The 117769-nt window shown below is 38.7% G+C and overlaps 4 protein-coding genes across 4 annotated transcripts; 1 reads left to right on the top strand and 3 right to left on the bottom strand.

Annotated features, from left to right (window-relative positions):
* Nucleotides 1–13963: 13963 nt before the first annotated feature.
* Nucleotides 13964–29913, bottom strand: LOC140226895 (uncharacterized). Its single transcript, XM_072307322.1, has 8 exons — nucleotides 29824–29913; nucleotides 27325–27447; nucleotides 26020–26182; nucleotides 24235–24369; nucleotides 22215–22404; nucleotides 19395–19539; nucleotides 18341–18465; nucleotides 13964–17253 (listed from the first exon to the last, which is right to left on the bottom strand). Exons 2-8 carry the CDS (start codon nucleotides 27443–27445, stop codon nucleotides 17089–17091), a joined length of 1044 nt encoding a protein of 347 aa, XP_072163423.1. The 5' UTR covers nucleotides 27446–27447; nucleotides 29824–29913; the 3' UTR covers nucleotides 13964–17088.
* A 1718-nt stretch (nucleotides 29914–31631) lies between these two features.
* Nucleotides 31632–67586, top strand: LOC140226894 (rabankyrin-5-like). Its single transcript, XM_072307321.1, has 23 exons — nucleotides 31632–31641; nucleotides 35888–36080; nucleotides 43693–43811; nucleotides 44821–44956; nucleotides 45834–45957; nucleotides 47909–48058; nucleotides 48593–48758; nucleotides 49967–50171; nucleotides 50981–51049; nucleotides 51675–51826; nucleotides 52571–52668; nucleotides 53474–53810; nucleotides 54118–54370; nucleotides 55196–55364; nucleotides 56952–57070; nucleotides 58310–58466; nucleotides 58811–59011; nucleotides 59692–59868; nucleotides 60270–60417; nucleotides 61183–61273; nucleotides 62568–62839; nucleotides 63788–63878; nucleotides 65541–67586. Exons 1-23 carry the CDS (start codon nucleotides 31632–31634, stop codon nucleotides 65668–65670), a joined length of 3567 nt encoding a protein of 1188 aa, XP_072163422.1. The 3' UTR covers nucleotides 65671–67586.
* A 27361-nt stretch (nucleotides 67587–94947) lies between these two features.
* Nucleotides 94948–102572, bottom strand: LOC140226893 (uncharacterized). The gene is made up of 6 exons (XM_072307320.1): nucleotides 102196–102572; nucleotides 101547–101658; nucleotides 100518–100750; nucleotides 99567–99629; nucleotides 98175–98277; nucleotides 94948–97056 (listed from the first exon to the last, which is right to left on the bottom strand). Exons 2-6 carry the CDS (start codon nucleotides 101558–101560, stop codon nucleotides 96771–96773), a joined length of 699 nt encoding a protein of 232 aa, XP_072163421.1. The 5' UTR covers nucleotides 101561–101658; nucleotides 102196–102572; the 3' UTR covers nucleotides 94948–96770.
* Nucleotides 102191–117287, bottom strand: LOC140227633 (uncharacterized). Its single transcript, XM_072308051.1, has 16 exons — nucleotides 117101–117287; nucleotides 115268–115456; nucleotides 114519–114721; nucleotides 112628–112808; nucleotides 111323–111543; nucleotides 110612–110713; nucleotides 109857–110012; nucleotides 109154–109301; nucleotides 108490–108657; nucleotides 107210–107418; nucleotides 106554–106731; nucleotides 105495–105791; nucleotides 104582–104896; nucleotides 103875–104198; nucleotides 103040–103360; nucleotides 102191–102828 (listed from the first exon to the last, which is right to left on the bottom strand). The coding sequence occupies exons 1-16, from the start codon at nucleotides 117285–117287 to the stop codon at nucleotides 102191–102193; spliced, it is 3837 nt and encodes a 1278-aa protein (XP_072164152.1).
* Between the last annotated feature and the right edge of the window lie 482 nt (nucleotides 117288–117769).

Raw genomic sequence — 117769 nt, 5'->3', positions numbered from 1 at the left:
TGCACATTTCCAATCCCATTTTGTGATTTTATCCAGGCATGGTGACATAACGTGACTTGAAGGCAGCTGACTAATTATCCGCAGTTATCAGCTCAGTATTACAGATTACAGTACAGGGTTTGTACTTAATAGGGTTAAGTACGTCTGCCGAGCTGCCTGCTAAGTTGACTTAGTCCAAATCTTTTCCAAAATCCGTATCATAGCAACAGAAAGAGTCGGTGCGCAAGGTGTTCAAACTACTTGTTCCAAGGAACTCGATGGACCCACGTGCTCTGGATGCTCACGAGCTGTCGTCAATCGTTGCCATCAAAACCTTGTTTTGGTCAGCTATCGTCTGCTTCGATCGGCATCGACATACACTAGGCGGAGTTTCTGCCCGAGTCTAGGTGAAGTTGAGGAGAAAAGAACAAAACTAGTTCTCACTCTGGCCTGTTGTCTCAGCAGAGTGTTGATCAAACACCGCTTTGGTCGTTCTCTCCTCTAAACAAACAATACAGGGCAGTAAAACTGAGATATGTGTAACTGAGCTGGATTCACAACAGTTGAGGGGCCAAGACGCATGATTCAAGTTTTGACGAGGGACTAGTAACTGTGGTAACTAACGGGAGGCTGCGCCGGGCAAGTGAGCTGGGCCTTCTTCAAAGCTTCCCCGGCAAAGAATGAAACGCCCCACTTTCCTTGTTATTGATTGATTTTCAATTGTCCTGGAAAGCTTGGGTAATTCTTGTTGTGCACGCGCTATACAACCCCCCCCCCCCTTCCAATTCAATACAACAGTGGGATGCGCCTTGGTTTTCGCGCATGCAAAGATCAACAAAACCGTGGATGTCGGAATGGTGTGTTCAGACGCAACGAAAGTGATCTGTTTTGACACGAATACAGCAACAATAATTTGTAGGTTAGGGCCCGTTGCATAAAAGTTACAATTATGGTAACTTTGCCATCCAGTGGTAACTACCATGGCAACAATACTCAACAGCCTATCAAAATCATGAATTCCATGGAAGCTACCACTGGATGGCAAAGTTACCATAATTGTAACTTTTATGCAACGGGCCCCTGGTATGTTATGATGTTATCGGGGCTCCTTAATGTAATACACGACCAGGGGCGGATCCAGGGAGGACAGCAACCGGCGCACGCCCCCCCCCCCCCTTTATTTTTTGTTGAAACAAAAGAAATAAAAATAAAAAAATGGGGGGAGGGGTGCGTGCGCCCCCCCCCCCTTTATTTTTGTAAACACGCCCCCTCTTTACGGAATTCCTGGATCCGCCCCTGACGACACATCCACAGATGCGCATTCAACGAACATGACTCCAATAAACTGATCATTTACTGTCGCTTGCACGCTGTAGCTTAAACTCAAAGATGGATACTTTACACGCAGACGAAACGAAATGCAGAACGTGGCATTGATTCAAAGATTATTTTTACACTAATATAACTATTACTAGCTATGTTATCTATAGTTCTACACTAATATGTCACGAGCTATCTTATCAGTTATCCTGTCGCTATAATTTCCAAGAGGAAAAAAAATCGTCAAAATGTTGATGGGTCATCGACAAAGCAAGGCACTATGCGTCCTGAATTGATATAAGTATTAACGTATTCAAATAGAGCAACGTTACTAGAATTTTGTTACAAACGACTCATTATACATCTTTGAAAGAAAAAAAAAAAAGAACACTCAAAACATTCACCTGTCTGAACACGCCTCATGGCAAAGCTCTCAGAAGTGAATATAACTGGATCCATAAATCTATAAGCGTTCAAGAGCGGCACAAAAAAGGGCTTAGCGTCTGTAGGCCTGGTTTGTTGGTGGGGATGCCGAATACAATGTACTTCATAAGCCCAGCGGGTTGTCACCCTTCAAAAAGAGTCTAACATGTCTAATAACCCTAATTAGGATATTCAGTATACCGCAGTGGAATACCTAGAAAGTTCTTCTGTATATAGTTCCTTCTTCCCCTCTCTACATCTCATTTCATACATCTTCTTTCTGATTTTATACTACCACTGTGAGTACTGCTACTACTACGAAGACTACTGCAAATAGAGCCTATTACTCCTATTTATGCTCATATTTCTACCAAATATACTCCTACTCATATGGTTTGTGCTATATACTTCTTCAGCTTGTTCTTCGTCAACCACGGCAAGTATATACTTCTACCAGTAGAACTACGCCTCCGTGAAGTCCTCTATACCATCGCAGATTTATGTAATTACGACAATTAAACATGCAACAATGCTCATGGCAATTTCGATAATGAGAATTGGAATGTTGCTGATCCTGGTGAAATAATGTTTGGATCTCCATGATGGAGGGATAACAGTGTTAATTATTTCTGTTGTTACTATTGTGGTGAGAATGACAGTGGCTACGGTAATCTCTCGTCGTGTTCATCTTTGCCATTGTCCGCTGCACCTGCGTCAATGTCTCAACAACGGCAAGACCCATTGTTATTATTTTCTTTTCACACCTGTAAATGTGTAAAGTACTCGATGTCAACGAATGGTCGAAACAGTTAAACGCAGCTGGTTTTTTGGCAAACTTCGAGAAGAATAGGAAATCGATTTTTCTCTTAGAAACCTACACAAGGAGCAGCCGATGGGACGTTTTGGGCTTTGTGTCTCGACTTCAGTGAGTGTAAGTGAACAGCGATTTTATAATCAAGAGTGACAACTTTCTTCTACTCTGAGAGTGTATTGAAAGGGAGAGTATTCTGATCGAAGAAGCCTCAAGTTTTAGTCACTGCGTCACCATCAATATACCCACCGTTATATGCATAGCAACAGGTCAATCGACACTGAAGTGGACTCCACGACGGGGGGTTCTCTAGGTTGCTCCCACCAACCATATCCCATTAAATGACTGCAACTTATTTTGCGGTGCATTGTCTGTGTACTATATCTTGAATATAAAAGTTCCGGACTCTCTGATTTTTAACAAACGACGATCTTTTAAGCAAAAACAAAATAAAAATGTGAGAAAAATGTATCTTCATCGCTCATTAGCTATTGCATTTTTATCATGTCATTTATAATTCAAAGTGCAAACCGTTATTATACCAGCATCCCGTGGACTTGATGAGTTATTATTATTCTTTTTCTTTTTCTTTGTGTGTGTATGTGTGTGTGTGTGTGCGCGCGCGCGAGTGTGTGAATTAATCTAACTGTTGAGAGTGACACGTGTGATCTTATTTCCATGAAACAGGCATTGAAAACGCAATCAACATTCGCCGATCACAAGTTATTATAGGTGGGGACAGTAACATAGACAGTAACAAATTGATGCCGAACTGATAAAATCGTGAAACAAAAAATCCGTTCTCGAGATAGCGACCTAAAGATGCATCGCACATTTCTTTCCTCAAAAAGAGAAAATACTATAAGATCTTTTTTCAAAGCAAAATTTTACAAGAAAATATATCTAATGGCGATTAGTGATGATGGGAGCGCAAAGGAGAAGCACAGTCCATTCAAGTCAGCAAAACTCTCGAAGCACATCAGGTGAAATGCATTCCACAACAAAAATCGCTCTCGCAGTACTTATTGCCAATGACGCAATTTGTTGACAGCAACTGAACTGTCCTAATGTGCTTCTGTTTGTCCGATTATGATGCCAATCCTTGCCACAAAATGTGAACAATAATGTGTCTTCCAGACGGCCCTACAGAAAGGTAGGCCTACGTTTATAGTGACTTGTTACAGGATGTGACTGAATGAACATGAATGAGATCGCAGCGAACCCCCGTTGTTCGTCAGCCTTCAAGCCCGCTGGATTCAGGAACGGTGCTATTCATGTCCATGTTCTATTCAAGTCGGTTTGTAGCTTCTCATTGTTTACGCTGCATAACATGCCACCGTTACTTATTCCTATTGAACACTGTACGGATAAACCAAGAAATCCCTATTTTGTCGAACTAGAGCAAACAATTGATATGCTACACTATTAGGCCTACATAAAACTAACGATGGCGCTGGTATTTGTCTGTTGCCAAGCATCTTTATTTCTCCAAAATACATTAACAGTCAAATAAAACATATGTGTCCCCCTGGAGAAAGTAAACTGACAAGATGATGTCCTTAGACGGCACCTATAGTATCAAATTGAGATACGTCAGAGGCATAGGGACATCGAAACGTATTATTGTTCCTGCTGTTAATCTACGTTTTTCTTTCCTATGCTTCGCATAGAAAAGAAAAAGAACGTAGACTAACAAAACACACAAGAGAGAGAGATTAAATCTCTCTCTCTTGTGTGTTTTTTTAATCTACGTTCTTTTATATAAATTTTATATGTTACATTTTAGATGAATACTTTAGTGCTTAAAGTGCTTAAATCTAAATTTGAAAAACGCTTTCAGAGACGTACATTGTATACTCATCGCAGCAACTGTTTTTATTTCGTCGACTGATAAAAGCAAACATGCAACGTACTGAAAAACAAGGAAGCATTTCTCTTTTGTATCCATAAAACAGTAATGTCTCAAAAGGCTTTACATCTGGTTGTGCATATAGTAAGTAGCAATTTATAATAGGAGTTTCATTATGCATGTAAGTTGTGTAAATGTCTGCCTCCTCCAATTTAACAGACGGTAATACACACCAATTTTACGTGTCTTGTAAAAGAGCACAGGATGCTATCATGCATACATGCTTGCACTATTCACGCTACACAAACACAAAAACGCTCAATGCACCTAGCAGACCCACTGGGGATCAGCAAGGCCAGATAGAAGCGTGAATCGTCGAAATCAAATCTTCGACATCTCACAGGCAAGCAATGACTACAAAATAGCAACGACGTACAGAAGGAAAAAAATCTGAAGAAGACGGTTGTTACTCAAACAAAGCAAAAATGTGTACTCGACGCCCTATGCAGGAGGCAACTCGAAGTTTACACAGCGTCTGTTTTACCGCCCCAAAAAGTCATCAAAAGGTGTTTGATTCTACTGCTTTGTTTGTTGACGACGTAACATCTACTTGTAACGCCTTCCCTAACTCGGTAGGTCTGGACCATGCACGCGGAGCTACATTGAGAGTGTCGTCTGCGTTCATTCTTATCCATGCATGATCAGAATGTGAACTTCTTCTGCATCTTCTGAACCTGAATCTACCACAACAGAACACACAACAACACCAATTAGAACAGAACTTTTTCAGGGAGTCAAGTAATTGTGGCACAAGTAAAGAAAGGAATTTACATACAGAGTAAATTCTCGACAAGTCTGACGCCACGATATTTTTTAAAAGAGCAGGATTTGAGCGATGTGATATTAAAATGAAGTATTTGAACAGACGACGGAAATCTAGGTTAAAAAGCACAGGCCAACTCAATTCGCTTCATGACTTCATGAAATAAGTGGTCCATTAATTCAGTTAAGTTCATTTATTTTCATTCTTCTTTTTCCAACAAAACATACCACAGAATAAATCAGAAATTACATCATAAACATAAATATTCGACTTTGCAAAAGATAAATGATACAGATAAACATAAGAATGCATACTGACAAAAAAAAATACAAAGTTATGCTTCAGTTGAGAAAAAAAAAAAGAATCGAGCGGTCCACTAAAAACCAAGCTTGTATATTGTCAACCACTAAAAAAAAGAAACAAAAAACCTTATGAATATAACTATGTCTGTTTTGCTATGTCCTCACACAAATCATGGGAGATTTTTTTTTCTCTTAAAAATTGCAACATGCTACACGCGAGTTATACTTTCCACGTGTAAACGACAACGTTTCTTGGTTCTTTTTGTGTGTTCGTGTTTTTTTTTTCTTTTGTCATCACTAAGAGTGCGACGAGCGTCAAAAGGTGGCGCTGCCCATATTTAGTCCATCAAGGGCAGTGCAACCTGGGTGAGCAGTCGACCTCCCCGTTTTGAATGTGTGAGATTTACTATCTTCAGTGGATGATTTCTACTTTCGTCACGGTTACCTCGGCATCTCTGTGTTGTATGTCCGCACGCACGTGGAAGTACAGGTTCTACATTCTACTCGATCCTCGTATTCTCTTTTCTTTCTTTGTTGATTCTTTCAGATCTACTTCTGATTTAAATGACTGCGCGTTTAGAATTCATGTGTGTGTTCGTGAATGTCAGTTTGTGTATGGTTGTTATATTCTCTGTCGACTGTCCTAATCGTTGTTTTTTTTATGAGAATAGTTCGAATCCTAATGTCCTTCTTTACAAATCGTTATTAGTGATGATAGTTGATCTACAGTGTATAAACAAAATAACAAGCCAGGTGCTCCATTGGCAATGTCATGATTACCTAAAGAATTTTCTTTATAGCAGCCAGTGTATTTCAGAGTTTATTAATTGCTGTATTCTTCCATGTCTCCCTCGTTCCTCCCCCGCCCACTCTCCCTCTCTCTTATACCCTTTTATCTATACTATCTGTCTTTCTAGGCCTATATAGTTTTATCTGTGTATCTATGTATGCATGCGTGTATGTATGTACGTATGTATGTATGTATGTATGTGTATGTATGTATGTATGTATGTATCTATCTATCTATCTATTTATCTATCTATCTATCTATCTATCTATCTATCTATCTATATATTTATCTATCTATCTATCTATCTATCTTTCATCCATCTATTGCATGATATATGTTGTGCTAAAAGTAAGAAATGCTAATTGGTGATTAGCTTATATTATTTGGGCGAGTCGAATTCCAGTCAGGGGTGCATTATACTATGTTATGAAACAATCGATTTGTTCTACACAATGCTAAAGCCTTGGCGTCTGATTTCCGTGGCACGTAAGATACAATGTAATTTGGGGAAGCAGGGAGTAATAAAATAGGGAAATTACGTTAAAGGGCATATTAAAAAGGTTGGGTGATGTTCGCTATTCCGAAGGTTTGTTATTCCGAAACACACAAATTTCCTCTCAGTAGAGGTTCGTTATTCCAAAGGTTTCTTATTCCGAAGGTTCGTTAATCCGAAAATAAAGACCATGCGACTTTCGAACCTTCGGAATTACAAACCTTATTTCGTTTTCGGATTAACGGAGCTTCCGAATACCGAACTTCTTTTCATTTTCCGATCAACAAACTTTCGAAATAACAACCCTATTTCATTTTCGAATTAACGAACCTTCGGATTAACAAACCTTCGAATAATGAACCTCCGGAATAACGAACCTTCGGAATAACGACCTGTAACCAAACAGTTTGTACGTGGTGTCACAAATGTACACACAAGTAGTTATGTACATGTATCAAGGCTGTATGCATGGTTGTTTAATGTGTATGTACACAGGTGGACCAGATTAATGGAGAACATTCTATATGATATAGATATAGTACATACAGGATGACCAGATCAGTGTAGAATTTTCTACGTGGTATACAATGTAGCTACAGTACATGTATGCATGTGACAGGAAATACATTATAGCTCACTCAATCTAGAATGATTTAACCCATTCCAGAATATTCTGGGAAGTGCTTACTTGGATGAGTGAGGCACTGTCTCTGTAGCCCAATGTGATTGGTAGTTAATTTTGGCAATGATGTTATTCACATTGTTAGGCAGTGAGTCATCCAGGATTCCTGGAATTTGGACTTGCTAGTATGTTCAGGTATGTGGCCCCAGGTTGGAGAAAATTACAGAATGTACTAGAAAGGGGTGAATGGATAGTATATAAGCCGGAGAAATTCTGAGGTAGGCAGAGTACCTAACACCTCTGCTCTGAGAGTTACGTCACTTCTGGCTCTGAAGCGACTTGTTATAGCGACTTGTTATATGTTAACTGCTGACCTGCTATACAAACTGTGTTTGTGGAGAAAAGGCCTGGGAGACATTTTGCCTGCAGAGAATTAATTTGCCTACATTGGAGAGAGACTCCATATTTTAGTGTCAACGGACATTATTACGGCAAAGCTGTGACGGGCTGGATTCCTTGCTGGACAATATAAAGTGAATCATCATTCAACGCATCAACTGGACGTGGTCGTCATAACGTTTGGATTCTGCACGTTTCGCTGTGGACGTATATCCTGGATCTTTACCTCGGATTAATACTGAGGATTATCACAACCTGCGCCTCTGGATTTACGTCTGAGGTATCATTCATCTGTGCATCGCGGATCATTCATCTGTGCATCGAACATCGTATCTGGACCCTTCAAGGGAATTTAATACACGGACTATGTGACTTGACATATTTGGCTGTAATGCATGTAAGTGATTCCATTACCGGTTTACAAGTGTTTTATTGATCATTATTGTACTGATGTGAAAACCGATTACGAGTCTGTACCAGTACCCACAATATCACTGTTAATAAACCGCCTGAACATCAGTTGATTGTTTCTTTTGTGCGATCATTCTCAGAGTGATTTTGGTCGTAACAGTGGAACGTAAAAATGTTCAATGTGGTATGTTAGAATGTTAAAATCACTGTTGTAATTGTTCCGTCAAAGATGTAGGGCCTAAGCCTACGCGTATCGTAAAGGAGGTAAGATTGTATTCTCAGTGGAACGGTGTGACTTGATTACAATATTCATACTGGTATTTGCTTTATGCAGGCTCTAACAATTATGATCTTGCGTGGCTGTTTTTCTCTTCTTTTTCTTTTTCTTTTTTTTTTATAGATTTGTTCAAGACTAGCACTGGAGACGAATCCATATCACTTCTTTGTTCTCACGCTTTTACAACATTGGTACCATTTTCACGCACTGTTTTTTTTTTTGTTTTTTTTTTTTACGTATCATGTTATAAAGGCTGTCTAGGTACAATTGATCCCTCGAGATTTCATTTTGTATATTTGGTAAAGGTCATGCATGCATGTATCTGTACACCAAAAGGTCTCGTCTTTTCGTCTTGGCACATCTATTTGCGAGGGAGAAAAGCAATGTAATCCCCTGTCAGAATCAGAGATTGAAAGAACAATTCACATACTGCCCCACTCGTGATAATGATGACATTTCCAAAACAAGGTAAAACTCTTAAAAAATGAAAAGCGGTGCCTATCAGGACTTCGATAAAAATTCACAATGCTCCACACCCACACATATACACACATTTTGAAGTCAAAGATGGCAAGGGCTTCTTTTGTGACTACATCAAGCAAGAATTCAGCTCTATATCATTTTGAAAAAATAAAAAAGAATCCCGAGGGGGAATTTCAAGGTGGATAAAAGCATGTGTGTGTGTGTGTGTGTGTGTGTGTGTGTATTGAGGGAAGGGATACATGTTCAGTCGCTGATCTCTATGTACCTAGAGATCAGTGGGTATGCACTGGCGTAGCCAGGGGGGGCGATGGGGGCGGTCGCCCCCCCCCCCCTAAGATTTGGACCGAGGATTTGGGAGGCGGAAAAAAAATGCGTGTATACTGTATGCATGCACATGAAGCGGGTCTCCTTTGCAACCTTTCATCAAATAAGATATTTTTTTTTTAATATTTCACTCAAAGTGTGCACCAGATCGTTGAATTTCAATTCCAAATATGCAAAATCTCTCGTGCTTGGGAGGGGGATACCCCCTCCCAAACCCTCCCCCTCTATGCCTCTTCCCTAGCTAAGTACACTTTTTAGATTTACAAAAAAATCTGAATAGTTCTGAGTGCACAAGACTTTTCACTAATATTCCGAAAACTGAAGGTTCCCTCATGTATAAGGGGAATTTCCCCTTTTAATCGACCCTTTCCTCCCTCAGCCCCCCCCCCCCATCAGTTTTTGTTTTGTTTTGTTTTGTTTTTTTGATTACCCAAATGTTGATTCCATTAAATATGCGTATTATGTGTATACGAGATATCTCAATTTCAACCTTAAAAAGATAAAAGCTCCATCGGAAGGGAAGAGTGGAGATAACACTCGCCAACGCTTTCTCCCTGCTCGCCCCCCCCCCCCCCCGCACCCCCCCCCCCCCCCGCCATGCAAAGAAGTAGACTGTGGCTATACCAAGATCGCTTTATTTCAATTCTAAAAACGCAAAAGCTCCGCGAGCGGGAGGGGGAATCCCCCTTCCCCTAAGTTCTACCTCACTAGACTTAATACATACGAACAGATGGTGCACATTCGGAATAAGAGCTAAATTCCGTGATTTTAACACTTCGATGAAAAAGTGTTGCACCAAAATTTGCACCAGATCGCTGAATTTCAGGTCTGAAAACGCAAAATTACCTTCGTGTGGGAGGGGATATGCCCCTATCTACACCCTCGTGTGCATGCTTTTTCTGTTTGATTGCTGAACAGACAGCGTTCATGATATTCAGTGTAACAATTAATACAAGAAGACTAGTGTGTTTGAATTATACTGTTTTATAGGCAAATTGTTCAATAATAATCTACACTAAAATATACTGCAACCTTAAACAAGTGGGACTGTTTCAACTCGTTAAAACACGCAAAAACATGCATCAAATTGCACCATTTGCAACATCAAAATGCAAAAAGTTCTCACCGCAGGAGGGGGGACACCCCCCTCCCACACCCTCCCCTACCCGCTCGCTCGCTCCGCTCGCTCGGGTTCAGTCGAGTTCGTGATATACAGTGAAAAGAATTAATACAAGAAGTGTATCTAAATTATATCATTTTATAGGCAAATGATATTGTTCAATAATAATCTACAATAAAATATACTGCTACCTTAAACAAGTGGGACTGTTTCACGTCGATAAAACGCGCAAAAACATGCATCAAATTGCACCATTTGCAAAATCAAAATGCAAAAAGTTCTCACCGTGGGAGGGGGAAAACCCCCCTCCAACACCCTCCCCTACCCCCTCGCTCGCTCCGCTCGCTCGGGTTCAGTCGCGTTCATGATATTCAGTGAAAAGATTTAATACAAGAAGTGTATTTGAATTATACCATTAGGCAAATTGTTCAATAATAATCTACACTAAAATATACTGCTACCTTAAACAAGTGGGACTGTTTCACGTCGATAAAACGCGCAAAAACATGCATCAAATTGCACCATTTGCAACATCAAAATGCAAAAAGTTCTTATCGTGGGAGGGGGGACATCCCCTCCCACACCCTCCCCTCCCCTCTCGCTCGCTCCGCTCGCTCGGGTTCAGTCGAGTTCATGATATTCAGTGAAAAAGAATTAATACAAGAAGTGTATCTAAATTATACCATTTTATAGGCAAATTGTTCAACAATAATCTACACTAAAATATATTGCTACCTTGAACAAGTGGGATTGTTTCACGTCGATAAAACGCGCAAAAACATGCATCAAATTGCACCATTTGCAACGTCAAAATGCAAAAATTTCTTACCGTGGGAGGGGGGACACCCCCTCCCACACACTCCCCTCCCCCCTCGCTCGCTCCGCTCGCTCGGGATCAGTCGCGTTTATGATAATAATTCAGTGTTAATACAAGAAGTGTATTTAAATTATACCATGTTATAGGCAAATTGTTCAATAATAATCTACACTAAAATATACTGCTACTTTAAACAAGTGGGACTGTTTCACGTCGATAAAACGCGCAAAAACATGCATCAAATTGCACCATTTGCAACATCAAAATGCAAAAAGTTCTTACTGTGGGAGGGGGACACTCCCCTCCCACACCCTCCCCTCCCCCCACGTTCGCTCCGCTCGCCCGGGTCCAGTCGCGTTCATGATATTCAGTGAAAAGAATTAATACAAGAAGTGTATCTAAATTATACCCTTTTATAGGCAAATTGTTCAATAATAATATACATCAAAATAAACTGCTACCATAAACAAGTGGGACTGTTTCACGTCGATAAAACGCGCTAAAACATGCATCAAATTGCACCATTTACAACATCCAAATGCAAAAAAAGTTCTTACCGTGGGAGGGGGGACACCCCCCTCCCACACCATCCCCCCCTCGCTCGCTCCGCTCGCTCGGGCTCGGTCGCTTCGCTCCCTCGCAGACTAACCGCCCCCCCCCCCCCCTAAGATGAAATCCTGGCTACGCCGTTGTGGGTATGTATGTGGGAGACGTGGCTTTCTCTCCATTGAACACCTCACAGTTGTGCGATGCACTCTATTGTTCTACAGCCAAGGACACCTGTGTGGGGAAGTGGCGCTGTTGGGAAAATAAGAAAACAAAAGCGCCGCCTTCGAAGAAATCGCATGGCTGTTCTCGGCATGGTCAGCGTTTATTCGCTTCCCCTAACGATAACAAGCCTCAATGGGAATTCAAGCAAAAAGGGAAACCTGTTCAACCACTCTGGAGAAACAGATTTTTCATCCTGAAGCAACAAAAACACACAAAACAAAACAAGACAAAGCCGGATTTCCGGCATCTACAGTATAGTCCTTCTTGGCGTAATGTTGTTTTCTGGCTCAAGTTAAACAATATCAACTTCTTCATGGGGAGCGCATTATCTCACAATTCTCTCATTAATAGGTTTTTACATACAAATCTTCACCAAAATGTTTCTTTACAAAAGTAAATTTGAAAGAAGTAGAAGTTCTTTACTTTATATCAAAGAATTCTAGTAATGGATGGGCAATGACCCCTTTTAAAATGGAGTTCTACCAGCTACTGCAGACCTTCCAATTACAAACATGTAACATAAACACCTAAAATCATTCATATACACGTGTTTTACTTACTGATGTTAAAACTTATGGGAGAATTACAAGGTGATGAATCTCCTCATTCTCACTTTATGTATGCTTGTGTCTGATATCCACAATTATTTTCTGAAAACAAAGAGAAATGTGAAAATATTTTTCCCCCTCGAGGTTGATTCTCTGTGGCCACATTCTCTGTGGGATGTTGCTCCATTTGTTGAGTCTCTTTAGGAGTTTTATGCAGGTAGTAACTCTTTTATTCATAGTAGTGTTTCAGATTTTTAAAGATGATATGTCAGTATTTGTTTGCATGTGCTGCATCAGGCGTATTTTTCCCCCTGTATTTCACTGTATTTTACAACTGCTGATATATCAATGCCTGGACAGATATATATATTAAAAAAACAAAAAAAAAACAAAACAAAACTAGAAATGTCGCCAAGGCGACTGGTATGCCTCCGCCATAATGCACGATTCTCCTAATATGTCTATAGTACATGTAGACAATGTGTGATTACATTTTCACAAAATTGGCAAAATATTAAAATGACAAGTTTGTCACAAATGTGTTGAATGTTCATCTTCCTTGACCTAAGTTTAATTGGATGAATAGGAGAGCATGTACTTGGGGATTTAAAGACTTTAACTTGACTTTGACCCATTCATAGTTTATGCATTGAGTAATTTTCAAGGTATGGAGAAAAAGTGCAATTTCTATAATGAAAAGTTCAATGTTACCATTTTCATCTGGCCTTTGACCCTAAAATTCATAGGATAATCACTGTCAGGCACAACATGCATAAATACGTAGTAAGTTTCAAGATAACTTGAGCCACTTCTGAGATATGGAGGAAAAAGTTAGTTCAGACGGAAGGACGGACGGACGGACAACCCGAAAACATAATGCCTCCGGCACCACTTCGTGGCGGAGGCATAAAAAAAACCCACAAAAAACAGGTGTAATACTGGATGTCATGGATGTATATTTCGTTACTGAGTGTTAAGTTTCTCTGTGTTACTTTATATGAAATAAGGATGTGTGTTGTTATATTTTCTGTACTTCATTCTGGAATGTGTGTTTTATATACAATGTATGTGTATCTATAATGTACATTGTATGCCACTTGAATCACAAAAATTTTCCATTTTATGGACAATAAATAAATAAATGAAATGAAATGAAATGAAATGATTCACATCATCATCACTTGCAAGTCTGTTCTATGTTGTACAAGTACATGATTGTCTTAACTAATGTCAATTGAATGAAGAATGCAGTTTCCCTTTAATTTGATAAATCTGCTTCAACATAACAACAAATTATTTTATCTAAAGAACCCACATCTTTTGGTCATAAAAGATTTTTTTTTTTCACTCCCATAACATAAGCAACATCAAATCAGACACACTACAGACAGCATCTTTTGGAGTTATCTGACATTTATTGTCATTTAATGCTGAATAAATTTGTACAGTGGTATAGAAACATTGTTTACAATATTTACAGTATGAACATACAACAGAATATACTTAATATTTATCTATACATACTACTTATATATATCACTTGTGTGACTCATCATCACACACTAGGATTACTCTTTCCTGAAGCAAGTTCATACTTAAGGTTAAAAATGTGTCAACGCTGTACAATTTGTCTACCAGTTCATTACATTATTAATTCTACAATTAGACGGACATTAAATGTCAAACTAGACATGAAGAGGTTGCTAAGTCTGTACTGCTACATTAAAAGAACTCTAGTAAGGCACAAAATACTGTACACTTTTTTTTCCAGGACCACAAAGCGACGTAACAACCCACAAAAAGCAGAGTTCTTTTTTCTTTTTAGTAAAATCATTATCATTTGATTATCATCCTCTTATCGCACACAAGGCATGATTGACTGGTCTACACTTTCCTGGCAGACATGTGTGACACAAACATGTCGTAATTTCGATCTGTACAGTGATAGGACTGTGTTTAGTTAGTCACCATATTGTGTATGGATACCTACAAGCTCTCCCATTTTGGAGGGCAGAAGTGAAATTGACTGGTGTGCAGCCCCAAGCTATTGATTGTCACACGAGAGCGCTACACACCTGACTAACCGTGGATTAATCCGTCTCGTGAGGTAGAATTTTCAACATGCATTGTTGTTTCATTATAATTTCCTTCTGAAGTACCAAAAAAAAAAAAAAAAAAAGGACACACACAACAAACATATACAATTAATCAATCAAAAGCCAGTGAGCTCACAGGTCATGTCAATACATAGCTTACCCGAGTTCTGATTTTCACGTTTACAACAAAATCAGATAAAAGCACGAAGAGTCGCACAAAATTGCTGGAATATAAGTTAAGTTATATTGGTCCAGGTGACGTGTATTTCGAACAACTAGATAAAGTGTAGCGGCTACATATCTGCACATACACACATTTTTACAAGTAAGTTAAGGCGTACACACATAGCAAGTAACAAAACCTTTCAAATACTCATGGACGGTGTACAAGCAACTTCTATTACAACGATGTCCTCCGGACTGGTAGTTATCTCCCGTTATGTTGAAATTTTGATGTAACCAAAAGGAATTCTGCACTGTAGACTTTAATGATGATAATTTTTCGACCTGAATTTTGACTGTGTTGTCGCATAATTTCATTTTGACAATGTCCGTCGTAGAGGGAGTGCACAGTATCGAAGAGCACGCCAGTCACCATTAATCAACATGCAGCCTGCTTAGAATAACAATATAGACAGGTCACTGTGTTCCAAAAATATGATTTCTTTAATCTTTGTGAACCTGGCAGAGCAAATTACACTATGGGGTAATACAATACAGTATTCAAGTGTCAGGGCTGTTTGCATGGGTCTGTCCTTTGACATAACCACAGTAAAAGTTTCAACAAGAAACATCTCATACGACTTCGCAAGTTATGGGAACATGGTCTAATACCAAGTACAATACAATTAACCCTACAACTCATCTTAATTGTGGTATAAGTCTTCTGCAGGAATTACTAGCGGTAACATTTCACATAAATGAGAACAAAACACTAGATTTTGTGTGTATTGTGTGCAGTAGTGTCCTCGTGTGTTCTTTATGGTGTAGAAATACACATACTTGTCAAATTTTTTGCAAGGTTCAGCATTACATAAAGATATTAACCGCCCTCTCTGGCTGCTGGCCATTTTGGTTCTATTAATTCCCCTCTTTGTCAGATATATTGCCCGACATGAATTCTGTTTTCACTGAATGAAATAAATGTAACTCCTTTCATCAACTTGACAATCAATCACAACTGGGACTGTATGATTCCTACCTTGCAAAGGCCAAGTCATACTGAAGCAATAAAGTCATGAATTGTACAGCATCCCACAGAAAGTTTTAATGTTAATGCTGGAATACAGAAGATGAACAGCTCTGGTGTCTCATTTGCCTGCACACCACATCAGATTTCCCCATAGTGATCCCTAGATATGAAGTCATAAATGCATGAGGCTATCATTAACCATACATACAGTCAACCTTGCCTATGCTCATATCTAAGGAAAAAAGTTTGACTTTCACAATAGAATTAACAAGTATTTATGTCCACCCAGTGTAAAATTTTTCTTGGACTTAAGCCAATTTTGCGACTTGTGTGAGGTCGACTGAGGCGAGGTTGACTGTACATAGGTCATACGTCGTGAAACAAGAGTGAAGAGTTTGGGCTGCTACTTCTGCCATCTACCGTAAATGGCAGAAGGATAATCGGAATAGCCTCTGCTACATGTGAGCAGTTCTGCCATAACAGTAGAACAACAGTAGAGCAGCAGATATCCTTTAGGACCTTCACAGTTAGGCCCATAGAAGACAAAGAAACTATCAATTTTCAAATAAGTCAACTTCTACCCAAACAGTCTTTTTCTTACAGTCTATTGAATGAAGAGTAGAATAATTGAAAAATGTTGAAGAACCATGCTGAAAAGTACTAAGCAAATCATAAATTGTAATGACTGCATGGCACGGTGGGGAAGGCTCCATTCTATTCACTTGCCAAAAATCTATTTTTGAATACAGCTAGCTGGACATCAATGCTTGGAATCATTTTATATAAAGTGTAAAACCAGAAACACTCACAGCATGACAGCTTCAATTCACAAATGGACCTGGCATTCAATGCATTGTGACAAAACCCTTCTTGTGAATTTTACTTTCGCTAATCTTGGCTCCATGTGAAAGTCACGAAAATTTCTGGTTTTACAGTAATTAATGTTTGCTCCATTCTCTCTTATGATGCAAGTTGTTATTGGTACACACAAGAGGCAATACTTGAAGCTACAAAACATGCCAAACATGCTTGCAAAGAATCGCTTTTGCTTGCATTTACACAATGTGGTTATGTCAGAGAATTCTGGAAAACTGCACTAGAATGTTGTCTTGACAACAATCTGTTGAATATTGCCATGGAATGTTACAAATTCCTCACTCACCTTCTTGAATATGAGTGATTAGTGCTACCAGCAATTGTGGCTTCATAAAGAACGTTAGACATCTCAACAACTATGATCACAAACACCTTGTTGCATCGATCACATTTTCGTCGCTCATGTCAAGATCTTGCGGCGTCGAGTCCGGGGTGATGACCTCTCCGTCGAACATGAACCTGAAAGAGTTGATCGTCGTCTTCTGGGATGCTGCAAACTCCTCCAGCACCCTGCCAATTGGTTCCATCTGTGATTCACATCGAGATGAGATGATGCAAACAAACAAAAGACACATTCCTTTTTAAAATCATGACATGGTATCTATTTACTGTTTAGGGCAATAAATAAATTTCTCTAAAGCACAATAATTAATCTCCTTCACTACTGCTCTTGATTTTATTCTTTTTTGCTCTTAAGTTTCTCTTTATATTCTATTTTTTTGTTTCTATTTGATAACTTTGGTGAGGAAGTAGAATATTGCTTGCGTGACAATATTTTTCCTATTGATCAAAATTGATTAATATTCACTTTACGAAGCTGACCCACTCATGGCCAGTCCTGCATATACTTGCCAGAAAGAATATTCAATACTCTTCAAATGACATGATTTTTCCCGACAATCATCTGAACATCTCCATCTTTTGGAATGACTCTTGCAATCAACCAATTCACATGAGAATTTCTGTAAAATATTTACATGTTTCTATTGGAAATGGAAAAATATACGAATGAAATGAATGAATGAAATGAGAAAAACGATTTAGAACTTAAATTTACTTGGTCCTTGGTGAGACACTCAAATGATACTGTGATGTGTCCATGAACCTTGACTCAGGTTAATGTTTGCGTCAAGCCTTTATTCAACCCTTTATGTGCCAAAGTACTAAAACCTTTACTTGCTGAGTCTCTCCAGTGCTTTTCAGTTAATCATGATCAAACTTCACCTTACTCTATGACGGAAACCAAAATTGGGCAAAGTAATGCCAAAATCAGAAACCCAAATTGGGCAAAACAATACTAAGGTCCCACATTAAAGACTGAAGTGATAGAAAGAGGAATAGAGTGATTAGGCACTTCTTCATTGATTTATCAGTATCTTGATATGAAAGCTGACCGGCAAATACAGTTGAAACTGCTTGCCAGATGTCTGCCTTTGGCATCACCAACTGACTTACACAGGAAAAACTTCTAATGATGAACAAGCTAGAGAGAGCAATGAATCCATGCGTGCAAATCAAAAACCAATGAACCAGGGTTCCACTGGTATGATCCTATAAACTGACATATCCATCGACTGTGGGAGAAGCTTTCACAAATCATAACACGAAGCATACCTTGGCTATTCTTTTCGTCATGCCAGAGTTTTTCTCTCGGGTCCGTATCTTGATCATGACGAAATCTTCCTCGTCGAGCAGAGAGTAGCTGATGGCTGCCGCTTGTCCGTCGACGACGACGTAATCTGAAACGATGCAATCATGAGGTGTGATTCCTCTTGCCGGAGGTTTTACTGACAGAGCAACAAAAGTTGCTACCACTTGTGCCATTATGCACCGCTTTTACTCAAAATACAGGTTTACCCTAAACAAAAAGAAGAATAAGATTTGTTAAAGTGTATGATTACTGCAGCATGCTAAGCACAGGATAATATCTCCAAGAACCTTCCGGAGTGAAGAATGGACTCTCATTAAAAAAAAAGGAAGAAAAAGACAAGAAATAAGGTAATACATCTCTCTTACTAGTTCTACTACATGTTTGTCAAGCACTATAATTAGATTCTCAAGCAAACCTTGAATGCAAAGTATAAGTCATGAATTTATCACCCTTGTGTGGCAGCCAAACTACATACTTACTCAGAGTTATTAAGATTAGATTAAATACATGATCATTAGTCTTAGAAGTCAAGTAATTAATCAAGTAAGACTAACAATTGTAACATTGCTTGCAAACCACTAGAAATATCAACTGGATGTGTTGGACATCAGATATTGTAAGTCCCAATGACAAGGTAAACACAGAACACCCATAGATGCTTCCTCTTCAAGTACATAACAATGAGATGCAATCTATGCATTACACAGAGCAAGCCCAGGTATCTCACTTTAAGCAAAAGCAAGACCACAATCAGGTCATGTACATATGAATTTTGTAACTGACAAACCCCAAATGTCTGAAACAGAAAGATCAGATATGCTATGGAGATTAGGAAATATAAAACACACACAGACTTCATCCTCTGCATGTTCACAACAATGAAGAGTAATCCACGCATTACAGAGAGCATGCATCAGTATCATACTTTCAGCAAAATTGGGACCACAGTATGTTGATTATTTACCGGCACTTTTCAATGTGTGTGTTTGTTTGTTGTTGTTTTTTTGACCAACTTACCCAAAATATCTGCGACATGAAGTGATATGTTTCGTGGTGTGTCGGTCTCTGACACATCCTCTCCCTTCCTCGTAACCCTGATACATTTCTTCTCCACGCTGGACAATCTCGCCAAGTCCTCAAAGATGGCGCCAAACGACTGGTCCTGGTAATTCCGGGACACAGATGGAGACATTGCAGAAAGAAAATATGACATGCAAAGATGCACAGTTGCACACTGTATCAATGCATTTTTACGAAGAAGGTTTTTTTCTTCACTAAATCCACTGCCATAGGGAAGGGTGTTATGAACATGCATAAACTCCCTCACACACTGACTGGTTTGAAAAAAGGCTGAATGTGGCTACAGAAAATGGCTATGGCACATATACTGAAGATACACAAGATTGTTTATCCTTATACTCAAAGCATTTATAACACAAAAATCACTGACTTTCAAATTGCCATTCTGAAATCCCCCATTTCAAACAGAGCAAAGGTTTTTACAATCTTAACTATATGTGGGGTACTATGCCATAATGAAATGGTGCAGTTCATGAGAATAACAGATAAACCTTACACATTGTAAGTAGTAAAATGCCATCCTTTGTCAAAGAAGATTAGTAAATATAAAATATCCAATTCACATTTGGTAGTTTTGTTTTTCTTTATTTTGCTTAATCCTTTCATTCCTAATCAATGAAAGACCAGGAAACTTGGACTAGAAATCCCATGTGTGCCATTGTAGTTGTGTGTGAAAAACAGCAGTACCGCATACTTAGCACTTTTGAGATAGTTTTACTGGCATTTTTGCCAAGGGTTTGCCGAGACGTTACATTCAGTACCATTTTGTTAATAGGGTACAAAGGGCTATCTGTGAGGGTTCCATGACATATCCTCCCCCAACAATTGCTCCCATGAAATATCCGCTCACTAGGCCAAACACAAATTCTATCCACAAACATAATTTAACCCTAAATATTGATCCCCAAATCAAACTAAACCTAAAACCCTATGACAACCCTGACCCTAACCCTCAGTCCTTGGAATTGTCGCAGGAATAAATGTCCTGTCACCATCTGTGAGACATGCCGAAGAGCATGATTCAACCAACTTACAGTGTGTAGCGAAAGGCAATTACTGTGAAATGCAACAATTTCTTTACAATGGACATCAAGTTTACATCATATAATTTACTGAGGCTCTTTTTCTGAAACTCTGATGATTACGTGACAATGACTGCAGTCGTCCATTTCAAATTCATATGTAGGACCACTTATTTCTGCAAGTTCATGCAGGTCTTGGTATAAAAATGAACTCAATGTAGGTCCAAGAAATATCTTGTGCAATAAATGTCTTAAAATATCCAGCATGAATTGGTAGTGTACTCTTTAGGTATGCAATAAAGTCCCTCTATCTTGCACTCAGAATGATTGGGATATACTGTTGTCTTAGTATTCACTAAAAAAAGACAAACTCTCAAGAAATAATCACACTTTTTGCTTCTCAGCTCTTCTGTAGTTTGGAATAGTCTCTAATGTTATTTAGAAAACATGATAATTCGGAAAGTGAGTTCCAGGGAGAATCAAAGGGGTCATACAGTTTTGTTGGAGACCTAACTTCTGGTTAATAGGTCTAAAACTCTTTGGTGAGATAATGAGAAACCTCTCATAAAATAAGAAAGAGCATGTAATTCCAAGATGAATTCAACATTCATTTGATAAAAATTAGTTTTGAAACGGAGTGATCGGTGTGATCCACCTTTTATTATGATTGCTTTGTTTTACCTCGTTTTCGGATGTCTTGGCCATTCCAAAACCGATTTTCATCAAATAAACTTTGAATTCCTTTTAGAATTGTATGTTTTTTGTACAGTGCACTCCCGTTATAACGAAATGCTCGGAACCAGCAGTTTTCTTTCGTTATAACGAAATTTCATTATAACCGAACAAATACAATATAATTATAACGAAGCTTCGCTCTTCTGAAGATTCGTTATTCCGAAAGCTCATAATTTAGATAGAAGTATATTGTTCGTTTTCCAGATGTTCGTTGATCACAAAAGGAAAGAAGGTTCGTCATTCCGAAGGTTTGTAAATCAAAAAATGAGAAAGGTTCACTATTCCAAAGGTTCGTTGTTCCGAAGGTTTTTTAATCCAAAAATGAAATAAGGTTCGTAATTCCGAAGAAGGTTTATTAATTTAAAAAAATGAGAAAGGTTAGTTATTTTCGAAGGTTCGGTTATCTTAAGACGATTATAAGGTTTGAAATTCGTAAGTTTTGTTAGTGGACTCACCTTTTTCACTTTTGGATTAATTAAACTTTTTTTAAATGTTCCGATTAACAAACGTTTGGAATTCCTATCATTTTCGGACTAACGAACCGTCGTAACAAGAAAAGACTTCGTTATAACAAAAATTTCTCTATAACCGTGTTCGTTATAAGTGAATTTTGTACCATAGACTTTAGTGGTGATAATTTTGGGACCAGAAGTTAATGTTCCGATTAACAAACGTTTGGAATTCCTATCATTTTCGGACTAACGAACCGTCGTAACAAGAAAAGACTTCGTTATAACAAAAATTTCTCTATAACCGTGTTCGTTATAAGTGAATTTTGTACCATAGACTTTAGTGGTGATAATTTTGGGACCAGAAGTTTTACTTCGTTATAACCGTGTTCGTTGTAACGGGAGTGCACTGTAATATTTCATAAGTTGTTTTCTTAGTAAAGCATATCTCGCAAAAGGTTAAAAGTCCAATCCTCATCTCCACCATTACTATACCATCCCTTTATTAAAAGTGTCAACATGCTACTGAAATTTTGAGTACTGGTCCTCACCATTGGGTAATTCTCATATCGTGTCAGTCCCACGCGGGTCCGAACTTTGACCGTGATCGTTTCTCTTTGACCGGGTGTGTGTGCGCCCTCAACAAGCTCGGTGGGGCTCGTCATAACAGGTGACATGGTGCTCTCCATTTCTGACATCAGCTTGGATACGTGGTACTTCGACACCTCGCTTTCAAGGCTCCTAGTATGCAGAAACAGAGAGAAAAGGGGCTTTTAGCACAACTGCCATTTCAAGCTTGAAAATGTGTGTTTCATAGATGAACGACAAGGAATGCTATGATACACATGTACTGTTTTTGTTTTTGTTTTTGTCAATAATATTCATCCACAGATATGCAGGCACCCATGGGACACAAATGACATAATCTTGTGAGATATTGTATGTGTCAAGAAAAAATTGCTCCTTTCCCATCCAGTAATTATATTATATTGGATGGCTATGAATGGGATACCAGGGAATATTGGCCCTAACGAGTGCAATATTCCCTGGTATTCCATGAATCAAGGCCATCCAATATAATTATCATCATCTATACAATCAAGTAGAGCAAGCACAAACTGCACAAAATTACCCGGCTTTTACTCTTCTTTGAAGTTGACTCGGCAGTCACATCCCAGCGCTGAAAAGGGGAAGCCCCTAAAACTGCGTATCGGGCAAGATGTTTCTGCGCTTGTGAATTGTAACAAAATGACGCGCACTAGTAGCAAGCGTTTGCGCATTCAGCAAGCGCTCGCGCAATAAACGAGACAGAATTGAATATGGTGTGATCTTGAACGGCAAGTAACAACGGTAGCCCATGGGGAATTAATACGTTGGCCTATGCATTTCGTTCAATATGCTCTGATATTGAACGGTAAAAATTGAGCGGACTACAGTACGCGTTTTTAATGCGCCACTAAAACGTCCTATATAGATGATAATCTTTAATACTTGCAGAAAAGAGAGGTGTAATATATTAACAGATGGTATAATCTTGTGTGATATCATGAGTCAAGAAAAATTTGCTCCTTTTCAATCTGATAATCTCTGTTACTCTCAGAAAAGAGAGGTGTAGTATTACAAAACTTATACATGAGAGAGGATAATCTAACCATACCTTGGCATATCATGACCACACAATTACACAACTGTAAGCGCAATCTATCACAGATGAGCATACTGCTGCACCTACATGTACGGTGTATTTTGATATTTTCCCCCAAAAAATGAATGTAATCATTTTCACATTAGTTCAGGAGAGCAATCCGAGCAAAAAAAAAAAATTGTGAAAAATTACATGTCATGGCATTCTCTTTGTTCACTGCAATATCTTGTGATTTCCATACAAGTCATCACGCACTAATTCCTTCATTAAACTATCTTTCTGTGAACGCATAATGGTTGTACAGGTGCAAGTGTGTTTACAGAGACAATAGCGGATTTGGGTTGACTTTTAGGATGAGATATTAAAATGAACAAAGTAAAATTAAAGATAGTTTCATTGGATCCAGACATAAGATTAAAAGAAAATTCTCATAGTTTTCCTAGACTAGTAATATCAGTCACAGCCACACGATGTCACATCTGAACAAGTTTGCGATTTGCCTGCACACAAATCTTCTCTAAATGCTTTCGTTTCATAATTCAAGAGCAGGGAATTGCATCCTCCACATCAAATTGTATCAAGATTTAGCCTCAATGACTTTACAAAGTGTGTGTTGGGGGGGGGGGTAGTTAAAGTTGTGATACTATGGACAAAAAAAAAAAATTAGCATCTGCAAATCACAAGAAATATGTCTCATATAATCGTAGAGCAAGATGTTCAAATTACATGTCTTTCTTAGTTCTTTTCGTCATATCTTAATAAAGTTTTCATTGCTGTCAGATTTTACTTTATTCAATTCTTTAAAGTTAACTTAAGAATGGATTTTCATTCACAAATACCATGACTTCTTTTTTTTAATAGCTTTGTGCACAGACAGTGGAGATTGCAGAGGAAGAAAAAAGGTTAACCTCCCTTTTCCCTCTCACCTAAAAACGTTCGCTGCTCTCATGCTCTTTTGCTGGATCCTCATCACTGTCACATCATCAAGCTGTGTGGGAGGAGGAGGGGATGGGGAGTCTCTATTCCTTGTAGTCGTGGGGTTTTCCGCTCGTGTTGACGAGCTGGGGAGAAAAAAAGAATAAGAGCAAGACCTCAGAAGCACGAGTCAATGGTGGATGTATCTACTGTATGTTTTCGTCTTTGTTTTTGTTTTTTCTAACTGTACATTGTAAAGCCAGAAACATTAATGGCATAAAACTTTTGTGATATGGAGCTAATGGAGCTTTTTTTTTTCTTCCAGCATGAAACTTTTGTAAATCGCCAACCATGAAAACATTATGAGTACACTACATTTACTGGATTTTGCACACAAAAACTTTCACATGAATTTCAATTTTGGACATCATCGCTGCAAAATTCATGAAAGTTTCGTGCACCAGAAAATTTCTGGTTTTACAGTATATGACTGAAGACCTAAAAAACAATTCACAAAATTTACAATTGATCCCACATGAGTAATACCTATAAAAACTTCTCCAGAAAAGATTTTCGAGTTAACTGCTTTAAAATGATATACAAGTCATCAAGTTTCAATACCAATATTCCCAACAGGTCAAGAATAAACAATGGAAAGAATCAAGAGCAACATGTAGGAAAGCTTCATTTGAGCAAAGGGACTTTGAAGTTAACCCTAACCAGGCCGGGCTTTTTTTGATTTAACCCCCCCCCCCCCCCCGAGATCTCGGCCGTCAATTGCGCAATCGCCATGAAATTTGGCACGTGCATTACCTGTGGCGTAAACTACCAAGCTATACAAAAAGAAATGGAAATTTCGTCATAATAATCAATTATGCTAATATATGCATAAAATCATACATTTTGCTCTAAATCAGAAATTAAAGCTCCTAGAATCCTAATTTTTGGTGAAAACATTCTTTGTAGCATTCCCAACAATTTACTTGAAAAAAAAATTTGGTATCAAAATCAATTTCTTATGTATTTTATTGTTTTATGAATTTCTTATGTATTTCCTTGTTTTTTCGACCTTTTGTTTTACAATTTTTATTCCGCAAAATTTATGACAGAACCTATATCAAGCATAATTATGCTCAAATTAATTAGTTTCAGCCAATAAAAGTGAAAATAATCATATCTTTGTGAATAAGAAGAGAAAACTCAATTTGCATAGACTTTACACACAAAATCACGTTTTTGAGCCATTATCGGTCTGACAGGCATGTATAAAACGTTATGCAGCGTCGTAACGGTATGCACGAACCCCCCCCCCCCCCCCCCCCCCCCCCCGGCCTTTTTAGGGTTAAGGGTGTAGTCAAGTGCACTGAGTCATGGCAACCACTTGGAAGGGATTGTGATATTAATCTACAACATGATACACTCATGAATAGTATCCTAACCATAAGAATGTCTAAGTATCAATGCTACTGCTGAATGTCTTTAAACTTTCTGTAGAGTTTCCATGCACACTGTCAAGGGTGTAAAACCAAGAAAGCAAACTGATGAAGGAGAAAAGAGGCCATGAAACTGTTAGAAATGGATCTTCTGCATAATTCCACGCATTAAAAGTGGGAATTTCAGATGGAAAAGGGTAGCTCCCTCAGTAAAAATGACAAAAAAAAAGGATGAAAATATCTGAGTTGACTTATATTCTTCATTTACAGACCAACTGGGAGAACATCCCGAGTTACTTTCTACGGGTTTATGGCCACATACATGTATGGTAACCTTAAAAGCAGCAGCGTGCATTATCCTACCTCAATATAGTCACTACATCATCATCGTCGTCATCGTCATCATTGTTGCTGTAGTTTCTTCGCTTCTTTGCCCTCGACATCTTCCCGCCCTTAGAAGATGTCATGTGACTCTGGGAAGTTTTCTGTATTCTGGCCTTCAATTCCTCAGTATCTTCCTCTTCATCTACATAAACATCAAAGAGAAAATATAGACAGAGACACTCTACTCAAATTCATGAAATTCTTCCGTCGAGGTGTTTTCATTGCAACTGATTGACAAATTGCCCTACATTGATGTAAATAAGCACTGAATTGATCAGTGTTTTATTAGTAGCCATGATAAAAAAAAAATCATGGGCGTACATACTCGAGCAGGATTCAAACCTACGACCTCCCGATAACCGGACAGGCGTCATCATTTTATCATGGCTACTACTAAAACACTGATCAATTCAGTGCTTATTTACGTCGATGTAGGGCAATTTGTCAATCAGTTGCAGAGACACTCTTAGTTTCATCTAGAATTTATAAACCAAACACTTGTGAAGAAGTGGTTCAAGTGGATTTTTTTCCCTTTGGAGTGGGGGGGGGGGGAGGGGGGAAATGACATACATACATTGATAGAAATCTTCAAATAGTGCCCTGTGTCAGCAAATATGAAGTCAAAGGTGCATATTATGGCTTGTGTACATACATGGAAAATCGCTTGCAAATCCCACAAACTTACAATAGGGTATCCATAGTTCTAAGCGGCAGGAAATCCTATGTAAACTTTCAGTGCAAACTGCTTTAGCCAATACAGCATTCCTGGAACAATCAGTTTACTTCCATGAAAACTTTAAAGGCATCTTTAAAGGTTGAAGGGAAATTTGCCACCTTCAGGGGGTGAATGTTCCAGTCTAGCCATGATTTTAGTTCTGTCATACTTTCCCAATATACTACATCTATAATGTTTATTTCATGCAGCCATTTCTTTACACCCTGTTGTACTTTGCTAGTGAGTGTCATTTTCCTTTTTAAAGCTTTGAAGGTGCAACATCTTTTGCATATATCAAAGGGAACACAAACTTTTAAAAGTTAAAACTTTGTGGTCTTCTGATATGGTGTGAAAAACAAAACATACAAACATTTTTTAGAAGATAATATGTACAGAAATATCATAATCAGCCAGTTCAATCAGGTGTAAGTGTCTATTTCAACAGTTGTGGGTAATGCAAATATCCTGGTGTCATCATATCATTTGTGATTTAGTTTGAAATACTAATGCTACAGAACCTATGCTGCATACTATCATAATTTTCAGAAAATTATCTATCTTGCTCTCACCAGAGTCCAACATGTCTATGTTGAAGGTTCTCGCTTTCAGTACCCCATCATCATTGAATGCTGAGAAGAGGTTGTACGTCGGTACATTGCTAAAGTCTGCCTTTCGCCGCTTGTGAGCCATTCCTGCATCACATAGAAGAAAATAGACTCAGGAAATGCTGAAGGAGTTCCTTGAACACCCTCTACAAAAAAAGAAGGAAAAAATGTACCACAGAATAATGAAATAAATAATTTATGGTCAGGATGGATATTAGTAAAAAAGCACAGGTTCTTAGTCTAAGGGTTAGTGTAAGAATGATAGTCAATGTTGCAGTTTAGGTGAGGGCTTAGTTCAAGTATATGTATTGGGGTCAAATTAGTGACAACTTCACAATGGTCCAGAATTCACACTACATATTCATATTGTAATGACACAATGTTATTTTGAAGATTAAGAAAAGAAGAAGAAAAAGAAGAAGAAGAAGAGCAGCATTCTTGTGTAGATATGTTTGTATTCTGTGTGTGTCACTGTGTATGTGTATATCAAAAGAAATAGAGAAGAGAACACCATCCTATCTAGATGAAATACAAAAAGAGAATTGTTTTTAACATTAACTACATTATTTTATATCACAAATGTGAGGACATCACTGGAGACAAAGAAATCAATATTAAACAAAGATGAGATGAACAACAAAATACTGATATTTGATATTAGAGCCCCGCCCCCGGACCTAACATTTAAAGCAAGCTGCCCATACAGTAATTCACCAAAACACCATCCAAAATTTTGACCACCTGCTACATGTAAAACCTAAGGCGCTAGTGTACTTTCACACCTGTTTGTCAATTGATCCCCAAATATGCACAAATTCACTCTAAATTTATCCAACAGCCACGGATATTTGCATCTAAGTGAGATCCAAGTCCAGTGAAATGGAAGCGCTTTTACTCTTTTACACTTGTCAGAATGTGTCAATCGCAGCTAGTTCGCTCTGCGATAAAACTGCATTGCACAGGAGCAGACGGCGCAGTGCACGGTGTACAAAACATGTTCATGGCACGGCAGTGAGCACCATGGTTGATCTGAATGTAGAAACCTGTTTTGCTTTTTTTCCCCGCCTTTCCCTCACCTTGTACCGAGTCATGCTTGCAGTAACGATTAACTGAGGTTTGCGGTTGTTTCTGTTGTGTGTGTGTGTGTGTGTGTGTGTGAATGAAAAAAGATTGTGAAAAATGAGGTTATATAAAGACGGGTGAAAGAATATAAAGAGAAAGGATAGGAAAAGAGGGAAAGGAAATGAATGAAAATAAAACAAAAAGTTTACAAAATAAAAAGTATACTTAGAATAAAAACAAAAGATAATGGAGGGAAATAAGGAAGAGAAACTTGCATTACAAAGGGAGAGGTGGATGTGTTTGGAAAAAAGCAGAAAGCAAAGTAAAATAAAAATTGAATATAAAAATAAAAAAAAAAAGAATGAGAGATGAAGCAAAACTGGATGAAAGCAGAGATGAATAGGAAGAAAAGAAAGAATTATACAGGTTGTAAACGAATTTAAGAAAAGATTTATGAGGCCTACGTCAGAACGAAATAAAAGAAAGAGATTTTGGAGAGGAAAGAAAGGAAAGGTAGATGGAGGGAAAGATAACTCTCAAAGGAAACAAAGAACAATTGGGCAAAAAGTAATATTGAACAGGAAATTAAGAAAGTTAGACAAGAGGAAATCCATGAAGAAATTTTGGGAGGACAAGGAAAGTTAGAAATATCTCAAAATCAAAGAAGAAAAGATAAAGAAGAAAGAGAAAGATGCATGGAGGGCCTTCAGCAGGGGCTGCTGCACACACACATGCACATTCTCTGAAACCGTTTTGTATCTAGATGCTACAACTGCTACCGCTAGACTTGGCCGAGGAAAAGGGGAAAAGCAAATTTTAGCTTTCAAAGATCGACGCCATAGAAATAGCGGCTTTGATCGCTACATTCAGATCAAACAATCATCCCTTTTACTAGTGTAGCAGATGTAAATATTTTCAGTATTTAACTTTCTAGATAGAACTCTAACGTTAGTCTACCCTATTTCACTATGTTTACATTTCAATCAAAAAAAAAAATGCTGCTGCTGCATGCTGCCACATGGCATGGGTGCCACTAGAACGTTCTACGTATCCTGACTGTGTCTGCAAGTCTGAGAGTCTGAGTGGTAGAGGACCCTACTACGATTTTAATTAATCATAATCATGGTAGTGCACGTACGCCTATTTTATACGACTACAAGTGGTACTGGTGGTAGTCATGATACTCAATAGTGCGACTAGTGGTACACTTGGCTGACACTGCATGCCAGGCAAATAACCAAATCATGAAACTTCAGTGCAGTGGGTATGCATGGATGATAGAGAGATGATCGATGAGCTAGCTAGTCACTTCATAAACTAAAATCACAGAATGCCAGGCCAGCAGGCCGGCCGGCTTGCTTAATTGGATTGGCTTGTTGGCTAGGGCTGAACTGTACTCACTTTTTGCACCCTTCCAATGACTTGAAAGGAAAGCAGTTCTGATCGTAAATAAATGAAGACTTCAACTCTGCAGAAAGACCGGTAGGAAAGTTGTGGTGTGAGAGCTGTCAAATATGAAGCACTATCATCATCCATCCACTAACTACGGATATACCGGATCCAGTCGAATGCACGTACTGTATGGACATAGTGCGTACTCTATGGTGTATTGAATCCTCGGGATTTTCCCGCAAAACACTGTCGAGCTCGAACAGCAGTACAATCACTTCCGGTACTCTCGCAGCTAGCGCGCGCACACAGTTCACAGTGCTATACAGCGTTAGACATACAGTCAGACCGCAACGCTGCTGTTAATGAGCTCAAATAAAAAATTTATCGTACGCGCAGGTTTTTGCGCATGTCCTTCTCAACACCCGAGATTTTGCGAGATAATTCAGAGACAAAGTGCATGGTCTACGAGATTCATTTATTGACGACATGAAGATCTACTCTCCGTGACTAATTGACATGATTTGTGAATATTTGATATTAATCAGACCTTTTAATGCTTATATCATGTGAAATGAACTTATGATACCGTTATTCTTATCACCGCATCCTACTGACATTTTTTAAAACGATCCTAGAACATATTATGACAAGGCTTTCTATTTATTGATCACCCGACCCGTTCCAAAGTTGAATCAACTCATTACTGATATCCAACATTCTAGAGATTCTTGTTATAATAGCACAGTAAGAACTGAATTGGTCCCTCGCTTAGAAAACTATAAAAATTGAAAGTCTCGTCGAGTGAAAATCGTGGAGTGGCAATTTGAGATACATGCATGATCATGTGCTCTCAGGATATCATTAGTTAAATTACTCAGCGATGTATACAGTGGAATTAGATGGAATAATTATTGTAATTCACAATAGAGATCCCCAAAGAACTATGTGTGCACAATAAGTTTTAGATCTTTTATTATTGATTAATAATGAGCCATTCATTAATGCAACAGTTACTGCTAGCTGAGTAAACAAAGTCCAAGCCAAAGTTGAGCTGTCGATCAGAGTGGAGTGTTGTTCTTGTTGTTGACGTGGAGATCTTAGCCCGAGCGCGTATACATACATCGTGCGCGCGCACACACACACTCTATAGGGTCCTACACTTTTATCTACACACAGAGTATTACTGTATGTACAGCACACGTTTACTGTCCTTCCGCGCTGACCAACTGTTTCAACTCTCCACTCAGAGGGAATTAACCAATCAGAAACGCGTATTCGCGGCAAACTGAAATCTCGTCAAAAATTAACTGTACAACGCAATGATTTATTCGATCACCTGACCCGTTCCAATAATCAGTCCACATGAAGTCATCATATTTCCATAGTATGATATTTCCTCTTTCATTTCATACCTCTTCGATTTTGGTCCACGTTTATTTCATTGTTCTAATGTACCCCCTAAGAAAAATGAAAAATATGCAAATTTTATGTTTCATAATTTCCTTGCTCAGTATATTTTATATGTCACAACCTTTCAAGTAGTCGGATGTCATTAAAGTACAACTTTTCAGCTTTTTATCGATGTATCAATCAGGAAGATTGGTAATGTCGTTTAGATTTACAGGGACTCTAAAAATATGGTCTTCCAGCTCATTACGTATTCATGTCCGCAAGGTCCATGCATACGCGTACGATAAAATGAGAAGGCTTTCCAGGGTGTTGCGGTCTGACTGCATAGCACTGGTACACACACAGCTACAGTGCTCGCAACATGCATCGCATTTGCAGCCTGTTTGTCACTGAAGGATCGAAGGATCATGGCGGAAGGTATGGGCGTGTACGCGTGTTTCTGTTGAATAGGCCTACTTACTGTAATGATTTTTATTCGTTGTGTACTATCGTTTATGCTGTAGTATGTTGTACTTCGGAGTCAAGATTGTTACAATTTTTGTTTTGAGGAAAATAGTAATTTCACTGCAGTTGAAAACTGCGCCTTCGTAGACAAAGAATAGTGAATTAAAATGACACGCGAGAGTCATGTGAGCTACCGCTGCACCGAGAGTCTCGTCTCTGCTCACGGCTCGGGCATCCGTCCCGTTGGCGTTGCAGGACAGATCGTGTGCAGGTGGTAGGTGCTTGGTACGTGGTGGTAGGCGTGGACGCGGGTGTACAGTCTAGACCTATTTACACTCAAGTAACAGTGTTAGTAGTAGTACTAACTGTTAGAAGGCTTATATACCTAACCAACATGTGCTCGTTCTGATCAACCAGAACTAACAGCTATGGCTATGGTCTGTATGCAGTATGGATAGTTCAATTTATGTACTCGGTATCTAAATTTGAATTTCTTTAAATAAATCAGTAAAAATGGAACAAGTAAATTAAATCAGTCCAGGATCAGGAAACCCGCTGACTATAGTATGACGGGGACTCCTCTCTTGCTCATAACAAACTTTATAAGGATCCCTCCTCCTCAATCCTCATGAGCATGGCTGGGGTGCTCATCTAGACTAGATTCTAAAGACGTAGTAGTAGAGTCATGAGGCCCCCTGTTCAGTTGTCGTCCATCTCACATCTGACAAAGTTGTTGCAAGTTCGCACCGTGATTTACTGTTACACACACACACAACACATCACATGTCCACTACTCTCCGTGATGAAAAGAAGAAAACATTCTGTCTGTGCTTTTTGACAAAAATCAAGTTTAATCGACCGATATGCAGTGACCCACTGAAACACAGGTGCCAGCGGGTGCGCTCAATGCAGGATTGCCACACCTATCGGCCTGATCCAACTCAACGTTTTTGGTGCTCTTTTCTGTTGCTCTTGCCTCTTCACACACGAATCAGCCCCACAGCACAAAAGTGAAATCTGACATCATTTTACAAAGATTCGTACCAAGAAAAATAAAATCAGAACTAACCTGATCTTGTGCCTGTACAATGATGTATACCAAATTACTATTCCACACTCGATTTTGTCAACAAACTAATCACTTTGTAGGTAATGTATTACGGGTTGACTTTCTTGTGAATCCCGCCGTCTAACTACCAACCTTTGGGCGCCTTTCGTGCAAGCGTCCCACTACGCTGCATACTTATCGATTATCTAGCGCAGACGGCGCACAAGCTATGCAAGCTGTGGGATTTTCAGAGTGAGCTTGTGCATGCACAAGAGGAGATTTCTGTACATAGCATTTTATTGCATGGCTTGCGCGCTGTCTGATGGACGTATTTAAATTAATTTAGGTGAGCATTTTTTTATTCTCTTCATTGTTGATTGTATGAAGCTGTCCTGTATCATCAAATTTTGTTTCGTTTTGTTTTTGTTTGTTTGTTTTGGCAAATGTTTACAACCAGAGCCACAAATCACTTAATAAGTTTCCATAGCTGATCCAAAAAAAAAGAAAAAATAATAATAATAATAATATTGCCATGAAATTCAAGCATGTAGGAATTATCTTTTGATGAGAAGGTTCCATTCATTGTGTTGCATTTGTTGCTTTTTTCAGCATTTTAATATTGGTCAGCTGTGATGTTCTACATGACAGGCACATTTGGTCTGTGACCTAATTTATGTACCCTTGTATTCTGTACAGCTACACTGTACTTGCATGTGCATATGAAATGTATGTGTGTGCAATTGTAGGAAATTTGAACAAGTATAACATCCAAAGTTGGGTATTGATACATTGCTCAGTCCTCCAATTGTGTTTGTATCCATATTTGTGTACCGAGTGATGAAAAGTAGCTATGTTCTGTGCTACCACACAAACTGTATTGCCTCTTTTGCAAATTTAAATGCATAATGTTCAATACTTCAAACATGTTGTAGGCTCTTAGATGATGTGACCAGTTATTACACAATTTTATGGCTCATCATTACTGTGTGTGTTTGTTTGTAAGTGCTTAACTTAAGCCTTTGCACAAAAGGGTAGTGTGAATTATGCTTTGGATTTGTTTTCTGTTATTATGTCTGTCCGTCTGTCTTGTTGCCATCAATCTTTCTTCAAACTTTGAAGATGTGATCTCTATCAAAAGTATGCACAGTTAATCAGTAGGTTTTAAAAAAAAGAAAGCACGTCAGGGACAAGTTTGAAAGTTTAGCAGATGTTATGTGTGAAATTGTGTTCCAACAATACACTGTACATAGAAATTATACATTCAGTTGAAAAAAAAAAATCAAGTGAAAGATTAGGCATAGCATATGACAGTAGAGCTAGACCTATGCTGTGGCAGATACTTTATATGAGACTTGTTTGTGACTTTTTCTTTTAGTTTAATGCGACAACAATAATTGAGGGGTTAAAGAAAGAGATTAAAGGGGATGGCTAGTAACTGATCAGTGGGAATCAGTGGGAATGCTGGGGGATGATTGTTCCAATCCTTGTATGATTCATTTAAGAGTACATTACATATCTATTGTTGTGTGAAAATTATTTGCTTCAGAATGGTCTCGTATTCAAGTAATGTGCAGTTTAATGGTTCCAGGCTAGCATGCCTGAGTGACGGGGCATTAAACTGCACATTACTTGAATATGAGAGCATTCTGAAGCAAATGATTTTCACACAACAATAGATAATGTACTCTTAAATGAATCCCACAAGGATTGGAACAATCATCCCCCAGCATTCCCACTGATTCCCACTGATCAGTTAGATACTAGCCATCCCCTTTAAACTTGATATTTGATTGTTACCTGGAAGCATGTCAAAAATATCAACCAAAGTAAGTAGTGTCATCTTCTCAGGAACAGCAAGTGGTGTCGACTGTCAACTCATGTGCAATGAATGATATTTGTAAGTGTATTGTTTGTGTATAGCAACTTCATAGAGCTGTTATTTTCCTTGACTCAAAAGGTATGCTTTTATTGTGTTGATATGGGGCTATTTAACATAATTATGCTCCAGTAAATGCTAGTACACTGTTTTAAAAGTTCTAGTCAAAGTAGTCTGATATCCCAGCAGTGCAAAGGATTAAAACCAGGTTTGTGTGTTTGTTTGTTGTTGTTGTTTTTTTCACTCCAAATGGTGGTACTGTAACAACCACCATGAAGATTATTTACTCTAAAAAAAAATGAAATAATTTCCCCTATTCATGTATCTTGCAAAGTGTTGTGGAGTTAATTTGATGTAACTCCTTACCAAAGAAGTTGTGAAAATATATTTGGTGACTCCTTTTTTGGAATGTTAAGAACAACACTACCTGAAGCTGGCAAAAAAAAAAAAAGAAAAAAAAAAAGGATATATGTTTTTTTTTTTCTCTTCTCGCTTAAATTGCGAAGATTTGATTTGTTCAATCAAATTCAATCATCAGTCATGCTGACAAATAGATCTTGTTAGCTGGGGTATACAATGTATATCCATCCAACCTAATTCCTTCCATCCAGATTGGCCTAAGCTGACATATATGGGCCATTTCCCCCAGCTGTTAAACCCTTAACCACCCCCACAAAACAGTTAAAGATATTATGTGTGCTTCAATGCATATCCTGAAAGAATGGCTATTTGGAGCACAACCGTCATACCAAATGGGATGTGTGTGTAGATGTTACTTCATCGTGTGGTAGTTCCTCTTTTTTTTTTCATTTTTGTTGTGTGTTCTCAGGGTTTGTTTTTGGACAAGGACAATTCACCAATTGGAAACGATGAGTGTATTAAGTTTGACATTGTTGGATGTTATTACCGTGCTATTGCTTTGAATGGGCCATGGTAGCGTCAGTTTGGAGAATATTACCATCATACTGTGGCCAATGAGAAGGTCAACGTGAGATCGACATGTGCACTCTATGGCCAGCTTGGCTGAAATATACTACAAAACTTCATGCAGCAACATTTTGTATTGTAGATTATATATACCGTGCTCATGAAAATTGTGAAATTATGTGATGCAAATTGAACTGTTGAATCAATCTTCAATGTAGTAGAGGAAAGTCACATTTCCTGCATCATTTCATTCCTGTGTTCCTCATCACGCTGAAAGGAATTTCTCAGAGCCAGAGTGGATTTTTTTTTCCTTTGGAATGTGCTTCCTCTCACCTAATTGGCTGTTATGCTCATCAAAATTCTTGCAGAAGCAGAGAAGCTGCAGCGCCATCTTGACCTGTTGCGGCAGGAGTATGTCAAACTCCAGACGCGGCTCGCCGAGCTGGAGCAGAAGTACAATGTCGCCACGGCAACCAATGCGAAGGGAGGAGAGGAGGAGGGGAACTTCGTCTCCAAGCTGCTGGCCACGGTGGCAGATTTGTTTGACAAAGAGCTATACAGGTAGGCATGGGACTAGGGTTAAATTGGTATCATGTACAGTTGTACATACCTTGGCTCAAAGGTGCATATCAGGGCCAAATTTGGGTCTGTAGCAAGTGTTCATAGGCTCACTTATTGGAAAGGAGTTAATGTCGTGAGGAATAACTACATGTGGTTGCCAAAAATGCCTGCCATAGTGCTAATTTTTGTTTTTAATCTGAGAACAGCCTCTGCACCAATAATACTGTAAAAAAAAAAAAAAAAAAAAAAAAAAAAAAACATCTTGAATATGAGAGATGCAGAGCCAATTCCATGGACGTATCTAAACTGTTTACTTTTGGAGCAGTGATTTGAAAAATGTTCAAGATATCACATTTGATGTATAATTTGTGTAGTCCTGTTGTATCACAAAACATCCTACCATGTAAAATTTTTGCAATAAAGCCTAAAATATAAGGAGATATCCATATTTTTCTCATTAAACCGTAAGTGAAGACGGTTTAGTCTGGAAAAAATTTTATTATAAGTATTGTTCACATTTTGTGTATTTAACAATACTTAACATCGATTATACGGATTCAAATTTTTACAGTGGTTGTTTCTATCCCGAACTCACATTTTAGAACTATTTCAAAGCACTAATGCTAGGTTTTCGTTTCTTCTGCATATATATAAAATATGGTAAATTATGCCTTAAAGTCAATTACTTTCATTTATTTCCATGTACAAAAAATTATATGTTAATTGTTATGTTTTTATATAAGAATATATATCATATGCAACATTTTTTTTTTCAGGTAAAATCAAGGCTTGATTGTAATTATATTTTCGTGTGTGTAATGTGTCACATAGATGTGAGCTGAAAATATAGAAAATTTCCCTGAATATAGTGTATTTTGTCACATCTCTTGTTTTGATAAGTTTGTAATTTCCATCAACACTGGTGAAATATTAGTGAAAACACCTGATTGCTTACATCACTTTAGCATTCCTATTCATCGTGCTACTCACATGTACGTCACGTATGTCAAACAATACAAATTATAAAGCCTCTTTTATCATTAATTTCCTCAAATTCATTGGGTAAGCAGAGTCTGTCAGTTCAAATTAATGATCCATCGAGTTGATTTTTATTGCAACTGATGGGAAATTGCCCTACATCGACGTAAATAAACACAGATTATTCAGTGCTTCATTAGTAGCCATGTAGAAAAGAGATGTCCAACTCAAGTATACTGTATGCCCATGATTTTTTTTTTAAAATCATAGCTACTAAACACTGAATAATCTGTGTATATTTATTTCAATGTAGGGCAGTTTCTCCATCAGTGGCAATAGAAAGCAATGGTCAGTGTTTTTTCTTTTTTTTCTGGTTTGTGACTAGATGTAAATCTGTGCATCTGTGTGTGTGTGTGTGTGTGTGTGTGTGTGTATGGATGAGTGTGTGTATGTATGTCTGTGTTTCAAGTTGTTATTCCATTGGCTTACAGAGCGGGACTATAGGCTACTCTAGCAGTCTGTGTACTTGTACATTCACACTGTGTAGGGCAACTCGAGCATAATGTGTTATATCCTGAGTGTGTGGGATCAACCCAGCTATAGGCTGGAAGTGTGGGCGGGGCGTGCCCTGGAGGGGAAGGGATGATCAATAGATTCAGAATAGAGCAGCCAATCTGACACATGCTGAAAGAGGGCGGGGTTCCGGAGCCCAGATCGTGTCTGCGTTTTTGTTTTTGTTTTTTTTGTCTGTGAGTGTGTGCTTGTTTGTACGAGTGTGTTTGACTTGTGTGTGTTTTTGTGTACATTTTGTTTTTGTCTGTGCGTGATTGTTCATGTGTGTACGTTTGTGTGTTTGTGTTGGTGTGCTGTGTGCGTTTGTATTTGATTCTGTGTGTGCACGTGTGTTTGTTTTGAGTCATGTATGCGGTATACATTTGTATATTTTTCTGTGTGTGTACTGTATGTGTATGTGATGGTGATTGTTACCATTTAAAAGTATCTGTGTACTTGTGTGTTCATTTGTATCTGTTTGTGTTTGTTCGTTTATTGCATGTCTCTTGAATAGCATTATTTCCAATTACTGTTTATGTTGCATTGTAACTGAGATACAAATGTACAAAATGTAGTTAAATGTTGTACTCTGTATTTCACCAAGGTGTGATTAATTGTGGCTCAATCATGTTTTGTAGACATAATATCAAAGCAAATTGTCATTTCCTGTGTTTAAGAGGATTGCTGTGTTGTTGGCACATCTGTGTTGTAAGCAGCCAGATACTGCATTTCTGTTAGGCTCTATCTGCACTCTACATGTTTCTGTTTTGTGTAGCCCTTCAAAATGTGCAAACAATTGATGCGTTGGAATCCATCAAATTCTTGTCGTCACTACAGAAAATTTTTGAAGTATTTGTGTTAACAAAAGCCCCTGTTATGGAGTCTGCATTTTCAAACCAAACATTGTCATTTTTGCTACTTTTTTGCTGTGGTATGATAATACTGATTATGCATTAGATAATTCTACAATTGATTTATACTGGTAGCAGTAGTATAGCAGTAGTCACCGAGAAACATCAAATTATTGTGTTGCAATAGTGGAGGTGGTTTTTATGCCTCCGCCACGAAGTGGTGTCGGAGGCATTATGTTTTCGGGTTGTCCGTCCGTCCGTACGTACGTCCGTACGTCCGTCCGCTTTCGTTTACGCGATAACTTGAGTAATATTTACTGGAATTTTACCAAACTTGGTCCAAGTATGAAGTATGATGGGGCAATTATTTGATTAGATTTTGGGTGAAATCGGCTAAAGGTCAATGGTCAAAGGTCAAGGTCAAATCATGAAATTGTATCCGTTTACGCGATAACTCAAGACTGGATGGAGCAAATTTCACCAAACTTTGTTGGAGGATGATGTATGATAGGACAATTACTTGATTAGTTTTTCAGTGAAATCGGACAGAGGTCAAAGGTCAAAGATCAAGGTCAAATCCTAAAATTTATCTGTTTACGTGATAACTCAAAACTGGATGAAGCAGCTTTCACCAAACTTGGTCCAAGGATGATGTATGATGGGACAATTAGTTGAGTAGATTTTAGTGACATTGGCAAGAGGTCAAAGGTTAAAAGGTCAAGGTCAAATGCTACAAATGTTGCAATTTCCCCCATATCTATGCAATGCCCAAAGGTATTTTCTTGAAACTTGGTATGGACATGTACTACTGCGTAAAGATTCTCCAGAGAGAGTTTCATGTCATAAGGTCAAAGGTCAAAAGGTCAAAGGTTAGGTGAAAATGTTGCAATATCACTTTTCTTGCAAATGGTTCAATGTATCTTCGTGGAATTTGGTACATATGCATGTACTGTCTGGCAGGGATTATCTAGGGAATTTAGGGGTCATGGGTCAATAGTCAGGGGTCAAAGGTCAATGTCAACTCCTCAAAATTTTACTATTTCCCTCATATACTAACTATATGCAATGCTTGTATATATAGTTTCAAAACTTAATACATGCATTACCTAATGGAGATTCTCCGGGAAATTTCCAGCCAGAAGGTCAAAGGTTAAGGGTCAAAGGCCAGGTTTCAATGCCCCCCCCCCCCAAAAAAAAAAAAAAAAAAAAAACACACACAAAAAACACCAAAAAAAAATCTATTTTGTACCATCATCACACTCTTTCTTCATACCTTGGAAATTACTCAATGCATAAACTTCCCCAAAATTCCCCAAATGGGCAATTCCACGGTAACTGACGTTACATGTAAGGATTTTCATGAAATTGTTTACCTTGTAGTTTAGTGAATGAAAGCACCTTGGGCATGCAATTAGCATTGATGACTAAGTTCATGAGAAGGAAGAAATTGGTGGAAAGTTTTTCTCTCAAACTGCATTTCTTATCACATAGCAAGTGAAAATGTGTCGGTAACTGACGTTACGGAAAAAGGACATGGGAAATTATGGTGTAGATGTAAATGGAAATATCTCATGTCCCTGACTTTTAGCCTTTATGTGTTTAATATGGCAATACACCTAGGTTCTTAGGAACAGGTGTGCAAAATAATGTGCACTTTAGTTGTCTCCTTTTACCACCATGCCAATTTCAGTGAAGGCATGACGGTAACTGACGTTACGTAACTGACGTTACGCTTACATTTGCCATAGGGTTTACACATGCAAAATCATGATTGGGAATAGCTATGTAATATTTCATAATTCTGACCATTCAGAATGATTTGGTTGATATGGAGTCATACCTTGGTTCATCAGTCATAAATACACAATGAAATGAAACAGTAGTCCATTTTCTTTGTGTTCTATGAAAACTTAAAGGTAAACATGTCAGTAACTGACGTTACGTAACTGACGTTACACATACTTTGCCGTGGGGTTTACAGAGAACTAATTTATTTAACAGGTTATTATACTGCTGCAATGTACCAGTGACAATCCCAGGCAACTACAGCAACAAATTAAAACAAAATCTAAAGACACAAATGATATTGGGTGGGCCCTTAGGGGGAACCCCCCCCCCCCCCCCCCATGCCATAGCACAGTTGGGCAAAAATATTGTAAATGCACAAGAGGATATTTCTTGACATTTGTCTGAAGATTTAATTTTTATTCAACATTTATGATTACACAGAGCCATTAATAGATTAAGCAGTTCCAAGTAAATATATTGACATGACTACGGGCTTTTTTGTTTGTTTGTTTGTTTGTTTGTTTTTTAATGAACAGGAAAGTTTTTATCTACATAGAGTGCTCCACCCATAATACCTTGTAGTACTACACAAAACATGGATATTTTTGTGCTTGAAAAAAATATCAAAATTTCTTCCAGGTCATGGGGAAAAAAACATGTATCAACTCATAAATATGCATAAATATGTATGAAATCTATTGTGATATATTTCTCCTTCTTTTCTTTATTTTACTCCTGATGATCTCCATCATCAATTGATTTAAATGAAAAGTGTCGCACTTTTAATATTTCTCTGTGAAGAAGAAAAATACATGCTTTTTTGGTCAAAAGAGCATTATTTTTTTATTCCTAGCTTGAAGTAATTTAACTGTTTTTCTTTTCCTTTTCACTGATATATCACGGCTTGCAAATACATTCGAGATACCAAGAAATCGGAATTTTCAATGAAAGAATACTAAAATCAATATAAAAAACTCTTCCTGTTCATAATTATCATGTGTTGTATTACAAAATATCCCTGCATGAATAGAATAAAGTAATCAACAAATACACACTGTATGAACATTCTTTTTTAAACCCTATAGAATCCTCTCTCACTTTGAGCAACATCAGTGTTAAGTTTCAAACAATAATGAGTACATGCCTTACGTACCATATAATACAAGATGTGCCATGTTAACTACACCACACATTTAAAGTGCAAGAGAAGAAATATCTGTTTGTGCATTTGACTTGAGGTAGAAACTTGACTAAGCTTCCTGAAAAAAAAAAAGAAAAATGCCAGCGAAAGCAAACATTGGTGAAGATTGTTAAACTGTTGGTATACAGCTGTGCAGAAGTTTTTTTTTTTTTTTTTTTTTTATAGAAAATGTGGTTAACATGCAATCATGTCACTGATTAGGCCTACAAACTTTGGTAGCTTTATCATCCCGTAGGACTGGGAATGTACTAATTTGAGTGCATATACTGCATTTGGCAAACTAAACTTCCAGATGATTTAACCTTAAACTTGTGCTGAATAAAAAATCGAAAGCTCAAGCCCCCCCCCCCCCCCAAAAAAAAAGGTAATCATGGTAAATGAATGAATAAATGAATTTAGAAATAAAAAAAAAAAATACCTGGTATCCATGGACATACCATGGTAATGACATCACTTCCTATGAAAGGGATTGCTGCTCTTTGTTGTAAGTTGACTTCCCAGATGTGTTGAAATGGCCAAAAGTCAAAAAAATTGCCTCAGTTATAATTACTGTCATGGTAACTGACGTTATATACTCGTGTATGACGTTTTGGTAACTGACGTTACACATTTTGTAGTGTTCATTTTGACTCTCCAGTATGGCAAGTATCCTTGTTTCTGGTATTGAAATAAAGGCATATGGGCATACATTAGAAATCCCAAGTTACATCATACAGCTCACTTCCTTTGATGAATAAACTTAAAAATTCCTTGTTTTTGGTAACTGACATTACATCCATCATTATCAAAGTAATTAACAGTTTTTATCAAAATCTTTAAAGCTACCAGCTTTTTTTTTCTATCGTGTGGTAAAAGACTTCTCTGGTAACTGCATACATATGAAAGATTGTTGTTTAGAGTACTAATAAAGTGGATATACAGAGAGTAAGTTATGCGACAATACACTCTTTTCACCATTGAGTTATAGGCATATTTTGGCAGCCATTTTGAAAATCAAAATGGCCACTTTTATTGAAAAACATAATGATTCTTAAGACTTCAACTCAAGTACTGTCTGAAAATGTATGGTGTTTGAAACAAATATCATTTTGAATTTTTGGCACCTGTGTCCTAGTTACCGTGGAATTGCCCAAATATGTGTACCTGCACTCTTAGAAAATTATAGCAAACCCAGTTCAAGACATTTCTGACAAACATGTCATTTCAATATTTGGCAGTTATGTGAAACTGTCATGGATCACACATTGTGAAGACATTGTACTATACGCCTATTGGGAGAATCATGCATTATGGCGGAGGCATCAGTCGCCATAGCGACATTTCTAGTTTTTTTTTTTGTGTCTGTGTGTGTGAGATTATGCCAGTGTGGTAAAAGTCTGAGCATTAAAAAACAAAAACAAAAAACAAAAACAAAAACAGCAAAACAAATGAAAATATGCAGGTAGCATCACAATTAGTATTCTTGTATTGTTCAAGGTCAATAATGCAGGTCTCATTTTGTGAGATTCAGCTCAGGTGCTATAAAGTTGCAACTACTTCAAAATGCTTAAGCAGGTGTGAGTTTTGGATGCTGTACTCAACATTCACTGTTTTAAATTAGCAGTTGAAATTTGTACAATATTGAGCTTGACCCTCCAAAAATTGTCACATTGTTTCACATGGGTGTAGACACATTTAAAAACTATTTCTTGCTGATAAGTTCATATCACTTATAACTATGTGAGGGTAGATTATAGGGTACCATTTATAGATTTCTGTTTCCTTTTCATTTTTACTGACAACAGTGAAATTTGACCACTCCAGAACAAATGAGTAAAATCACAAAACAAGACCACAAAATAACAAGAACTGATGTTACAGCAACCTCCATTATTTTCAATAAAAGAGGCTGTGGATGATTGAGGTAATGAAGAGTTAGAAAGGTGCAGCTGTTGCATTTTGCACTGTCTGCTGGTGCACTGTAAACAAGGACATTTTTGTGGTACACTAATTTTCATGTATTTTGTGCTGCCTTTGGCTAGCGTGAATTCTTAAACCTATGAAATTATCTTCATGATTTTCTCTACACATTTTGAATGGGTTGAATATTGTGCAGGGTGAATTCAAAGAACCTGTGAATGTGTATTTGTCTGCTCAGAGTGAATACTTAATCGCACGAAAACTTTTCACGTTTACAGTAATCGTTAAAAAGAGTGTGGAAGGATATCATCATGTATGATACATTTTCTTTGTCTCTGTGCAGTGATCTGGTGGTGAGGTTGGCAGGTCAAGAGGTCAAAGCCCATAAGTTTGTCCTGGCGGCCCGTAGTGATAGCTGGGGGGTACCCAACCTCGCTGATGTCTTAGCCATTGATTTCACAGGTAAAGGAAGACTGTTGTTGTGTTCAAGCATGTCTCTCTCTCTTTTGTGACCTATAGCGCTTGCATTAGCTATCTATCTTGTTAGCTAGCTAATTGTATGTGAATATTTCACTGTAACAAATGATAAGATTCTTGAATTCTTTTTTCACCCTGCCATTCCAGTGTGAAAATGATTTTACACACTACCACCAAGTATTTTTTGGAAAGTTTGAATTGATTATAAAAACAGTTCCGTCGATGAGAGTTTGAACAAGTGATATTCTCTGAAATTTCACTTAGCAGTTCTAATGCAGGGAATGCCCCCTCCCCATATGTTGAATAGGATTGCGTTGTGCTACAACTGTATACCATGTCATGTTAAATAGGTTATTATTTAGATGATTTTTGACTAAATTAGCACCATGTGACACTCACTGTTTGTTTATTTATTTGTTTGTTTGTTTTGTGGCTCATTCTTGCAATATATGAAGGTAACTTACAAATTCTTGCAAGAGGATTTCAGTATTATACACTTAATTGTACAGTGTATCTACTATCAAAACAAATGTTGCATGCTTTGTCATTGCCATGCACTATTCTAGACTACACATGTATAATATGCACACCAAAAATTATGAGTAAGTCTTGGCATGTAATTCTATTTCACCACAGCCTTGGACCTTGAAAAAGTAGAACTGCACTTGGGTCTAATTATGCATTTGTCATACACATAATCAAGTATAGTGCATTTGAGATCATACACTATTTATAGTGTATGATTTAACACTGTCAGCCTGTTGTAATGGTACTGTATATGCCATATATTTCTCATTGAGAATTTAAAAAACTTGCAGAGATATCAATTCTGATCTTGACGTGAATGTGACTGGCATACATTGTACATACATGTACATTTCTCCTTTCAGTATGGTACTCCACGATTGCTAACTATACACACAAAAAAAAAATTAGACTCGATAAATATATATGGCTTATGCAGTATATCTTTTCCCCCATTTTGCCTAACCAGACATCTCCCAGGAGGTTGGAATGACTCTCCTAAAATGGGTCTACACCGATGTCATCGCCTTGAAGCAGGATGACTCCTTTATCCTGGAGCTTCTTCGGGCGGCTAGTAGATTCAAACTGAGTCCACTTCAAGACAGGTAATCAGTGTGGTGTGTGTGGGGGGGGGGGGGGGTAGTGAGTGTGTGTTTGTCTTTTTTTTGTGTGTGTGTGTACTTATGAGGTCATGTAAACTGACAAGATGTTTAGACAAATGTTCTGAATACTACACTATACACATACCATATGTCCAAAAATAAATATATATACAATGGAACCTCTGCAATGATGATTTTAAAAGTATTGAATCAATCCAAATATGATTTCAGGGTTTAAAACTATAACTTATTTCCCACACCTTACAGGAAACCCCATCTGATTTACTTCAGTGGTCAAAAAGAATTGAGGATCTTTGTAGAACATGTCAGGAATCCCTTCTATCCAAGTTCTATCTATTGTGTTCACGCATTAATATGCAGTTCCAAGAGCATCCCAGTGCTAAACTTGGAAGAAACAGACCCATGACATACTTCACAACAATCCACATTTCTCTGTGACCACCTAACCAAATTGAATGGGGCTTTCTGCAAATTAGAGCTAAGATGTTATATTTTTAGACCCTCAAAGTGCATTCAGATAGTTTAATAATATTTACAGTTATAATGCAGAAATCCGATTGTATTTTTTTTTGGGGGGGTGGGACATACTGTACATTGGCTTTTTCACAATTTACAAATCAGAACCGAGAAATTGTTTTGAATGTTATAAAACATTTGAATAAATCTTGCACTTCAGTGACAAATTAGCAGTCTTATTTATTATTACCATTCTGTCATAATGTTGTAATTCATTTAATTTGAATGTACAAATGTATCATATTTTTGTTTTTTTTATATTTGTTATGGTTTCTTTGATTTAAAAAGAGGCATAATGAAGAGACCCTCAATTATGGTAGGATGTGAATTTCTGTCTGTACAGGTGTGAGAAAGCCCTCATGTCATCTGTCACGGTGAGGAATTGCATTCGATACTACCAGGTGGCAGAGGAGATTGCAGCCTTGGAACTCAAGAACTATTGCTCTCAGCTCATCTCAAACCATTGGGTAAGTGATTGATTGAGGATTGAGAATGATTTGAAGAGCTATCGCATGACTTGGGGTCCTATTCATGTTTGAAATATTAAAGGCATCATTTACAATTTGTACCATTTGCAGATAAACAAAAACCTAGCTTTAGTGCTTCAAAATGATTCTAAAATGTTAGGGATAAAAACAGCCATTGTGAAAAAAAAAAAAATTTAATCAGTATAATCAATGTCAAGTACTGTTGAATGTACATAATGTGAACAATAGTCAGGATTAAATTGTTTGTAGAATAAACAGTCTACAGTAGCTGTTTATTAAGAAAAATAGTGACATCTCCTTTTATTTTAGGCTTTATTGTAAAATGTTTTTATGATAGGGTGTTTTGTACTACAACTGACCTACAAATATGCATCAAATGTGATAACTTGAAATTTTTTTAAATCACTGCTCCCAGTGGTAAACAGTGCCTTTAACTCCCATGTGTTGTTTGTTCATCAAACAGATTCTTTCAATGGCTTGATTCGTTCGCTGAATAAGTACACTAGAATTTATTGTATGAGATGGGTGGGCAATCACTGGGGCAAAGAAAAAAAAGGTTCACCTCTCGGCACTCAAAGAATGACATTGACTTCTGACTCACAGAGCTTGATAAATGCTTGCCTTTTGTCAAGGCCCTCTCACTGTATAGTGAAGAGAGCCCAGTCGAGTGGGGTTGTGTGAGGGCCTTTTGAGATCTGCTTCATATCCTTTTGTTAGCCCGTTGAATTACCGACTTTTGCTCCCCGATTTCAGGAGCAAAAGTCTACCGATCTGCGTGTCTGTCTGCCCAAGCCTGATTTGCATATGGCGAATGCACGCCACAGACCTCCAATTAAGGGTGGTCGGTAATGTAGGCCAGACAGCGCCAAGACGGAGGATGTGGGGAGCGTGCTATTCCATTGGTTGACCAGAACCTGTTGATATGACTATTCAGTTTGGTTCATGTGACATGAAAGATAATGTGTGAAGCAGATCTTCTGCTTCAGCTGATCTTCAGCTGATCTTCAGCTGTCGCGCTCAGCTGGGCTCACTTCGCTCACCTGATACAGCGAGAGGGCCTTGACAAAAGGCTAGATAAATGCTAGCAAGGAGATCTGACAGAGGAAAAGAGTGCTACTTGGCTCTTGGCAATTAAAGCAAGTTGGAAAAATAACAATGTGGCTTTAGCATAGCATTCTTCCTTCCTGCTTCCTTCCACTATGCTTCCTCTAGAGAGTTTTGCTTTTGTTTCTTCTTGTTGTTTGTGTAAAGTTTATGTTCTTAAAATAGTAGCATTCAGTCAACTAGTTTGAAAATGAAATCTGTGGGTTTTTTAAAGTTAAAAGTGCATGTCAAATGCTTCATTCATAGTGAGATTGTGAAATTTACATGAATAATGTTTGAAAAAAAAAGCTTTACCAAAAAGAATCAATGTGAAAATTACGTACTATAATGCTTGTACTGTATTCATACAGCACCTTTTCATCAATTTAAATCGTTAGCCACTCTATGTTTACAGTGTGGCAAAGTACACACAGTACTGTATATGCATGCACACATTGAAAATGATCTCTGTAACATAGGACATAACTGAAACAATTTGATGTAGAATGCAGATAATGCACAGAGAATTCAACACTAAGTGTACTACTATTATATAGGTTGAATGCTTGAAGTATAAACTCAGATACTGCAGTTCTGTACAGCATTATGTAACACACACTGTAGCATTTTGTACATCCAATTCGAATGTGATTTCTTTATTTTTCTCTTGCAAACGATGCAGTCGGGCCCAAATATAGGTCTTAAAACTTGCGTAACAATAATCACACACAGAATTAGAATTGTAGGGTAGTGTATGATCAAATTACCCCAGTGGAATCAGACAGTGATGCATCTGTTGGGAATGGAGTGCTGTGAGAACTAAAAAGCTTCCTGTGTACTTCTGCAGAATGATTTTACCAGCGAGGATTTTGGCAACATGGCTGCCTCCTTGCTGTACAAGATGTTCAAGGCCAAAGCGCCGTTCCCTCTCCACACTGCCATCAGGAATCGCAGGGAGGACATCGTCTTCCTCTACCTCGTTGAGTTCGATGCTCAGGTAGGGTGTCTACGCAAATGTGTTTTCTAGGAAGGGTTACCTCGCCTTGCACTGCTATCAGTCCCATTGCAGTGAGAGGTATCCATACTCAGCATACTTTATCTCATCTCACAAAATCTCTACTGTCTGACCCAACAACGAAAAATGTATACAGAAAGACTTATGTATTACAATGATTTACTGCACGTGAAATCTTCCTGGTTCAGCCGTCAAAACAAAGACCTGATAGTCATAATGTGCACTACAAGTGGTTAATTATAAGATGTATAGGAGGAAAAGAGGTTTGTGGTACACACCGTGTGTATGTAGTCCTTGAAAGGGCTGTTGTTTGTCAAAAGAAGAACCTAGAAGGAGGAGAGTTAAGTACCAGTATTATAGAGTTTATGAAACATTATCAGGGAATGACCCTTATAGCCTAATGTGCAATGTCATTATCAACCAGTGAACTGCCAACCTCTTGCAGGTGGGCTGTGATATCAGCAAAAAATAGAATTAAAAAGATTCATATTTCACATTTGCTCCTCTGTCAATCAGCTGCCAGGAAAGTTGAACGAGGTGGACGAGAGGAATGACCTCCCGCTGGACCTCGCCCTGTCCACCAAGCAGGAGAGTATCGCCAGCGAGCTGGTCAAGCACAGGGCGGACGTGGACCGAGCTGACCGCCAGGGTTTCAGCCTCCTCCACAAGGCCATTAAGAGAGGTCAGTGATAGCTCCTCAAAACTCAAGGTGTTGTGTCTGTATGTTGGAATTATTTGTGGTTTTGATGGCTACAGTAGAATGTCCTGAGAAGCAGTACTTACTTGAGATACAGAAGAGCAAAGTCTATTGAGATGACAACTTACCCATCCTCAATGTAGTAATCACAGAGAGAGATGTGTTGAATAAAAACTGTGAAATATATGAAGAAGCAGGTCCATGGATAGTTTAGCATAAAGTATTGCAGAAAAAAGGGGAAAAAATATGTTCATGTGAATCCCAGTTAGTTTGATTTCCGCCTGAAAGTAGACATCATGTTTTTGTGAATGTAATGTTGGTTTCAGATTTTTAATCGTTTGATTCTGCATAAAGTTGTCATTCTTTGTAAAGATTTGTAATTCTTTTCAATAATTGTTTGTTTTGTTATCTGTTTTATTCACAACACTGTACAAAAAGTATATAGGATATCATGTTCTTATTTAAAAAGGATGTGAAGAAAATGAAATATTTCATGAAAATTGAAATCAGAATTTGACTCTATTTGCTCTAATAGTGTCTTGTGACAAAGATGGTTATTATGATTCCATGCCTAACTGACTGTTATGTGAGATAAGCGATTTGATAAATATTCTAAAAGTTTGGTATTATTCTTACTGTTTGTCTGATTTCAGTCAAGTTTTCACTGATCTGTATCATGAGATTTATGAGAAAATAGTGTCGGTCTTTGGTCTTTGTTCAATCTGTTCTTGCTATCATGTGATGAAATAATGGGTAAAAACTGGATACTACCATCTCGTAAACTTATTGGTCAAATTGTTTTGTTGTTGTTTTTTTAATGGCAAGAGCTGGATGATGGTAAAGGAGCAGAGTCAAGATTCTAATGTCTGAATTCTTGAAATTAATAACATTTTTACATCATCTTGAATTAAGTTGTTTCAATTTCCATATATCCTTTGAGGTGCTGATAAATGTAATGATTGAATTTGTTTAGATCTAAAATGATGTGGTGTTATGTTCAAAATGGAGTGTCATGAATATGATGATATTTTGTACTGCCACCAACATTCATTTTAAACATTAGACAATGAATATAATGTGCATTATGACAAAATTTGTTTGCTATGAGGATACTGTGAAAGGATCCAGAGGACTTTTAAGATTAGATGTATTGACATTAAGGCCCGGCTCTTGTCACACTTTGTTCACAACAGTGGACGAGTTCTCTGCGAACTTCTTGATCAAGACCAACGCTAATGTGAATGCCGTCACAAGGGGAGACATGGAGACACCCCTCCACATGGTGGCGGGCTTCAATCCCGTTGTCACGGAGAAGAGCCAGCTGGACGGGATGGTCAGGGTGGCCGAACAGATCCTGCAGAATGGGGCAAACCCCAATGCACAGGATGCCAAGGGCAAGTGAGTGACGTGATGTTCTAACATCAAATCTTATGCATGGGACTATAAAACATGTCCTTGAGATTTCAATCAGCTGCTTAATGACTCAAAATTGCATACTTTCCACCTCCATGATGGGGGTTTTCAGTAGTTCCCATATTCTCCCAGATGCTGTTCTTTGTAGTCAGTGTTCAATAGAATTTATTATCCAGTTCCGCAGAGCAAGGAATGTGCTTTTAGTGTGATCATTATGTGCAAGGCTACTATATATACACTGTACATGGGTGCCCTATCAAAATGAACTCCATTGAGAATGCTGTGTGCTCCATAGTGTGAAACATGATTGGAATCTTTGAATGCTTAGGAGATATTGAGAATGCAGGTCCATGTATGCAATGTGTCATGACATCATTTGACACATGATTAAGCAGAGGAAACTATAATGAATACATACCCGTATTGGACATATCCGGATGAACAGACTATGTTGGGATGATGTACATGTGTTATGCATTCCTAAATTTATGATTAGTTTTTTCTGGTCAGGAAATAGAAATCATCTATGATTTGTTATTTGCCACAATCATACTTCTCAAAATTATGCCCCCCCCCCCATATCAGCACTGAAGTATAAGGTTGGGGTGTCTCTGCACATGTAAAAGTAAGTCCATGTGTCTGTAGAACTCTTTTTGTTAACATTTCTTTTTCAGCACCATTGTCACAAAAAAAAAAAGATAACATATCGTGGAATAAAGCTGAGGAATGTTTGATGATACCACAGTGACATTGAGTTTCCTCATTGTTACTCTAATTCTATTTCTTTTCCCCAGTACACCGCTTTTCATCGCCATAGGAAGTGGAAATGTTGCAGTCTTTGACCTCCTTATCAGTCAGAAAGGGTGAGTAGATTTTTTCATCAAAAGTGTTCTCAATTCTCTGTCTTCACTGCAATGGAGTCATGCCTTCGAATTACATGTTGTCACTAAACCATTGTAAGCCCATAGCTATCTGACCGCTATTCTGCATAGGCAATATACATGTATCGTGGATCATTGGTTCTTTTTTGTATGGTCTTGAATATTGCTGCAAGTGAATTCAGGATTTATTTCACCTAGTGTATTATTTATGGATGAATCTGTTTTATTGGTAGTACTTTGATGTGTTAGGTTAATTTATTGTCTCTTTGGATGACACATCTCTGAAAAAAATAAAAGGTGTGATTTACATTTTAAAGGACTCAAAAGTGAGGTCTTAGCTGATGTTGCTGGAGTGTAGGCTTATTTCATAGGAAATTGGACTCTGTTGTTGGGGCTTTCTGAAGTAATTGTACTGTATAAGTCACTTCGAGTTCTCATTGTATTTATGTGTTCATGCGTCTTGAGTATGCAGTTGTGGTAGGTATGTTGTTGGTCCATTATAACATTCCAAGATCATTTTGTGAAAGATAATTGCTAGTCTGTAGAGCTGATGCCGTCCTGAAGGTAAATTTTCTCCTCATTATGTATCTTACCATGCTCTCCTCAGGATAAACTTTGACCTCCTGAATAATGATGGAGACAGCGCCCTCTGGTGGGCCCTGGACAATACTGCCACCAATGTCAGCTACGGGGAGGACAGCTTTGCCGCCAAGCTGATCCGAAGGGGGTGCAGCCCCGACGCCATCAATCCTCAGACTGGTACCATTTCTTCACTTTATATTTTTGCTTCCATTTTCCGCATAAACAAATTGTTCAAACCCTGCTGGACTTCAATGATTCTTTAGCTTGGCTAAAGTGCTCACTTCAAACCATGCAATCAGGGAATATCGGATATTTAAATGAGATGATGAGTTTTGAAAATGTACTTTTATGAGTGAATTGCCGTACCTACGCATGCATACTGGATTTGAAATATGACTACAATGTATATGGGAGGTTAAGTTTTTGCCTCCAACCTTTTTTTTTTCTTTTTTTGTTGTTCATTTCGCACACATAGTAGATTTTATCATAAAAACAAGAAACAAGGCACCTTTTGAGGAGCATCCAGCCCTCTGAGATATGTGCTGAAGAAATAAAACTAATTGCTATTTAAAACTACATATGAGAGTTCTGTGTGGGATGGAGTCAATGTAGTCAAGCCTTTTGGATACTTCTCCTGGAATTTGATAATGTGAAGAGTTTAAATCAGTGGTTAATTTAGTGTTAAATTGATCAAATATACAGTCAGTTTAAAGTCTGTAAGATATCTGGGAGTGATGATACAATATGCTGAAGAAATTAGGCAGAATACATGATATGTTAATTTGTGCTTTTGGTGTGTTCCTGTGACAATGTAAATTTTTCTCAGTATTAAACCCCTATAGTTACTGTATGGTTGTTATGCCTTTCAGTGGTTTTTATTATTATGATGAAGAGTGTTTTCATTTCTCTCTCCCAACCAAGGTGATTCTCTGTTACACCGAGCTGCACGTTCAGGGAATGAAGAGGGAGCCCTGTTTCTAGCCACGCATGGTGCCTCGCCGAATCTTGCCAATTTCAAGGTAATACAAACAGTCACAGAAAGCTGGTGTCACAGTGGTAAGGGAACACAATGCTTTTAGTTGCAGTACAGAGCTGTTAAGTATATCTGTATTCTAGGTGTTGTTATGGTTGTAATGTTAACTGTAAGTCTGATGAACTTATGTCTATGTCAAGAATTAAGCCTTTTCTGTTGTTGCCATGGTAAATAGAACTTTTGTAATAGATGGAAACTTTAAGCAAGGTGTAAAATGCTTTTCCCGTGATGGAATACTGTCAGTTCGATGCATGCTTCATGGTCAACTGCAAGATTTAGCGTGCATTAACAGTATATTTGTGCACAGTTACATTAAGTGATACACTGTGTCATGGTATGTGATGATTACATTGCACTCCCATTATAACGAACACGGTTATAACAAAATTCGGGTTACAACGAAGTAAAAATTCAGGCCGCAACATTATTCACTCTATGTATTTTTATTATTTATTTGTTCGGTTATAACGAAATTTCAATATAAGGAAAGAAAACTGCCGGTCCCAAGGACTTCGTTATAACAGGAGTCCACTGTAAATTGTAGTAAGGAGTAGAGCAAGTGTTTGGGATGTGCCATTTCCACTCCACTTAACTCTTGACTCCACTCAAGGCACATGGAAAATCATTGCACTGTAAAAATCATCACACAGTGGATGAGAAAGGGAGGGACACTGAGTACAATTCTACATGCAGTGTTCAATTTAAAGTGAGTAATGAGAATGCTTTTGAAAGTGTCAGTCAACTCTAAGAGGTGTCGTGTGCTATTAAGATTACATTCTCGTTCTTTGCAGGGAGAGACACCCTTGCACTCCTCTGCCAGCTGCGGCCTCTCCCGTCTCACCGCGCTCCTCCTCAACAAGGGGGCCAACCCCAACGCCCAGACCCGGGAAGCCAGTCTCTCCAGCCAGTTCAGCTCCATGGGCGTCGGCCAGGAGTCTACTACCAGTGGTGGCGGTGGCAGAAGTAACCCCTTTGAGGATGAGTCTGTCAGGGGGAGCATGGATAAAGGAGGAGGAGGAGCGGGAAGCGGAGATCCAGGTCTCCTCTTGGCCAGTAGACAGACACCGCTCCACATGGCTGTGGCTAATCGCCATGCCGACGTCGTCAGTGTCTTTATGGAGCACAGAAGTGAGTTCTGCAGATATCAGTACATGTGATATTTATTCTCATCAGCTATTTTATTATGAATAAACGTTTGTTTATTATCAGTAGTGGCAAATTCATCTAATCTCAAATAATGAACCTGTATCTAAAATGATGAACCTGTATCACTCTACATTTTGTAAAGATCATATTTCTTCCCCTTTTTCTGTTTATGCTGTGGGGATGAGCAAATCACTACCTACAAATTGAAGAAGAAATGTAGAGAATCCTCTACCATCAACAAGCATTCATTTATTCGTTATGTCCATATTGCTTCATGCCCATTCCCCAGCGATGGCTCTCCAGTCCCGGGACGGCATCCAGATCATTCCAGACTTCAACCTGCGGGATTCCAACGACCAGACCGTGCTTGGCCTGGCCCTTTGGACTGGACTGCACAGCTTCGCCGCGCAGCTGCTCCATGCCGGGGCGAACATCAACTACACCACAGCAGACGGCCTGACGCTCCTCCACCTGGCTATCAAGAAGCAGGACACGTCTAGCGCCCTCTTTCTGCTGGAGCACCAGGCAGACATCAATGTCAAGTGAGTCGCCTCAATCCTGTCAGGTGGATAAGGACCAAGTGGGCATTATTTGTTTTATAGTTTGTTTTGGGTTGTGTTTTTTTTTTAGCATGAACCAGCTATAGTCCTCAAAGATTATTAGATAAGGATGTATTGATTAGGTAATCGTATGATATTGACTGTATTTATGCATCATTTGACATATGTTAATGTTGCAGGTATAAAATCACCCCATTCATTATGAGATAAAGTTGTCTTCACAGATCAAATAAAAGTACAATATTAGAACCAAGCTTTTATTCTGTTTATTTATTTATTTATTTTAGTTTTATTTCCACAGGGTAGTCTCATCAAGACCAGCAGGTCCTGCTCTTCCAGAGAGCCCTGCCCGTGATAAAAATACATAAACATTCATCGTAACACAAAGTTAACCTTCGTACATTATTGAACAGTAAAACATTAAAATCTACACGCATGAATACTTATCATAATACAGACAATCAAAATGAAATAAAATCATCTCAATAGATATATTTCTTTACATAGAATAAAAGTGGAATAACCCATCCCCCTCCCCTGTTGAATGAGTTTTAGTTGAGATGATGCAAGTAGTCAGAAAATCTGTATTGAGTATTATTTTGATGGCAGATCACTCATGAGCTAAAATGGTCAGCAGAATTAGATCTTTTCCCTTGGATACGTTAAGACTTCTGTTGAATTGGGATTGATTTGTAACTCAAATTTAGGTGCAGACGGCATTGTCATGGTTTATGCCTCATGTGATGTTTGAGAAGATGAAACATTGTGTTTATGTGTGTGTTTTTTGGGGTATTTGTGATCACGCAGAACATCTGATGGACAGAGCCCTCTCCAGCTGGCCATCAAGAATCGCTTGCCCGTGGTGGTCGATGCCCTGTGCGTGAGGGGGGCCAACATGAACACCCCTGACGAGGACGGGAACCCACCCCTCTGGGTGGCTCTTGAGAGTGAGCAAGAGGACATGGCCTCGACTCTGGTGGGTAAACCGAACATGGAAAGCAGGACCAGTTAATCTGAGGCCAAGACAGAGTTTGCAGTGACGACTGCTATTGTGCAAATTTAGTTGTAATTCATTGTTAATTGAATGGGCTGTATTGAATTTTAGTGCTGAAATAATAATATGTGTATGATTTCATTACCATCCCATGCTAAAGTAACCAACCCATAACAATCTTTGATTTGATTGCCATCTGTTACAAGCACTGCAAGGTTTGTTGGTTATTAGAAAAAGGAATTTCAAAGACAAAACTAAATTTCAAGTGCAAATTGTGCTAAAATATCATTTTCTAGCCATAAATTCCACTAGGTTTAAGTCCTATTTCCCGTGTGCATGGAGGTTTTAAGGTCTGTCCTTGAGGTCGGGTATGGGTCAGTGAGCTTTATCAGCATATAAATCATTACAAAGAGAATATTTGTAGTAGATAAATTGATTTGCATTGGAAAGTTGAGGCATCTCTGTCTACTGTTAGCAGCAGTCAAATTGCTGTGGATATTTGTTTTTATGCCTCCACCACAAAGTGTCGTCAGAGGCATTATGTTTTGGGGTTGTTTGTTTTTCTTTTAATTTCAACTTGTACATGGTCATATCTGATCACCACCCTCTCTCACCTTGGAATCATGGATATAAATATATTCAGGCAAAACATAGCATCATCACAAGTTTATACAATACAAAGATTCTTGCTATCCGATTGGACAACTGCTCATCACATGACTATCACTAAAAAGTGCCATTGCACACTACCGCTGTTAAAGGGTGTGTACAGTTCTGGTCGAGGTGAGGATTTAGCATTTAACGTTTTGCGAGATATTCAGAAACCACTCTATGAGATGTCAAAGAGCATGCAATTCTAAGGGGTATCAAAAGTTTATTTGATGAAAATCAGTTTAGAAATGGCTGAGATATCCAAAAACAAGGTGAAACAAAGAGATCCTAATAAAGTTGTGGCCTGTCGCCTTTTATTATTATCACTTTTTTGGATATCTCAGCCATTTGAAAACCAATTTTCAATAAAGAAATGTTGAATCCTTCTTAAAATTACATGCTCTTTCATATTTCATAAGAGGTTTCTCATTATCTCACTTAAGAATGTTCAAAACATGAATCCCCACCTCAACCAGTACTGCACAGTCCCTTTAGTTATGCAATTTTTGTCTAGTAGTTGTTGATGCATGTATTGCACTCTGATGTTTACATTTTTTCCCATGATAGGTCACCCCCCCCCCCCCATGATAGGTCACAATTTCTAATACATACTTTTGCAGCACTCGGTCATTTATCTACTGTCAGCAATTATATCTGATTCCTTCTGCGTACGATAGTGCCATAACACAACAATTCAAAATAAGTTGTCATTTCAGCACTTCATTCAGGAATTAGCATGCACCACAATTATTGACATCAAATGTGTTGGATGAAGCAAATAGTGTGTCGTCTTACTCGTGCAAGTGCAACAAGGTTTTCCATTCATTGAAGGATGGATGCTCTATTCAGCTTGTTTATTTCGTATCATTCATCCCTATGAAAAGTGATGGTATGTGACACAATGTTTGGCTTTCACAGGTGCGGCATGGATGTGACACGACAGCGTGGGGGAGGGGCGAGGGTGGCTTGCAGCAAACCCTCTTACACAGAGCCATCGATGAGAACAAACAGTCTGTGGCCTGCTTCCTCATCAGAAGGTAACCTTCACTTGTCATGTGACATTTTGTTTTGGGGTAAAACAAAGTCCATTCTGTTGGTGCTGTCTCACATTTGGCTAGCATTCATGTATTGGGAATGGTCAGCTTTTATTTTGACTTCGTTCATTGCACATGATTGTTTTTCACAATATGCAGGGTACTGTAAAAGTGGAAATTTTCGCGGTGTTGAAATTTTCGCGCATTTCGCGCAACCAGAAACTAGCGCAAAAATAAAAACACGCGAATATTTTTGCTTGCCATACGTTCCTGTGCGTGATGTCTTGATTCCGCGGAATTAAAAACAAGCGAAACTCTTCTGACCCGGCCTAGCGCGAAAAATTAGTCGCGCGGAAATATCCACTTTTACAGTACTTCATTTCAAATAGTACATTTTTGTCATCATTTTATAGTGTAATTGTAAGATTGCTGTCATCATGTTCTTGAAATTTATGACATATTGATGCTCACAATATTTGTAATCACAATAATGACAATAGTAATAACAATGTTGATTATGATTATGATACCAGAACTATTTCTGCTTAATAATGTAATCACCATCATCATAATAATGCTAGTAATAACTAGAGAAGCACTCTGAGAGCGCAGACCTCCGCCAAGCATGCAGCTCATTTCCACCACTGATCTTGTTCTTCCATATAGATATCAGTGATTTCCACCCATACGTACTGCATTGTGTGCTGAAAGCCGCCCGATTTCCCAATATAGGAGCCTTTGTTACGTCATAAACCCTCAGCTGCACAGCGCGCCTCGCCCTAGCAGAAACTAGAGCATGCGCTTTAGTGCGCGCATGCAAACCTCAAATATGCCCAGCCTGAACTCCCAAGTTCATTGACCCTACCTGGCAAAATATCAAAAAACCTTCATAAATTCCCAAAAAATTCTCGGATCACTACCAAAAGTTAATCGTTTGTTACTTGTGTCATCCTCAACCTTTCCTGCAAGTTTCATCCCAATCCGTTAGCTACTTTTTGAGTTATTTTGCACACAGACAAACGAACTAACTAACTAACAAACAAACCAACGGTAGCGAAAACATAACCTCCCCCCTTGGCGGAGGTAATGATGATGGCAATGTTCCTCATCATCATCATAATAACGATTATTTTATAACTAGTAATATTGCTATTCCTGTCATCACCAACCATCTTTATTATAATCATTTTGGCTGGTATGAGTACAGTGGAGATAATTCTTCATTTTTAATTTTTTCTGCAGCATGTGTGATGTAAACAGCCCCCGTAGACCCGGGCCAAACGGGGAGGGGCCAGACGAAGCCTTCGATGGCCAGGGTCCCCTCCACCACGCCTGTGAGTGGGGCCAAGAAGAGGTGGTCCAGTGCCTCATTGAGCACCAGGCCGACATCAATGCCAAGGTAACTGAGGATTCTTATCCATTTTTACTTCTGTTCCTTGCAGCAGTTGGTGTTTTCATAGAGACAAATAAGTGTTCTGAAATGAATAGTGTAGTGCCTCTAGTGTGAATTTTCTTATTCATCATCATTCAGCCACTTTCTTTTTATTACTATGTTTAGAATCTTATACCGATAAATGATATGTTTGTGAGGTTACCATCTACTATAAGAAGATGTTACTACTGATTAAAAGATGATTATGTGCAAGTGAAAATGATAATGATTTTAAGGAATATGAGTGAATGTGAAAGAAAATAGCAGGCTGATCAAAGCTTTTGAAACATTTTTTCTACCAATGAATTCAGGATGCGGAGGGACGGACACCACTCCACATCGCCATCATCAACCAGCATTCCGCCATCATCAGTCTCGTCATCTCCCATCCTCTCTTGGACCTCACGCTGCGGGACAAGAGCGGCCTGACTCCCTTCGCTGCCGCTCTGACCCACAAGAACAACAAGGCCGCTCAGGCCATCTTGGATCGGGAGCCGCGGGCAGCCGAACAGGTGCTGACATTTCTTTTGAAAGGTCTATTGGTCATACATTTGCCTCTAAGGTGGACAGTTTGGTCAAGAAATAGGGATAGTAGAATGATGATGATGATAGAATATCTTCTGACTTTATTTTGTTTCTTAACATCACATGCGTCTCTTTTCTGCAAATAGAAATTTTTGTTTTTTCTCCAGATGTTTCTAAAAGTTGTATTCACATGTGTCCATATTACACCTATAATTATTTTACTCATTAATTTGCCATGGTCTCCAAAAAATATTGTTGTTGTCATATGCACAGGCAGGAGGTATGTAGGAGGTATGAGGTGTGTCTGTGTTGTAGATTCCAGGACATTTGGAATGACTGGAATATGTTTCATCTGGCATTCTGCCAGAAATGGCTTCCAGTATAATTCTTCCCTCTAGAACACTTACGAATTCACCCCTGCTAACACACCTATACACCCAGAATCTGCATTAACTTTCATCTGACCAAGTGTATCACTGTTTAGGCTCTTAATTTCAAACTGAGTTCTACATGGTATTAATCAGATTGAGTTTGGCTTTCACTGACTGTGGAGCTACACTGGTATCACCCATGGAGTATTAGCATTAAACTTTGTTTGAATCTCTTTTCATCCCAAAATCCATCTCTCACTGTGCTTCCCACCCCCCCCCCCCCACCACCTCCATAGCTCGACAACAAAGGCAGGAATTTCCTGCATGTTGCCGTGGAGAAGTCTGACATTGAGAGCGTGCTTTTCCTGATCAGCGTGCGAGCCAACGCCAACTCCCGCATCCAGGATTCTTCCATGCTCACCCCACTTCATCTCGCCGTCCAGGCCGGCTCCGAAATCATAGTCAGGAACTTGGTGAGTTCCATCTCAGAAAGTTGTATTGTCAGTTGAGTATCAGAAAGACAGTAACTCTTCTCATGCTGATGCTCACTGTTGTCAAATTTATAATTTTACCATTTATCCTGTGGATACTTTGGAAATGGACAGAGCCTTTCTCTGCAAGTCCATCCAGTTTTCACAAAATCATCAATTTATCCCTCATAAGTACCATTGCAATACTGTAAAAGGACGCATCGTTGTTACCATGACATTGATATTTCTGGAAGGTACGTATTATCAAGAATTAAGATCTCCAACTTTATACCACTACTAGAAGAATGTACTTCTTAGTGGCTTGGCTCTCAAGAAGTACTGGTTTGTTGTTGGTTTTTTTAAAGGTGCAGTACTTAGTATTGTGTTATGTTTATCATCGACAGCTTCTCGCTGGAGCAAGTGTCCACGACATCGACAATCATAAGCAGAATGCTCTGCACATGGCAGCAGCAAAGGACCACGCCACAATCTGCGGCATCCTCATTGAGAACGGCATCAACGTCGACGCCAGAGACGACAACGGGAATGGAGGTATGCTATGAGTCATACAACTAGTTTAGAGGATCATAGGAGTCTCTTCAAATTGGCATGTTTCAACCTTTTTGGAGTAATTTGTGATCAGATAAGGTTCCTTTCACTTACCTTATAAAATTGAAGTAATTAAGTAGTGTGTCATTACTGCATTATCATCCAAGTATCTTTAATACTCTGAAGTTATATACTCTGTCTTCTTCATGTGGTAGGATCTCCTGAGTTTGATTTTTCATTGCTTCACTGTGAGAGAGAGTGTAGTGTAAGATACACTTCATGCATATTAGAAGTGCAAAATGATGTGAGTGTGCACTGCGAGGAATCTTAAAAAAATACAGCATGTTTTGACTCCTAGTTTGTATATATATAAAGATAGATGACAAGCTTGTATTCATTGCTATGTGATTGCCCGTCATTAACGTACTTAACACCAATTATTCAGTGGTAGCCATGATGAAAAAATCACGTACTTGGGTTACAATAAAACCAACATGATGCAAGATTTATCAACCCGTTGAAGATGAGTCCCTGGAATACGCCTGGCAGGTGTCTATGTGAATGCGTGTTTCTGTTATAGCAAAATCAGTCCGTCCTCAACAGGTTAAGTTGAATAAGCTTGTATTCCTCCCTGTTAGAGTTTTTTTTTCTGCAAAAAAATCATTCAAAGAGACAATTCTCGTCATGAATTTAGTTTTGAGAAATAGTAAGAAAATATGTGTGAAGTCTGTAACTATCCCATATTTTATGTCTTTTCTGTCATTTCAGCCCTTCACCTTGCAGTGCAATATGGTAATTTAAATAGTGCTAAGGTGCTTCTTACCGAGTCCAACATCGACGCAGAAGCTTTCAATGCGAGGTGAGAATCTCTCCTTGTCCTCTTTTTCATTTGTGGTGAATTATCCAATTCTATATTCCAAATTGTCTTCTTTGATGAGAGTGGGGTGTGAGTATTTGATGCATTAAAAGTGAACTCTGTATGCCGTTTGATTTTAGATTGCCTTGAAGTATGGATCCTGTCCTGTTGAAATCACTCGGTGGTGCGATACAAAGAGAAGGCTTACACAGCCAGTGAAGCCCCAAAAGTCTTTACTTTTTAATTCATTGATAACATAACAAGAAAATGTTATACAATGAATTTCAACTGTTTACTGCTACTGAGACTCTGCAAACCAAATTGATCTAAGCTCTGTTGAGATCTCCATCACATGTTAACCATGTACTAACACAAAAATTAAACAAAACAAAACAAAAGAAAAAACACAAAAAGGCATTACATATTTGTCAGCCTTCTTTTTACTGCTGTTTGCCTGTGAGTGTATGTGCTGTCCAGGGTACATATGTGTTGGTATGCGATTGTGTGTTTGAATGGCGAAAGCAATTATTTGATTCATATTTCTGGAAAGTGTGGATATTTGCATTTGTGTGTGCAGGTTACGTGTAGCAAACTTTTAAGCAAAGCTCTACATTTGTACTGTTCTTGTGTGAAATGGCATTCATAAAGCCATGCAACTCATATAAGATTTTACCAGTTCCACTGACATTATTCCTTGCTTGCCTCATTTTAGTCTATAGCAATGTTCAGCCACCATATTTAGTACTATTCACGGAAGCAAAATTAACTGCTTTACAGATATCATATAAATACAAAAGGTGTATGTTGCCCTTTTTTAACTGTGGTGATTTGCGCCTTCCACCCCCATTCCCCAGAGATTTTTTTTTTCTCATCTGTCACTAATCGGAAGCAAAATCTTTTGCTTCCAGCCACGCATCGAAGTGTATCGGATCGCAGTCTGATGAATCTGACTTGATTGGCAGACTATCAGGGTAATGTCAGACATGTCGCATGTGATCCTCATCTTGGATGATCTTGTCTCATTAGATCAACGCCCAACATGTCTGACACTGACCTGGTAGTCGACCAACACAAGTCGGATTCAGCGGACTGTGATCTAATACACTTCGGGGGGGGGGGGGGGGGAATGGCTGAAAGGGATACACTTTGCTAACGGTGAGTGACTAATGAGTGAAAATCTCTGTTGAATGGGTGTATAAGGTAGACACATAATTGAGTCATTAACTTCCAGCCATATAACTATTGGACGACTTTGAGATTAAGGTTTAATGGTATCTAAAATCTTACACATGCACAGAGGGCAAACACCAATGCATTTACTGGGTCAGTACGGAAAGGACAATGCAGCGGCCATCTTTGACCTCTTCCGAGAGTGCATGCCCAACTACCCGCTGGACAAGCAGGACGCGGAGGGCAACACGGTCTTGCTGCTGGCCTACCAGAAGGGCAACGGGGCCGTCTGTCGGGCGATCGTCCGGGCCGGTGCCAGCCTGGGCATCATGAACAAGCAGGGCGTGTCCATCTTCAATGCGCAGGTGGCGACCAAGCAACTCCTCTTCAGGTTATTAGGTGAGAATGCACTTTAAGAGATTAGGGACTTTTCAATTGCGTGGACAATGACGCCATTCTCGTACTAGAGTAGTTCCAAATGGTTGCAGTCCACTTGTTACGTCCACAGTGTCATCACCCACTTTGATTTTCAGTGCACACCATTCACGACATACTATTATGATGTCATGCCATCATAACGTCATTATGACGTCAGCCTGCCTCCAGCAGGCTGGCTATTGGTGTGCCAAGCGATGACATCATTTCTGTCCTGAATCTAGGAAGATGTGAAATTCTTAGAAGACGTGTTCTCAATTCTGGCATTGGATGCAATGGAGAACTTTGAGCATGTGCAGTTCCTATAAATGCTGTCATTACTTCACTGTCCAAGTCAAGGTCGTGAAATCAAAAAATCACTATCAAAAGGAAAGAAAGGGTGTCTAGAGAGTGTTGAACATTCTTGACAGCATTTGGTAAGAACATCTGTAAGATTATTGGGTAGGAGCAAGTATTTCTGTTTTGTTGTTCTATTCAATTGGTTGGTCTTCCTTTTGACTCAAATAGGATATATGTACTGTAGGCAATGGGCATTCTGAAGGAAAGTAAATGAAAATATCATTTGAAATTTGAATGTCATTATGTTTGCTGTGGACATTGTTGGATTATATAGATGGAAAAGTCATATGTGTGGTGCTGGTTAAAAGAAATATTGCAAAGCAGGTTATTTCCCCCTGTGAACAACATTCACAAAACTAATTGATTGGAATTTGATATGCAATGTAGAAGTCAGAGTTTGAGCAATAGGCTGGGCTTAGACAGAGTTGTTGCTTTTTTTTTCAACCATCGCTTATGACAGGCAGGTGTGCCATGCACCAACCTTAGAGGAAATTTCAATATCGCAAGGAATGGTGGGATAATTATGATTTGAATTCCATGTTTTTATACTGTGTTTGTTTTGTGACAATACAGACATGCTATCAAAGGAACCGGCTTGGTCAGAGAGTGAGCTCTGCCAGGAGTGTCAAGTGAAATTCACCATCAAGACAAGAAAACACCACTGGTATGGAATAAAAGCATTTTGCAATTTCTATTTTCTTCATCAATATGTATTAACCATTTTTAACAAAAGTGATCTGCAGTCATGAGCTCGGGGAAATGTGGTCAGTGTTTGTATTGCATTTCACCATTGTTCCATTGAATATATAACATTGCAGGTTTCAAAATTTGGAAAAAAGAAAAAAGATCTTGGACCTTAGGACTCATCACTATTTACGTATGAAAAAGTGTGTGGTATTCAAAATATCATGTTTGAAAATTGGTATGCGTTTGTCATTGCTGTTGTGTCTTTGAAAACATGACAACAAAATGTGCACGCATGAGACGAGGTCTATTACCCTTTCCTTGGAATATGGCAGGTGTGTTGCATAAGAATAATGATTTCAGAGTGCAGAGTAATCACAATATGTTTGTTACCATTCACATTGATATAAAGCAATATTGCAGATAACAAACATTGTAATTTCATCTATCAGCATTTCTGGTATTGTAACTGCCAGTCCATTGCAAATGAAGTACGATTCATTCAACCATAACAAGCCATTGTATATCAGACTTCACTCAAGACTTAGCTTCAGTTACTCCAAGTGTCATGTAGTGCCATGTCTTTTACAAATATTGTGCAGAAATAGTCTCACAGTATGAAATGGAACACATGTCTTCAGAATTCCCAGGGGCACATTAGAAACATATTATGTGTAATAAAGTGCTCTTTAGAAATCTATAACTTCTGAGCTATGGTTGTGTGACCCAAGTCCTCATGCAATCTTATGACTTCCTGATTTGGGGTCACAGAGAGTGTATGGGTGCATTCGAGCGCTCTCCTAAAGCGAACTGTACCATACCGTACCCGCGCCAGAGGAGCGCTCGAATGTTCCTAAAGTGTACCGTACCGTACTGTACCGAGCCAAAAGTGGACCACTTCCCGATGTGCTCCAAAAGCATACCAAAGCGTACCAAAAGTTCGCTGTAAAGCATGCGCGTATCATGCGCATACGTCACAATGCAAAAACATCATTCTCTTTGTTCGGGACAGCTGTAAGTAGTTCAAGCGCCAGTTGGATGACATTCTTCCTAAAAAATGCGTGACCTTTTCTAAAAAATAACTTGTGAGGTACGCTTTCTCGACAGAGCGCTCGAACGCTTCATATCTGGCACAGTTCGGTACGCTTTGGTCCAGTTCGCTTTGGTTCGCTTTAGAGTGCTCAAACGCACCCTATGAAAACATGTGAGGTGCCTTGGTCTTTCATTATGCACTATAAATTTTAGGCCCAATTTCTGTGATTATGGCTTTTACCTTCACTTTTTTTCACTTTGCCCCATTTTTGTCCAGCTTACAACAAAGTGCATTTTTCAGATTGCAAACTGTTCTACATTTTTTCTCTCATTTTCTTTCTCTTTCACTGTGATTTATGAGATTTGCTATTACCATGAGCAACAACAACAACAAAACTCAGTTTTTACAGCACAACAATCCTTTAACTGTTAACAAAGTTAGAGCTTTTCCAGCATAAAGTACGTATTACTCGGTCATGCACCAAATCGCTCCCCATTGTGACTCCTCTAAATCTGTGTGTAATTTCTAGTGCCAGTTAGTCACAGCCCCCATTGTTTTCGTCAATCCTCAGGAATACAAATTAATTCTCTGTCTCTCTTTTTGCTTCAGTCGCCACTGCGGCCGGATCCTGTGCAGCAAGTGCTCATCCAAGATGGTTCCCATCGTCAAGTACGACCTGCCCCGCCCGGTCAGGACGTGCGACGTCTGCTTCGACGTCCTCTCGCTCGGTGCTATGTAACTTTTCCTTCGATGAAAGATTACGACGTGGAATGAGAGAAGCTTCCTTTCTATATATTTCGGGTGAAATTTGAAGTGACATTTTTTCTTCCTGGTCATGGGATTAGGAGATCCAGCAGTGCATGGCTACATGCTGAGGGTGACAAAGACATTATTCATTGTCTGCTATATAGTGGCAGCTGGACATCCAACATCATTTCAGACGTGCTTTCTCACGAGACTCAAATTGAATGGTATTTGGATGTCTTTTTGATTTGATTAATTGATGCTGACTCTGGTGAAATGATGGCTTTTATTGTGAAATTTGATAACAGGTGTGAGTCTACGATCATCCAGGAGTTATGTTCTGTGGAACATCGAAGAAATGAGTAAAGGAGTAGCACAAAGGTGGTCTCCTTTCCAATAAGAGAAACCAAGGTTATTTCAGGGGTATTAATGAGAGTTCTCGTGGTATACTTTTCTTGGCACTTGTTCGACCTGATTTAAATCCTGAAATGGAATGTGTGTGCACCATTCTTGTCTCCGAATGATTTCTAAAATGTGCATTATGCTGGGGCAAAAACCAATATGGTATGTCTCCCGAGAAACTTGAAAAGTAAGTTGCAATTTCATGCTGACTTTGCCAGTAGACCGTTTCATAAAGATGTTGTTAGTAGATAACCAGCATATGTTATACTGTCTGTCATCTCGCATTATTGACAAATAATTACTTTGTATTTGGTCTTCTCTGATATTAGTGCTACTTTCCTGTTATAGTCTGAAATCTATGGAGGAAAAGAGGATATTAAAAAAAAAAGCCTAAGGCTCGCAGTGTATTGGATGATCTTTCCATTTGACTTGAACACAGAGTGGGGGATGTAAAATCAAACATTAGGTATTAATAAATAAATTGGATAAGAATAGGTTGATAAATAGAATATTGATGAATAGGTATAGAATTTATTTAGGATTCACCTTTAAATGTTGATACTTACGCTCATTCCTTCTATTCTTTCAAAGTCAGCAGTTGTTGTGTTTATCACAATGACAGCACACCTCCCAACCATTCTGAATTTTGAGGAAAGAATCTGAATGTTGACCATTCCCGGCTCTTGTTTCAATAGGAGTTTCCTTTTTTTTTTCTTGATAATTTTACCTACACACTCCAATGGGAACTACTCTTTCTTTTCTACTTTTGAGCCAAATCATCCCTCTTTTCAATCAGAAATGTTGTGAGGTCTGTTATAGTATAGATATGTAAATACATTTTGTACTCATATATGCATATTCATACCCACTCTAGATCAGTAGTCAAAAGTGTGTTGAATAACATAATTCCTTTAGCCTAGGTTCATAGGGTTTACTAGACAATCTCTCCTTTTTATACAATTCTGCAGCAAACACTGTATATCATCTACATTACTCTATTTAACAAAGGTATATATTTTCAATTTCTATCAGAACATGTGAGCATAAAGAAAAAAAAGATGAACATATTTTGTATTTGGGAATGGATTTGCATTTGTGGGATATGAAAGATGACTCCCAAGGTGTACTGATTAAAGTATATAATTGAATCAGACCTACAGTATACGATTCCCTCCTACATTTCATCTTACAACCACTTACCAGTATATCTATGTAGAATTGGAAATAATTTGTTATTATGAGGCAGAGGGATCAATAATCCTCTCCCCTTTTCATTATTAGTATTTTGTTTTTGTTTCTTTCTGTCCATTTCTGTCATTTATAACTCTTTTACTGCGTATTTATGGACAGTAATGCCATTGTGTGCTGAGGTCAAGATCATTAGAAATAATGCTTGCACATTGCTGCAGCCAAGCATGAATACCTTATGCCATGGGGAAATTGTGTTTAATGTATGCAGCACTTTTAGCCTCAATATCATAACTTATGCTAATGCTCTTCTCCCGGTAAGCTTTTCTAATGTGGTTTCATTTCCAGTCATAATTGTACCTTTTTTTTCTAGGCAATGTGGAAAACTTTCACGAAAAAAAAAGGGATAATGCCCCTGCCCATTGCTTCTACATCAACACTGACAACTCTCTGACAACGATCCTTTGAGGACCTTTTTGCTGAAGATAGAAAATAGAAATACAACTGTTCTTGTTTTGATATTGTAACAATACCAGAAGTTGTTGTTGATACTAAGTGATATTGAAGCTTTGAGCTACTTGTAAACTGATATATTTTAATTCTTTACTGTGTCGTAGTAATCATTTGCTGCAGAGCAAGATGGAAAAAAATGGGGCATAGAATATACAAAGACTTTGACTTGTTTGCATGATAGCATGGTTGGGATGTCTGTATGTATTTGCTTTGAAGTTGAAAGTATTCCTTTTAAGATTGTGGGCTTATTTATCATTTGATACCGAAGGAACGGGAAAGGACCATTGAAACCGATGACGTGTACGAAGTCTTGAATACATCTTGTCAAGAAATTCCATTTGCTGGAGATTTATTGTTGGTCAGTTGATATGTATATCTACCATTTCATGTACAGTATTTATGTTTATTCGTAGTGAGTTAGAACCCATGTGAAACATTTTTTACCGACAGTGGGTGATGAATGCAATATGCTTCTGCTTGTTTCTCATATACTTCTGTTGTTAACTTTCTTGAAAGCTTGTAATTTTCGCTAGTATATATAATGATAAAGGAACATAAAGCAGTGTAGTGTACAATGATCCCCCCCCCCCCAGTGTAGATCAAATTTTGAGCTGAAAAGTATTCCATATTCTTTAAACGGCCACAAACTAATCAATGCATGTCATCTAATAAAGTCTAGATTTACACTGAACTGCCAATGAACTACCCATGCATGGATGTTGTATGAGGTAAATACTGTACCTGTCCGGGTACCAATACATGCATTGTCCATCCATGTAGAGTAGCCTATCTCATTGACAATGCATTGATGAACTATCAACCTTAATCTATACAAAATGGGTGTTATATGGAATGACCTTGGTGAATGATACCTCTTTTTTTATCAGCTCATCAAAATGTAAAATCCTGGAACAAACACCTTGGGTTCTGAGTCAGAAGAGTCAACTTTATTGTTGTTCTTGCTAATCCTGCATAATCCTGATAGTACCGATATACCCCTTTCATTCCAGCGAGCTTAGGGCCATGTACTGTGCAAGAGTGGAACTCATGAGTAGATGGACATTGATCTAGATGTGGAGGTTCCTGGATCGTCAAAGTCATGACTTGTTCTTGTGAACTCATGGCCTGTTATGGGGAACCTTACTTTGTTCGGGCAGAAAACGGCTCCTCCACCATTTTACATCAATCATCTACTCGTCCTCTAGATTTATCACTTTTTCTCTTCCATGATCGAATGCAGTCCTGGGCCCTGTCTTATAAAACTTGTGATAGAAATCAATCAATCACAAATCTCTTGAAAGCTGCAATCAGTCGCAACCTGTGATTGATTGATTACAGTTCTCTGTCTTAATTTCAATCATAACTTTTTTATAAGATGGATTTGCATTCAATCGTAAAGTTGTGATTGATTTGAATCAATCACAAGTCTTTATAAGACGGGGTCCTGTTCTAGCTTTTCGTATCACGAGAGTAATGGGCCAAGCTCTGCCACTAGACTGGGGCAGTGGCCATCATGGGTGCCTTCATGAGCTGGACGGAGTGTGGGGTGTGAGTTAGCATAAATCAGATACTCGAATGAGTGCCACTTTCTTGAATGCATTTCTCCTTGTGTCATTTTCGTCTCATCTGCGCAGTGGAAGTGTGACATAGGCATCACTTTTCCTCCAGCGGAGGCGGCGGTGGCGATAGGGGTGTCTCTAACAATTTGCTGTACTCTGTAATGATTTTTGACAGCTTTGAGCTGTGACCACCAATCACACACCCTAGGTACATCTCCTATTAAAAGATGCCAGTCAAAATTCGAATTTTAGGAAAGTCTGACAAGTTTAAAGGTCAAATGATCAAGGAACTTTACCTGATAAGCACTGTACTCGTAGAATTGTGATGTCCTCTCAATAAATTTTCAGTTTTGAGCTGCGACCACCAAACTCATACCACAGGTACATCACTTAGAGATGCTATTTAAGTTCAAGTAGTGGTGAAGTCCGACAAGGTCAAAGATCAAAATGTGAATGAACTTACATCAAAGAATCACAAAGTGCAATATGCATACGAGACATCACTAGGCATTTGTCTTGTTGAAGGAAAACGGCAGCAACATACTTTGATTGAAAAAAAAAAATCCTCCTTGTACGTCATGTTCCAATTGCTGAACTACCATGCCAGGGGTGGATCCAGGAATATCCTGGAGGGGGGGGGGGGGGGGGGGGGGGGGGGGGGGCAACAAAATATGCAAAAATAAAGGGGGGGCGCATGCATCCCCTTTTTTTTTCTTTTTTTTTTTCTTTATTTTAACAAAAAAATAAAGGAGGGACGTGCACTCGGTGCGCTCCCCCTGGATCCACCACTGCATGCAGTATGACATTCCCTTGCACCACATGCCATGCCATGCTTGTAGGCGGTGGTCAAGCTGTGGCTAAAAATAGCGACACCTTTATCAAACTTCTTGTGGAGGGCTTAAGATAAGTGCTTTGTAAAGTCTGTCTGCCCATATTCAAACATGCTGACTTCACCCCTGGCTGGTGTTAATTTGGCTATGATAGAGAGCAAGTTATATACACACACTTTAGAATTAAGGAAGTATTAGTACAGTGGAACCGCATTATAAAGAGGTCGAATATTACAAAACCCTGAAACCTAGTGATTTTGAACGCCCAAACTCTTGATAGTTTTTGTTTTTGTACCCTGTTGATGTGAGAAAAGTGATAGAAAAATGTAATTGCCATGGTTTCTAAGTCCTCATTATAACAAGACTCCACTGTACTTCTTTTTAGGTCAGTAGGATAATGTGAAGCTGTATACAGAGTTTGATTTTATACATTTAAGAGCATCACTATGTTTGGCTGAGCACACATCTCTATGCATTTCTTGTTTCTACCTTGTAGTTCATTTATTGTAGTTCTTTAGCAACTCGGGTCTGATTTAGAGGACAGAAATTCAGGCCAATGAAATAATGATGCTGGACAGGCAAGCAATAAATGATTAATGAATAATTGAATAAATAATTGACTGAATAATTCCTTAACTGGGATCTTACAGAAAACAAACTGAAATGAAAATGATTCTTGAAGGGACATTCATATAATTGTAAAGACATCATGTAAACTCTAGATTTCTTTTTTAGGTTATGGTAATTATAATGTGTATAGATTGTTTAACATCTAATCACCATTGTACAACGCATTAGTGAATGAGATGTATAATTGTAGATGTGGCGAAGTGTTATCATTAACTGGTAAAGATTTATATCTTTGCCGGCAAAGTCTTTGATCAGAGACGGAAGCGTGATTGTCTGACTCTATATTGCAGACTCGTTTAAATTTGAAGAGAAAGCCTGTCCATCGTCACATTCACACATTGACCCTGAGGTGTGGTCGTTTTCACAGATTTTGATACATGGTACATGTATGACTGCATCCGAGAAGCAGCAGATTAAACGGTATAGGCAGTATTGAAATTATGTCAGCAAGTGAGTATTTGTAGATTATATAGTGCAGTCACTCTCTCTAGGTATGTCTCATGCAGTTTGTCTGATTTCTCAAGGATGGACATCACTGCCACGTTGTCATGGAAAGTGATAACCAGATATGTATAAAATGAACATCTCCGCCCCTCCCCCCATTTTTTTAATGGTCTCTTCTGTTGGAGCAGTACAGATTCAGATATACAGTGGCATGGTTTGGTGTGTATATTATCCATGGGACAGGCAGCAGAGTTAGGAATGTGGATTTGGCTCCAAATTTCTGATTCTGTATCCTGTATCATCGTGGTGATATAACATGTCTGTGTTTACCATGTGCTTGCAACGACCACATGACGTCGGCACCATTTTACAAGTATTCAACAGGGCTAATGGTTGCCATGGTAATGCCAGGTAGTGTGCTGCAATTCAAGAAAAAAAGAAAAAAAAAACGGCATTGGCTCTAGTCACATTGGGGAGATGAATGGGGCTCTCGTCGACCAATTTTACATGTAGTTTAGCTGCATAATTTTGTGGTCATTGGATCGTTTGGGTTTTTTTTTTTCTTCTTCTTCTTTGTTTTGTTTGGGGAGGAGGAAGGGGGGGGGGTGGAGATGGAAAGAGTCTAGGGAGAGAAAAACGAGTCAGAATACAGATTAATCTGATCTGGAGACCAAAGCCTGTGTAGTTAGAAGTCTTTGTTTAATTTGTGTGTAACTGGGTTTCCCCCTGGCAAATGACTTTAATAATAATGTAGTTGGTATTGCAGTCAGTTGCACATTGCCCTGAAATGTCCATGTGTGTAAAATGTTTGAGAAATCATTGTTTTTGTCTGATTTGTAGCTGCTTCACTCCAAATGGAGTCTGTGCATGTTGACTTCCTTTATAAGTATTGCTGTAGGAGGTACAAAAATGTGTACATCGCGCAAAGTTCTCTGTTTCCTAATTACGAGTTATTCTATTTACTTTTTTATTTTTCTAAGTGTAGGCCCTACATGTGACACTTACGAATACAGCTGTACACGCGGTACAGTTTCTGTTTATAAACTATGTAAAATCTTATATTACTTGAAACTAAGTTTTGATGATTGAAAATAATGCATGTATATTGACGACTCCAATGTTCTCTTGAATGGGAAATATGTTAAATACAATTCTTGAAAAGAGGCATTTCGGTATTCCCGACTGAATGTTATTTGGGCGTGCTGTGCGTGACCATGCCAAGCGTGTCTCCCCTAATGTTATACATTCTGTATTAAATATATATCTTCCTGTCTGCCTATATTTCTTTCTCCCCCCCCCCCCTTCTCTCTCTCCTCATCTATCATAATGGTTAAATGATAGTATTTTTTTTTTCCGAATAAAGATGTCGGGCCAACAGCTCTTTCAGCGTTATATCCGTGGTAATGTATTGACAGGTGATTTGTTATTCAATTTAAATTTCCTGGAGTTTAAATCCACTCTTAACTTGAGTGAGATTAATACATCATTCATTATATATATACATATATATATACACAGCAAAAAAAGAATCTTAACCCTTCTTCAGGCTTATATTTCTCATAGAATATCAGGCTAAATACTGGTGTTTATGTACTATGTTAAAGGGATGGTATGGTATTGGTGGAGATGAGGATTGGGCTTTTAGCTTTTTGCAAGATACCAAGAAACCACTTCTGAAATACATGTAGTACAGAACATACCATTCTAAGGGGAATTCAAAGTCTATTCGATGAAAATCGGTTTTGGAACGGCTGAGACATCTGAAAACAAAGTAAAACAAAGCTGTCATATTAATCACAGGTGGGTCCCACCTTTTATTAGGATTGCTGTGATTTGGATATCTCGGCCGTTTCAAAACCAATTTTCAACAAATAAACAGTGAATTCCTCTTGGAATTACATGCTCTTTCATATTTCATCAGAGTTTTCTTTTTATCTCACCCAAAAAAAAAAAATTAGAAATGTGAAGTTAGGTCTTAACCAAAAGTATACAATCCCTTTAAAGGCATGCAGTTTAATTGGCTATCAACCTGGTAGGTCAATAAAGAAGGGAAACTTTACGCATGAGTGAACACATTCATTTTTTCTCTTCCTAGGCACAAAAGTAAAAATTGCAAAAATGGACAAGTTCTCATTCATGCGTATGTGCTCTTCCATACTATGATAGAATCACTGATGTGTTCGACTATCATTTGAAGCGTTCACTCATTCCATTTAAACTTTAACTTTTTCCATTACGGTGAAAAGCAAAAAACAACAAAAACAAAAAACAAAAACAAACAAACAAACAAACAAACAAACAACGTTTTAGATAATGGCATGCAAGTTATATCATTTATTCTATCCTTGAGCAAAAAAAAGAAGAAAAAATCCGACTTTTACAATGACAGTCACCAGACACAAAGCCGAACATGAACTCTTTCCCCTGTTTTCCTGTTCTTGAGTTTTCATACGAAATATTACGCAAAATGCAAAAACGCCATATCAGTTCTCACGAAACACTTAAAAATGCAGCATACCAGCGTCTTGAAAAAAAAAAAGCAACAACCGAACAATATTTAAGTCAGACATTTTCGCACTATGATTTATACATTGTGTGTCGTACCAATGCAGGATTTCAGCACGTTCTATATATTTTGTCTATGGAAGATGTTGTCTAATATCTCTCTAAACGTCGTTATTTAAAGCGCTTTTGAAGAATAACTGTACTTTTCAAGATGAAGTGATTATAATGCTTTAGTCGATATCAGCTGAAGTTTCGCTTGATGTATTTAACTTTGTCCGATACACGTATGTTCCTCTACAGTAGAGTTCCTGGAACCCTGGACGTCAAAGCAGTATACATTGTTATCGAGTATTTGCTTGACCTCTCCGCTGTTTCACAAAAACAATGGGGCCTGCTGTTCAAACTATTCTTGAGCTGGGTTTCAGATAAGGGTCCTGAAGCAGTTTAGATATGATCAAACTGCAAACTCAATTATACCTACATCAGCATTAAAATTACAACACGCACACACGCACTCATTCACTATGGTATGTACAATCTTTCTCACTATCTATTGTTTAAATGTTGCCAAAACGTTTTAACAGCTACGATTTTAATGTCAAGAGAGCTGGAACAACAGCCAACAAAAGTCCTGAAGTTGGTACAATCCTACAGCATAGCTCGACATTATCCTTTTTTTTTTTTCTGATGGCCCGTCCGGGCTACTAAAATCTTTTAAATCTGATATTTTGGTGGCCCGAAAAAAGAAATGTAGCGGCCCGAAATAAAAGGCAACATAGCAATCCATTTTGCACCTTGAGTGCCCAAACGGGCCATCAAAAGATATATTGCCTTTTTGGAAATTTGGTAGCCCGGTATCAATTTTTAGAAGCCCTAGGCTACCAGGCCACTGCTCGTGACGAACCCTGATGCCATAGGCATGTGCTCTCAATGTAACCGTCATTATACGCAACAATGTATGTACATTAATCACCGTCAAGGTGTTATCCCATGGGGATAAAATCGTAAAATCGTAGCGGCCCGAAATAAAAGGAAACATAGCAATCCACTTTGCATCTTGAGTGCCCGAACGGGCCATCAAAAGATATATAGCCTTTTTGGAAATTTGGTAGCCCGGTATCAATTTTTAGTAGCCCTAGGCTACCAGGCCACTGCTCGTGACGAACCCTGATACCATTGGCATGTGCTCTCAATGTAACCGTCATTATACGCAACAATGTATGTACATTAATTAATCACCGTCAAGGTGTTATCCCATGGGGATAAAATCGTTTAGACTCGTCAGAAGGATGCACGCTACATTTTCAAGACCCTGTACGTGAGGATGACTCCGTAGACGGGGCCGTTTGTCATGTAGACGAAGTCTTCGTGGGAGACCTTCTCGACGAGGCCTTCGTTGGCGAACTTCACCAAACCACTCTTCAGTTTCATGTTTCCCTCTTCATCCTCAAAGACCGGTTTTCTCGTCACGATAACGATGTAACCTCCTGAGTTATAAAGAAAACAGTAAAAGAGGCTTTCCATCACCTTTATTAATTTGATCCTTAAGGTTGCTTTCTTTTTCTTTTCTGATTGTCGTAAGTTTGATTGGACAAAAGGAACTTTTGTAAATGTTTTTTCTATACTGCCTTACAACTTTTCTTTTGCTGATATAGTTCATTCAATAGGGTAAGATATTTCACACACAATATCATTATGTATGTTTGTATCTAAACCATATTTACACATCTGAATAAATCTGTATATTTATATAGGCCTATATACGACATAATTATGATATGACCATAATTTCGCGAACTTGTATCCGTGTATCCGTTTACCTTTCCTGACCAGTCGAGCCATTTCTGGTATGTGATTTTCATTAAGGTGATTTGGAAGGAAACAGCCACAGCTCACAGCAAAATCGAAGAAACCTGCAATAAAAACGAAAATTATTCCGTTAAATATTCATGATCAATTCGATAAATATTAGTATACTATCAAACTGAAATCATCTCTGCTTGAATTCTAAGTTATGATATTTATTACACATGTTCTGATCATTATAATGACGAGTATGATTATAATCATAATTATTAGTAGAATAATTATTACTATCTTTCATTACACCATCATCCCTACAATTATTACTATTTGATGTAGACTTACGATCGAAAATTGGCAGAAATTATGTACTCTTTTTTTTGGGGGGGGGGGTGGGTGAGGGGAAATGTTACCTTTTCTTTAGAACAACATTTTTCTTCTCGGCTGATCACTCACCGTCCTGATATTTCATAGGAGTTTCTGAACCGAATACGCCCGCTACGAGCTCCGTATAGAGCTTAAGATCATCTGCTATCTTCAGGCAGTCGGCGGATAGGTCCACGCCGAACAAACTGGTGTATCCCAGCTTCGCCATCTGTAGTAAACGTGAATGGTGCATCACTCAAAATATGGCTCATATTTTCGACAAAAACTGACCCAAACATTAATTACAGGATGGATCTCATGTATTACATTTTAGGAATGCTTACGATAAAGATTTTATCAATCTTTGTTTATATGAAGAAAATTCCAAACAGATACAGGAATTTTTTATTGTCTCTTCTTGTACTTTCCTGGGAAAAAATATATTTTGTAGTTGATTTAATTGGTTTATGAATTCGTATAATGTTATGGGTAGTAATGGTGTCTAGTAGCAGCTGATTGCTGTTGCAAAATTAAGTATCATTAATCTAAAGTATACACAGAGTCCATTTCTGCAGTACTAACCATTTTAATGCAGAATATGTCCGAATACTTAATGGTTGAGTGAATCTGGTAGGAGCTAGGGAGTATTAATCAGCCTTCGAGTAGGAATGTTTTAAAACCTGGACCTGGTGTAAGGCCAAATGAAGGAAAACTGCTTCGGAAAGTATTTCTATTTGAGTTCGGGTGCAACGACCTCTCTTCCATTGAATTCAAAGAGAGATCAAAATGAAAACAGTCAAGGGAGCGAGCTCCATTAAGGCTTGAGCAAGAGTATAAATTTTAGTTGCTACACACCAAGAGCTGTAACACAATATAATATTCGCCTCTAATAGTTTCTCTTCAACGTTGGTTTAATTTTGTGATGATGATGATGATGATGATGATGATGATGATGATGATGATGAAACTGCATTTATAATATAGCGCCATTCATCTGTGGCAACACTCAAAGACGCCCTTGTGCCTTAAGTTAAAGAAAAGTGTATAATTCTTGTAGAATTTCATGTCATTTTACATCTGAATAAAAGTCCAACTCCTCCAGTGTACCTGTATTCCACCTTGCCCCGTACCGCAGCCAACGTCCAGGATTCGAGCCTTGGTGTTGGGGTCCACCTCAGCAATCTTCTTCGCCATTGCTTCGTGACCTCTGTAACCGGTTGCCATTAGCAACTGTAAATCAATTAAAAACAAGACAAAATGACAACCTTTTCAAAGAAATGAAAATAAGGAGACACTTACCTGCAATGTTGTGTCAGCAAAGTGTAAAATGATGTCGATTAAGTGTACTCAAATTAATGCATACAGGTAAAATAAATTGCCACTTAAAATTTTACTACATATCTTCTTCTTGCTGTTGTTGTACCGTCTTTACTTACTGATGTCTGTTAGTAAGCAGATAAGAATTGATTTAGTTTATTTGGGTCATCAAAGTGATACCATACAGTACATAACGTACGCATGTATGTTTCAAAGTAGTGCATTGTACATGTATTTGCTCAGTCCTTCAGTACCAATATTACACTTTTCTGGACTTATTATTATTACTATTTTTTTTTTGGGGGGGGGGGGGGTAAATGCGTGCTTAGGCCTACAGTCCATAATCTCAAAAAGAAAAAGCAGTCGTCGTGTTTTTCTTGTGTGACTGATCCTCCATGCAATTTTCTTCCTTTTCTCTCTTATTTCTACTACAGGAGACACTTCAGAGGCGAAAGGAAATCATTCAAACTAGTGTGATTAAAGATAAACTGATAATTAGGATAGCTCCTTTACGCAAAATCAGCTCTTATATTACATAAACGTTAATGCATTATTGGTTGTATAGCCTTCAAATTACCAATTTATGCAAATGAAAAGCAGAGAATCGCCAAACTAATGAAGATAACTCCTTATCGAAATTTCGAAAAGAATGTCGAGGGATCTCGTTAACATTGTCAGCAACCGATTCAAACTCTTGCTGATCCGGTCCGTGTATACCAACTAAATTACTTACTAGATCTCTAATATGATAGTTATCGAACCCCGAATGGAGACCACCCAATATCCCCTGTCCTGTCAAGCCATTGGGTGTTCTGAAGTCTTACATTTCATATTGATAATGTTCTCGTTTTTTCTTCCAAAGGGCCGAAATCTCTCTAAAAAAAAAATAAAAGAAAGGATGAATTAGGGACAGTCGTTTCGACTTGTAAGTTTGGCAAGCGTTTTTAACATCAGTTGTCATTGTTTCTTGAAAAAAAAAAAACGACGTGGGTGTGGCAGAGAGGGTTTAAAATTCTTGAGGTGGACATTTTCTGCTAATATCAATACATGTGTGTGTTATTATGGATTGGAGGAAAAGATGGTGGCAACTCAACAACACGTCACCCATATCCTCAGTGACAACCAATCAGATCCTCCACCATCATATCAGATTTTCTTTGAGTAACAGCAACTGAACTTTATCCCTCAACTCGATCGCCATGGTCAGTCTGCATAGAGTCTCGAAACTTCCTCTCTGCCCCACGCGTGGGCTGAACACGTAAGTGACATTAATTTGCATAAATACATGATATTCATAACAGTGTTCATTTACCGTGTCGTAGTCGTTCGCGATGTCGTTATAAGCGGCGGTCATGTCATCTTCGTTGTTGTTGTTCATAAGACCTTTCATGGCCTTGAAGCCCTTCATCTGCTCTTCGTCCTTGCAGTTCGGGAAATGTGTCTGTGCTTTTTTTTTTCGCGGCGGACAGGGTGAAAAAATACAATATAGATCTTTACAATCATTATAATCATTATAATCCATTGTGTTCCGACATTTACTATATTTGATCAGCTATTGAATGTTTTCTCTTCTTGCGGCTAAATGACAAATGTGACCCACCACGACAAAACGACCAATAAGTTTGACATTTTGGTTTTTTAGATTCCAACACAATAAAAAACCTGAGATTCTAAGCTTTAAAATGATATATAACACACCTTGTATGGACAAAGCAAACCCTTTGAAAATACATTGAGACGGTGGGGATGTCAGACAGGGTAATATACCCGAATAGTGGAGAAAACGGGCTCTTGAGAACTGTGACCATTCAGAAGCGCAGAACCGTGTCCTGTTGTCTGGGGAACAAAAGATTGGATCAAATCTCCCTGGCAACCACTAGGAAGGACTAATTGGATTAGAATTAAATTTGGTACAGCTTTCAAAAAGACATACTCCTCAAATCTAAAATCTCAAGACCTAATATTGTATACTTTTTGAGTTATGCTTAGTTGTTTCAAAGCTTCAATGTGATCAGATCAAGCCTTTTTTGAATGGTTCACTTTGGAAGTATGAGCTGGAGTGTATCAATGATAAGAACTATTTTGAATATTTTTAGTAAACATTAGACCCTAAAATTTTGTCAGGAGGTAGATTGATAAATGGACATTCAGAAAATACCTAAAACAATAAATGGACTTTTCCACCCCAACCCACCTATTTCAGCTGTTTACATGAAAAGTCTCATTACGACGACTTATTAGTCGTTTTGTGGTGGTGGGTCACAAATAACAAGGTCTTCTTTATCCAGGGTAGCCTCTTCACTGTTGCCACTGCTCTACCAGAGGACCCTGACATTGTCATATCTAAATTATAAATAATATGGTCTTCTTTATCCAGGGTAGCGTCTTCAGTGTTGCCACTGCTACCGAGGGCCCTGCCATTACAACTACCCTAGCGGTGCCATGTATACACCTGGGTCGAAAGGGACATGGTGGGTAAAACATCTTAATTGTTCAAGAACGTAAGCACTGGGTAGGAATAGACCTCGGGTCCTCCGATTGGGAGTCGGGAGGTTTATCCACTATGCCACAGCGCCCCCACTAACATTTTGCTTGTCCTCGAACCATTCATTACGAATGGGACCACCCAATGTTCCCTATGAAGAGCTCAGTTGCAAAAGGTACTACATCCATTTTTCATCAAAATCTACTTTTTGGTCTTGGTGTACTCATTTTTAGGACCTCTTTACGCTTATACTAACAAAAAGCTGAATTTCCAATCAGAAAGTGTTTAAAATTTTTACTTTTAGAAAATCAGTTCGGTTTCAAGGTACCGCCCGTACTACATCCATTTTAGTTTGGTTTCAAAAGGTACTACATCCACTCCGATGACATCATCGGGAAATTGACCAATCAGAGAGCAGTATTGACTTGATACTCTACCATTGTCTACTGATTAATCCGTAAACAATAGAAGTTGGCTTTTGTCCTTTTGGCTTTCTGTTAAAATCACCACGCAAATCTGACAAATTACTTGAAAAACTCATCACATTTTGATCAAGCAATGGAGGAAAATGAAGGAGAACTCATTGCTAAAACAAACCATCCGAAGAAAAGGATCAGGAATGAAAAGCAGTGGACAAGAGCAAAGGAGAAACGGCGGAGAAACTGGAGAACTTACGCGACTTTTATGCAGTCCCACGTACTGCATTTACTGTTAGTTACCGATACTGTGCGTTACTGCTAGGGTGTTGAGTTTGAGCCATGACTTTGTAGGTATGGACTATGCCCTATGTAAATGGCTTCACAGCTAATAAGTGTGTGACAACTAGTCTGAAAGCAAAGTTACTTTGTTAAATGTAAATACAACTAGAACTATCACTCATTGTGATTAATATACCCCCACCCACAAATGAGAGAATAAGCTCAACCGTCGGGATTAAAAAAAAAAAAAAAAACAACAACTTTTAAATGAAAAAAAAAAATTGTGTTATGAGACCATGGCAATGCAGTGCATCTCAACAGTGAATAAATGAATTGTTCACTGTTAGTCACATGCCCCACATCTCAAGTCAAGTGCTCAAAAACTGAGTGAGCAAGGTAAATAAACTGACGATCGATTTCTATGATTTTCATTAAAAATTGTTACCATGGCAACTCAATGTTGGACATTAAGAAAAAAATGAAGTTTGCAACACTATGTGTCATAGCCGTCACATGCGCCAAATTTCAAGCAAACTGCTAAAAGCTAGGCCGAGGGGCTTACTTGAATTCACAACTAGTGTATCATTTTCATTCTGCTGTTACCATGGCAACACATTTTCAACACCGACAAAAGATTATTTTTGTACATCTAGGTAATGTAGAGGTAACATGTGCCAAATTTCAAGTTAAATGCTCGCAAAGCTGAAAGAGTTATAGCTGAATTCATATTATCATATAATTTTCATTCAAAATATGCTGTTACCATGGCAACATATTTTTCAACAACAACAAAAGAATAAATTTGCACATGTATGTACTACAGCGGTCACAAGTGCCAAATTTCAAGCCAAATGCTAAGAAACTCAGGAAGTTAGCTACATCCACAGTATTTTTGTATGATTTTTTTTATTCAAAATATGTTGTTACCATGGCAACGCATTGTTCAACAATGACGAAAGATTGAATTTGCACATCTATATGTACTAAAGTGGTCACATATCCCAAAATTCAAGCTAAATGCTAAAAGACGGAGGGAGTAAGCTGAATCCACAACATTTTTATATGCTTTTCAGTGAAAAGATGCCGTTACCATGGCAACGCATTGTTCAACACTGATGAAAGATTAAGTCTGCACATATAGTGGTCATATGTGCAAAATTTCAAGCCAAATGCTCAAAGACTGAGGGAGTTAACTGAATACACAATATTATTGTATGATTTTTATTTAAAATATGCCGTTACCATGGCAATGCATTGATCAACAATCACGACAGATCATGTTTGTACATCTACGTACCATAGTGGTCATGTGTGCCAAATTTCAAGCCAAATGCTCAAAAGACTAAGGGAGTTAACCGAATCCACAATATTTTTGTATGATTTTCATTCAAAAGATGGTGTTACCATGGCAACACATTGATCAACAATGACTGAAGAGTGAGTATGCACATCTACGTACCATAGTCGTCAGATGTGCTAATTTTCAAGCTAAATGCTTAAAAACTGAAGGAGTTATGGTCAATCCACACATTTTTGTATGATTGGTAAAAAAAAATGTTGCCATGGCAACAGATTAATTAACACACACATCAAAGGTGTCTTCCATAACTACACATTACATTGATCGCCTATCCCAAATTCAAACTGAATTGCTACAAAACTCAGAGAGTAGATGAAGTTCGATCCACATTTTGTGAGATTTTTAATAAAATCTGACGTTGCCATGGCAACGCATTATGAAATATTAATGAAAAAGATGTCATGCACATCTGCCTGTGATAGCGATCGCACATGCCTAATTTGGAGTTAATTGCTCCAAAAATGAGAAAGTAGTTTGATCCACAAGTTTTTACAAAAATTTGCCATGGCAACGCTTTATGCGATATTAACGAAAAAGGCATCTTGTACATCTACCTTTGATAACGGTCACACATACCAAATTTGGGTCAATTGCTCAAAAAATAAGAGAGTAGTTCTACCCACAACATTTGGTTTTGAAATATGACGTTGCCATGGCAATGCATTATGAAATACTAACAAAAGAGGTATCTTGTACATTTTCCTTTGATAGGGGTCACACATACCAAATTTGGGGTTAATTGCTCAAAAGATGACAGAGTAGTTCAATCCACCAGTTTTTATGAAAATCTGCTATTGCCATGGCAACGCATTATTTGATACTGACGAAAAAGATGTCTTGCACATTTAGCTTTGATAGCGGTCTCACATGCCAAATTCGGGGTCAATTGCTAAAAAAAATGAGAGAGGAGTTCCATCCACAAGATTTTTTGCAACGGACCGACCGACTTCTTGTATGGGGGGGGGGGGGGGAGGGTGTGTCCCCCCTCCCACGGTGAGAACTTTTTGCATTTCTGTGTCTTAAATGGTGCAATTTGATGCATGCTTTTGCGTGTTTTATCGACTTGAATCAATCCCACTTGTTTAAGGTAGCAGTATATTTTGATGTAGATTATTATTGAACAATTATTTGCCTATAAAATGGTATCATTTAAATAAACTTCATGTATTAATTCTTATATCATGAACGTGACTGAGCCCGAGCGAGCGGAGCGCGAGCGAGGGGGAGGGGAGGGTGCGAGGGGGGGGGGTGTCCTCCTCCCACGATGAGACCTTCTTGCATTTTGATGTTGCAAATGGTGCAAATGCATGTTTTTGCGTGTTTTATCGACTTGAAACAGTCCCACTTGTTATATTTTGATGTAGATTATTATTGAACAATTTGCCTTTGATTACCGGTATAAAATGGTATCATTAAAATAAACTTCTTGTATTAATTCTTACACTGAATATCATGAACGCGACTGAGCCCGCGAGCGATCGGAGCGACGAGCAAGGGGGAGGGGAGGGGGTGTACCCCCTCCTATGGTGACAACCTTTTGCGTTTTGATGTTGCAAATGGTGCAATTTGATGCATGTTTTTGCATGTTTTATCGACTTGAAACAATCCCACTTGTTTAAGGCAGCGATATATCTTGATGTAGATTATCATTGAACAATTTGTCTATGTAAAATGATATCAGTTAAATAAACTTCTTGCATTAATTCTTACAATGAATATCATGAACGCTGTCTGTTCAGCAATCAAACAGAAAAAGCATGCACACGAAGGTGCAGATAAGGGGCATTTCTCCTCCCACGCGAAGGTGATTTTGCATTTTCAGACCTGAAATTCAGCGATCTGGTGCAAACTTTTGGTGCAATACTTTTTCAGGGAAGTGTTACAATCACGGAATTTAGCTCTTATTCCGAATGTGCATCATCTGTGTATGTACAAAGTCTAGTGTGGTAGAACCATGGAGCTACCAAAAAGACCTGTAGCTCCATGGTAGAACTTAGGGGGAGGGTGTGTGATGGGGATTACCCCTCCCGCTTGACCGTGTTGACGGAGCTTTTGTGTTTTTAGAATTGAAATAAAGCGATCTGGAGCACACTTTTTGTGGAAAATTCGGAAATTGTAATTCCCTGAAGTGTACCAAGTCTATAGTGGGTACCAAGCAATGGAAGGGTGGCAAGATAACTCTCCCATATTCAAGGGAGCTTTTTTTTTTTCAGTTTTAGAACTGAAATTCAACAATCTTTTGTTGGAATATCTGGAAATTTGTCAATCAGAAGTGTAGCAAGTCCGTGGAAGGAGATTCTGTCTAATTTTCTGATTGCAGTTAAACGTTTTGGTGCACACATTTTGTTGCACATTTGGAAAACTGTTTATGTTCAAAGACTATTTGTATGCGTGGGGGGGGGGGGGCGGGCGAGCAGGGAAGGCGTGGGCGAGTGTTATCATCACCCTTCCCGTACGATGGAGCTGTTGCCTTTTTAAAGTTAAAATTGAGAGATCTTGTATACGCATATTTGATGGAATATTTAGGAAATTATTAAAAAAAACTGATCTGGGGGAACCAAGGGAGGAAAGGTTTGCTTAAAAGGGGATATTCCCCTTGTACATGAGGGAATTTTGAGTTTTCGGAATATGAGTGGTAAGTCTTGTACACTCAGAATTATTCAGATTTTTGTGTAAATCTAAAAGTTTACTAAGGCTAGGGAAAGGGGCACAGAGGGGAGGGTTTGGGGGTTTGGGAGTGGGATACCCCCTCCCAAGCACGAGAGATTTTGCATTTTTTGAATTGAAATTCAACGATCTGAAATATTGAAAAAAATTATGATCTTACTTGATGAAAGGGAGACCCGCTTCATGTACATGCATACAGTATACACGCATTTTTTTCCACCTCTCAAATCCCCGGTCCGCTCCCATCGCCCCCCCCCCCCCCCCCTTGGCTACCTACGCCAGTGGCGCACTTAAGTGCGTGCTCCACTGTGAGGCGCAGCTGTGATGACATAACAAAAGCCTTTGATATTTGGGTATTTGGATGATTTTTAGCATGCAATACGTACGGGTGGGTGCCAGGTAAAAATATCAGATGTAAAAGTATCAGCGGTAAAAATGTCAGAGGTTAAAATGTCAGAGGTAAAAATGTCAGAGGTAAAAATGTCAAAAGTAAGAATGTGTCAGAGGTAAAAATGTCAGAGGTAAAAATGTCAGAAGTGAAAATGTCAGAGGTAAAAATGTCAAACCTACCATTTCCATGCCATTTTTTTTTTTTTTTTGTTATGAATAATATACAGGCATCTTCAACAATTTATTATTCAGTTCCAATACGTCTCTTATAAAAAAAGCCTTCTGTTCACAAATTATTCCCTTTTCGTCTTATATCTTAATTAAAAGGTGTTTGTTTTATCACCAGTCAATACTTTGTGATAATTTTACGGATTCTTTTGTGCATAGTTGTCCCATTTCTCCCCAGGCTGTCCCATTTTCCCCTGGGGGTGTCCCATTTCCCCAAAAATTAAGGGTTTAAGAAATCATTAATTACACGAAAATGTCTAATATATATAAAGTATCAGTGAATACTCTACTCTAAACTTCAGAATCTATCTATAGTACATGATTATGATCATGACCTAGCTTGACAAAATATTAAAAAGTTACAAGGAATCTTTCATGATGATGCAAAAATGCCCCATTTCTCCCCGGTCTCCCCTACACTTTCCTGCATTTTTTTTTCTCGCGGATATCCTCTGCGTTTTAATGGAAAGGACCAAACCTCCCACCCACACACCCCACTCCAACATCTCTAAACTATTGCAAATGGAGCATGTACAAAAATTGTCCAGAATGAAAACTGCATTCCTTCACGACCAGGACGTACAAGTACAAAATATTTCCCTCGTTTTCCTCACTTACAAGTAGAATGCGTATCACCTCACCTGGCCTCTTTCTGGTACAGTGTATATCCGCAACATACCCATCGGGTTATTATGATATAAGAGTGCACAAACCGTGACCTATATGTGGTACGGTATCATAAAAAAAAACAAAAAAGTCTGACATTTTTACCTGTGACATTATTACCTGTGACATTACTACCTGTGACATTTTTTACTTCTGACATTTTACTGCTGACATTTTTACCTCTGACATTTTGACCTCTGACATTTTGACCTGACATTTTGACCTCTGACATTATTACACCGAACCTATGGGTGGAAATCACTAATCTCTGGAAGAACATAATTATTGGTGGAAATTAGCTGCTTGGCGGAGGTCTGCGCTCTCAGAGTACTTCTCTAGCTATTCTTGTAAATGACACATATAGATGATGACTGCCGGGGGAGGGAACATACCGAATGTTCCACCCGAAGGGTTTGAAATGCTACTGAGGGAGGTTATAAGTCCCGAGACAAAAGTCGAGGGTCTTATAGCCTCCGGAAATAGCATTTCAAACCCTGAGGGTGGAACGTTTGGTACACGTTCCCGACAACAAAAGTCATAATCTGTTATATTATATGGGTCGGTCAAATTATCACACTTTTGTACGCATTATAATAATCGGTCTGCAGCTTTTTCACATTGTATGGAATAGGCAAATTTATCCTATCGATTGTGTAAAAAATATGATCGTTCGATCGTTTGGTATCGTTTGTCATTTGTTACATGAAAATGTTTTCCCATGGGAAAACATTACAAAAATGTTCCGCCCATGGGCGAACATAGCCAATGTGCCTCCATCACATCACTGTTTAGCCAATCACTAACCGGTATTTGACTAACCCACTTAATATTTTACAATGTCACAAAGGTAATGCCATATGTGTATTTAGTACAGGTGGTCATATTACTCATTGACCGTCTTATCAGCTTTTAGATTATTAGTTTTTATCTTACCTTATAAAGAACATACCAGAATGACATTCATAAAAAGAATTTAATTACAGCGTTGAGAAAATACAGCACAATCAGATGCTGCTTTTCCATTTTTCCCCTTCGAAGTTCTATTAAAAAAAGAATGAAGAAAAAAAAAATGAATACAGTATTCTTGAGACACGTGAAGGGAGAATTCACAGCGAGAAAATAGCCAAAAAATAAATACAAAGAAGAAAAACTAAAGAAATCATGAGATAAAGCCCGTGAGAGAAAAACAAAGAGAGAATTCACGTGGTGAGATATAAATTCAGTGACCCATCCCCTTCTATAACCGTTTATGCATAATGGATCGCCCCCCCCCTGTTCGATGGATCCAGAACATTTGAAGCATGTGAAAATTGTTTGAACGCTTATGACCATTGACAATCATTCATTCAGAATATTGGTAAGCGAGGGAGAAGTGGAGCATTAGCTGTGCACATTGGTTTGTTGTTCTTGCTGCTAAATAGGGCAGGGCATTGTCAATTACCTAGGCCCCTTGACCTCGTATCCCATCCCCATCAACACCATTGCTGGAAGAAAAAAAAAAATGAATCCGCGAAACATGTCATGACATCAAACTGAATATGAATTTATCTCTGGTTTGTGAAACTATGGTTTCAAAAGGTACTACATCCACAAAAATATAAAAATAATTCATTAAAAATAAATGTATGGACCTGGATTTTCTTAGAGAGTGGTTTTAGTGTTGTATCATATAGCAGTATAATAGGGGGAAATATCATTCCAGTCTGAGCTTGCTAAATATGATAATAAAAAAAATCATGTTTTTCTCAGAACTTGAAATAATGGATGTCGTACCTTTTGAAACCGAACTCTTTATATACCCCGACAAACCACTGTGTGTTCTGAAATCTTACATTTTATATCGATGTAAATTAATGTTCTCTTTTTTTTTTTCTTTAAGAAAGGACCGATATCTCTCTCTTTCTCTGTAATAAAAAATGGAATTACATTTCATGAAACTAGACTAGATCTAGATAAATTGGCTTAGATCCGATGAATGTCACTTAAATTTGTTCGTTGCTTGGTAGAGAAATTGTTGCATATTTTATGCTGTCTACGTATTGGAACCGCTGATAGGCGTATTGCGCCTCAAGAAAGGACAATAGAATCACTTACCCATGGTTTTTAAATGGAATGCGCAACGAAGCTGGGAAGAAAGCGCTTTAAATCCCGGGAAAGCTGCTGCCGAGAGGAGTTGACAATGTACGGAGAGGCTTCCTGTCGAAAAGTGACGCTGACTGATCTACTGGGGTGTCTTAAGTAGACTCCAAGGTTGGATAAAGACAAGAGTGACTTACATGTCTATCGCGGACAAATAGAACATCTTACGTAAGGCGATGTGTGTTTGTGCAGGGGAAGTAGGAGTGGAATCTCTTCGCAATTTGTGCAAATCCATGCGTCAGGTTTATACCGCATGACAAATGAATGCTGAGCATTTGTCTTGCTTTGACGTTCCATGCACCAAGCCGGTCTTCCATAGTGTAAATATCCAGCAGACAAAAAGAAAAAAAGAAGAAGCAGATATTTTCTTAATTCTAAATGTTTGAAATCCTTTGTACCCATGCTCCGTGCCGCGGAGAAGTTATGTGCTCCATCACATGTGTTGGAAATAAATTGCTTTGATAAAATACAGCACTTCTGTGTTAAAGTATGCGTCACTCCTGTACATCACAACAAACCCAGCGCGAGCAGCTGCTGTTCGCTGTCCTTTTCAATATTTTCGGCAGTAATTATTTAGTGTGCAGAGAACAGGAAGCGCCAACAATAATCAGTAAAAAAAAAAAAAAAAAAAAAAAAAAAAAAAAAAAAACTTCTTAAAGTGTCAACTATCAATGCTACTTTACAAGCAGAAATACGCATAAGCCAGAGACTTATTTCGAAAGATTTTACATTCAAGTGCTAGTCCTGGGCCCTGTTTAATCAAAAGATAAAATCGATTTTGAATTTCCTCAATACACAAGCTGCCATAGATTTACCATAGAAATCAACTTTATAATCAATTCTAACTCTTCATAAAACAGGGCCCTGGAGAACACAAGGACTGCTCGAAGGTGTGCAAGATATGTTAAATTCTTATGACATCATAATGGACCTTTTTTTCAGTCCTGATTAGGAACAAGAAGATTTGGAAAAACACTGGAAGGACTTGTTTCATACCTTGTAACCTCTCAAGTTTCCATATAGAATTTCAGAATTTCTCTAAAATTCAGTTTAAAATTGTGAAAATCAAGAACCTCTTCTTTAATATCCATATTCAAACTCTATGGAAAGAGCAGTTTGGAGCCAGAGATATCCTGAGCATTCAGTCATACCAAGGAACTGACATACGCATAAATTTTCACAAATTACGAAGAGATTCCACTCCTCCTAACACCTGCCTGCTTCGATCGTCACGAATTTGCTTACTACTGTCTGCTGGTCATTATTATGGAGTGCTGTTATGAATAAAGTATCAAAGTTAATATGGCTATAGAAAGTCAGCATCAAGTTATGAAGTGGCATAATGTATGAGAGCCTTGTGATGCTATTGTTAGCAATGTGCACCTATATGTAGTACAGTAAAGCCATGTTCAGACGTATTTCTACATAGTCGGAGGAAAATTTTATGGCACAGCAATTAAAATTCAAATTTATACTTATCTTACCACGACCCTGTGTCTACACGACGGTCGTGGGAAGAAACTCCGACCAATTTACCACGGCCTTCGCGGGGATCACCGTGGAGGGTCGGTGTAACTTCCGGAAGTGGTAGCGCCGCGCATGTCAACCATACAATTGTTTTTTACCAGCGGCATTTGTCCCCTCCATTCTTGTTGATGGAAATTTCTGAGCACTAGCTTCTTCGTCGCAATCAACTAGGTTAGAATTGCACTATACGCGCACGTGTACCCGCAAAATGTCAACATTGCGATTTGACCCAGGAAGTTTTACCTATAGGTCGTAAGGTATGTAAGTTCATAGATACTCCGAGGGCTTGTCCGCACGGGCAATAATTATTTTGTCCGACCGGCTAGTCGTGGTAGCGAGATACTCCTGAGAAAACTCAGGAGTATCTTGGTCGGAGGAAGAGGTCGTGGTAAGTTCCTCCGACCGGGCACTACTCCGACCTTTCCTCCGAAGTTATTCCGACCAAGCATCCGCCGACCCTTCCTCCGAAGTTACTCCGACCAAAACTGCCCCCGTCTGAACACAGCTAATGACAATGTGCATAATACTGTTGTACATTACTGTACTAATTTTTGCCTCCCGTGACATCACAAGAGGCAATTTAAGAGAAGATCTGGTTGATTTTTAGAAGGCGGAGCTTGGCACAGTAAAGTAAAAATGAGTTGTTTTTGATATTGGTTTTCCCGTCCATTTTCGCACTTTTAAAATTTAATTTCAAAGATTTTTTCATTCAAATTCGTCCCGAGAAACTCACAGAATGCAAATCCTAACTTCACTTTGGTCAATTGCCATTGTAATTGTTTTTCGTCAACCATTTTCAAAGACATCGCTTTCAAAATCGTCGATTGTCACTGAAATTCGTCCCCGCCGCCCTTCGACTGGAGAATGCAAGAATAAAATTTGTCTTTGTTCGCACAATTCATGAATTTTCAAACAAATGCGTCGGATAGCACTGGTCTTTTAGTGTGAGGGTGAACTAAACTCTAAGCCTGCATTACTTCACTTTCTCCCGGTATTGGGATAAGTAGAGTAGACATTCCTAAACCGTTTGCTGGACTTTATACACACATACGAGATTGAAGGATAATTGGCAGTAAAGACAATCTTTAATCATGTCGAGACGACTTTTGGACTTGAGCTCTTTTACTTCCTGATTTTATATATTATTGCTGCATGAAACAAACTTTATTCAAAATGATAAACGGCAATAGATTGATGTCTTTGTTTTACATTAAAATGGGCTTACTTGTCTTGAAATCGTGGATCACTGTTTTTCGCCCGTTTGACAGTACATACCGTGTGTTCTGTGAGAAGAGTGTGTTTGCGTGTGTGTGTGTGTGTGTGTGTGTGTGTGTGTGTGTGTGTGTGTGTGTGTGTGTATGAACGGTTGCAGGAAACATGAAACAACCAAGAAATCACAGCAAAAAGATATGAGACGAATTTGAACGAAAATTTGACGAACATGATCGCTAAAAGACGAAATTGCTTTTGCTATTATGTGTGCAGCGAGTGTGATGGACGAATTTGAATTGTAAATGACGATAATGTGTGACAAATAACTAAATTGAAAAGCCTTTGTTGGAAAATGATCGACAAAAGACAAATTTGAAACTAGGATTGGCATATTCCAGATCTCTCGGAATGAAATTGAACCACAAATCAATTAAATTGAATGAAAACAGTTTAAAAATGAGCGGGAAAACCTGTAACATGATACAAATTTACACCTAGCAATTAACGATTTTGTGATGTCCAGACTCATACACAACCACAGAAGTCGTGATGCATTTTTAATTTAGTCACATTTTAATAAAATGAGCAGCCGCATAAATCGATGCCACCTCCGTATGCCCAAACTTACTTAAAATTTGGTCCAAGACACAGATGCATCCCGGTTATTCAAAAGCTTCTTTCAGTGTTTGTGGCAAAAAAACAAACAAACAAACAAACAAACAAAACCACACACACAAACAACCCCAAAAAACAACACAAAACAGAGAAAGAAATGAAACTTCTATCATTCACAAAGCAAACAAATTGATACCGTATCATGTATATTCAATTATAATTTGTCCACTTTACCTGTGACTGTATGCGACTAAACGGATATAAAGTCCAGACGGATAAATAACACGCTTCTCGAGAGAGAAAGAGAGAGGGGGAAAAAGCTAGGGAAAATGGCATATTAGGCATTGAACCTTGCCAGTCGAACAATGACTGAAATGCCGCATCGATTATGACGTTGGTGTCGACAATTATGACAACGACGACGACGACGATGGTGATGATGATGATGGAAATGGTTAAGATAGTGGTTGTGGCTGTGGCAATGATTATTTTTCATGATAGAAGTCTTGGAGTAACATTAAGCGGTAGTGGCGGTGATGATGATGATGCATGGTTACAATATCGGTAATTGAGTTTGTGTGATGATGACTTTGATATTGATGCTGATAATCATGATATTGAGTTTAATATTGTGTGATGCGGTTGGGCGAAATATTGCCTATAGCTGTCTCGTCCAGTGGCCGACGTTATGTAAGTGTTCAATTCTCAGGAGATAGGCTGATCGAGTGTGTTTAAGGGATAACCAAGACAAAAGAGGAATCGGGTTTAGGTTATTTGCATATGCTATCAGACTATTTACTCTGTATCGTGACCGTCATTTAACCTCTACCTGTAACTAGACACGTGGCAATCCTGTCTGTTGGAGCAAGTAATGACACACTCTAAAAACACAAATGTTGAATTAGCATTTAAAAGGGCCGAGGAGTGACAACATTTTCAAAGTGTTGGTTTTCCTGCTAGATTCAACATTTAAAATGTTATTTTAAAAGTTGGATGCAACACTTCAAAAAATGCTGTCACTCCTCGGCCCTTTTAAATGTTGATTCAACATTTGCGTTTTTAGAGTGCATGTTCTATCAAAATGCAGTTTGATATCAGTCTAAGGGACGTCATCCCTGTCATCCCTCAGGTGTTAGTGTCAGCAAAGATATAGCTGTTACGTAAGTTTTCGATGAAGCGCTTACACATGGCGGCAGCTAGTGCGAGGTTATATCATGCACTGAAGAGGTGGAAAGTCACTTTGACATTGGAGTCAATTCATGGAGCTATTGAACAAGTTGAATGGTCAATTTTACGATATAAGGTCTCGTTTCTGTAAAGCGCATATCTCACTGGAGGCGGTGAGTTGGCTCAGTCGGCAGCGCGTCTGCCTCACGATCCTAAGGACCCGGGTTCGAACCCGAGTCTCATGGACTGAGCAATGTTGTCTCAATCATACCGTCCCCTATGGCAAGAGGCAAAACACTCTGTCCCTCGAACAGGACATAAAATGGAGGTCCCGTGCGTGAGAGAGTCACAACTCATGCACGTCACCGTAAAGATCCCGCTTCATTCATTCATTCATTGCAAAGAGCAGGGTGTAAACCGGTGAATTGGTCCCGCCTCACATCTAACTGGACTCCACGGAAGATCAACTTTGCATAGCTGATGAATATGGGCTATCCAGCCATCTTCTCAGATGGAAAAATGAACAAACCTCGTCGCGATTGTCGCAACTAGCGCGACTCGAAAGGCCAAAATATGGCTTGCGTTCTCACTATAAGAAGATGAATTCGTGCAAAGTGATTTAATTATAAACGTCTCCATAAGTTATTCGTCCAGAAGTTGCGGAGACGTCGCCGCGACGTCGCCGCGACGTCTTTTTCAGTCGCGGGGGCGTCTCCGTGACGTCGATCTCTGGCAGCCGGTCGCCAATGGGTCTTCGCGAAGTCACGGAGACGAGTCGGAGACCTCGCGAATAAAATTAGTTTCCACGACTTGGCCAAGTCGAGATGACTGGAAAAAGTCTCCGAAAAAAAGACTAGAATCGCCACCAGGTCACCAGCGTTAGTCTCCATCCCAATGAGATACCCACTTTACAGAAGAATGAAAAAAACTGTGAACAAAGCTTGTTCTCACATAGCCTGCAGTCCCAGCTATGGTACGAAGTGTTCGTCTAATGGGATGCTGATGAAGCAGACCTTCATTTTGGGAAAAAAAAAACACTTTTATTTTTTCTGTAATTAAAAAAGACAAGCCTAATCTTCAAAACGGGTTAAAAGGCATCATCCACTCGGATTTTTAAAGAAGTTAGGAACTCATTCATGAAAGAGATAAACTTAAAGATAAAGCAGAAAAACTTACAGGAACAATATCAACTGAATATGATTAGAATAAAGTGATCTACTATTGAAAAACAAAATTAACAGACTAAACTCGCTTTTAAATTGAATATGAGAAATTGCGTAACGTGGTAACATTCTAAATTTTTGTTTGTTTGTTTTTGATGTTTCCCTGAATCAGTGATGCCAGTGCACACAATGGGTGATGTTCGTTATTCCGAAGGTTCGCTGTTCCGAAGGTTCGTTATTCTGAAGGGTCGTTCATCCGAAACACGCAAATTCCCTATACCTAGAGGTTCGTTAATCCGAAAATGAAAAAGGGTTCGTTAATCCGAAAATTTGTGGCGTTATTCCGAAGATTCGTTACTCCGAAGATTGGTTAATCCGAAAATGAAATTCGGAACAATGAACCTTCGGACTAACGAATCTTAGGAATAAAGAGCCTTCGGAATAACGAACTTTCGAAATAACGAGCTGTAACCGCACACAATATGCCAAGTATATAAATCATCGGTTCCATCGCCTAATTGCTCTCGCATTGTTCTGTATACGATGTTTATTTACATGTAATTTGAATGTAATTCATTCAAATATAATTCTGCATTCCTATTCCTTTTACCTTAAAAAACACCAAAAACAAAAACAAAAACAACGCTTTGGCATTTCAACTGTGTTATCATTTAGGTGAGAATACAATTTATTCCTCTTGATTTTATTTAAATATAGAAAGCGCATAAGAAAACATAGTGGAGATATAATGTGTGAGAGTTAGTGGAAGACTTGTGAAGCGAGGGCATGATTATCTAAAGCTAAACTGGATATGTAATCAGATATAACATCTCTGATTTGTGAAAACATGTTTTCACTTCAAATTCCATAACTTTCTCATCTAACTTCTGATTTTCATACAACTCTTCCCATAGTTTATTAGATTGCCTTAAGATGGTGTGGCATTTCACTTTTAGGGCAAAGAATAATAAATGCCTTGCTACATAGATGTAATTTCTTGCACACAACCATCATTTTGGTAAGTGAAGTTCATATTCTATGCAATTGTTATACTTATAATATACAGTATTTTGCTTGCCAAACACCATCAGCATTCATCCACGCTTAAAACCAAGAGGAAGTAGGATTTGTGATTAGTGACAAAAAACGAACAAACAAAAAACAAATCAATTGCGCCATCTTCTGTCTTGCCTTGCGTCAAAGATTTCAGTGTTTGGCAAAAAAAAAAAAAAAAAAAAAATCAAACAAACATCTTTGAAGTAAGACTAACCACAGACACTTCACACGCAGGCGTAAATAATCATAACTGAATGACACACGCCTTAAAAATTAAAATAACAAGAAACAACACGTTGAAATCAAAGTCAAACACACACACACACACAAGATTCCGTACTCATCTCTTTATTCAGCACAATTTCAACCATAAACAGTTATTTGGTAAGATATCATTCTTTGCATAAAATGCATGGAAAAATCAAACAAATCAAAGGTATGGTACTCATTACCTTTTTGTATATTAAAGCACATTTCAAGAAAAGTACATGCTATTGATGTATCACAACAAAATTAATGAATATAATATTTCATGCTCATTTCATTCAGCACAATTTCAACAACAAAAAGACATATGGTGGAGTCATCCTTTGCATAATATTCATGGTAAAATCAATCGAATCAAAAGTACTGTACTCATTGTCTCCTGGTATACATGTAACAATGCATATTACAAGAATAGTATCGTAACAATCATGAACCATATGAATTTCCCATGAAAATATATTCGCCCCTTCAAAGAAAAAAAAAAATGATATGATTTTTGTTACATCTTACAAAATACAACACAAATAACACTCTTACCCAGCTTTGGCAAATAATCAACTTTATTGAGGGTAAAGTACTGTACGATAGTCATAATCAAAGTTATCTCATAAAGACTAGCTTACTATAATCATTAACACATCAACTGCAGTGTGCAACAATGCTTACGACCTCTTATTTATGCAACTGATTTCATACAAAGTTAAATAAAGATTCCTGTCTGTGTAGATAAGGCACAAAGTTCTTTGTAAGCAAGAGGAAAGAATAATCGCGTCCATTATACACTACGCAAGATTTGAATGCTAGCGTATGACATGAAATAGAACCGCCTTGAAACATTTCAATGTGGGGGGTGGGGGAGGGGTCTGTGAGATTCAACAGGGCATACTACGCCCTTGTTACATGAAATTATAGTGACAAGGAAAACCTAATGAAAAATAATGCCGAGGTAGTACCATTACAAAAAAGGTATCAAGTCTTGGCAATGACAGTAACACCAATCTGTTTAGCTAGTTTCGTATTGATACTCAGTTGACACAAAATCAATGAAAGTACGTTGTAAATCATTAGCGGTCTGTCTGCTATCAAGAGTATCTGTATTTCAGGAAAGACATCCAAGAGCAAAATACACAGGATATGATTATGAACACTTACTTTTGTAGTATGCTGAATCTTGATCACTCTAGCGGGCCATTCTCAAAAAGCATGGTTTATGATAACGGTGATTAAATTTTAACACATGGAATTGTCCCCCTGGTTATAATAGGCTCGAAAGATTAACAATGATATCAATTGAAATACGGGGCAAACTTTCTTCTTTTCTTCTTCTTCTTTTCATAAGGACAGTGACAGTACGCTGACATATGGGTTCATTGACAATGATAACAAGAAGTCTGAAATACATGCGATACTAAATAATTTTGTCACCCTTCCACATAAAATATACCATGACTTCCTAGCGATTTGTCAATGACTGTAAAGGTCTACCAACAGCATGTCGGTGTACTCTACATGAAAGTAGAAGTATGAACCAAAGGTTTAACAAGAACATTACATTACTCCTTACATGTGAAAATAAAGGATATATCTGTGTATCACTATTAACACACATGCAGACACCGGGATAACTATTTCATATATATTTTGCACACAAGATAAGAATCTACCCTTGAGTACGACAGTTTCTGTTTGTCAACGCCAGGACGCAAACATAAAAGGACAAAATGTATCTTAGATACATCACGACCTTACAAAAGCATTTCAGTGCAGGAACACACTTAGAGATAAAATCATTTCACATTCGATTTGTATGAAAGAACTGTTATAAAAATCACAAATATATAATTTCATTTTCAAATTTCAGCTATTTCTATCAAGGATGGCGTTCGCATTGTACAGCATCAATAATCGTGATTGTAGGCTGCATTGTACCGCTGCACCCGCTCATCAACTGGACGTCGTCTCTCTAAGTGCTGCACAAGCGGTCTAACTCCGCCGTCGTACCCGTCGTTGCGGTCGCCGACCATGCTGACTCGCACGTGGCTCGGGTCGACCTCCTCGGCTTCGTGGTCGATTTCGGACGAGGAGAACGACCGGCTGTCCGCAGCAAACATGATGTCCGAGTTGCGGTAGCCTCTGACCCTACCGGTGTTGACTTTGTCAATTCTGGCCAGATTGGATCGGCTCCTGACGTCGGAGAATGAAGAAAAGAAATCATTTCTAAATAGAAAATTATTTTACTAGATTTGACAAGTAATTCAAATAACAATAATAGTCTCAAAAGAAGTTGTCTTAGTTTAAAATTTGTCTTCTCATATAATTTTGAAAATGTGCAAGTTGAAAGAAATAAGAAATGGGGACTAAAATGAGACGGCGTGAAAGAGTTCTTAAACTTAAGCGTTTGTGTGTTGGAGCAATATTCACTTGAGAGACATACTTTTAAGAGCAATGTCGTGGAAAATCTGATCACTTCATATTTATATCAAACAAATACTTGTGTCTGAAACTCATACATGGTGACAATCAACGAATATTTGAAGGAGAAAGAATTCAATCTTATTGCTGGTTTCATTCAAAAGACAAAACATTTCTGAGGTTCTCTGTATTCAGTATACATTCCAATTACAAAACTTGGTCTCTGTGTGTCGCATGAATCTCGTTTTGTTTTCTGTTCGGCGCGTCTATTGACGAGATGACTAGGAGAAAGTCCATTCACTTCACTTCACAGGACTTTTGAAACTTTACGCGGGATTTTTGTTTTGGTTTTCACTTCAGACGTGTCAGAGGATCTTTTAAACTTTACGTGGGAGTTTTGTTTTTGTTTTCACTTCAGAGGATTTTTAAAACTTAACAGGGGATTTCTGTTTTTGATTCCACTTCAGAGGATTTCTAAAACTTTACGGGGGATTTCTGTTTTTGATTTCACTTCAGAGGATTTTTGAAACTTTACGCGGGATTTTTTTTTGTTTGTTTTCACTTCTGAGGTTTTTTGAAACTTACGTGGGATTTTTGTTTTTGTTTTCACCTCGGAGGGTTTTTGAAACTTTACGGGGGATTTCTGTTTTTGATTTCACTTCAGAGGATATTTGAAACTTTACGTGGGATTTTTGTTTTTGTTTTCACTTCAGAGGATATTTGAAACTTAACGCGGGATTTTTGTTTTTTATTTCACTTGAGAGGATTTTCGAAAGTGAAAACGGAAAAAAAAAAGAATCCCGCGTAAAGTTTCAAAAATCCCCTAGTTAGTTTGTTTAGATGTTTGTTTGTTTGTTTTCGGGGGGGGGGGGGGGGGGGGACTACTATACCTCTTGTATTTCTGGTAGATAGATACGACGAGGAAGACCATGACGATGATGAGGAAGAAGAAGGCAACACACAGCCCGATGAGGATGTACCGCCATGGCGTGTCTGGAGAAAGAGAGAATTAAAAGACGGCTGGGTGTGTGATTAAACGACTTATTATGTGACTTACATGTATGTAGGTTGTCCAATACCACAAAAAGAAAAAGAAAAAAAAACAGGAACATGCCTCCGAGCAACCCCCCCCCCCCCCGACGTTCCGCGCAATGTATCGCTATCTCGAAAAGCTATCACCGCGACGTTTCATGACTTTTTTCTTTCGAGTCTCCAGCATCTTTTGACACCAAATTTGCGGTGCCCGGGCACGCGGTTCCGAAGTTGCACATAAATATGTACGTGAGTGTCAGACCAAAAATTGCTCAAAAACGTGAATTCATGTACAATTTCAATGCAAACTGTGCTTACAGGCAAATTTCATAAAAGCATGATTATTTTGGGGTTTTATTGATTAAAATCAATTAATAACATATTTCCTTGTTCGGAACAATGTCGCGGACAAGTTTCATCGAAAAAACAATGAAAAATATAAAGTCGGAAAAAAAAACACAAAGAAATACATAAGAAATTCAAAAAACAATAAAATACTTCAGAATTTTTTTCTGATGGCACAATTTTTTTCTCTTACATTTGCTCAGGACACTAAAAAGAATATTTACACAAAAAATGTGCCCATTTTGAGCTTTATTTAGTGATTTATACCAAATTGTCTGATTTCATGCATCATTATGCATAAATTAGCATAATTTAGCATAAATGACTTTTTTTTTTTAAATTTAACTTCATGGTACTTTAGATTACGTCATAGGCAATGTGTGTGCCAATTTTCGTCATGATCGTCCGGCTCTATGATCTACCTAAATAGCCCGGCCTAGTTAGGTTTAATGCTCCTTGCAGTGATAGTGCTTTCCGAGTTACACAACAGAAACAATTCCGGACAAAATCGCTGGAACGTGAAAGACAGGGGCATGTCTGGCACAACTTCACAACTGATTGACAAACTTCTCTTCATCGGCGCAAATAAACACCGATTATTTAGTGTTTAAGTAATAGCCATGATAAAAATTATGATTAAAATGAATGATGATAAAATAATGGGCATAAATAGTGCATACTGGGGTGATACTCAAACCCGCGCCCTCCTCATTCCTATAGACTACCGAGCTTTCGCCCGATAGCCGAGATGGGTCCTGATCCCTTATAGCAGCGGGTATAGGCATACTGGTATTAAGGATCATTGATTTAAATACGCACAAATTCATGGCTGGTTTGTACAACGAGACGACGGAATATCACTTGCAAAAAAAAAATAAAAAAAATCTTCACTCTACCATTCTTACCTGATGATACAGGCGTTCGTGTGGTCATTTCGTCTGTTGTCACCCTGGGTGTGGAAACCACTTCTGTAGCACACAAGAAGCAATACAAGCAGCGAAAGATGAATTTAAGAAATAAATGGCAGCTTCTTTCATGTCATATAAAAGGATACTATGAAAAGGAGACTCTTGACAAAATTGGGCGGCGACAATTAACGTCCATCGCCTTTGATTTTTTTTTCACGTGAAAAGAGTTAACACAATTTGGTAATTTTCAGATAAACTTCGTTATCTGTTACACGGAACTTCCTTGCATGAAAAAGATAAATTGTAGAGAAAAGAAAGGCAAGAGAAGAAGGTATATATGCACGTGATTTCATTCACTGCGGTAAAATAATTATCACTCCTCCACAACAATTTTTTTTTTCAACAAAAAGTTTTATTTCACTAACGGCCTTGCCTATCAATATGTTACAAAGGCTCAAACATAATGCGATTTCCTTTCTCATAATAACGCATTCTCATGTTGGGCCTACATAATATGCATAATTTTATGCAATTTAGTTACATATTATGTAACTAAATTGCATAAAATGACAACTTTGTACAAAACGAAACAGTTCTGATTCATCTGAATATAATCGACTTCTTTCACTTGAAAACAGAATGAAAACAGGAAAGCCAAGAGAATAATATATTTTGCATTAAGGATGAATATTCTGAAATCAACGGGGAAATTGTACTTCTGACCTACAGGTATATAGTAGTTACATTGATACGTACGAAGTTCACGTAATATCTATGCCTCTTTCGTATGCTGAAATCTTCTTTGAGAGATCAGCTCTGCCTGACTCGACTCGTAATTCCTGCTTTACTTGTCAGCATCGCAATATTGTATTTGGCTTTATCTGTAAGTACAAATCAAACTTGCGTGCACGTTTTCATGCTCGAAAGAAGTCAAGTCAGAAAACTGACCTTCTTCACAATTGATGCCCTGCTGTCCCGTCTGGCACGTCAGGGCTTCAATCTCGGCACTAATTCCGACATTCGGTGCGATGTCTGCTCGCTTCCTCCGCCCCGCGGTGGTCGACCTCCTCGTCAGAATTCTGATGACGTAGGACTGGCTGACATCGAGTCCTCGCACCGTGTACAGCCTGGATGTCGCCGTGAGCTCAGTGGAGTTGAACCACTCCGTTGTGGAGAACAGCCTGCGCCATAAAAAGGAAACATTGCATTGTTTCGTTCTTCAGTCACACAGCAATGAATCTGTAAAACGGATAGTGTTTCTAACATCCCCGCACAAACTTATAAACACACACACACACACATACACAAGCATGCTTTACACAGGCGCACACTGTCCCAAAGTTAAGCAAAGATGGACACACGATAAAGGAAATCTTCCAATTCGGCTCTAATCGTATAAATATCGGGTTATTCATGAGTACATCTTAAAGCCATCTTATTACTGCCAGTAGAGTTTCCCATGCTGCTAGCAAAAGGTTGTACTTGCTTTGGCTTTTGATCGGCTTTCAACCAGGTTCGGGACCAACTTCGCGCGAATCAAAAATTTCTTACTATTCGTACGAAATCAAGAGTTTGCAGCTGTGGGTCACTAGTTCTCAAATAAGGAAATACACGTCTGTGAAACAATAAAACAATCCCTGGAACGCACACAGCTAAAATAGCATGAAGGCATGGACAGACTATTTAAATGACAAAGTTAGTGAGTTTGACCTGAAGGCCTTACAGTGTCTTCTTTTAAGTGAAGACCTACACGGAGAAGAACTCGGAGCTGCAATGTTTGCCATAGGGTAAAGACTACTGATGATTGCAGCGGATCTTGATGAATGACGTATCAGGTATACCAACGTTTGTCGATTCTCACCTTTCCATTTGCTAATATAAATACGTTTGAGCGTTACGTTCGTTTTTCTCCTCCCCGTTATTTCTGAACGGAAAATTAAATGATGAATGAATGAATGAAAGTTTACTGTTCCTCACCGGTACTGCACCATGTGCCAGTCTGCTTCAAGTTGAAGGCTCCATGCCACAGTGAGGGAAGCACTAGTAGCTGTGTCCAGGACAACATCAAAGGCACCGACGCCAGTATAGTCTACATACGGTACGATAATGATATCAGTATTCATAGATTACAAGCGATCTGAAGTATACTGGAAGAGTAACATTCATACTGAGAATCACAAATTACTGTCACATTTCTGTCCACCACATCGTACCTCCTAGGTAACGGACTGATGTCAAATGATAAGTTTCTCACGATCACATTCGTATTCACGTCAGACAGAAAAATTCTGAAGGTATAATGTTGCGGAAATACGATAGCTTCTAACTTGTGCAAGTATAACAACACAATATACGCGTGAGCCATCTAAACAAAACTGCCATGCCTAGGACAAACTGGAAACAACGTGAAATCAAATTTACGACACAAACAAAAAAGGGAAGGCCTCGACAACATTCCAAGAATATCGAAACCACTGCAGTTTCACCCTATGAAGTAATTAACAATTCCAAGGTAAGAGAATGTTAATTCTAGTAGAGTCGTCCCTTGTGTTAGAGGATGTTTGTTGGTAATAAAGTCTCGTCATAAGAAATTTCGGAATTTACCGATTTTTAAGATTATTCTAACCTGTATCACACGACGTCTCTCCAGCAAAACCTCGTACACAGGTCGAAGCAATTACTACGTTGGAAGGAGTCAACGATTGGCTGCCCTCGAAGAGAACTCGCAGTTCATACTTGGTTTCTGCACTCAGACCTGCTAAGACGTAATGCCCGCGTTCCAGGGGAACCACGGAACCGTTGTTCCATTCGCTGGCACCGGTCAGCCGGTACTGTAGGAGAACATTGGTGACACCAGCGGGCGATGACCACCGGGCAGTTATAGAGAGGCTATTGACGTGCGAGATCTCGACTTGGTACGGCGAGTCTGTTGTGGTGACGGTAGGGCTCGATGTCTGACCCTTAGTGGTTTGAGTAGGATTTGTGGCAGTGGTTGACGCAACAGATGTTGTCAGTCTTGTTGTGTCTTGACCAGGGGTCGATGAGGTACTTGACACAATCGGGGTAGTTGTCGGCATGGAAGTTGTGATTGGGGTTGACATGGAAGACGGCGTTGTTGCAAGTGGAGTTGAAGTAGTGAGGACAGTAGTTGCCATCTTGGTTGTATCTGTGGCAACAGATGTTGGTTGAGTGGTGGATATTGCTGTTGTGGTGTCTACAGCAGAGGTGGAAGCCGACGTTGTCGTGTCAATTTCTAGAGCTGCGGCAAAACAAAATAATATTACCAAAGTCATCCGCAAACTAGTACGCAATTTATCGTACTTAATTCCATTTGATTTTTTAAATTATGTGTCACGGCTTTAGAGTTTAATACAATTACCATCGACACGCACACGTAACAGGGAATAAATTAAGTGCAGAATCGACAGTAACGTGTTTACCAAATTAATACATTATGATGCAACGCTTACCGATCTCACAGTTCAGGCCCTCGAAACCGGAAATGCATGTCTTCATCCGTAGAATGTCACTGTAGGAGACTGTACCGTCAGTTCGCATGACCAACACCCTCACGTCGTAGGCGGTGTTCTCTGCCAGTGATTCGACCAGCACGGCCGTCTCTGTAGGCTGAAGGGTGTCCGAGCTGTCCCAGGGTAAGGAGAGGTTGACAGGAGCCAGCTGGTACTGCACTTCAGCCCGGAGGATGGGGATGTCCACCTTCCAGGTGATGTTGAGCGACGAGCTGGTGGCCTCTACAAGCCGCACGTTGAAGGCACCCACCACAGAGTAATCTGAAGTTACATACAACACGAAGGGTTTATAGCACTCTTAGCATTCACTGACTGGTACCAATACGTGATGCGAATTAGAGTATATCATGCACATGATCTGTTGACCTTGGCATCAGAGAACATATCATATAGAAGTCATCTCGATTTGGAAAGTCGTGCATTTGCAGTCGTAGGAGGAGGGGAAAAGTAACTTTATTATTGCGACTAAGCAGAGGCATTATGCACTTAACCTAACGTGAACGAAGTTGTGAAGTAATTTGATTGTATTTCTCCAACTCTAAGTGAGGAGGACAAGTCCTAGAGATACTGCTGCCACTTTTGGTTGCCCTCGAGGTGGCTTGGGGATATCTTATTCATTTGACATGCAAAGACCTTCACATTTGAAAAAAAAATCCTTTGTGAAGTTTTTGCTGAAACTTTCGTCTATCTTTTTTTTTTCCTATCGCTAGTGTAGTTGTACAAATACAGTATCCTTATGTTGGGTTAATTTTTCCAGGCAACTTGGACCCCTTACCAATCTCGCAGTTGGCCCCCTGGAAACCCTCGGGACAGAGGGTAACTTGGTTTGTCTCTCCGAAGTCCTCTTGAGTGCCGTTGATCAGCTTCAGACGATAGTCGTAAGTCCTGCCAGGGGTCAGTCCCTCTATGTTATACACGCCCCGATCGGCGGGAACGGGATCACCCTCGGTCCATCCGTCAGCGGTGATGAATGCTCGGGCCCGAGGATTCGTCAGCGCACGGTACTGAACGGCTACGAGCTCAACATCCACATACACCGTCCACGTGACTGTGACAAAATCACTAGAGACCGTGTTGATGCCGGTATCGATAGGAACATCTGGCCGGGAAGAGAAGACATCCGATATTGAAACACTCTGCCTGTAGTTTCTTAAATAATAATGATCGTCTGTTTCATTTATGTATCTGTGCGCACGTAATTTTTGCAAACATATTAATATCTTTGCAATGACATAAGCTATACAAACGACAAACATTTATGAAACATATATTCTATTTAATTCATTTAAATCAAGTATACATTACAGACTTAAAAAATAAAATATTATGTAACCATAAAAATACAACTCACTACTGCAATGGATCTTCAAGTGATTTCGGTATTATGTTTAAAGATTTTGGTCGCCAGAACCGATTCCTGGATTAGTATAAGTGTATAGCAACCTGACGTGATACCAATGAGGAACTCGAGAGTTTTTATACCTCCAGCACAGTTGAGCCCAACCGTCCCTCCGCGGCATGTCAGCAGGAGCAGAACGGCGCTTCCCGCTGCGTCGCCGTTTGTCTGCCCGACGAAGACTCGCACCTCATATTGGGTAAACTCATCCAGGCCCTGGATCGTGTCACTCGTGGCTGTCACCTCCAGATTAGTACCGTTATCCCACGGACTGCCGGCGTCAACCCGATACTGGAGACGCACGAACTGGATATTCACGAACGGCAACTCCCACTCCAGCTGTAAGGAGGCGCTAGTGGCGTACACCAGGTTGAAGTTGTACGCACTGAGGGTACTGTAATCTGATTTTTCAGAGGAAAGAGATGTGGGAAGAGAAGAGTGGATTAGCCTTTCCCATAAAGTGATCGCGCATGACTTTCACTAGATGACAACTTTGAAGCATTTCGTGCACGTAAAATAAAACGCGACACCCGCTGCCCAGATCGATTAAATCATGACGATTGAGGGAATAGGACTAAATTTTTACAAAGTTCTGAACATCAATATTTTATTCTGTTCCCATGCACATATGGATGCACCTCGTTCTCTCTCTCTCTCTCTCTCTCTTTTGCGTTTTGTTCTTATTTCACGCAAATAAGCAGAACATGTACTTTGAAATTCATTACTATTTATTTTTTTTAATGTACGCTTCTAAACAGATAATCAAATTGCATCAATGACATGTGGCAGTGACTGTTTTTTTTTTTTTTTTAACTCAAGAATTTCAAGGGTTCTACATTGCTTTATTTCTACTCAACTGGTAATAGACAATACCAACTTTTTGTCCCTCTTAAACTCAAAGAGTTGTCAATTCAGGAAACCAGTTAACTTTTTTTCAATCCGTGATTTCCTACTGTGGGTGCAAGGTGCGAAGTCTGAAGCAGCGATCTGTAGACCTACCCGTTTCGCACGCGACACCCTGAGAGTCGCTGATGCAAGTGTCGTATACGTTGATGCCGGACCGCGAGTAGAAAGCCTCTCCCACGAACACGAACCTGACCTCGTAGGATGCGGCCGACTCGAGCCCACTCAGGATGACCAGTTCACGCTCCCCGGCGACTTCCGAAGAGTTCATCCAGGTGGTGTCAATGCCCTGAAGGCGATACTGGACGATCACGAAGACAACTGTCTGCTGGACTGTCCACGTCAGGGTCAACGACGAATGACTGGCCATGATGAGTGTGATGTTGTAGCCAACTAAAACAAAAACAAACAAAAAAAACACAAATCAGCATCATCACTGGCTTTCTACGCACATGATGATAAAAAACAAACAAACTGTACCTTTGAATTAAGGCTCCGGCACACTGGCTTTGGTCAGGGCCATGGAACAACGGTACAAGGTTGCGCGCAAAAACGGCGGAAAAGAACGGATCATGTACCATTCTAATGCAACTGTTCACATCAAACACGCATCGTAGCGTGGTAACTAAAGCGGTAACCGGAACAGTATCATTCATGCGATCACACTCTCCAACCAATTTCATTAGGTCGGGACCACGGAATGAGAACAGGCAGGATTCGGTGTGACGGGGCCTTTACACTTAGTATAAATACACATGTTCCGCGGCTATCATACCATGTATTGTATGTACAACATTCATTGCAGATCGAGAGTAGCATGTCAAGTGATGCTGAATATTGAAGAATGATCAGTCTTCTTGTAATCATGTAAACTGTAAACGTCTCTGTAAACGTTTCACGTTTCTGTGAACTACGTCGCCTAAATACTTTTCAAAGCTCTGTAGGTTCGTTTGCTTTATTCTGTTTTGGTGGTGTTTTTTTTTTTTTTTTTTGGGGGGGGGGAGGGGCTGAACAAAAGTCATTATTTTTATCTATGACATTCCCACTTCTTATTAATCTTCCAAAAGAGCAAAACAAAAGCATGTAAAATTAAAATCACACGTAATAGTGTCATAATGGAAATATACAACAAATAAAAGAGAACCTCGAACTCACCAGTGGCATTGTAACAGATTGCTTCGCCCGAATCCTGACAGAAGCACGCCCTCACACCGTCTCTCAAGTCGCACACTCCGTTGAAGGAACACTGGATATTCTCACAGGACATTAGCTGGGAAATACCGTCACACACGCATCGCTCCTGGCAACCTTCCGTGATGTACTCCTCACCGCTCTGTATTCGAACACATGAGAGAGTTCAGTTACAGCATCAATGGATTATATACTATTGTACATCTGTTTTCAACACCTATATGACAATCTTTTGAAATCTGGCGCCTGGATAATCATTCCTAAATTTGGCGGCTGTGGAAAGAGATGCAAACGTGAGAAAAGAATTTTATTCAACCAATATGTAATTTCATACCTGCACACACACAACAGAATACATACAAACCATCAAAAAATAATACACAAACACAAAGTCACATACATACACATATTAAGAATATGAATTTACGGATCAAAGATGATATTTTTCTGATAAATGCTTGAAAAAACAAAAACAAAAACATTATTTACCTAATCAAGTACCAGAGATAGTATGACTACTGTGATACCAATTGGAAGACAGAGAGAAAGAAAAAAAAGTTAGATAGATAGATAGATAGATAGATAGATAGATAGATAGGGATTCTTGAAAGCTATCTCACCCTGAAGTAGAGGCCATCATAGGTGCATCCACACTGGCTGTCCACCACACACTGACCATCTTTATAGACAAAACCATCATCGCACGCACATCCCGATGTGCATCCCAAATCCAGGTCGGAACACTGGGAAATTGTTCCAAAGTCACCACATGAGGGCGGACATTCAGTAATGCAGGTACTGTATGCCGAGTTCAGTGGACAGACGTATGCTGTATGTAAATGATGTGTAGCAATAACCATACGCTGTTAGTATCTTTGCACAAAATATCTTACGACGGTCAAGTGCATATTTGAGAGCAGTATGAAGATATCTTTTAACACACGTTGCACAGTATCTCAAATGAAAAGAGACAATAAGAGTTACGCTCTGTTGTTTCCTTCATGTTATCAAATGATAGAGAAACAATGAACCTCAACATGACACAACACATTTAAAATGCGTACAAAAAGAATCTAGTTTTGAGCTGACAAACGTCAAATACATACAAGCATAAAAGGAAAAGTGGCTATTTCATCAATCTATTGAACAGACTTAGAACTGGAAACCCAGAACAAGATAAGTCAACAGAAATGAATAATTAACCGAGAGATGAACGAAATGTATTCAAACAAAGAGATGGCTTATGAGAACTTGATTGATATACATGTACTTAGTGGGATGATACAGAGTTGATTAGAGAGGGGGGGGGGGGGGGAGAGGGGGGGGGGAAGGGGAAGTGACAGAAGAGAACAAAAAAAAAACGGTGTGTACACATCAGTCTGATCTAAACGAACATATTGTAGAAAATATGAGCCCACAGAATGGAGCTACCATAACTGGGTAGATAAACATAGATGACGGAAAAAAAAAAAAACAGATAGGAAAATGATCGAGGGAGGAAAAGAGACAATAACGAATCATGATAGCATGATTGATAGATTTGCAGAGGATAAGAAAACAAAGGAAAGATGATTAGAATGAGAGAGAGAGAGAGAGAGAGAGAGAGGGAGTGAGGGAGTGAGGGACAGAATGGGAGAGATGTATTAGCATACCTGCCAACATTTCAAGATGAAATATCTTACTCGTGGATTGCAAAAATCTGATTTTATATGCAAACTGAAGTTAAAAATCTTACTTTCGGTCAAATCTTCAGAAAATACACATGAAAGGTATATCTAAATATTTTTTAAAAATCTGATTTCTCTTACAGAAAATCTGATTTTGCTATTTCTAATGTAAAAAATCTTACTGAATCTGATAAAATCTTACTAGTTGGCAAGTATGTATTAGGTAGACTTACGACAAGTGTCATTGCTTCTCCAGTCAGTCTGTAGCTGGCATCTCGTGGCGTAGACTTCGATGATATTGCAGAAAACATCGTCGTCACCATCCGTTGCACACATGGAGTAGACGCAGTTCTCATAGTAAGAGTCCAGTGGTACGCTGGCATAGCATGTTCCGAAAAGAGCTGTAGAAAACGTGTTCACGATAAAACCCACATCAATTTACAGATTATGCAGTCAACAATTAAAACTACAACCCCCCCCCCCCGAATACAAATCCAAAGACATTCAACAAATAAGTGAAAAATCAGACACGAAGAGTAGTGTAAGATTCAATGTTAGCCTAAACGTACACATTTATGAACTTTGTGGAATGTTAGTGTTTGAAATAACTGTCCAATATGTCTAATCAAACCAATTCCAACAAACTTAGCTCTTCCACATCAACACAACGGGAGGGAGAGGGAGAGAATTAAAGAGGAGAAAGAAGGGGGGGGGGGGGAGTTCTACAAAGCTTAAAACGTAGATTGTTATGAATTCATGGCATCAAAACCTTTTTTGTAGTTATAAACCTATAAACATATCGAAGCTCTACACACAGTTGTAAAATATTAAATTGCGTCGATATTTGCAACAGTTAAAAAACAAACAAACATTTATTTCATTAGATTTTGCCTTTACCCGTGTCGTTGAGGATTGCTGAGCACTTGGCGACCGCCTCGGCCTGGCGGGTAGGATCAGAGGCACACGGATCGACGTCAGTGGGCGTGTCCAAGCAAGCGAGGGCGGCATCACTCCAGCTGTCACCAAACTCTTCCACAGTGGAAGCCTGAAACAGGATACACACACACGTGTTCATTGGTAGTTGACCTTTGTACCCCAAGGGGATGTCACGACAGGGTACAATGTACTCAGCAGGTACACATGTATTAGTAAAGTGGTTCTGCATGAATCTGTCTCACTCTGTGCAAACTGTCTTAGGTACTGCAAAGCAGAAATCTACTACAGGCCCTTCTCAATTGTCCATGTCAATTGTCACAGTAAGCACCACAGAAAAGTACAAGAGAGCTTTCTTAGACTTAAATGTGATGGTGTGTCTCGGGAGAACTTTAAATCTATATGGGTTTACTCAACAAAATCGTAGTGTTGGGCCAAAATCATTATACAATAACTAAAAACGCACCTATAGCATCTGATTTTATATCGGCACTGGCTGGGGCAAATAATTATTTTCAATAAGGCCCCATTTTTTCAATTAAAGACAACAATAACTCATCTACATTCAAATCTAAATCCAGCTTTCACGTTTTCGTGGATCACAGCTAGGCAAATGAGATTGCTCTCCAATATGATGAATAAAAGTTTGTTGTTGTTTCCTGCATACCTGGGTCCCGTTGGACAGCGCCATGTCGTTTGAGGCCGCACCGTCCATGTCTCCACAGAGTCCACACACCGTTCCGGTGTAGTACTCGGAGAGCCAGACCTCTGCTGTACTCACTCCGTCCCATCTCAAGGCCAAGTCGACGTCCGTCAGTACGACCTGTTACAGATGGCACAAGCCCACGATGAGGATGATGACAACATGGTACTACTCATGCAACATAGACTAATCACAGCTACATTTCATCATTGTTAAAACAGTGTGTCCTGATAGATTGATTCGTCGACTGATTTTATTTTCCGCATAATAGACAATGGCTGGATAGCCCATATTCAGTCATGACCAGAATCAAGCTCAAAACTCTGGTTTAAGAGTCCATCACAATTTCTACTCTTCAAAATTATGACATGATACACTTGGCAGCGATCCTACGAGTCACAAAGGGACTGTGATGATGACAAATGCTAAAGTATCATTTAATCGATAATATTTTTAAAGCAGTTTTTGAACTGAGCTCAAGCACTAATAAAGAAAAAACACACTACATCATGATTTTGAATAAGACTACAAGTGATGCAAATGCAACTGATAAGTACTCGTTATCGTTACAGTTATGTTTTGCATCTCCACTGAAATACAAATTTGTATTCAAAAAGAAATATACTCTGCGTTTGTAATAATTTCACATTATTGCGTCATGAATTACTGACAACACAGAACATCGTATCTGCCAACTCCACTTCTATAAACTGCCATACCGTATATTCCCCGCTGCGCGTCACGTAAACATTGTTCCTGTAGAACGGGATGTTCACTCGCAGGCCGTCTAGCAAGACATCGGTTGTTGTCAAGGTGATCACCTGTAATATACAGATATGAATATAGCAATATAAACGCACATATTCTCTAATTCTGTCTCTCTCCCTTATCATATTTCACAGGAATAACATAATCCTTGACTTTTTTTTTTCTGTACATCGATGTTGAAGGCCGAATCTTTCAGCTGCGTGTCCAAGCCAGGGTTGCACGTCAAGTAGTTGCATATATGCTGGTATACATTCTAACTTGTTTGGTATTCGCTTAGTAAGATGAATTTATGAAAGTGCTCACGTACGCACTCGATACTTCCTGTTCAACTAATCATTACCGGTATATGCCGCACGGATTAATCAGTACAGGTTTTCGCCTTTGTTATTTAATTCCCAGTATAATGCTAATTGCTACAATGCCACAGTGCCCACATATTTCATTTTTTTTTTTTTTTTTTTTTTGGTTATCGTTTCTGTCTCTTTTCATAGTCCCTCACTTTGTTAGAAATACACACGATATGGCTATTACGTTTTCCAAATTTCCCCTCAAGAACTGGAGTTTATTTGTGTGTTGTTGTTGTTGTTGCTGCTGCAGCTGTTTGGTTTTTTTTTTTTTTCGGGGTTGGGGGTGAACCTATTCGAATTGAGAGAGAAACTCACAAGCCCTGCAACGTTGACTGTCAGCTCCCTCGTGTAGGTGACATTGTCTACACTGTCCTTCTCGGCTCTTGCTGTCACATTGAACGTCTGATCGGCGGTACCATTGGCGCAATCCGTGGTGACCAGTGTATGCACACAGTCACCTTGGAAGGTGTAATCCCAGTTATCGAAGGTGACATAGTGGGGACCGCCATAGACGGTACAGACTTGAAGGTCATACACTGTGATGCAGAAAATCAACGACACACACGTACATTCACACGTTTAGAAATGGATGCTACACACGAGTGAAAATGCATGACTGTGTAGTTGATAACTTATCCGCGAGCAAATCGAGGGAAATTATAGATTCATTTGTTTTTGGTGTCGTACACTCACTCAGGTCATTCACTCTCATTTTCTCCTCTGCAGATAAATGAAATTTACGCGTCACACAGCACTTACGTGTATAAGAGCTGGTTACGGTCATGAATCATTAGCTGCAAAGATCACACATTCACTCAAGAAGATTATATTCACTCTGAATATTATTTTTGTGTCCCGTTGAAATTGATATTTGATATGCGGGCGTTATTAGTGATTAATGTGTAGAGTTACAAACGATGCTACTTGGCCAAATAATTATGATTTTCATGCAATTCTATTTGCAAGAGGTACAACAAAGTCGTTTTATTGACAATGTTTAAGTAAAGAAATATATCATCTTCGTTTCCCTACGTACCTATCTCTTAGGCGTAATTTAATTATTTACAAACACACGACATTAGAAAGTGATAATTTCATATCTTCCTAAGACGTAAAACTAGAATATGATGGATAGATACATGAATACTGAAATATACAGTGTATAGTGTGTGTGCCATGATGTGTTTTACGAATTTACCGGAGAACACGATTTTGATTTCTGAATAAGATGATACTGCACGTTGAGAGTGACCCCCCCCCAAAAAAAAAAAACAAACAAAAAAAAAAACAACAAAAAACAAACAAACAAACAAACAAACAAACAAAACACAAACAAACCCATCAACAACTAAAGTAAATAGAACTATGACAATGTACAGCGTTTTTAGCGCATGAAGTACTGTCCATTTCACGTGAAGGCATATAGTTTCATATAGTAAGGTGAAGAATGTTTAACTTTATACCATATGAAAGGCTATGAAAATACAATTGAGATCAATCCCTTTGCTCCAACATGACGGTTGCGCATCAATCTAAGCGACGGCACAAGCGGTTCCCCGAAAGGCGATGCGCTAAATCTGCCGTGCTGCGTTTGTTTTGTAGAACACGGCGATATCTCACCGATTTCCGCGCAGGTGAGACCGTCCCCTTCGTATTCGTCGCGGCAGACGCAAGCGGCATCCCCGCTGTCGTCCGTGCCGCAGTCGGCGTTGGCGTCGCACGACACCACCTCGCACTGGAAGAGACCGTTTACACAGGTGCACAGCTCCGAGCACGTATCCGACAGAAGGCTGGTGCCAGCCTGTACAAACGAGAATCAGATCAAATTTATATTTTGTCACACACAAAAGTAGAACAAAACTATTGAGAAGGGCTCTACACGGGTGAAACATTTTTTTTTTCTCTCTCTCTTTGTTTTTTGTATGGTGCCAAACAATAAGCAGTGATGATGAAAATAGTGTTCAACAGTATCAATGATACATTCGTCAACATTTACGACTATGAATCATCACGCATGAATTATAATTTTGTTCGACGAGAATATTTACACAGCGCTGAGTCATAGCGAAAAATCAAACATTACAATATGAAAGTTAAGTTAGGTGTGGACCCCCAAGAGTTTACACTGGAACTAGAACGATCAATATAGATATTTGCTAAGCTGACGTGCGCCTGCACGCGTTCACTAATTGTAAGCATTAACTGAAACCAACGACATGATGAATTTGTACTAGATTCTATGAATATTCCTCCGTAAAGATTCATAGAGTATCAATAAATAAGGGAACAAAACACCAAGAAATTTAAAGTACATTTGTAATCGAGGATTCTCTCTGGGATATGCATTTGAAATCTTTCAAGTAAAACTGAACTCAAAACGCTTGTCTTTATGATACATCTCAAATCCTAAATGCAATTCATTTCATCATCAAGAAGATGTTGACTAATTTCCTTCCGTCGACTGAAATCAGATGACGATGAAAGTGCACAGACTGTCGTTGTTCCAGTTTATTGGCAAAATGTGACCGTTCTGCCAAAACGCTACGTCGTGCAGAAGCATTCATGATAGAAGCATGTTACCAGCATTTGTGATCAACTCGACAATGATTTTAACAGAGACGAAAAAGCTTAATATGATGTAAGGTATCTGGAGATGAAAGGGAAGAAATGGGCATTATAGTGGATCGACTGAGACGAATATTCATCTTGATGCAAACACAAGTAACACTATTAGATTAATGACTACGAGGAAACATTAACGGCAAAATATTTTACGGAGGTGGAGCGTAGATCAGAGTAAAGGGAACGAAAAATATAACATCAAATCTATTCAATCGTAGACAACGACCAATTTGGCCGATAGTATTCTGGTTGGAATCACCATGTGTACATACAGATTTGTAAACATTGCAAATGTTGCCGCTGGATCGTTGCGTGTGAGTTATCTTGCCGTTCCGCTCTAAGTGCATTTTGACTTTTATAGCTACGGAAACATAAAAAATTACAAAAAGAAAAATAAACATTTCCATTAAAACTGGACGTACAGCAAAAGCTTTCACCTTCTCCCGTGAAACTGGACAAGGTGCAACGTAATCGCGCTACGAATATCTTCCTGTTTTTAAGAATTTAAATTTTTTATGTTATTACTGGATCTATTAAGTTTTACCTTTCACGCCCTATTATAACAACATAACATTGACGCTAAATCATCGACCCCAAAAAATATGAATTTCACATTTCTGTGAACAAACCAGTTGACTATCGAGAGGATCACACGATCAACTCATCTATCAATTTGCGTATTATTATTGTGGCTAATATTGACCACAATTTTTTTTTGAAAACATATGAAGCTATGAGATTTCAATGAATTTCCGATTTTTTCTGAACTTACGCGGTCGGTTTATCATTTTACTCTTTTTATTTTACTCTGTTTAATTTATTTCACTCCATTTATAGAATTCATCTTGAACATAGAGTGACAAAATAGATTGTAGACACAATGACTTACGACATAGTAGACGCCGTTGCGCTCGCATTGGCACTGGTCTAACGTCACGCACTGCGCTCCGTCGAGAACGAAACCGGCATCGCACGAACAGCCTTCCACGCAGCGGTCGTCGCACGGGGGATCGAGCACGCGGCCCGGGCAGGTCTCTGGACACGAACTGGTGCACGTCTGGTAGGTCGAGCTGTTGCTGCCACAAGCAAGGTCTACGAATAAAAATTGTGATAAGAACATTTGTGGTGAAATATTTGAATGTCAAATGCCTAGTTAAAGTTACACTAAAAACTGCGAAAATTAGGCGCAAAATCCATGATGGTGGAAATGCGTTTATATAACTTGTATTGTTTCTAACTCTGTAGAAAGGATAGCGAGGTTGTTTTGAATCTGAAGTGGGGCCTCTATACCAGTCTTTAAGTGAAACTCTTACTAAAATACTGCCGAGATATTTTGATGAGCAAACAAAATGTATTTCTTTCTCTCTTTTCATACCGTCATGAATGAACGAATTAGCGATGTAAACATGCAGTAAAACATGGAAACCCTGACAAAACATCACGTCACGGATAACAAACTTTCTTGGAAAGTTAATTTTTTTGAAAGGCGTACGCATGAAAACCATGATGTTCATATCAGAAATAATAAAAAAAAAAATAATAATATCTGTTTCCTTGTTTCTTTGTTTTCTGTAGTACTTCCTTTGACCAAATATATTTCAAATCAAATCAGCTCTGAAAAGCGTTTATTAGCATTACCACACAAAGTCGCGTTTCGCCATTCCTCAGAAAACGTGTGTCCAGCGTCCAAGCACGTCTGGTGGTAGGCAGCGTAGGCGCCACACGCACCGCCCGAGTCTGCCGGTAGCTCGGCGCAGACGTCGTACAGACACGACTGATAGAAGAACGTCGAGTCGACTAAATCTCGGCACTCCGATAGAGTAGAAGCTGCGGAAATAGAAACAGAACATAACAGATATAAGAATAGAAACAGATCTATTCAGAGCTAACCAAATAGTATAACGTTGTCTTTGACTCCTTGATGTACAGCGTAAGCCTACTTCGTCTACACGTTTGCATCTACAAGTGATATGACGAAGATTTCAGATGATGACGATACCATGATGTAATACAAATACAAAGCAAAACGAAATAATTTTTGCGTCTTTACAATAAATCAAGTCTCATAGACATACTTTCATTCCTGTCCACCTGCTGGAAATACAGTCTGATTACACTAACTGTAATAGTCATGTTTTTGTCACACTTCTCTTGAAATTTTGGCGTGTTTTTTTTTTTTTTTTTTTCAAAATCCCTTTTATTTCTTCGTACTCACACTGAAACATGTTGCAACTTCCGGAAGATGACGTTAAACCAATATATGAAATTATGAAAACTGCAAGTAATTGCAGAAAACGAAGCGGTAAAAGTAATAGTAATATGGTTGTTCCTGTCGATCGTTTGGGTTTGTTTGTTTGTTTATTTATTTTTATTGGATTATCTGACGATTACTTGACTTAATCAAATCACTGAAGAAACTGATTTCACTGAATGTCCGCGCCTACTAGACGTTTGTTATTGCCCTTCGAATTGATAGAATTATTCGGAATAAATATCGATAGCGTTTATACGTCGTTTTACAACTTGAAACGTGAAGTGGTTGGCGAGTCCTTTTTCATTTGATATACTTTTCTACGCGATAAAATGATTAGATATGACTCGACTAGTGTTCTGATTGCAAGAACTCACGCTAACCTTTGAAGTTTCGTTTGTGGATCACACCATCGGCAGATTGAAAGCGTAATGAGAGAGATAATCTTACTCGATGCTTAAAGGGTTAGTTTGATTCTGGTTGAGATGGGGCTTCAGATTTTAACTTTTTGCAAGATAACTGAAACCACTTATGAGCATTACATTCTAAAAGGAATTCAAAGTTTATTTGATAAAAATCGATTTTGAAATGGCTGAGACATAATTAAAAAAAAACCCACAGTGGTCCTGATAAAAGATGGGTCCTATGCTTTATTACAACCTCTTTGTCTTTGGAAATCTCAGCCATTTTAAAACCAATTTTCGCCTAATAAACTGTGAATTCCTCTTAAAGTTGTATGCTCTTTCATATTTCATTACAGATTTATCTTTATCTCACAAAAAAAAAGTTGGAAACCTGAAGTCTCATCTCAACCAGAGCTATACCCGCACTTTAAAGCTTTGTTACGACTAAACGTTAAACGAGTATTTCCTCAGACTGGTTGGACGAGCTGCCCTCAAGATAATTCGTTTCCTTGCACACGTGATATATTTTTAGCAGATCATTCACTAAATTACCATATACATATGTGTCAATTATAGAATAGCAGACATTTTTCAAGGGTATCTTCATTAGTGTTATAGTTCCTTCCGTATGTTGTGTCAATGTTACTACCGTAACATTGCACGTTACCACATAGTTTTAATACGACTGTATGAAAAGGTTATATATCCTGTCCATAGATGCAGCGGACAGAGTAATCGAACTTGTTGAAGAACCCACAGAGAACTTTCATCTAGTCAGTATACCTCAGTACCGCAATTTGCGGCGCGAATACCTACACGAACTTGTGGCGAGTAAGCTACACCGCTGCTGCGCTGTGGCCAGGCGGTCCGCATCGCCGGCGCATGGGTCCTGCGGCTCAGCGTCCGGACAGCCGCTGTCCAACTTCCAAGCGTTTGCAAACGAGGTAGAATTCGTGGCCTGATATTTTGTTACATTGGAAAAGGAGAGAAATAAATACAACATAGAGTTACAACAATGAATGTCAGGTAGCGGCATTTATTCTCATTTCGATGTTAAAGGAGATGAGATTTTGACTATGCAGAACCGAAGTAACGAACTAAAAACATAATCACTTTCAAATAGAGGACAAACGTTTCCAATTTCATCAGCTTTCAGTATAAGGAAAATATAAGGAACAAATGTCCAGTGTTCTTAAGAAACTTTCATACACATGACTTTTCCTTGAATCAATCCATATCTATGATATCAACACATTTACTTCATTGATCTGTGCTTTCACGTGAACTCGAGCAATTCTTGAATAACTACCTACACCAACATCCTTTCACGGAAAGAGCAATGAAAGGAGAGAACGAAATCAATTTATCAGATGGATATCAACACTTATTTTCAACGAATATTTTTGTGCCTTTTCAGTGATGAATTTCAAATAATGCCAACATCTATACGGGAAACTTGGTGAGGGGATAGGCCACCTAAAAAAA

This window comes from Diadema setosum, chromosome 4 (assembly GCF_964275005.1).
Source record: "Diadema setosum chromosome 4, eeDiaSeto1, whole genome shotgun sequence".
NCBI classification, from domain to species: Eukaryota; Metazoa; Echinodermata; class Echinoidea; order Diadematoida; family Diadematidae; genus Diadema; species Diadema setosum.
Note: the sequence above shows the minus strand (reverse complement) of the source record. Positions and strands in the feature narration are given on the sequence as shown.

Excerpts from the sequence above, each read along its gene's own strand:
- LOC140226895 (XM_072307322.1), bottom strand. The coding sequence starts at position 27,445 with ATGGCTCACAAGCGGCGAAAGGCAGACTTTAGCAATGTACCGACGTAC. Across the intron at positions 26,183-27,324 it reads CATAGACATGTTGGACTCTG|ATGAAGAGGAAGATACTGAG; the intron begins GTGAGAGCAAGA and ends ATGTTTATGTAG. Across the intron at positions 22,405-24,234 it reads AGAGCAGCGAACGTTTTTAG|GAGCCTTGAAAGCGAGGTGT; the intron begins GTGAGAGGGAAA and ends TCTGCATACTAG.
- LOC140227633 (XM_072308051.1), bottom strand. The coding sequence starts at position 117,287 with ATGTTGTATTTATTTCTCTCCTTTTCCAATGTAACAAAATATCAGGCC. Across the intron at positions 112,809-114,518 it reads GCAACGGCGTCTACTATGTC|GCTGGCACCAGCCTTCTGTC; the intron begins GTAAGTCATTGT and ends TCGTTTGTACAG. Across the intron at positions 103,361-103,874 it reads GGGGGCCAACTGCGAGATTG|ATTACTCTGTGGTGGGTGCC; the intron begins GTAAGGGGTCCA and ends ATGTAACTTCAG.
- LOC140226894 (XM_072307321.1), top strand. Across the intron at positions 51,050-51,674 it reads CTCCTTATCAGTCAGAAAGG|GATAAACTTTGACCTCCTGA; the intron begins GTGAGTAGATTT and ends TGCTCTCCTCAG. Across the intron at positions 53,811-54,117 it reads TGTCTTTATGGAGCACAGAA|CGATGGCTCTCCAGTCCCGG; the intron begins GTGAGTTCTGCA and ends CCCATTCCCCAG.
- LOC140226893 (XM_072307320.1), bottom strand. Across the intron at positions 99,630-100,517 it reads GGGCATCAATTGTGAAGAAG|AAGTGGTTTCCACACCCAGG; the intron begins GTCAGTTTTCTG and ends TGTGTGCTACAG. Across the intron at positions 97,057-98,174 it reads ATCTACCAGAAATACAAGAG|GAGCCGATCCAATCTGGCCA; the intron begins GTATAGTAGTCC and ends CTCCGACGTCAG.